This window comes from Aulonocara stuartgranti (assembly GCF_965226115.1).
Source record: "Aulonocara stuartgranti genome assembly, chromosome: 1".
NCBI lineage: Eukaryota > Metazoa > Chordata > Actinopteri > Cichliformes > Cichlidae > Aulonocara > Aulonocara stuartgranti.
In genome coordinates, this window is record NC_138939.1 from 15,344,624 (window position 1) to 15,457,484 (window position 112,861).

At 39.9% G+C, this 112,861-nt stretch overlaps 8 protein-coding genes across 9 annotated transcripts; 5 read left to right on the forward strand and 3 right to left on the reverse strand.

Moving 5' to 3' along the window:
* Positions 1 to 4,648: 4,648 nt before the first annotated feature.
* Positions 4,649 to 16,085, forward strand: phf10 (PHD finger protein 10). Its single transcript, XM_082540929.1, has 12 exons — positions 4,649 to 5,420; positions 6,729 to 6,838; positions 7,130 to 7,260; positions 7,364 to 7,447; positions 7,539 to 7,663; positions 7,790 to 7,939; positions 8,455 to 8,564; positions 8,666 to 8,813; positions 9,433 to 9,585; positions 13,920 to 14,028; positions 14,551 to 14,739; positions 14,934 to 16,085. Exons 1-12 carry the CDS (start codon positions 5,349 to 5,351, stop codon positions 15,029 to 15,031), a joined length of 1,479 nt encoding a protein of 492 aa, XP_082397055.1. The 5' UTR covers positions 4,649 to 5,348; the 3' UTR covers positions 15,032 to 16,085.
* A 1,516-nt stretch (positions 16,086 to 17,601) lies between these two features.
* On the forward strand, positions 17,602 to 20,967 carry psmb1 (proteasome 20S subunit beta 1). Its single transcript, XM_082538892.1, has 6 exons — positions 17,602 to 17,798; positions 18,156 to 18,263; positions 18,451 to 18,532; positions 18,666 to 18,795; positions 19,825 to 19,931; positions 20,415 to 20,967. Exons 1-6 carry the CDS (start codon positions 17,698 to 17,700, stop codon positions 20,598 to 20,600), a joined length of 714 nt encoding a protein of 237 aa, XP_082395018.1. The 5' UTR covers positions 17,602 to 17,697; the 3' UTR covers positions 20,601 to 20,967.
* A 1,469-nt stretch (positions 20,968 to 22,436) lies between these two features.
* psmc3 (proteasome 26S subunit, ATPase 3) lies at positions 22,437 to 24,236 on the reverse strand (the record flags this gene model as incomplete). The annotated part of the gene is made up of 2 exons (XM_082533051.1): positions 22,437 to 22,894; positions 23,145 to 24,236. 2 exons carry the CDS (start codon positions 24,234 to 24,236, stop codon positions 22,556 to 22,558), a joined length of 1,431 nt encoding a protein of 476 aa, XP_082389177.1. The 3' UTR covers positions 22,437 to 22,555.
* On the forward strand, positions 24,142 to 31,351 carry tbp (TATA box binding protein). The gene is made up of 9 exons (XM_082533061.1): positions 24,142 to 24,243; positions 24,659 to 24,869; positions 26,454 to 26,631; positions 26,762 to 26,930; positions 27,108 to 27,195; positions 28,520 to 28,611; positions 28,736 to 28,903; positions 29,022 to 29,116; positions 29,839 to 31,351. The coding sequence occupies exons 2-9, from the start codon at positions 24,816 to 24,818 to the stop codon at positions 29,916 to 29,918; spliced, it is 924 nt and encodes a 307-aa protein (XP_082389187.1). The 5' UTR covers positions 24,142 to 24,243; positions 24,659 to 24,815; the 3' UTR covers positions 29,919 to 31,351.
* A 2,344-nt stretch (positions 31,352 to 33,695) lies between these two features.
* On the reverse strand, positions 33,696 to 38,980 carry pdcd2 (programmed cell death 2). 2 transcript variants are annotated; one of them, XM_082529960.1, is made up of 8 exons: positions 38,685 to 38,980; positions 37,845 to 37,953; positions 37,660 to 37,716; positions 37,078 to 37,266; positions 36,402 to 36,566; positions 34,559 to 34,659; positions 34,368 to 34,481; positions 33,696 to 34,262 (listed from the first exon to the last, which is right to left on the reverse strand). In XM_082529960.1, the coding sequence occupies exons 1-8, from the start codon at positions 38,862 to 38,864 to the stop codon at positions 34,083 to 34,085; spliced, it is 1,095 nt and encodes a 364-aa protein (XP_082386086.1). In that variant the 5' UTR covers positions 38,865 to 38,980; the 3' UTR covers positions 33,696 to 34,082. The 2 variants fall into 2 exon arrangements, with proteins under 2 accessions (XP_082386086.1, XP_082386085.1); XM_082529959.1 differs by having other exon boundaries at positions 36,402 to 36,569.
* Positions 38,981 to 41,347: 2,367 nt separating this feature from the next.
* rhoua (ras homolog family member Ua) lies at positions 41,348 to 51,312 on the forward strand. The gene is made up of 4 exons (XM_082533037.1): positions 41,348 to 41,969; positions 42,387 to 42,445; positions 44,887 to 45,075; positions 46,574 to 51,312. The coding sequence occupies exons 1-4, from the start codon at positions 41,678 to 41,680 to the stop codon at positions 46,856 to 46,858; spliced, it is 825 nt and encodes a 274-aa protein (XP_082389163.1). The 5' UTR covers positions 41,348 to 41,677; the 3' UTR covers positions 46,859 to 51,312.
* A 20,259-nt stretch (positions 51,313 to 71,571) lies between these two features.
* ppm1g (protein phosphatase, Mg2+/Mn2+ dependent, 1G) lies at positions 71,572 to 81,992 on the reverse strand. The gene is made up of 14 exons (XM_082522217.1): positions 81,814 to 81,992; positions 81,422 to 81,558; positions 80,446 to 80,515; positions 80,264 to 80,349; positions 79,957 to 80,086; positions 78,287 to 78,398; positions 77,813 to 78,012; positions 76,884 to 77,059; positions 76,666 to 76,797; positions 76,081 to 76,183; positions 75,589 to 75,720; positions 75,302 to 75,431; positions 75,018 to 75,117; positions 71,572 to 73,347 (listed from the first exon to the last, which is right to left on the reverse strand). Exons 2-14 carry the CDS (start codon positions 81,530 to 81,532, stop codon positions 73,150 to 73,152), a joined length of 1,680 nt encoding a protein of 559 aa, XP_082378343.1. The 5' UTR covers positions 81,533 to 81,558; positions 81,814 to 81,992; the 3' UTR covers positions 71,572 to 73,149.
* Positions 81,993 to 82,737: 745 nt separating this feature from the next.
* On the forward strand, positions 82,738 to 85,314 carry mis12 (MIS12 kinetochore complex component). The gene is made up of 2 exons (XM_082539210.1): positions 82,738 to 83,278; positions 84,038 to 85,314. The coding sequence occupies exons 1-2, from the start codon at positions 82,859 to 82,861 to the stop codon at positions 84,311 to 84,313; spliced, it is 696 nt and encodes a 231-aa protein (XP_082395336.1). The 5' UTR covers positions 82,738 to 82,858; the 3' UTR covers positions 84,314 to 85,314.
* Positions 85,315 to 112,861: the final 27,547 nt, after the last annotated feature.

Here is a 112,861-nt window from a genome sequence, read left to right on the forward strand (position 1 = left end):
AGAAAGAGAGCCCACCGCATGAGCCTTTGATTTGGGTTCTGCAAGGTGTTCAAGAAAGTGAGAGGGTTATGGTCAGAAAATACCTCAATTGGCCGAGCAGAATCTAAATATACCCTAAAATGCTGCAAGGCCAAGACTAATGCCAAAGCTTCCTTCTCAATGACCGAATAATTCAGCTGATGGGAGTTGAACTTCTTGGAATAGAAACTAACTGGATGTTCAGTACCTTGCTTGTCAGCTTTGACTAGAACAGCACCTGCACCAATGTGGCTTGCGTCCACATACAGCTTGAAGGGCTGATCCAGACGAGGTACTAAGAGCACAGGTTCTGAGCACAGTAAAGCTTTTATGACCAACAAACAAGGGGAAGCCCAGCTTGATGACGACGGCACTGCAATGTTGTTGTCCAACATGTAATGAACTTCCTTATCAATTATTTTCCTCTTTTCCTCAGAGACCCTGTAGAACCTCTGCCGGATTGGTTTTGTATCACCCACATCAATATCATGCTCTATCAAAGTTGTTTTAGAAGGTGTGTCTCCAAACAAGGTTGGATACCTTGTAATTAATGCAGACAGTTCTGCATATTTGTCAGCAGGCAAATGGCCCAACAGCACATCCAAGTTCTGAAGAGTTTCTGAATTCTTCAGACGGCCAAGCAATAAAGGATCATCAGGTGCTGCCACATCCTCCCCCCCACAAACTGACTTCGCCACTGTACAAGCCGACAACCCTGGACTCGATGTGGAAGGAGAAACGAAAGAGCCCGACAGACCGACGGATAAGGGACGAACATGATAGGATTTCAACAAATTAATATGGCAAAGTTGATTTCTTTTCCGGCGATCCGGGGTAGCAATCAGATAATTCTGTTCAGACAGTTTTTGTACCATGGTGTAAGGCCCAGCAAACCGTGCCTGGAACGGTGACCCTGCAATCGGCAGTAAAGCCAAAACCTGGTCACCTGTACTAAACTGCTGCTCTTCAGAACGCCGGTCATAAAAATATTTCATCTTGACCTGAGCCTTTTCAAGGTTCTGTTTGGCCAACTGACCTGCCACATACAGTCTGTGCCGAAAACCATTAACATAATCTATCAAGTTCACTGGTGGTTCACCTGACAACCACTTATCGCACAGCGCTGTCAACGGTCCCCGAACTTTGTGGCCAAAGACCAAGTCATTTGGGCTAAACCCAGTACTCTCCTGGCACACTTCACGCGCTGCCAACAGAAGCCACGGTAAACCTTCCTCCCAGTCACTCCTCATTTCGGTGCAATAGGCACGTAACAAGGACTTCAGTGTTTGGTGGAAGCGCTCTAAAGCACCTTGGCTCTGTGGATGATAAGGAGAGGCTTTATTATGCACAATATTCAACAGCTTAAGAACTTGTGCAAAAAGATGTGACGAAAAGTTTGATCCCTGGTCACTCTGAATAATCTTCGGTATGCCAAATACAGAAATAAACTGTGTCAAAGCCTTCACCACAGACTTAGCTGTGATGGTACGCAACGGATATGCAGCAGGATAACGCGTAACTTGGCACATTACAGTTAACAGATACTCCGAACCAGATTTTGATCGAGGAAGAGGGCCCACACAGTCAATGATCAAATGGGTTACTCACAGCAGGGATGGGACAAAGTGGAACAGGTTTAATAGACTGATTTGGCTTACCTACAATTTGGCAAGTATGGCAGGTCTTAATGTAAGCTGAAACATCACGCTTAAGACGTGGCCAAAAGAAGTAGCGCAAGATGTAACTATAAGTCTTCGTCACACCCAAATGCCCAGATTTGTCATGAGAACACTTCAACACCTCGTCACGGTATTTAGTTGGAACCACAATCTGGACAACTGGACTCCCAACACAGTCCAACCCTTGCGGAATCCACCTACGGACTAGTACCTCCTTCTGCAGAAAATAACCAGAGGCCGCACTTCTAGCGTCATCACTAGGTTGCACTTTGTGAAACAGCTCAGTCAGTGAAGCATCAGCACGCTGTGCCTGAATTAACTCTTGCTGGGAAACTGACAAATGTTCAGGAACAATCAAATCTGGTTCAACCTGACACTCTTCTGCTTGAGTTACAGGCTCTGCATCCCTTTTAGCTGCAGCCCTCGTAACAGCACAAGCTGCAAAGTCAGAAAAACCCTGTTCACACTCATGGGACTCATTCAGAACTCTAGATTTAACAGGTAAAGAATTGTCAGCCCAGACTCGATTTCCAGCCAAATCATTCCCCAAAATCACATGTACGCCCTCAAGTGGCAAAGCAGGACGAACACCAAGGCAGATATCATCATCCACAAAACTGCATGACAGCCTGACTTTATGCAATGGGGCACAGATAGTGGTTAAACCCATGCCTTGAACAAGCACACACTCACCAGTATCAGTAACCTGTGAAAATGGCAACACGGAGGCTAAGATAAAAGAATCCTTCGCTCCTGTGTCACGCAAAATCTTTACAGGAACTTTATGAACATCACCCGGGAGTGATACAAACCCATCTGACACAAAATCCTCAAACCCCGAATAGCTCTCCGAGTCAGACTTAGTCGAAACTGGCGTCTCCCGAGAGACTACTGAAATTTCCCGTGCAGGAATGGTAAGAGCCGCAGGCTTAACCTGTTTACCTGTACGTGCCAACTTGCTTTTCAACAAGGGACATTCTGCTTTCCAGTGTCCATCGCCATGGCAGTAGTTGCATGCTTGACCAAACTTACTGGGCTTCACACCACCAATGGCCTTCGCAGGGTCCGATGCCATAAACTTAGTTTGACAAAAAGCTCTAGCGGGAGCACCAACTGGAAAACAGTTTCTACCAACCTGCCCCTTATGTGCCAAGATATATTCATCTGCCAATTTAGCAGCGTCAGAAACGGTTGTCACTTCCCGTTCGGCAATATAAGTGGCAACCACAGGAGGAACACACTCTTTAAACTGCTCCAATACCATCAACTCACATAAATCCTGGAAAGTTGTCACTCCCAGTGCCGAACACCATCTGTTGAAGTGTTTAGTTAAATCCCTCGCAAACTCTATATGCGACTGCTTATCAGACTTCCTCCATGATCTGAAACGTTGACGGTAAGCTTCTGGTACCAACTCGTATGCCTTCAGAACTGCCTCTTTAACAGTAGCAAAACTCTGGCAATCAACTGCACTGAGTGCTGAATAAGCTTCCTGAGCCTTTCCAGTCAACACAGACTGTAACATAATCACACAGTCAGCTTCTGGCCATCCTCTCAATTCGGCAATGCGTTCAAAAAGGGAGAAGGCGGCATCTGGCTCTCTTTCATCAAATTTCGGCACCAAGCGCAAATTACGCACGACATCAAAAGTTTCAACTCCTTGTGGAGAAGACTCTAGCCTCAACACCACCTGATAACTTACCCACTTTGATTAGGTCTAACCGATACTGCTCTAATTCCAACTTTTCCTTTTCTAAAGAACACCTTACACGGTTTTTCTCCATTTGTAAGAGTAACAACTCCTTTTGCTGCTCAAAAGACAAAGCAACAGCAGTTGAGACCACAGACTGATCAACCTCAGCCACTAAGGTCTGCATTTTACGTGACAACACGCCTTTCTTTACTAATGCAGCCTTCAACACTCCTTTAATCTCATCTTTCAACCGTTTATCTCCAATGTCGACATCGTAATGTTCAGCAAGTTTCAGGAGTTGTTCTTTAGTACAACTATTCAAGAGTTCCTCCGATGGAGACTGAACAAAAGCATCAACAGTAGCCATAACAGCAAAGTATTGATTCTCGACATGCAATTTAAAACAGCACTCTCCCACTAACTGCCTAACCAAAATCTACTTAACTAAAGCCTAGTCTTCATGCAGTTACTTACGGTGGGTACTTATGCACTAAAAACCACCAGGAAGAGAAAGGCAAATGCACAAACAGCGACCCCCTCAATCCTGGGGATGTGCTCCCGAGACAACTGCTCTAACCGTGTTCACCGCAACAGAAATTTCAATGAATGTTTCTCGAGGGAGAAACACTCCTTCAACCTAACAGGGAAAGCACTGATTCTAACTTTGCATATTCAATAATCAACACAGCTCATACGCTCCAAAGTTGACACAAGACAGCACATCAACACTAGCTCAAGTCTACAGTAAACAGTATTAACATGACTGCCTCCACTCAATCTGCCTAACCCAAATGGCCTCCCAAACACAATACACAGCAGACCCAAAATATCAAAGCACCACAAATAACCAAACTGATCAGCAATCAACTCAACAATTGCCTACAAGGCAAGACCTAGCCAAGACAAGCAGCTGCAAACAGACCAGCTCTCAAATTTTAGAAAGCTTACCAAACCAGGACGATCCCAAACGAGCCCCCATTTGTCACAACCCGGCTCATAGGAAGTGACAAACAAATGGGAGACCACACACAGGCTTTTAAAGACTGTAAGACACATTTAATGAAAATAAGGTAAAGCAACTTAAACACAAGTTAAAGGACATAACAGCCATAACTGAAACTTCCAAATAAACATAACACGTGCCAGAGGGCGCCAAAAGCCAGCCACCCTGGTTCAGTCAAGGTGTCTTTATATACACTGGGACTGGCCTCTCAGGTGTGCTGCATCAATAACTGGGTCAGCTCCACCTACCTGCAAGAAACAGGAAAAGGAAAAAGAAAAACACAAGGCCAGCCCACTGGCCGTCACAACTGGAATAGATCAAATTATTGGTGGGGACAATTTAATAATCGCTGAATATTGGTGGGGACATGTCCCTTCCGTTCATGTCAAATCTACGCCCTTGGATTTAATAATAACGAATTAAATCATAGATAAGAAATGTTTGTCCACTTTTCGCGCATAGAATTTCGAAAAAACATCGGTGAAAATTATAAGTATGTATTATCACGCCCCCATCACGATGTTGCCCTGGGCAACCGCCCATGTCGCCTATATCAAACCCCGCTACTGTGTGGATCAAAATTCGTTGTAGGTACTTTTTATGAGGGAATTCTTGGCCTATGTCAAAACTGGCCTAAACCACGTTGTCAAAGAAATGACACGTGAACAGCGTCAGCATGTAAGGGTTAATATAACTCAAACTTGTTCAAACTTCTCATCAAACGTAGTTTTAATTTATGCAGACTGTAACGACCATGAATTCACTTTAACTGTCTATAATAATTAAGATAAATCGAGATTATACCACACAGTCCCAGTCCTGTCCTGAAGTCACGCGTCCAGTCCAGCAGGTGTCGGCCATGTTTCAACGCTCGCCAACAGCCGCGAAACTTCACCAACGAAGGAGTAACGAGCTAGTATGCTAGCCTAGCTGCAGAAATCATTTAGCAAAAAATATGGCTGCTGTGCTCCCCGTCAGGCCGCCCTGCGATAGCAACCCCGCTACCCCCGGAGCACAATCCATAAAGGTGACATTTGTACGCCATAACAATATTAATAATACTAATAATAAAAACACGAGTCACTGTTTGCTCAGTTCCCTCGGCTCTGTACGGCTATAGCCTGAGCTAATAGCTAACTGGCCATTTATGGGACACTTTAGTCCATGATTGATGATCAGTAGCCACATTAGCGTCCCTCCTTTGTTTTCAGCTGTGTAGTAATTGGTTAGTTAGCTCGTTCGGTTTGAATTTCCTCGTTTTATGTATCTGCAGTGATCTGGTCTGTGTACGTTTTGAATGATCTAAGTAAAAACGCGACGTTTAATGTCGTAATATTATAAGTGATTTGACAATTTGTGCTCCTTCTGTCAGTCAGTTCTGGCGTGTAAACTCATACATGTTTTGGTCTGTATTTAGCATAAAAAGTAATTATAATCTAACTCTATAATCTAACCGTCAATAATATTGAATAAAGCTTCGTGTTGATGTAAGAGGGAAAATATCCTTATCTGAAATCATTTTTTAGTGTGTTTCAAAATGAACCCTCTGTATTAAACTGGCTAAATCTCTGAATGTTAACTTTTGCAGTTGTTTAAAAAGTTTTCATCAGGCCGGGAAATACTATCATGTCTAAAATAGCAGTAGTGTGCACTGTGTGTGATTTTTATCTCATGCCTGTGGAGCATATACAGAAAATCACACTCGGTTTAAATACACTGTGATTCATTAATAGTAAAAGTATGCACTGCTCAGCCATTAAGTGGGCCTGATTTGTGGATACAGCAGGCTGAGCAGAGATGCCCAGACCTCTCTCTCCCTGGCCCCCTCTTCTATCTTTTCTTGGTGGGATACTAAGCTGTTACCAGGCCAGCTGAGAGAAGTAATCTTTCCAGCACATCCTGGGTCTTATCTTAGAATATGAAACAACTCATCTAGGAGGTGTCGTAGTCCCTCCATGAATTGTCACATTAACATGGTGTCAACCAAGTGATCCTGGGAGCCTCTAGTGGGGTCTCTCAAGGCAAATTGGTCTTAAGCGATGATAGAATGGAAACTCTTTCAGGAACCAAGTGGGTCAGATGGGCCCCCCACTTGGAGAATCACATGTTAAAATTTGTTGTAGCAACAGGAAGATGAATCCTGCAATTATGAGTCCTAGGGTTCAGGTTTACCAAGCAAAAATGAATTTGGGCTCTATTCATTTCTGTGTCATAAAAGTGTCCAAAAATCAGAAAGCTCCTAAAAGCTTTGTGGATATACTTCATGCTCTGGAGTTTTCAAACATCACATTATGTAATGTTAAAAATTAATTCTGATTTTTCTTTTCCTCTGAAGGAGGATGTCATAGAAGAAGTGTCCAATGATGGCAGCCAACCTCCCAAGAGAAGGAGAATGGGTTCAGGGGACAGCTCTCGAAGCTGTGATACCTCAAGTCAAGATCTTGGGTAAGCTGGTTTGGCATTCGGCAAGAAACATCCACTGGCATAATTTTCAAGCATTCTTGACAACCAAGTAGGACAGAAAATTTGTTGTTACCATATGTCACATTCTTTTTATTTTAATATATATCCCCAAAATATACTTGTATATGATAAACCCTAAAAGCTGTAACTGTCAGTATTGATGTCTATTTAGTTCTTCCAATGGCGATTTTTTTGTCTATATCAGCAAAGATTAATCTTACAAAATCTTGTCCAATCATCAAACTCTGTTGTCCCTCCAACCTTCCTTTCCAGTCCGACGTATTTCCCAGCAGAAAACCTGACGGAATACAAATGGCCACCAGACGATACAGGAGAGTACTATATGCTGCAGGAGCAGGTCAGCGAGTATCTGGGAGTCACATCGTTCAAGAGGAAGTATCCTGGTAAGAAGTGAGATTTTTTTGTGTTTACCTGTTTTTTGTTGTAAAGAGTTACTCTAAGATATTAACTGGTGGTGTTGGTTTGTGCTTTTCTGTTTCTTTTTAGATATGGAGAGGAGAGACTTGTCCCACAAAGAGAAGCTCTACCTTCGTGAACAGAATGTCATCACTGAGACACAATGCACTCTGGGTAGAAACCAGTCCTTCAAACTCAGACTCGACCGCTGTTCCAGTTGTGATATTAGAAGGTAACATCTTTCCGTTTCTTTCCTGTTCTTCAGGTTTGACAGCTCTGAGGAGTGATGAGGTGATCGATCTGATGATAAAGGAATATCCCACTAAACATTCAGAGTATTCTGTCATACTGCAGGAGAGGGAGCGACAGAGAATAGCAAAAGAGTACTCCGTAAGTTCACAAGCAACAAAAAAAGATCCTGTAGAAGTAGGGCCACATTATTTTCATCTAAAGTGTAATGAAAATCTTCTGCATACATCTCCAAATATATTTCTAACATTCTTTATTCTTTCATAGCAAATGCAACAGCAGAACCCTCAGAAGGTGGAGGCCAGCAAAGTCCCCGAGTACATAAAGAAGGCAGCAAAAAAAGCTGCCGAGTTCAACAGTAACTTCAACAGGGAGCGCATGGAAGAGAGGAGAGCTTACTTTGACCTCCAGACACATGTAAATCCAAACTAAAGTTGTTGTTTTTTTCAGGGTTTTAGTAATAGCCCAATAGATGACTTAATTTAAATTTCAGGCATTTATCAAAAAAAGAAAGCAGAGCGGATGTCTGTCTCCCAAAACCAAAAACAGCTTGCAAAGCTTTTTTTGGCTTCCTCTTTGGAGGCTATTGTTTCACTTACTTCAACTGGGAATTCTCCAGTTTTATGCCCTAGCGGTGCAGGTTTTTCTCTTAAAACATCATTACTTCTTTCTCTGTGATGTTTCTCTATAAAGAGAAAATCCGTGTATGGCACTATGTAGTTTAAAATGACTCGTGATACACTGATATATGTTAGATCAAAATTTGTTAGATGGTGCACAGGTGTCAAAAAAGTAAAATTGAATGACATAATTGTATATGTGGTTATAGCTGATTAGAGGCTTATGAATGCCACAACAAACTGTCTTTTTTGTTGTTGAGGTTTTTGTTTTTTTTTTAATTTTCTTATATGTGTTGTGTTTTGTTGTCCCAGATCATCCAGGTGCCCCAGGGCAGGTTTAAGGTGCTGGCTCCAGAGCTAACCAGGACAGGGCCCTACCCTGTGGCTCTTATACCAGGACAGTTCCAAGACTATTACAAAAAGTACGGCACCCACTAAAATAAGTACTTTCACTTCTAATTACTGTTCGGTGCAATGTATCAAAGGTTTCGCCCTCATCCTCTGTTATTTTGATGTATGACAGATACTCTCCCAATGAGCTGCGGTACTTGCCGCTGAACACAGCTCTGTTCGAACCTCCACTGGATCCAGAGCTTCCTGCACCGGACTCAGAGCCTGACTCAGACGACGCTGAGGATGGCAAGGATGACAAGAAGATCAAGAACTCATCTGTAAGACAGTATTTTGTGCACAGCTATATGAATTTGTTATGGGAGTAATATTAATCCGATGAAAGAGGTTTAGTTTATTGTATAGATTTTCTATTTAACCAGATATTCACAAAAAGAAAATCAGAAGTATAGAGTAACTGGATGCTACTTTAACCAAAAAGTTAACTAAAACAAAGAGTGACTTCTATTGTAGGTGTCACTGCTGTCCATGAATATTTTGATTAATCACAAGGCAAACTACCCAAGCTTTCATTAGTCATAAATGAGCCAATCTAGTTGCCTCTTACTCATGTTTGTATGTGATTACTCACTCTTCATTTTACATCGCCCTGTTGGGTATTTTCACAGAGTGATTTGATTGGCTGGGAAGGGAGAAGTTAAACCTTTCTAAGCTTTTTAACACAAACAGTGCAAGGAAAGTGAAGCAATGGATCCACATTACAGTTTGGTAACACACTGAAGTCTGAAATGCCCAACTGTGAGACTGATCCTAGGTCTCATGTCAAAGTCACTAACCTCCATCACAGTTACCTCGTCATGGATATGCTCTCTCGCACAGCAGTGCTATATCATTTGTCCTTCACTGATCCTCCACCTGTTTAATTCTTTTAATCTATAGGACAGTTCTTCCGGCAACACATCTGATGTGGAGAGCCAGGAGGGTGTGGGGAGACAGAGCCACAAGTCCAAGGCCAAAGACAGGACATCAACAACGGGAAAAGACGGCAGCCAGCGCCACTCTGCATCCCAGAAAGCCACCGCAGGGTACAAGGTAGAGGACAAAACCACCTGAACTCTTCTCCAACAACAGCAGCAGCACTTTTCTACCCCCTCCTCCTCTTTCTACTACTACCACTCCCTTACTCCATCCATCCCGCCACCCCTCCCTAGCTTTCTTCACTTTTTTTCTCCAGCTTCTACAGTTTGTCAGTTTTTCAGCTGGGACAGCCTGGTCCACACAAACACACACACAAACACACACTGGGAGTCCCATCTTCAGGTTTTTTGTTGTTGTTGTTTTTAGGATTGCCACGTGGCTTTCCCCCCCCCCCGTTTTTTTGTTCCTCTTTGTACAAGACTGTGAGCAATAAGAACTTTTAAAGGAACAGTTCACGTTTCTTTCACCGCACTTTCACTTTTTTGATGATTTTATGTTTTTTTGGTGAAGACAAAGTTTTGCTTTTTGATCGTCTTCAGTATACCTCTTGTCTGTCCTCACTTGTCAGAAAAAATACTTCCAAGACAAGTAAGTGGATGTTTTTGGCTGCTAGTTTCTTCCTTTTTGGTCAAAAATGATAAAATGATTTTGTTAATCTAATATAGAAAATATAAACCACATATAGTTTGTAGTTGCTTTTAAAAAGTAGTTAATGTTAACACTAAAGAATTTTAACATTTATCTCCTTAAGTCTAGAAGGCACTTAACCCTACTGTTTTAAGTGTGTATCGGTAAAGTAACATACTTTGTTTATACACTCTGTGATGTACTGTTAATAAGTATCAGACAGCTGTTTTGACAAGGGCATTACCTGCCCCTGTGATGTCATCATGGCGTGACGAGGCCTTGCTGACCTTATTCACACTGTCGCTGAGCTGAGCTAGAAGTAGACTGACACACAGTCGTGGAATATCCTCATTTTAAACTAAAAGTCTTTGAACTTGATGCAAATGCACCACTTTGCTTCCCCACAGCTCATTGTGCACTTTCCATTTGTCTGTAGTTTTCCAATCCAACTTTATAAGACTATTCAGATGTTAAAATGGACCTGGGTATGTCCAGTTGAGTTCAGCTCAGCTTTGTGGTGTGGGCATGGTCCTTTTGATAGTGTAAGACCTGTTAAGACTTTCAGTGTTTGTTTTGTTTTTTTTTAAAGTTTGCTTTAATTGACATTTTTATCATCACAACTTTCTGCATAAGAGCGTCCAAATGTGGCATGGCATGTTGGTAGCCAGAATCAACTAGAGGTAGTCAGCTAATAAAAGTATATGATATAGTATGACCTATCATTTTGTTAAGTAAAAATATGCCTGCTTCCTGTTAAGTGATGAAGAATTTATTTTTTTCCCCAGTGGATGAAAAGTTTGAGTGATTTTTTTTTAAATGACTGTTACTGTTTTTCAAATGTCACCACATGTGAAAGGCTGCTAGCTGATTAACGTTACTTCGCTCTGGTTTGGCTACCATCTACTGGACATGCAGTGCTTAATGGTGACCTCACTTGAAAGCTGTTTTATAAGCAACTCACAAATAAAAGCTAATTATGAACACCAAAGATGGAATTAGATTGTTGAATACCTGGCTCTACAGCAGACTTTTGTTCAGGTTTTGCACGTTTAATATTTAGCGTAATATAAACAAAGTAAGTGTAGTGAGTAAAAGAGAAAAATCCTACTGAAGCTTTGGCTCTAGAGCCTTTCGGTAGCTTACACGTTGTTTCAGTCCTTAAATACGTGGCTCAGAGGAACCTAAAATATGTGACGCACTACACTGCTGCATTTTAAGCATTTTAAAGATGCAAACAAACACAAATAAGTGAGACTGGAGCCCCGGCAAAAGCAAACGAAAGAGTAACAATGCAAACCAACCCCACAATAGTTAGATTCAGCATTTCTCCTCATTTAATAAACAAAAATAATAAAACTAACATTAAAAACAAGACTGCTTATAAATCCAAACCAAACTAATTATTAATAGTGCGAGTCGAACCCCATGCCTTCCCTTCTCTGGCTTCTTATGCATGCAGGTGACGCAAGCCAATCAGTCAAGAGTCAACAGGTTAATAAGGATGATAGTAAATTATTATTATTAACCGTTATTTAACCAGGAAAAAAATTAACTCTTGAGCTAAAAATATATATATTTTTTTGAGATTGGGATTAAAAATGTGCCTGCACATCAAGGCACCGCCCTGCTGGTTCACTTGTATTGGCATTAATTGCATTAACATAACAATCAATCAGTAGATTGTATTAACAGTAAATCCAGCAGTTATAATGCAATAAAAAAACGAAAGTAGATTAAGTGTCATGATTGCTCTTATTCATTTTTGCTGTGTGAAAGTTAAAAAATTATGCTTCACCGTAACATATGACGTAACCGGAAACCCCTCTTAACTCCACGCTGTAATCTTCTACGTAACCTGACGTAACCCGACCTCCTGGGAAATGTAACTACCTGTCAGGCAGATGACTTAATATTAAAGTTACGGCGTAGGGGTAAGAAAGGTTTCCTTTTGTGTCGTAAGTTTCCACCCAGATTTCCCGCCTAAGCAAAATGCAGGCATGACTTATCTACAACCAACAAATACGTTTAAAGAGTCCGTTTTAAATGGCAGTATAGATGTTACTGGTGACATCAGTAATCCAGCCAGACCAAACACATAATCAGCGGGGCTCAGTTCAAGAGACTACTCTTAGTTTTTTCTCGTTTCCTTCTCCTGCTGCTGTTTCACTCTTAGTTTTCTTCTCTGCTCTGTTTCTAGTTTTTGATTGCCACCATTAGTAAGCCACGCCTTTTGTATAGTCTAATCTCATCTGTCAGGGGATATTTTTAATGATGGATGTCACGCTGTATCTTCAGGCATTTGAAGTAATTGGACATAATGCTATGAGTTTATAAGGATAAATAAATATAATAATAGTAATAAAGGGCTACATGTGATTAATGGGATGTTTCCATTAGCTCAGTTCATCTTTATAAGAATTTCATCCTCTTTAGATACTTGCTGAGTTGACTTTTACTCAACTTTTTGTTTTTAGAGCTGTGGCTCTACCCTCAGATGTTTATTTCTTCAGCTTCCTGTACAGTTACATCAAGATTCATAAGTTTTAAATGGTTGTCCATTTGTGTGATGTCTGGACTTAAATGTCCCCGAGCCACTTTTTTTCTGCTCTTTCTGTTTCTTTACTCTCTGCCATCTTTTGAACTAGACGGTGAATTCACAGGGTGGTCGTTCCATGTAAAATCAGTCAGTTCAGGAAAAGACCTGACTCCCCAGAATTGGCTGGTTTGATGTTTGTTTGTTTGTATTTATACAATAACTTAAGCATATCTAATAAGGTCAGGTGAACTTTATCCTCATACTGTGAAAACTGTCAGTTACATGCCCTTAGAAAGTACATTGTTATGGGTTGCAATTTGCCGCCATTTGTCGTCTATTTTGAGTCCTTTTAGCTTCCTCAGTAAAGGAGATATCCACATGAGTTAAAACGACCTTTAAGATCCTTTCAGAACTGCAACCCAATCAATATAACACTACCGGGGTCAAAATCTAAAGCTTATAATATAATGGGATGTCAGTTTCACCCTGTCTGTGATGTAGAGTAAAAAGTAACAGAAACAAGCATTGGTACCCTGGATGCTTGATTTGATGTCTAATAGTACACTGGAGAAAAACTTTAAAAAGTGCATTTTGGGGTCAACTTTATCGAAACAAGTTACAACATATGAAAGGTCCCATATTTTCTTACATTTTGACAACTGGCTAAAATCCTTTTAACCCACTCCTGTGTATGTCCAAAGCCTGTAGTTCGGGGAGTTATATAGGATAGGATTCTCAAATCTTCTAGGAGGCTGATGGGTAGCACTGCCAGCCACCAGTATTTTTATAGTTTGCATGGTGTCATTAGATATGCTAAAGTTACTAGAAGTTCCTACATTAAAAATCAGGTGATTCTCAGGGGGTCAGGTGGGGGTAACTCACTGATTTTCTATGGAATGAGTCAGGTACTTCATATTTCCACATTCATAAGTCATCATGAGAGAGTTTGCACACTCGTGGGGAGGACAGAAGTTATGTTAGGGTCAAAGCATTCATTAGTCAGAGTGTATAAATGTTTTTCAAATTTATTGAACATTTTAACATCATAAAGGGTAACTTTGTGTGGTGCTGCAGCTGATTGATCAGATGATATTTTAGGGCCATCCTGGGGTCACTTTTATTTAAAGATCACATTTATAGTTAAATAAGAAACATAATAAAATCTATGTTCACCAAAACCTTAAATGCAGCTTTGACACCAAATATTGAAAGTTTTGTTTCTAATTACACCCATGACTGCAGGATGCTCGTGTGTGATTTTTATAGCATTATTCTGCCCTTGCAGCCTAAGGTCATTCCCAGTGATATATGTGGCATTTGCCAGAAGGGTAAAGAGGCCAACAAGAAAGGCAAGCCAGAGGCTCTCATTCACTGCTCCGAGTGTGAAAACAGCGGTAAGTTTACACACTCAACTCCAGAGGGCAGTTTAATCACATCTGTTTGTATTTTGCTACAAATTGTCTAGTTAGTCATCAGCAGTTAACATGTATTAAGTCACCTCCATATTTAGTCAAAGGAAACTTTTAGTTAAGTGTTAAACAGCTGGCTAACCTTATATACCTGTGTGTAAGCATGATTTAAAGTATTTGTACTGTTTATGATACTGTATGTAAGAGAGTTTAGCTTGTGTGGTTCAAAGTCATCTGTCAATTGAATTAGCAGGTATTTGGATGAAGGCTGTTTAATTGGTAGAAAAATTCAGCATCTTATTTATTATACCTGAAAATGTTCTAATGTCACAAATATTGCTGTTTTAGATGATGGGCTTTAGTATGTCGGTGGATAAATGCCTTACTGGGGTCAGTAAAATATCAGGGCGGTATTTTGCCTGTCTTTTCCATGTGTCATGTATTTATCTGGGTTCGTGTGTGTCTCTCCGGCTCTTCTGCTTCTTTGCACATGTCCGTGAACTTCAGGCCACCCATCCTGCTTGGATATGAGCGAGGAGCTGGTGAGCATGATCCAGACGTACCGCTGGCAGTGCATGGAGTGTAAGACCTGCACCGTGTGCCAGCAGCCCCACCACGAGGACGAGATGATGTTCTGCGACATGTGCGATCGAGGATATCACACCTTCTGCGTGGGCATGGATTCCATACCTACAGGTGAGTAGATGGACCTACAAAGGCGATTTTTAGACCAACAAATACCTGAGGCTTGTACTGCGAAACACGATTTGGGGCTTAGCCAAGTAACCTTCAGGTTTAATCCCAGATTTTTAGGTTTGCAAAGGAAGTTCACTTCTTGAGCTGAGTGTAGTTTTTTTCATGTTTTTGATTAATTCTCTCTGTCTCCTCAGGTCTTTGGATATGTGAAGTTTGCGACAAAAATTTCACCACGCCCAAGAAGAAAGGAGGAGCTAAAACACCCAAAAAGAACAAGTCAGCTCAGAAATGATCAGCGGTTCCATTAATCATAACAATCCTGTTATCACATTCTAGACAAATGCACTGCTATTAGAAGCTGTGGAACTGGAAAATGACAGATAAGTGTTTGGCCAAACAGCTTTGACGGAAAAAGATAAATGCACAGTTTGTGATCCATTTAAAAAGAAAAAAAAAGCAAACACAGTAGTGAAGCTTCCTTCCTAATATTAAAAAATCCAAACTGAATGTTTAACCTGCTGTTGCTGTTTGGTGTGTCTTTAATATACAGACTAAGACTTTTCTGCTACAGGCCTATAATTTAAAACATAATTAATTCCCACCAATAAACACGATCAGTGCATTACGGTTTTATTAACTTATGTATGTGTCCACATTAGGGATTACCTTCAACAGAGCAGCTCGGGAGAATGACCTCCACATACATAAATAATGTAGAAGCTAAACTGGAACTCGGATCCATCCAGATTTGCTGCACTGAATCCTTTGACCAAACCACTAACAGTGTCGCCTGTTCATTGTTAAATCGTGCAGTTTGTGCCTCGTTATGTTGCTGCAGTGATAACTTGTTTGCTGGGAAAATGGTGCTTTTGATCGTTTTACTACTGAAACAGCTGATCTTTTTTTCTCTCAAAATTCTGTCTTTGTCTTTGTTTTTTTGGTGTGTTTTTATTTTTTTTATATCTTTTGAATTACAGTTTGTATGTTGATAATGTGTGATTCACAGAGGCGGGCCAGTAAAATCTTATTCAAGTGAATAATGACATGGTGCTTATGTAAAAGACACTGGCTGTCAGACCTCATAGCTGCAGGAGTTTTCAAGTTTTGGGAGTGAGTCTTTATTAACGAAACAAAGTCTCAGAAAAATGGAACCACTCGTAATTACATTGAATTGTGATTACATTGAATTTAGCGTCCATCACCTCGATGGTTAATTGATGTTTCTGCAATTAACTTGAAAAGTTTCCTGCTGTCCTGCAATAAGCAGGTTGTTAACGGGATATTTGTTGTTGAATATAATGCTTTGGTTATTGAAGTTAAATGTGTTTTTTGTTGTTTTTTTTAAATAAAGCTTTTTTTTTAAAAAAAAAGAACAGTTTATCTTTTTTTCTATCAGTATTTTATGATGTTAAAAGGAGCCCCTGTCAGTCATGTGTCCTCCTGCTTTACCTTTCCATTTATTTTTTTCACAGGCTGAGCAGAAAAAACTGTCTCAGTTCAGCATTGCATTATTTTATCTCTTAAATATCAGAGCCAAACAGCTTTACCACCGCATAGACAGATGGCAATTTAGTTAATACTGTAAGGTTATATTGTGTACATTGCATTATTTATAGAGAAGTACATCCATAGTTCATATATTACTGATAAAATTTTCAGTATGTACTAACAGGTGTGCTTTTATCGCTAAGTGTGATTTTAATTTAGGTATTTTGTGCAGAAACTATAAATTTGAGATGCATGCTCACAGCAGTTCAGCAGTGTGATGAGGCTGAAGTAATCTGATTCAGCCACTGAGCCATGTTGGAGAAAGTGGCCATGTTGGAGAAAGTGGCCTGCCACAGCACCATACAGGATAACTTTTTTTTTTTTTTTAACTCTCCCAGAGAAAATCATCCTGGATCAGGCAACTGCTGCACTAAAATGTCACACACAGACTTAAGAATAGGTGATAATTAAAAAACAACTAACTTTAAAAAACCTCGACACTTCTCTGTCATTCACTCATGACCTGCTCATTTATCAGTTTAATTGACAGTGGAACAAATAATGTTTACAACAGTTATACTTACACTGGGGACTTGGTTCCTTCTGCCAGAGTTCATCAACTCTGAGAACAGGACGTGTGAGGGGTCGGATAAAATCCTGGTAGCCTGCTCAAAAGCAGGCAAAAATATCTTGGTGACTGAGGAGTGTTGTTGCTGTGATTTTTTTTTCTCCTGCCGTTTTAATCAAATTAAAATTTGATCTTGAGTGGTAAATTTCCAAACCAGTTGCTGATGCCATAAATTTAAGACAAACTTTGTAGTAGTTCTATAAAAAATTGACACAGTGTTGCAGCAGACCCCAAAAACTCAGTCTCCAGTGAAAATGAAGCTGCTGATGAACTCTGACACATATACTTTTCACATGTATGTTCCAGGTAAGTGCATTATGAATTTGCACCCCTAAGTATTTGTACATTATAAGCTGTCTAATGGCATTACCATGTATATTAATATGGGTCAAATCTCCAACTGATTTTAGATTCTTATTAATTTCTTCCTGTTTCTTTACATTAATATGCAAGTGATGCACAAAAGTTCCAAGAAGCCAGTATCCCCAGTATTTCAAGCCTAAAATAAACTAAAACTGTAATTGCTCAAAAAGAAATGCGCTTCAAGTCAATTCAGACTCTTAAGATTCTGAAGTATCTTATTTAAAAAAAAAAACGGAGCAAATTTGATCTTTCGATTACAATTTGTCTTTCTTTCTTCAATTTCAGAGATATTTTTTTGGCTAGTGAAAGCATTAAACGTGTGGTGTGCATTACTTCGAGCGGCCTGTGGGGGCGCTGTCACGCGGAGGCGCTTTGAGGACTCGGTTGTGACGACCGTAAAAGAAGAGGCTGCCATATTGCAGTGATACAGCGAGTTTATCTGAAAGAAGCTTCAGCACCGTCGGCCTTTTCCTTCAATTATGCTTTCTTCTCAGCATTTCGGGGATCCTGGGAAGATGAAAGATTATCATTATACTGGTCCAGTAGAGCACAAGTTCTCTCCATACGCCTTCAACGGAGGGTGAGGGCTTATTTTCAATTCCTGTGTAGTTAGCTTGCTTCTTTGCTAACGTTTACATCCTATTACATTGGACTCAAGCTAACCCGCTCCGAAAATGAATTGTCAACAAAGCAGTTGTTGAGTTAATGAAAAGTTTCTGATCCTGTCTGCGATATAACTGTATACCTATATATTTATCTAACCTTAGTGGAAAAAAGTTATATTGTGAGCGAGAGATTTTTATTAGAAATTAGTTAAACCTACAGTTTCAGTTTCGGATCAGTAGCCTGTAGCTGCCATTTGCAGTTTCCTGGTGCAGCAGACTTTTTTCCGCTCTTGTGAGGTGAACAGGCTGACCTCTGTGGTGTATTTCCTCAGAACTGTACTGGCTGTTGCCGGAGAAGACTTTGCCATTGTAGCCTCAGACACCAGGCTGAGTGAAGGCTACTCAATCCACAGCCGGGACTCCCCAAAATGCTATAAGCTGTAAGTGCACTGTCATCTCTCTGTGAAGCCACTGGGAAACAACAGGTTATGAATTATGGGTAGAGCCCCGTGAGACCTTTAATAGTGTGTACATTTTTTCTTTTTTGTGCCAAAAATGAGCTGTTGTTTTCTGGGGATAAAGCTACCAGATAAATAATATATTGATCAGAATGTTCTCCTCTTGCAGGACTGACACAACTGTAATTGGCTGCAGTGGTTTCCATGGCGACTGCCTGACTCTGACAAAAATAATTGACGCCAGACTAAAGGTGAAGTGGTACAGAAAGACTTCACATTGCATGATGGATAATATAACAGGCTATCATCCACACCCACTTCAGGACTCTCAGTCAGCATCGTCTTGCTAAAACACAGCTGTTCTAATGCTTTCTCTCCTTTCAGATGTACAAACACTCGAACAACAAGACGATGACCAGCGGAGCCATTGCAGCCATGTTGTCCACCATCCTGTACAGCAGAAGATTCTTTCCTTACTACGTCTACAACATCATTGGAGGATTGGATGAAGAGGGTGGGTGCTGATATTATGATGACTACATTTTTTTTTAAACTGTGTTTGGGCTGCAGATCTTTTTTTCTTGCTATGGTTATAGATTATTTTTTGTGCAGAAGACACATTTAAGTGAATAAAGTTTGTGAGACTACATTAGTTTGTATAACAACTTTGGGAAACAAACTAAAAGTTGCCAAGAGACTTCATTAAACAACTTTTATTAACATGGTAAAATAATTGAGCTAAAGCTTGAGTGGACAAGCTATGATGAGCATTTCCACTGTAATGTGTCTATATATTAAAAAAGCAATTATTGTAGATATCAAGTCAGTTGGATATCAGACCTCTCTTAGCATACATAGCCATGAAAGATGGGTAACAAGAACTTGGGAGCCTTCATCCACTAGTGTGTGAACTTACCTGGCACATAGTCTAACACTCAGAATTTTTAGTCCGGTAAAAATGTCAGGAAAGATCACAGAGAAAACAACATACTTTTATTCTAAAGGCATTTTTGGAGCAGTCCACTGTTTGGCAGGCTAACTGGATTTTAACAGCATGTCTTGAACTCTGAATTTGTGCTAATGAACTCGGTAAAAGGTACAGGATACAGTTAAATACGTTTTTACTCTCTCAGTTAAACTGATAAATGAAAATGTCTTGCAGGATAGACAAAGAAGGAGGGAGGTTTTGATCTGATCACACTTTTTTAACCAAAACTTCAAGGTTTACTTACTTTAGTGTTCATATTTAAGAACTTTATTATTATTCTCTCTAATCCACCACTATAATCTAATGACAACATGCACAAAATAATAAGAACAAACGGGCATCCCCCCCGAAAAACGACAATGATCCCAAAGAGGTGACAGTCTACAAAAAATAAAATAATTCATGTGTAGTGTAGTGCTGGGTGAGTTGTTATTTTTAATGTTACTCTTATGTCATACTGTTAGTTTGTGTTATGTTTAAAACTATTAAGATTTTACTGTGTTACTGTATGTAAAATCCTGTTTCTGTTTGTAATATTGTGTAATTGTAATACAGGTAAGGGAGCAGTGTACAGCTTTGACCCAGTGGGTTCCTACCAGAGAGACACCTACAAGGCCGGAGGATCAGCCAGCGCCATGCTACAGCCACTACTAGATAACCAGGTTTTTTAAAACGCGCGTGTACTAACCTGATGTTTCCATATTAACATTACTATATTCATGTGCTTGTATCTTGGGTGTGTATTTTTAAGCTTATTTAGCCTCCCAGTATCCACCAAGTCATGACAAACCACTTCATAGCCACATTTTAGGTTTCAGAATCTCGACCTTCCAGTTATTCTGTTATAAGACCTGCATTGAGGTATGCCATATGGAAAAAAAAACCCATTCTGTATGAAGGAGAAAAGGCAAACCTGAACTTAGCTCTAAACAGGGTGCTGGTGACCTGGTGGATGGTAAGGGTGGACCTGCTCAGAGACTGCAGGTGGAAGGGAGCCTAATCTGGTCTCTGGACCCTTTTTTCTCTCGCTCGCTCACTCAAGATTTTTTTTGTACTTGGGTCCTTTCTAAACAAAAAATCAACTAAACATATTTTTCTGAGAATACAGACAAATACAGGACTCGGTCTTCTCTCTCTCTCCACAGATTGGTTTCAAGAACATGGAGGGTGTTGAGCATGTTCCTCTGACTAAGGATAAGGCAGTTCAGCTGGTCAAAGACGTCTTCATCTCAGCCGCAGAGAGAGATGTCTACACCGGAGATGCCCTTCGGGTCTGTGTCATCACTAAGGAGGGCATTAATGAGGAGACTATACCTCTGAGGAAAGACTGAGGAGGAAACGTATTGTTTCCATCTGCCTCTAGTTTTTCTGTTTGGTGCACATTCATTTTATGGCTTTGGCACCTTTACGTCAGGTTTCTCAAAACAGGAGTGTTGATTCAAGTAGCCACCTTAGTGGCTAACTGGGGAGCTAGTTTCCTTCCCCCTGTTTCCCAGATACTCCAGTTCTCCTGTTCACATGCTCTTTTATGTGGTCTGGCAGGCTGATCCTGGATCAGCACTCCTATTCTGAGAAGTAAGTTCTTCACTCGCCCATACCTAGACCCTGCCTCTGTTATGATTTTTCATTATGTTTTCAAAGGAGATCCTCTCTGCTATTCTTTTTACATTCTTAATAAATGTAAAGAATTTAAAAGTCTGCTCTGTTTGTTCATTGCACATTCCACCTCAGATAGACCTGTCTTTTATGACCAAAAGAATACAAATGGAAACAGTATCTTAATACAATATCTTGTTAAATAATAAAATTGGTTTGTTTTTTTGGTTTTGTTTTGTTTTGCTTTTTCCATTTAGAACCATCGGTTAGCATAGTAGGCATAAATAATTCATACACATCATCAGTGGATTAAAATCATTTTAGTTTGTTGGCTATGTACAACCCAAGTGATCTCATGTGACTGTATAATAAAATAAATGAAGCACCCAGTGAACAGTCAGCTATTGAAACTGATGTGCTTGAAACCAATAAAATGAGTTAGGTCAACTTTGACAAGGGCCAAATTGTAAAAACTGAGCTTGTCACATTAAGTACTTGTAAAAGTATTTCAAAGAAATGTATGAGATCATCATCGTAGGCTGATGTATAAAAGGGTTGTGTGGCTGTAGAACAGTTGGAGCGCTCAGTGTGTGTCTATATGGTTGTCAAATTAAAAGCATGACTCATGTCGTGATCAGAACAAGTGTGTGTATAGGAAAAGAAAATCTAAAATGTGAACAGCCAGCATGTATTCATTGATCCATCCATTTTCTTCCACTTGGTATACAGTCGATCCAGGGTTCGGTATTCATGGATTTTTCTGTGGAAAGCAACTCCAAAATATTTGCAGATTATTTCATGGATTTTTAATGTAATTTTTCTGACTAAATACATTTTTTATGATAAAAAATGTACTTTTCAAATTTGAATATTAATGTAAACACAGCAAAATATCATTCAAATTGGTTTTTTTTTCTTAACAAAAGATGCGCAAATTCCAAACACAAAGATTCCGAAAAGATTGAAATAGGTAGTTATAAGCATTTTTAGAGGGGGTACTGAGTATTTGTGGATTTCAGATATTCATAGGGAGTTGTGGTCCCTAACCGCGGGGAATACGGGGGTTGACTGTACAAAATTGTTGGAATAATGAAGGACTACCTCCAAATTCTTCCACTTCACTTTAGATTAACAGCAAAATAGTTGAAACTTGGAGACAGTTGGACAATGATCCCAAACGTGTTAAAACTGATTAAGGAAAGGATAAACCAGGCTGATGCTGAGCTTCTGAAATGGCCTTTCCAAAACTCCAGTCTCAACCCTTTTGAAAATTTCTGGACTATGCTTAACAGCCAAGTCAAAAGACCGGAAACCAACCAATATAAATTAACTCTACCATTCCCCAGAATTTTTACTAAAGAACATTAAACGAAATATTAGTGTGTGTGTGTGTGTGTTTTGACCACAACTGTATGTTGAACCCTGCCATCTATTCTTAACTTTAACTGCTTTAAGTTAAGAATAAATTCATGACTACTATGCAATTCCAGATGTGCAGCTTCTAAATAGCACCAGGTACCCTTACATTATTTTTTTTAAAATTGTTAGCGGAAATAACAAAAGATACTCGAGGCATTTTATTTATTTTATTGACTCAAGATAATGAGAAATCATAACATGTGTTTTCTCAACAGCTTTTAATAGTAATCAAAGACTCTCACACACAAATACACAGACACAGGTAGTGTCCTCAGGCATAGTACTGAAGGTTAGCCTTCTTCTTAGCTTGGACCTCCAGGATTCCCTCCATGTAATCCTCATGGTTCAGCTCTGTGGCTCCGCGGCGCAGCGCGATCATACCGGCCTCCACGCACACAGCTTTGCACTGAGCGCCGTTGAAGTCGTCGGTGCAGCGGGCCAGCTCCTCATAGTTGACGTCGGGGCTGACATTCATCTTACGAGAGTGAATTTGCATGATGCGAGCCCTGGCCTCTTCGTTTGGCATGGGGAACTCGATCTTCCTGTCCAGACGACCTGAACGGAGCAGGGCAGGATCCAGGATGTCCACTCTGTTGGTGGCAGCAATCACCTAAATAATAAAGACAGTATCATTGCAATAAACTCCAGTCATCATAAAAGTATTAATGTGGGGGTTTGGATATTGATGAAATTTTAACGTTTTTCTTAATGAATTGTTGTACAAATTCACTTTAAGTGCCTCAGATCTACTCAGATGTAGTTTAAAATGTTTTATCAGTATTGAACATTAAATAACAGTGAAGTGGTAGCAGAATTGAGGTGCACTTTTGCTGTATTCAAGAGTAAAAAGGCAAATTTACCTTGACCAGCATGTTTGGCTGAAATCCATCCAGCTGGTTGAGCAGCTCCAGCATGGTCCTCTGCACCTCCCTGTCTCCAGCCTTCTCGCTGTCAAACCTCTTGGTTCCAATGGCGTCCAACTCATCTATGAAGATGATGGATGGGGCCTTCTCTTTAGCCAGGGCGAAGGCATCTCTCACCAGCTTGGCACCGTCTCCAATGAACATCTGCACCAGCTGTGGACCTGCAAGCTTCAGGAATGTGGCTTTGGTTTGAGCGGCACATGCCCTGGCCAGTAGGGTCTTCCCGGTGCCAGGGGGTCCATACATGAGGACTCCCTTTGGGGGCTGGATGCCCAGGTTTTCAAACTTCTCCTTGTGGTTCATCGGCAGCACTATCGCCTCCACCAGCTCCTGGATCTGCTTATCCAGACCTCCAATGTCGCTGTACTGCTCTGTGGGGCGCTCATCCACCTCCATGGCCTTGACTCTGGAGTCATACTCGGTTGGTAAGGTCTCCAGGATCAGGTAGGAGTCTTTGTTAACACCTACGAGGTCTCCCGGTTTTAGCTTCTCGGCGTCCACCAGCCCGATCACCGGCAGGAAGTAGGTCTGCCGGGTTGAAGTTTTGATAACTGCGCACTTTCCTTTTCTCTGGGAGTCCAGGTCCACGTTAGCCCCGTCCTCCTCCTGGTCGTTGGGGTCCACATCCAGCAGCTCGATCACGTTAGACACCAGGTAGGGCAGCGTTTTGTTCACCTTTATCTTCTCCGTGTTTTCTTTAATTTTATCCTTCATAGCCTGAAGCTCGTGGGTTACTCTCAGCACTTCGCTCTTCATTATCTTTATCTCGCTGTCGAGGAGACGAGTGCGCTGAACTATCTCCTCTGTGGACATTTTTAACACTTCTTCGCCGATCCCATCCTCCACTTCATCCCAAACTGATTTGTCACTCAGCGACGCCATCTTTGCTGTGTCTGCGGTGAACTGTGACACGACGGAAGAAGAAGAAGCTTCCGGAAGTAGGTCGTGAGCGCCCAAGAACAAGTCCGGGGTAGTTACGGAGCTAGAGCTGAATTTATGCTGTTCGTGTGTTGATTTTAACAGCGACATCTTGATTGTAAGCTAAAGAATGATTTTCTGGTTCATGCGGACAGATTTTCGAGTTATTTGCAGTTGTTTTTACCGCATAAATCCGAAATTTTTAAACGTTTAGCTTGCAGATTCATGATTGCTAAATTTGCTAATGCTAACTTCAGCTAGCCCGTGTGCTTACACGTTTCATTTTGTGCGAGGAATGTTTGTTAACTTTATTAGCGGCATTTTGCACGCTTAACTGGTTAAAGGACACCTCATGTACTGGGCAAGATATGAACGAGAGAGTTAAAGTAATGTTAGAAAAGGTTAAAGTTATTTAAATGAGTTCGCGCCACCGCTTGCTGCTGCACGATTTTGGTTTCATTCATTTGCATGTTGTTTACGCCACTTTGTTTGAGTTTTATCTGAGTAAAGTGTGCTTCTTGTCATCTTTTCAGCCAAGACACTACTGCCAGGGGTAAAAAGAAGAGTGCAGTGTTTGCGTCTGGTGTTTGACATTGTAGGCTGGAGGTTTAAAGAGCCCTGCTGGGTTAGTTATCACGCTTTTACTGCCTTCTACTGGGTGGCAGTGAAGTAACGTGGGAATCTAAAGGGATGGACCAGAACAACAGCATACCAGCCTTCCAAGGGCTGGTGGCTTCCCCTCAGGTAACATGGGCTTTGTGTTTCATCATTAAGACTTTTTGAAAATTAAGTCACAGATTTAGCCATCCGTTGTTTCTTTATATTTATGCATCCAAGGAGCCACGTTTTCTTCTATTTTTGAAGTGGTCTTAAACAATAGTTCTTCAGGCTTTCTAAAGTTCTTAAAATGGGTGCTTTTCTCCACATTTTCAGTTCAGTCCCTGTTTTCATAGAAATCTTTTTTGTTTGTTAAACCACTTAAAATGACGTATGAGTCATTAAAGCATTAAAAAGGTACCTAATTCAAGGCATGTACCAGTGTTGTGTCTTGTGCTTCACTTCATTCATACATCTGCTGTATACTGAAGCCTCATCAGAAATGGTCTTAGTGGAACAATTATGGTCAAGAAGCCTTTCTTAAGAAAGGGAAACTGGAGGGGGAAATGCTACAACAAATTACACAAGAACTGGATTGAAAATCAGTGGTGAAGGGAAGAGGTCTAGAGCCATTCCCTGCAGGAAGTGAATTACTGTGATGACCTAAGACCATATACAATCAGGGATATTCAAAGACTTAAATCGATACAGGGTGAAATAGGTGTTGGTGATGCAAAGTGGGTGGACACAAAGTTTTACGTTTCTCAAATTTGAGGTGACTGAAGTGACTCCCAATGAGAATGAGGGATACTGCTGATGAATGTATGTTACTTATGCAACTGGAGCCTGCTTTCCAGTGATGAACCATTAGCGACAAAGTGATGGATGATGAGTAATTTCCTCCCCTTAAATCATCTTATGTGTTATTAAATATTAAGGTTGGGTGATTGGACAATATATTGACTATTGACGATAGGCTGAGCCTTTCACCGATCATTTTTACAAGAATGATTGATTTATTTATTTGCCTATGAGTAAGTTTGCTAATGATGTTGGTTAAAGCTAAGACAAGCAGTCAACGGAAAAAATAATTTAACTCAAACTCATAATAGAAAAAGGCAGTAGCCTATGTTCAGAAGAAAAAAACAACAATCATATTTTTAAAAAATTAAAAAAAACCCCACACACAATGGTGGGGAGGGAAACGGAGATACTGGCTAATAATCCAAAAAGTAGCTGTAATAATACTGAAACAAACAAGAAAAGAAGGTGAACTATTCCCTCCAAACAAAACATATAAATTCTAAATGCGCAAATCAGATTACATTACATCAAAAAGCCTGCACCTGCGTGAATATATTGTATATCGTTATTTATCGGGCCGACGATTGTCGTTTGGAAAATTTTACATATCATCCAACCTTACTAAGTATGATTTATTTCTAAAGTTACGTCTTTATTTCATGAAAAAAAGACACCTTGAGCTGTCACAGTTGTGATCTTTTCTGTTCTTTCACTGGTCGGAAATGGCTGTACTTCCAACAGAACCGACATATTCTTCATGGGTTTAAAGTCCGTGGAGAGACTGCTGTCATTTAGATTTTTCGTTTTATTTGTGTAAAGAGAAGAATCAGACCTAAAAACAAGAATACTAACACTGAGGGAACTGTCTTATATCTCTAGTTAGTTTCTGCTTCATTACGCCCTTCTTTTTGCTTTATCCCCATGCAGGGAGCCATGACTCCAGGCATGCCGCTCTTCAGCCCCATGATGCCATATGGCTCTGGTCTGACACCCCAGCCAGTGCAGAACACCAACAGTTTGTCAATACTGGAGGAACAGCAGAGGCAACAGCAGGCTCAGCAACAGCAGCAACAGGCACAACAACAGGCACAACAGGCCAGCTCAGGTACTCCACAAGCTGTCATTTTTTTATCTTCCACATTTATTATGAGAAATCTTGGTTTTATTTAGCCGTGGTGGAAGTTAATCTCCGGTTACACATAAATAACCACTTTTTTTTTTTTTCCCCTTCGCAGGGACATCAGGGCAGACCCCTCAACTTTTCCACTCCCAGGCAGTGGGAGGCTCGACCACAACTGCACTGCCAGGAAACACCCCCCTCTTTACCACCCCGCTGACCCCCATGACCCCCATCACGCCGGCCACCCCTTCTTCAGAAACCTCTGGCATAGTACCGCAGCTACAGTATGTTTCACATCTCATCCCACCCACCCCCATTTTTGGTGATAACTGCTTTAAAAGGAAAGAAATTCCTGCACATATATTGAACCAAATTGTACTTTAAGGGAATGAAATTTTTAATTGTTTGTATGTCCTTCACTCAGTTGTTTTCTCTTGTTCTTTTCTCCCCTTCACTTTTAGAAATATAGTATCTACTGTAAACTTAGGCTGTAAACTGGATTTGAAGACCATTGCCCTGAGAGCCAGAAATGCAGAGTACAACCCAAAGGTGAGGCTCTTGGCTTTTTATTGCTCTACAGCTTACTGATGTGACTTTACTGGCTGCAGGCTACAAATTACAAATTGTGGATGTTCCTGGTAATTAATTTACTAGAAAGGCCTAAAGTCAAGAGTGCTGTGGCCCACTTGAAAACCAGGAATTCTGACAGGGCCCAAATCTTAAATATCCACTCTAATCAAAATAAAAGACAGAGTGGCGTATTTCCTTGATAATTGTATTCAAAAACTTAAACAACACAGGCCATTGGCTATAAATTGCTAATGCTACCCAATCATATGCAAAGTGACACAAACTTCAGTACAAGAGGAGTAAATTAAGGTCAGTGTAATGATTAATATAACAAATGAACTACCTCATATTTCCAGTTTTTAATTCATTTTTATATAATTAAATTCATTAATACAAATATGTAACTATAAATACTTGTGAGTGATTACAAACTGAATTTCTGTTATTACTTCGACGCACACTCTGGAATCCACTGTACTAGATAATAAACCAGAGAGAGAAACTCTCATCAGCTGATTAGTCTAAATTGGTCAAAAGAGACGGGGTGTGCTGTCTTTATATATATATATATATATATATATATATATATATATATATATATATATATATATATATATATATATATATATATATATATATATATATATATATATATATATATATATATATATATATACATACATACTGTGGGTTTTTAAGATCCAGCTGAAACAGTTAGGTACATTTTGTTGCACAATGATTGGTCGTGTAGATTTGCACTACTACACACAGCTGTCAGCTACCTAATTTCCACCCTGTTTACAACTTCTCATCACATAGAGATATTGCAGAAAGTGATGTCATTACATATTACAACTAACGGTTATCTGGTGTTGTAAATCCATCCAGCTGTCCATAGCGTTCATTTTCTGCCTGTGATCTGGGTGTGGGACTCAGGGGCGGCAGTCTAAGCAGGGATGCCTTCTTCTGAGTCAGCCACCACCTCTAGAAGAGCTGTAAGAGATGGCTGGTGGGAGGAGAGTTAAACTGCTTTTGAAACTGAAAAAACACGTTAACAGACTTGTGTTCTTGTTTATTCTTGTAGTCGACTAGTTGCACACAGCTCTAGTCTCAACATCTTTCCTTCTTCAGCCCCCTGTTTAACTCACTTTTAAAAAATAAATATTTAAACATGTCTCCTCTACCGAACTCAAATATCTATATAGAATTAAAATCCCAGCTTGGATCAAATTCAAGCAGAAATTATTGTATTTTAAAAGTAACGTGTGTAATAATGGTCAGCCTCGCTGTCTCCGTTCATTAGCGTTTTGCTGCTGTCATCATGAGAATACGAGAGCCCAGGACCACTGCTCTGATCTTCAGCTCTGGAAAGATGGTCTGCACAGGAGCCAAGAGGTCAGATTACAGTTAAATTTTTTTATTTTATTTTTTTTACAAAAAAGGGGGGAAAAGTCTTTCTGCTTTACTTTACTAATATTTGACTGCTCCCCTGGGCTCTCGATGACATTTATCTTTCTAGTGAGGAGCAGTCGAGGTTAGCAGCCAGAAAATATGCGCGTGTTGTGCAGAAGCTCGGTTTTCCCGCCAAGTTCCTGGACTTCAAGATTCAGAACATGGTGGGCAGCTGTGATGTGAAGTTCCCCATTCGGCTGGAGGGATTGGTCCTCACACATCAGCAGTTTAGCAGGTAGTTTTTGTTTGTTTTAAAATGACTGAAAGCATGTGAATTGCAAAATTAAAAATGATTGTTAATGATTTTGTACTCTGCTTTTTAAGAACTAAAATAACCGACTTGTGTTTTGCAGCTACGAGCCGGAGCTGTTTCCAGGACTCATTTACAGAATGATCAAACCCCGAATTGTCCTGCTCATCTTTGTGTCTGGGAAAGTTGTACTCACAGGTAAGAGCCCATCCTGTCTGCTTAAAAAACAAAACATTTCTCTTTTGTGTGTATTAAACACAGGAGGAGAAGTTAAAGTTTGTTAGTCTTGTTTTCTAAATGTCCTCATGTCCTTGCCACTCATCGTAAATAAGATAAATTATTTTGATGTATGAGCCATACAAAAGAAATCGCGAGTCCAAGAATTAAACATGGAGTTGATGATACATTTAAAGTTGATACTGAACTGGACATTTTGTAGTTGGGAAAATGTTTCACACAGAATCTCTGCACAGTCGAATGATATACTGACTGTCGGAGAGACAGAAAGGATTTGATTTAATAGCTTCTCCAGTCGTAAATGATAAAGTTTGAGGGAGTTCCAGTCAGTTGATTTGTGTAGTTGGCGAAAATCAAATTAACAAAATATCTTCAAATAACCTCCTTGAACCCATGATCCAATGAATCTATAATAAAACTATATAAAACTATAATAGTACTAAACGTTGATCAATAGATGCTTTTTTTTTTTGATTTCGTAACAGGAAATTGTTTTAAAGTGGATCGGGATAAAAATAATACAATAAATCTATAATAAACAAACAACAGTTAAAGTGCCACAGTGCATAGTGAGGACGTTATTCTGTGAGGGTGCAAACATTTTAAATTCAGTTTTCAAACTCTGTTAATGATTGTTGTGAATTAACTTTTGTAACTTACTGTACTCCCTGTTTTTGTTTAAGGTGCCAAAGTGAGAGGAGAGATCTACGACGCTTTTGAAAACATATACCCCATCCTCAAAGGCTTTCGGAAGACAACATAGACCCTGCATCTCTTCTTTTATCATCCCCACAACCCTGTTTCAAACATTGTTTTTTCTTTTTTAAGTTTCACATCAAGCATCAGCCTTACGCTGACCTCTTCATGTGGACCTCTGTAAGAGATGTGCTACAATGAAGTGATTCCCTCACTTTTACTTTTTGTCCCTACAGTATTTCATGTTATCTTAAAAGCAGGGTTTTAAGGATTGTCTTTTCTGTGTTATGATCTCACAAGTTTCTATATTTAAAAGTCAGTTTATTTCATACACATTTTAAGTCCTCTTTCGATTGTACATAAGATTGTAAGAAAGTGTAAAAACTGCTAATTAGAAAAGGGGCAGTCCTGGACTGTTTTATTTTATTTTTTGTTTTTCTGCAGTTAGTTTTCTACTTCTGGTTTTTATTAATTGCTCATATTTTATTTTGACATAATCAGCTCTGTAAGCCCCAAATCAGAGAGAGAGACTTCAAAACCGAACTCGCCTACTTTGCAAAGGTAGATTTCTTTCTAAATTTAAGGCCGGTAAGTTCAGCAGTTATTGACAGTGAATTCTCTTAAAGTTTGAAACACTTAAAGTTGAACTAAACTGATCCAAATCCTACAGCTGAAGTTGAGTAGTTCATCAGTTTGGTTTCCTGTTGCAATCCTGCTTAATTCTTTAATAGTTTGGAGTCGGTCTAAAATTTTCTCTGGAGCAGATAACATGTTGTAATTTTTGAAAGAAGTGTTTTAATGCTCAAACTTTCATGTGTATGTACATATAGAAATATTTTTTCTACTGTAAATAAGTGATTCCGACCTTGAAGGAGATGCTGCTCTGCAGATATTCTTTTTGTTTCTTTGACTAACAGGACAGCGTGTTTGTAAGATCACTGGCATTTAAGTTTAGCCAGGATTGAAATGTGACCTGCAAGAAAGACGCTATTAGCTTTGAGTACAAGAAGCGGCTGCCAACCTAATCCTGAATTTACATCTAGTGATTGATGGCAGGTAAAATATGCATCACGTTGCTGCATATTTTTAATATTTTTAATTTTAATAATTTGTTTTTGGCTAATCAAACCTATATTTAAAAGTTTTTTTTAGGTACGTTTTACAAACAGAAAAATATGACTCTGTCCTGGTTACTAGTGAACTGTGCTCAGACACACAGCTGGGGAAAAAAGCCGTTTAAATGTGTTTTAATTCTGGTCACGTTTTGATGTGCTTGTGTATCTCATGCAGGTTCAGCTGGGCACATCCTTCACACCAGTGTTAACATGTAGTTCTTAACCGGTTCAGAATATTTGATTGGCAGATCGTTTGGTTCACATGTTCAGTTAAGCCACTTTTATCAACTGTATGTATGGAAATCAATCAGGAACCTGTCGCATCTACATGCTTCTTAAACTGTTAATGTACTTCTCAGTGCGTTAATAAACTTGTACATACGGACTCCTTTGTTGGATCTGGGTCTTCTGTTGGATTAAGCACCGTTTTTGTTTGGTTAACCCCCTGTGTTTTGAATTCAATGTTATTTATGTCACCTCAAAGTGCTTTAATATTGCAAGCTAAGCACCCTACAATATTAAAAATACAAAAGCAACAATCGTGACTTACTATGAGGAAGCACTTGGTGATGGTGGGAAAGGAAAACTTCCTTTTAACAGGAAGAAACCTCTGGCAGAACCAGGCTCAGGGAGGGGCCTTGGACTATAGCAGAATCAGAATCAGAAAGGGGTTTATTGCCAAATGTTGAGCAGGTTTACAACATTAGGAAATTGCTGCTGTGCTTCAGTGCAAACATAGTGTCATAAATAGCACTTAAATAGACATGAAAAAATAAAAGTAGGGATAAGAATTAAAAGTGCTACGTAGAAAGATATGTGCATGAGCGTAACTGCGTAGTGTTGTTCAGGGTCACTCAATTCAGCCATAATTGTAAACTTTAAAAGTTTTAATTCTAGAGAGGGTTTCCTGATTCCCAACCTGGGAGCTGGTTCCACAGAGGCGTCTGATAACTGAAGGCTTTGCCTCCCATTTTACTTTTGGAAATTCTAGGAACCACAAATGAGCCAGCAGTTTGAGAGGGAAGAGCTCTTACTAGGATAATATGGTACTAATTTTAGGTTAAATCCACAGCTGTAAACAGGTTTGGCAGTGGCTTCATCCTTGTTTCATATTATATAGCAGTAAAGGAGCATGCATCATAGCATACTGTAGCTGGTATCAAGTATTTGATGTGTTTTTCCTGTGCAGCCCTTTATCAGACTCGTTCATTAAAACATTCGGTTTTCTGTATCTGAATACATTTTAATTAGTGATGGGCAGATGAAGCTTCATGAAGCACTGAAGCTTTTCATCCAATTGGTTCACCCCAGCGCAAAGCTTCTTGAAGCTTCATTTGCTCTAGTAGGACACCTACTGGACGTAAAAATATTGGTTGGCATGAATTTGAAGAGTGTGACATTTTGCACACAGCCTGTAAATGTCAACAACAAAAGATCTATATTGTAGTGATGCAGTATACTGTGTATATTTATACTGGCAGTATGGAAAATGATAATTTGGAAATGCTTAAAATGGAAATGATCATTTACTGTGAGGTGAGGTGTGGTTGGGGTGTGGACAGTGGTTGTGCTTTTGTAACGTTGAGGTATGGACAGCTACAGGCTTTGAGCCTCAGTCCTGCCCACATTTTATTCTGTAAAAACTAAATATTCACTGCTTTTATGACCTTTTTAGTGGGGAGAACATAGCTAGGATTCAATGATTTAACAAATCTTGTAAATCCTTTGTCCTCCACAATGCTAAATGGCTGGGAGTCCTCAATCACCATGCTAACCAGGTCTTCATCTATTTGAGATTGTTCTCCTGAGGAAAGACAATAAAGACAAAGCACAAATATAAATATCACACATGTAACTTATTACAGTTGTATAATATTGTTATATAATTTAGTAACATTACTGCATGCTATATTATCATTGCATTTGATGGCTCACCTGGTCTTGCTCCACAATCGGTGTTCCCTTATTCTCATGCAAAGCTCTGTAGTGCCTAAGCATGGGTGAGGTGTTGTTGTTATATCCCAGCTCCCTGGCACATAGCAAACACTTCACCTTGTACAAAAGTACAGACAGCTTAGCATAAATTGTATTGCACCATCAGTATTATGAAAATACATCTTCTGTAGAAATTTACATACCTTGTTGAGAGGAATAAAATCAAAATGTTCCCACACAGGGGAGAACATCCTCCTCTTCTTAGCTGGCTCCATTCTCTCCTGACTTTCTCTCATAAACCTCCAAACTGTCTCCAAACTCTCACTAACCGCAACTCTCCATCAAACACCCACATTTTGAATGAAGTCTGAGGGGTTTATATCGCTGTCATAGCTCGCGGCAAAGTTCGAACCATTTCATGAACCAGTCACGTGGTACAGCCGGGCAGCGAGGCTTCGGACGTCATCATTTTCAGCTCCTCCCATAAATGAAGCAAGCCTCGATACGCGCATCGCAGAAACGCCCCCTCCATTACTCGACACAAGCTTTGAAGCCTCGATACAGAACGTCACATCACTAATTTTAATTACTTAAATGTTCTGGCTAAGATACTTAACCTGAACTATGAATAGAGTTTGAAAGACGTAGTCAGTAACTTGAGGTGAGTCTTGCTGGTAAATGTCAGAATTTGTCTCAATTGGTGACTTATTGCTGTGGTTATTAAACTGTGTGGGTGGACGCTGGTGAGCCGCTGTGAGGTGATTAGTGGAAAAATCCAGATGTTTCTTTAAACATTGTTTTGCTAAATTTGTTTTTAATGATGCAACACACGTCTTTTTGCACACACGTCGTTTATACATTTGGAGATGGCATTTTACACTGATGTTTATGTTTGCACAAAGTTTATGATTAGTTAAATCTCCAGTCCATTTAATAGGGAGAGGCAGCATTACTCCCATGTGATTAGCTCAGTCAGCATAAGTAGTCAGCTCTTACCTGCAGCACCACGCAGCTTTTTGACTGAATGACAAGTTCAGGTGAAACATTTGGATATGTCAACATCAGGTGTCCCACCAAGCCACGTGGGTGAACGAACACACTGAAGCGGAGTCGCCTAAACATATTAATGAAATCAGCACCACCTGTGCTTTTCCTGCTATGCATGAAACAAGGGACGCCCATCATCTTCGTTCAGTCTGCGTGTGTTGATCTGAGCTGAAGTCCTGCTTCCAGATGAACTCGGGGCAGTACTGGTCGCTGCGTTCACAGCTGGCAGAGCACGTGTAGACAGCCGCAGTCCCCCAGTCAATGCTAGCTCCAGTCGAGTCCACGCTTAGACTGTTTAACAGCTGCGGCATCACCTACACGCACACAGGATAGCAACAGCACAAACTTGTGAATAAATCAACCATTAGCGAAAGATTAAAGACCCGAGCAGGTCTTCAACAGATCAGCAGGTCGATTACCTGGAACTCAAACGTCCTCTTGGCACCACAGGTGCATGGTGGGATATCCTCATCTGAAGGGATGTGCTGAGAGGAGACCCACAAGGGAGAGCCCCCTCGACTGTAACGTATCACCTAGAAATGACAAACACTGTGAGATATGGACAGAAGAAAACAACCGTCTGGATCTTTTCAGCTCTTCTATTTTCTACCTGGTGAGGTTCAGGTGCGATCTTCTTCTTAAACCTCTGGAACACTTTACTGTCTTCAGTCTCGTGCATTGCCATCTCGTCCAGGTCGCTCTCTGCCAGGGCTGATAGAGAACAGAAGGGTCAGGATTGGTTATAAATTATAATGAAATAAATATACAGTGGGGCAAAAAAGTATTTAGTCAGCCACCGATTGTGCAAGTTCCCCCACTTAAAATGATGACAGAGGTCAGTAATTTGCACCAGAGGTACACTTCAACTGTGAGAGACAGAATGTGAGAAAAAAATCCATGAATCCAAATGGTAGGATTTGTAAAGAATTTATTCGTAAATCAGGGTGGAAAATAAGTATTTGGTCACCTCAAACAAGGAAAATCTCTGGCTCTCACAGACCTGTAACGTCTTCTGTAAGAAGCTTTTCTGTCCCCCACTCGTTACCTGTATGAATGGCACCTGTTTGAACTCATCATCTGTATAAAAGACACCTGTCCACAGCCTCAAACAGTCAGACTCCAAACTCCGCCATGGCCAAGACCAAAGAGCTTTCGAAGGACACCAGGAAAAGTATTGTAGACCTGCACCAGACTGGGAAGAGTGAATCTACAATAGGCAAGCAGCTTGGTGTGAAAAACCAACTGTGGGAGCAATCATCAGAAAATGGAAGACATACAAGACCACTGATAATCTCCCTCGATCTGGGGCTCCACGCAAGATCTCATCCCGTGGGGTCAAAATGATCATGAGAACGGTGAGCAAAGATCCCAGAACCACACGGGGGAACCTGGTGAATGACCTGCAGAGAGCTGGGACCAAAGTAACAAAGGTCACCATCAGTAACACACTACAACGGCAGGGAATCAAATCCCGCAGTGCCAGACGTGTTCCGCTGCTGAAGCCAGTGCATGTCCAGGCCCGTCTGAAGTTTGCCAGAGAGCACATGGATGATACAGCAGAGGATTGGGAGAATGTCATGTGGTCAGATGAAACCAAACTAGAACTTTTTGGTATAAACTCAACTCGTCGTGCTTGGAGGAAGAAGAATACTGAGTTGCATCCCAAGAACACCATACCTACCGTGAAGCATGGGGGTGGAAACATCATGCTATGGGGCTGTTTTTCTGCCAAGGGGACAGGACGACTGATCCGTGTTAAGGACAGAATGAATGGGGCCATGTATCGTGAGATTTTGAGCCAAAACCACCTTCCATCAGTGAGAACTTTGAAGATGAAACGAGGCTGGGTCTTCCAACATGACAATGATCCAAAACACACCGCCCGGGCAACAAAGGAGTGGCTCCGTAAGAAGCATTTGAAAGTCCTGGAGTGGCCTAGCCAGTCTCCAGACCTCAACCCCATAGAAAATCTGTGGCGGGAGTTGAAAGTCCGTGTTGCTCGGCGACAGCCCCAAAACATCACTGCTCTCGAGAAGATCTGCATGGAGGAATGGGCCAAAATACCAGCTACTGTGTGTGCAAACCTGGTAAAGACCTATAGTAAACGTTTGACCTCTGTTATTGCCAACAAAGGTTATGTTACAAAGTATTGAGTTGTATTTTTGTTATTGACCAAATACTTATTTTCCACCCTGATTTACGAATAAATTCTTTACAAATCCTACCATGTGGATTCATGGATTTTTTTTTCACATTCTGTCTCTCACAGTTGAAGTGTACCTCTGGTGCAAATTACTGACCTCTGTCATCATTTTAAGTGGGGGAACTTGCACAATCGGTGGCTGACTAAATACTTTTTTGCCCCACTGTATACATCACTAAGACTGGACTTTTCTACATAAAAGTTCACTTTTCAATTGAAAACTGAGAAAAACTTTAACCTTTAACCTTACATTCTGCCAAGGCGGGACAATCCACACTCCTCTGAGTAATGATCCCTCCACCGTCCTCTTCTTCTTGTTCTCCTTCAGCCTCTTTGACATCTTTCTCCTCCTCCTCTGGCTCAGTGACCAGCTCAGTCTCAGGAAAGAGGAGCGGGGAGGGTGTAACAGGAGACCCTTCTAGACAGAGACGGACAAGTTTAGTCTTTCTAGTGATGAGAAATGACGGTCATAATTCTCTTAACTCAGGGAAAAGGATTATGGACCACTTCTCTTTTTATCCATCGCTTTTCTAAATATAGATACACTCTGGATCAGATCGGCTGCCCACTAAAGGGCTAACACCCATTTTACAATCACCAATTAATCTAAATGTACCGAGGGCTGTGAAATTACTCAAATATTATTTTCAATTACAACCTTAGCTTCCATCAATTAATAAAAGGTTTATTGTGCTGTTTTATGATTTTGAACTCATCACCTTTCTTTACTTTTGCCTCTTTATAAAAATCCAAATTCACTCCTTTCATTTTTTTTTTTACTCTAAATTCATTTTATGTATTCATCTATTAAAATTTCAGAACCAGATTTCTTCTTTGGAAGGTTTAATGAACACAATCATTAAACTCAACACTGAAAAAATGTGATTACGATTTTTGCAGCTCCAGTAAATATCCCCCACACACACCTTGGCTGCAACACTCCTTCTTGTGAGATTGTTTCCAGTGGAGGGTCTGGTGGTGTTTTCCACAGTAGGTCACAGTGTGGCACCGAGAGCAGGCTTTGTTACCGGGGCATCCGCACACCCAACACAGTTTAACTCCCGAAACGGGCAACACACTCTGGCCCTCCTCAGCATCACAGGGTGGTTCATCCTCTAAAGGGAAGATGATAATTTTATATTTGTTGATATACAGTTGTGGTCAAAGGTTCACATACATACACATTTTTATACTCCACACAGGGTGAAAAGTATAGTATAAGGTTCAAATATATACATACACACTCTGTATATTTTGTTAAATGTTCTTTAGCAAATTGCACCTCAACCAGAAACTTTTGGTAGCTGGAAGGAACATCCAAGTGTGACAAAGTGGTTAAACTGGTATTCCATTCCTTCATTATTTCATCCACTTTGTGGAACCACCAGCACTACTAACAACAAAACAGTCCCAGAGCATGATGCTACCACCACCATATTCTTCTACAAATACTCAGAAATTGAATCTTGAATACTTCATTAAGAGTTAGGCAGCAAAAATTCACAAACCTGCTGGAGGGTCATAGGGGTAGAACTCGTTCCTCCTCTGTAACTGGTTTCTGAAAACTGGCATGAAGGAAAAAACAGCTTTTTAAGAAATACTGCAAAATCTATTGAGAAAAATTAGTAGAATCAGACAACATCTCACAACATCACCCCTGGGAAGTGACAGACATCAAACAGTGAAGAACTACCTTTCATGCAGCGGCTGTCATTTCGCGTGTAGCACTCTGGAGTTTTGCAGCAGAAGAGAAAGAGCGTTCGGTGAAAACTTCTGTCCTGACCGGATATTGGTGCATACACCTGCAACAAGTCAGGTAAATCTAGTATTTATTTATTTATAGTGAATAAGGCTGAGGTGGGATGCAGAAGTTAAATTGGAGTTGACCCAGATTTGAGTATGTGTGCACTTAGGTATAGGGTGGGTGTGTGTGTGTGTGTGTGTGTGTGTGTGTGTGTGTGTGTGTGTGTGTGTGTGTGTATGTATGAGTGTGAGAGAGAGATCAGGCTTGTAAAAAGTACTTAATTAAAGTTGAAAAATACTCACACATTGTACACCACCTGGGTAATATGTTCAGATTCTTATATCAGAATATATATCAATAACCAGCCGGCTAATGAAGGTCTAGTACCTAAACCATGCAATTAAATATATTTTGGGGGATTCTAATTTATTAAGGATATATTTCAGTATGTACCTTTTTAGGAGGCTTATAAAATACAAATGTTTGATATGTGTGCCACTTTCCTTTCTTTGTGTTTATGCTGCTAAAAATGTTGTGTTAATATGTTTACTGTTTGTCTGTGAAGGTTCTCAGTCATCCAGGTCATCGTAGTCAAAGGAGCTTGCAAAGAAAAGCGTCTGGACTTCTTTAAGTTTACTGTTTAACTCTTTATACAGGACACCAAAACTGTAGTCTAAAAGTTATTTCAGTCTTTATATTATACTGTCAGCACATCTCTCTATACCACAGTACAGTACAGTGAAGTAAATATTTTTATGAAGTAGGATAACATGGCTCCTGGAGATTCACCTGCAGCAGGAAAACCATAGGCAGACGGCATATCTCACACTCCAGTCCGGGCAGAGAGGGCAGGCCTCTCTGGCTGAGCCACGCCGGCTTCCCTCCGACTTTACTCGGGAACTGAGGAGACCGAAGCCGCCACGGCTCCGCATCCTCCAGGAAACCCAGAACTACCTCCGCCGAGGACATACTGGTATTACAGAATATTTAACGAACAGACTCTAACCCTTACTAACGGAGCGTCTTCTACATCTCACAACCAAAACACATGCTGCTACAGTTCTGAAACTCGTCCGTGAGGAAACACAGCCCAGACTTTTGTTCCGTGGGCCTCGAAACTGTCACTCTGTTGGTAAATACTCATAAATATATGATAGTGCTTGGTGGCTTGAATTAACACGTTTGACTGGTATTCTACAAGTAGAGTTTTAATATGTTTTAATAAGTTTAACTTTAGTTGTATTTTGTTGTGTCCACCAGATGGCGCAAATGTCACACCTGTAGTCTAAAAAGTTTTACAAAAAGTCACGTTTGAATAATATAATTTCACGTTATTACAATATACATAATTATAACGTTCGTACATTATAATATTTATATTGTACTTTTCACGTTATAACGTGATATAGCTCTATTTTTCTTTCCCGAGGCTCCCCTCAATATTTATATTTTGCTTTAAATTGGAATTGGAGGGACTATGCTAGGAGGCTATTTCAGCTGTCATAAGGCTGGAATAGCAAGGCTAATAAGTAAGGCTAATAAAGCAAGAGGCAGAGGGGGGGGAAGAAAAAAAAACCCATCCATGTTCTTAAGACACAGTTCTCTGGGTTTTCTGGGGGTCTTTCAAAGTTTTTGTTAAGCTACTTAACACTTCCCTATGAGTCAGGCAAGCATAAAAACAACAGAATACAAGGGATGAATCAATGTTGTGTCTGGCCCTTCATCCACGCACTGTTCACTAATGCCTCATTCATTCATTCTCATTCTTAAGAAGGGGAAATAAGGGGGGGTTAAGGCAGAGGTATTAATAATTACACAAGAACTGGACTCAAAATCAGTAGCAGCGGATCTGATGGAGTGATGAATCATCATCAATGGAGGAGTTCAAGAGAGTTGAATGTCTACAGCCAACTGTAAAACACAGTGGAGGTACTGTTATGTTTTACAGCTGCATTTCAGCCTTGGTGTTGGGATCTTGTCAAAATTGATGAAATTATGAACGCAGAAAAGCACCATCAGTTTTGAAAAGCATCTGATTGGTAGCAGCTACAGTTCTTTTCTTTTTTTTTAGCATAGTAATGATCCCACTAAAAATGCAGCATATGCATACCTGGATAGAAAAACACACAATAGTCTCCCCAGAACCTGGACCCTAACATTACTGAAGAAGTGTGGGATCATTCAGTTCAGTTAAATTTTATATAGTGCCAAATTGCAACAGTCATCCCATGGTGCTTTATAACTATTTTAAGGTGAAGACCTTACAATAATACAGAAGGAAACAACAAAAATCAGATGACCCTCTATAGACAAGAACTTGGTGACAGTGGGAAGGAAAAACTCCCTTTTAAGACAAAGAAACATCCAGCAAAACCAGGCTCAGGGAGGGGCAACCGTTTGGGGGTGAGAGGAAGGTGACAGGACAAAAGACACACTGTGGAAATGAGCCAGATATTAATTATAAGTAATGATTAAATGCAAAGTGGTGTATCAATACACAGAAAGTGAAAAGAGATGAGTGAAAAAGAAATGCTCAGTACATCGTGGGAAGCCCCCATCAGCTTAGACTTGGTGTAAATAAGGGAGGGTTCAGCATCACTTGATCGTCTTGACAGAAAATGGAACAAAAGGCAGCCAATGTCCAAAAAAGAACTTTGAATGTCCTACAAGAAGCCTATAGAACTATTCTTGAAGACCACTTAAAGAAATCACAAGAAAGCTGGCTATGAGAGTTCAGACTGTGTTGAAGAATAGAGGTGGTCACACCAAATATTGACTTTCAACTCATTACAATTGGACAAAACTTTTCCCCCCTCATATACTGTGTATCCATGTGTGTGTGTATATATATATATATATATGCAAACCACAAGGCATTTGTGTCTCTGTGAACTGGGGATCTTTTGTTCCTCTATGTTTGACTTCAGTTTGTTTTTAAGTTCCAGTAGTAAAGTACATAATAGGCTACCAGTAAACCAGCTTTGCTGTGGTGTGATAAGATGTAGTATGCGATTTGCAGTAAGTACTCCAGAATAGACAAAAAGAAGAGAAAACCACATACCATGGTTTTCATTTCAAAAAATGAAAATAAAGATGTTAGACTATAATGCTGATATTTCATACAAGGAAAACGCCACTATAATGCTTGATGAAAGCAGCAGAGCATTTTCAAAAGAAAGAAAACAAAAGCAACAGGAAAAAAAGAGGGAAAAAATAGATCAAATTTCAGTCTATGAAACCATCGTCTACTACTTTTTTTACTTAGTTAACACCAACATCAATCTAAACCTTAATGGATTTGTAAGACATCCGAAGAGTTTGTCCTCCGAAGAGTTGCAAGTCCATACAGTGTGAGTGCGTGCAACCGCTATGTGTCCCCACAACACCTGTAATCCAAGCACACACACACACACACACACACACACACACACACACACACACAGAGGCACCGTGATGTCACTGAAGGGGAGTTAGCGGCGGGTCTGTCCGTTGGACGTCTGGACGGACATAGACTCAGACCAGCGGCCAACGTTAATTCATCCTCCGCTCTTAGAATCGGACTCTCATTAATAATTTAATAAATCATGACGCTTAAAGGGGCTGTGTTGGGTGAGCCTCGGGTCCAACCTTGGTGATTTAACCATGGTAACTAAAAGGAAGAGGGCTTCGGCTACCACATAAAGTCAGTTGACAAACTGTGGCGGACGTTAACGGAAGAATGGACGGAGTGAAAACTGGCCCTCAACAGGACTGAACCTCCCGCCCGGGTCTCCTCGGGCTCCATGTCACCCTCCTCTCCGTGCCAGATGCCCCAGCGGGGCGATGGCTGCTACAAGCCGGCACCGGTGTCCCCTGCTCCGCCTGTGCCCCCGCGGAGGGTCCGGAGCCGGGACAGAGGCTCGGGCAGGACGCGGCGATCCGCGGCAGGGTCAGCGGGAGCCGGAGCAGCGGAGAAGCGGGTGAAGTGCGTCCTGGTCGGGGACGGGGCTGTTGGGAAAACCAGCCTGGTGGTCAGCTACACCACCAACGGCTATCCAACCGAGTACGTCCCGACTGCGTTTGACAACTTCTCAGGTAAAAAATAGGAGAAACTCATGACATGGTTCATAGGATCCAATAAATCCAATGATCTAAGTTTCAGTTCATCAAGTGTTAGAAATGATATCTTTGGCTTTAATGATCCTATTTCACACAGCCACAGTTTTGCCTACTAGATGCTGTCTCAAGGGATTGATTTATGTGTTTACTTGACTTATTTAATATATTAAATATTTTAATTCATATTCTTTTAAATTTTTTTATCATACTGACTTTTTTGCCAGTTTGTGTTGTCATCAAAGTCAAAGTTTGTCATTTTATTACAACAGTAAACTTTACATTGGTGATACTAACCTCAAGATGATGTGTGTGTGTGTGTGTGTGTGTGTGTGTGTGTGTGTGTGTGTGTGTGTGTGTGTGTGTGTGTGTGTGTGTGTGTGTGTGTGCATGTAGCGGTGGTATCAGTGGACGGGCAGCCAGTTAAACTACAACTCTGTGACACAGCTGGACAGGTCAGTGACCTCTGTACAAACTAACACTAGACACTCAGAGGGCAGTGTTTCCTGTTGTTCTTTTTTTAAATTCATGTTGGACACAATGCCTCTCCCAAGGAAATCATTCTTTCTTACTTTCTTGCCTGTCTGAGTAGCATCCAGTAAGACAAATGCCTTTTTTTGTTGTTGCCTGAGCTACAAAGGAAATGGGAGGGAAGAGGGGTAAGACGTGCTAAAGAGGCTGCATTGAAACAGGACAATGCACGTCCTAGCCCTAGTCAGTGGGATAACATGTAAACAGGTTAAAACATGAAGTTCATTAGGTTCTACATTGCAGGGATGTTTCATAGATGACAGGAACATAGATTAGGATTACTCACAGACTAAAGATAAATCAGTGTTTTGTGTATCTCTAGGTCTTTCCTTGGAATAACTCTCTGGCACACAGGAAGTGATGTAATTCTGTCTACATTTGCGAAGGAGTAGATGTTTGTTTGAAGATAGTGGAAGATGTAGAACACTGTGATAAGCTACAACTGGTTAAACATCAAACAGAGGGTATATGCTGATAGAGATAAAACAAATATGGTAAAACAAAATCACCACACATGCAGTATAATCACATAATCATGCACCAGAGTTATTATAGTCTTTTTTTTTCTAATGAGTTTTTATTTTTACTTCATTTTGACTTTTTGTTTTTAATTCAGTTTAGTTTCAGTAAGTTTCCAGAGTGGATTTTCTTATTTCAGTTTAGTTTTTATTGTTCAAAAATGTTTAGTTTTAATTTATGTTTTATTAGTTTCAGTGTTAGTTTTTTAAGCATTATTTTTGAGGGCATAATAATAATAATCAGAGGCAAGATTTAGGAAAATTACTATAGGTATAACAAAAAACCCCAAAACATTTTAACTCACAGTCAGCTCACAGTCTTGTAAATAGAGTCTCAAAAAAACAAGTCTATCAGTGACTCATCAGGCAAGTTGTAATACATTTATTTGATCCAAAGTAACAAATACTCAAACATTAAAACTAAAAATGGACATTTCCTCTATGTTTTTATTTTATTTTTGTTAGTTTAAGTTTACAAAATCATTTCATTTGGTTCTAGTTTTTATTTTTATTTTAGTTTCACATCTAGTTTTAGTTTTTAAGTTTTGTTTTAGTTAGCTGTAATAACCTTGACATGTAACATGTAAAAAACATTATAATCACCATTTTTCAGCTCACTTCAGCTGTATTTATATGTAAGACAGTTTGTAGTATCTGGAAACTGCAACCATCAGCTGATGCCCTATGAGAAAGGATTTGGTGACAATGGGGAGAAAGAACTTATTTTTAGCAGGAAGAGAAACAGTAAAGTAAATCAGTAAGTAAAAGTTTATTTATATAGCACTTTTCACAGACATATGTCACAAAGTGTTTCACAAGAGAGGTAACAAAAACTCAATACAATCACAAATACATCATAAAAGCCCTGGTCTAATTAAAAGCTTTTTGAAATAAAAATGTCCTTAGCTGCTTTTTGAAGGTCTCCACAGAGTCTGAACGCTGTAGAAATATAGGAAGTGCATTCCACAGTCTGGATGCAAGGAAAGGTCAGTCCCCTCAAGCTCTGAAATGAGTGTGGGGGAACACCGTGGTCCCCCAGAGGTTACGAGAGAGGTGTATATGTGAATCAAATCAGCAATATAGGGAGGGGCCTGTCAATGTAGTGCTCTAAAGGTTAAAACAAAAATTTTAAAATGCAACCTAGATCTGATTAGTAGCCAGTGAAAGTGGTAGCCTTCTGGTACAACCAGATAAAGAATGAGGGGAAAGAGAAGAGTAAGGAGAAAGGAGGAACAGACAAACAAAAAACAGCAGAAAATACAAACTCTGGGAGAGAGAAGACAAACATTAATGACATGTAGCATCATCAGTTGTACAATCACCCTGGTTCTATAGCAAATGGCAAGAAACAAAAGTTAAACCTGCACTTCCAGAGAAAAGTGCACTGCTGGGATAATATGGTAGATTATCACTACAATGATCAGCTGCCCTCAAAAACAGTGGGACATTGAATGAGAGAGGAAAGATAAAGTTGGAGATCAAGGAAAAACAGAAAGACAATTTTTAGGTTTTGATAAAATGTGCTTCTCAAACTTTTTCTGATAGGCTTCACCCCAGAAGCAGAAATAAAGTTCACACTCTTCTACCAATTATTATCTATCATGAACAGTAAAATGGGATCTGAGGTGAACTTTAATAAACTAAAGGTTAGCATGATAGCTTAAGTATGCTATATATTAAAACCAAAATCACATTAATTGAACATTGTGTTACTCCTAGTCCTCATCATCCCACCTGCAGTGGGGCCCGTCCTTTAGTTTAAGAACCACTGCCTTGAAGCAGAGGTAGGCAGTGATGAATCACAGTATCTCTGTGTGAACACTCTCGGTCTCTCACAACCTTTCCAGGATGAGTTCGACAAGCTGCGCCCTCTGTGTTACACCAGTGCAGATGTGTTCCTGCTGTGCTTCAGTGTCGTCAGCCCTGCCTCATTTCAGAACGTTCCTGAGAAGTGGGTACCAGAGATTCGGAAACACGCCCCCTTTGCGCCGCTGGTTCTTGTCGGGACGCAGTGTGATCTCAGAGAGGATGTCAAGGTGTTGATTTTTATTCTGTACATAAATCACAATTTATGTAATTCTATTGCCTGTTTCTCTCTCTTATCATTCTTATCATTGTGTAAACCAATGACACCATGCACAAACTAAATGGAAGCGTTATTATAGTTATTGCACAGCTTGGTTGTGAATCTAGAATTAAACTGTAACATTTTTAAGGTTATGACGTTCAGCTGGTGTTGATTCTCTTGTAGAGAAATATTTATTCACCTTTATGGTCATTTTGGCAGCCTTAGTTATACCACTGTCGAGGTTTATACATTTTGTCTGCTCCATTTAAATCAGTCAGGGTAGAGTAAATATTAGAAACACAGCATCGTTCAGCAGCACCACAAACTGGAGCCTCGTAAATGTCCAAGTCTCCGTGCTGTCTGGATGTTTTTTTGTGACCACAGAGAAGAGTTGTCGCAATGTCACAAGTTGGTAATGTTGCAACTTTCGACATTATGACCAAATGCAATTTTGGCATTGCATAATGTGTTTGTAGGAAAAAGCACATGCATGTATACTCAGGGGCTGTAGCTGTTTGGATTATAAAACCTTTTTGTGCAACTTACCCAGTGCATAAAAACGCTAAAGCCTGTACAGATGCATCTTTCCTGTCTCCTCAACTGATTGTGTGCTGAGGTCAGTACTGTCACTTTACAGCATGCAGGTTCCTGCAAATGTGTTCCTGCTATACATCAGTGTTGTCAGATTCTAATCTTTCTGGCTTCGTCCCACAGTAAAAAGATATGTGAGTTTAACTGGCAATTCTAAAATTGACCATGGATGCAATTTACCCTTAATGAAAGTATGAAGATGCAATCTGATATCAAAGCGTGTAATAAACACGCTGGTCCACCGTGTCCATTTTCATGTCCACTTCATGTTTTGACCGTCGTAGATTTCACGTTTTTGCTTACACGTTTTTCGATGATGCTGGGTATATATATATATCTGTTGTAGTCTAAAGCACTTTGAATGATCAGTACAAATGTCAGTCCATTTCCAGCAAGTAGCAATTGGAAAAAACACAAGACTAATTCATTTAAGAAAAAGAGACAAACAAGAGCTTAGACGAAAAACATACAAAACAGGCAAAAAATGTAAAAAATTATAAAAAGGAAGACTAAAAGCAGGCAATACAGATTAAGAGGACCGAAAAGGGAAAACAATAACTAACTCTGTGAGAAGGATCTCCTCAGGCCGGTGCTCATGTAAACATGCAGTCACCCTCTTGACTTTAAAACAGCCACAAGGGCCACACCTGGATCTACTTTTATGCTGTATGTCTTTCCCCCATAAAGATGAGATTTGACTCTAATAGGCATCCAAGGGGGAAAGAGATATAACTTAAAGTCAGATCCAGATATACCTTAAAAGGCTCAATTAAAATGTAAAAAGCAATTCTAAGACAAATAGTATTGGGGTGATGTGATGCTATTTGCTTAAACTAGTAAGTATATTTATTTCATATTTTTGTAATTTTCTTTAGGTCCTCATTGATCTGGCGAAGTACCGTGAAAGACCCGTGGACCCAGTGGATGCCCAGGACTGTGCGATGGAGATTGGAGCAGTGGCCTACTTAGAGTGCTCTTCGCTGACCCAAAAAAATCTCAAGGAAGTGTTTGACACAGCCATATTGGCCAGCCTGCAGAACTACAGCTCCCATAAGCACCAAAGGGGGAAAAAGAAACGCAGAAAAAAGCAAAGACAGACACCGGACAAGATGAAAAGTCTGTCAAAGTCGTGGTGGAGAAGGTACTGTTGTGTGGCTTAGAGGAGACTTTATTCTTGTCTGATTCAGCTGGGTTTTAGTTGACAAGCACAGAAAGGTGGTTTTCTCTTTAAAAGGAGACGGATACAGGACCTCTCCTGGACTGCGGCTGGGAAGTGTCACAGATGTAAAATATTTTGTTTTTAGCCCCCATTCTGGATTCTGGATGAGATTTACTACTGAGCCTCCCTGCAGGAGAAGGTGGTGCTGTGTCTCCTGGAATTAAACTGGCATGAACCAGTTCTATTGTGGGACTAGCAGAAGATGTGATAATATTGTTCAGGATTAGACTGGTACAGATTTGAACAGGAACTTGGAACTGTGTTTTCTCTGGAGTTAGATCCAACCTATAATGGATTTATGCAGCCTGGTTACGAACCCTGGAGGGGAACTGGACTGTCTTCAGAATATAATTGTTATTATTGGTGGCTTAAAAACTGTGCGTCCAATTCCTGGTCCTTTTTTTAAATTGCTTCTAAATTTAGTCTGGTTTCAGATGCCCATGATTAGAAAGAACTGCTAACTGAAATAGACCGGACCAGACCAAAGGTTGTCATTTTGGAGTTTCTGACCCAGACAATGATCAGTGGCTATAATTATAGTCAGAACAAGTCCAACCCTCAGTTAATTTTAGAGCTGCTTTTTATAACTGGGGCCATTGTTATTCATAATGAAAAAAAAAACTTTATTAAACTGTTAAGTATTTCCTGGTGACACACATGTTTAGTCTATAACCTGGATCAGGTTTTCCCCTTTTATTATAGTGCTGATCTGGACAATTATGCTGTTAGATCTGGCATGAAATTAAGCATAGTTTTCAGCGTGTCCTGACAGAAAAAGGTTCGGTGAGGCTTAGGCTTTGGATAGGTGCCAATCATGTCTTTCTTCTTGTGCTTTGATCAAAAGTGAGATTTCAAAGAATAAGGAGCCAGATAATGAAGAAAAAATCATAATATGTTAAAAAGCATGTCTGAATATCCACTGCTCTCTAATAGCAAGTTGTATCTTTAGTCAAGAAGATACAACCTGGATCCAGGACTCAGTGACCCACTTTGGGTTTCCACTGGTAGCTGTGGTATTTTATCATCTTCATCTAGCCCCCATTATCACTGAAAGACTGAACAATCTGTTAAAATAGAGTGGTACCAGTGTGGCGTGGTTAAATATAAATCTCTGCACTGTGCTGGTGACTGGTGCTTGACCTTAATCGGGCAGGAGGACATTTTGTAATTCATGATTGCATTGTTCCACAAACGAGAACGTTGCTCAGTGCAGTACTCAAGTGGCTCTTTTCACATGGAAATGAAGAATTCAGTTTAAAACTGAGACATTCGAATCTAAATCATCTACAGGCACAAGCTGCAAGGCAGGCAAATAAAAGCCAATTGATGTTAGATATTTGTTCTGCTTGATGTGGGTTTGATTTATCTTTGCAGACACTTAAACAACCTTAACTATGAGCACGTAATGTAATTAAACCCACGCAGTGCTCTTTGCATGTGCTTGTTTCTGTAAGTTTGCAAAAAAAAAAAAGAAAAAAAAGAAAGTGACTTCACCTTTTTTTTTAAAAATGCAATTAAGACTGTGAAGTTTGAATTTTCTACTAGCAATGTTAACCATCCGTTTTTCTGCCCTCACTGTTATAGCCAACCCTGTGTTTACTGTTTTCTGTGATAGTGCTTGCAGGCTGTCCTCTCTCAAATAGATGTAGCTTTATGTGTTGTAAAGCAGCAATAAAAACAAAAGTGAAGATGGAAAACATGTGGCTGTCACACACTCAGCTGCCACACCTTCCTTCGTACACCATAGTTACTAAACCGAGAGCACAGACCAGCAGGGTCTGTTTTATTTTTCTTCAGTGTCTCCGTCTAAAAAGGCCCGTTGTATTAAAGTCACTGCAGCAGACAGGAAAGAGCACAATGTTTGTTATGCCATTTTGTAGCATAAAACACAATTATTCATAGAGATCAGACATGAACACTGTCATAGCTGCATTTCAAAATTTGGAAGTTTTATCTAACTTCCCAGTTAAATGTCAGAATTTATTAGAAAAAAAAGATAATTATATTATGAAAAACAGATTTATTATTTGACTGACGCATTTCAGCTTGCGGCCTTCATAAAACATATCACAGACCAGATTCTAAACAGCACAGAGTAAAGATATATACAAGAGCCAGCATACATATCCACCAATGAGGCACCAAAAAGGATGGCCTGGGCAAATGGTTTAAAGCTCAGGGTCTTAAAATTGTTTAAAAGATTTGATTTAATGACATATTTTCCTTCTTGTATTGTTAGTGACATAAAAATAACTGAGGCTGTGGATGTGTGAAGTTACAATGATATCAGGCCCATGTAAGATGTAACTGACAGGTATTTTGGCTTTTAAGCGTGGTGTGAAAACCTTGTACAGTTCTCAAAAATAAGCATTTTCCCCCAAAGAACTACCCCGCATCACATCTGTGGCCATTGGGTTCTTTACTGGTGTGAAGCAGAGTAAGCCATGTTGTGCCTGGGAAGTTCAATTCATTTTAATAATGAGACTTTTATTTAGATTAAAATATCCACAGTTTGGAATCCACGTAGTGTTTTCTGTCAGAGTTGCATATTTTCAGCCAATTAGTAAATTACACTCTTGTGCTCATTTTCAGCTTCATAATTATTCTTGGACTCTAGAGTAGCTTTGCATGAGTCACAGTTCAAAATAATCCTTATGTTTCTTGCACTGGGCCTTCTGTCATCTTCTGTCTGAAACAAACTGTTTTTAGGCCCTTTCAACCTTTTTTGGATTCCTCTTGTAAACAGAAGGTCTGAAAAGTTTGGCAGGTGGGTGGAGCTTCTGTGCTCAGAAATTACCATATTAAAGTCATCACCTCTCAGTGACATCATAAAGATCCAAGAGTAAAAAAACAGCCTCAGCCTTTGGGCTCACAGGGATATCTGATGTCATTATTTGAAAATTTGCCTGTGTTTAATACGACCATCCATGAGTGTAACAGTTGATGTATAACAGAAAATAAGAAAAAGCAAAACAGATCAGCTTTAGAATGGGTTTTACTAGAGCTGCTTGGTAGCTTTCTATTGAAGATGTTACAGTGGAGACTGAATGGTTTCACTGTTTCACGGTGTTTTAGGCTTGATAGCAAACGCATTGTTTCTTGCAGGGGAAAAGGCATAATAGGTTACTTGTCTTGCTGTTTGTGTGCAGTTTTGGCTGATGGTGCAGTAAAGTAGGCTAAAGGTCATGCAGAGTCTTTATCATAGCTTGTGTTTCCCTTTATCAGCTTTTACCTAGTTTAAATTTTCTGGAAAGTAGGATGTTTGCTCACTGCAGTCTTTCAGTAAATATACTTTTTTTTTTTTTAAATGTATACCTACATTAAATCAACATATTCTTACATAGGTCTGAGTTGGATTTGAGGATAAATCCTCCTTGATGATTTTTTCTCCTCCTTATACATTAAAATTTGATTCCATAAAGCATGCAAATTATGCCACTCTGTTCATGACTGACTGATTAATAGGATATTACAATTCAAACTGCTGTCATGTGATACAACTTTTAATGTGTAAGACTGACTGTGCTACCAGAAAACAGCATAGATTAAGTTTTACTTCTTTTAGCTGCCCCCTCCCCCCCTTTCCCCCCAAGTGTTCAACAGCAGCATGCACCCTGCACTGTATGATGGATGTAAGGCATTGCAATGTAGAACAGATCGGTCTCGGGAAGTGAGCAGTGTTTAAAGACAGTCAGAGAAGACATGTGGTGTGCTGGTATTCTTCTAAAGCTAAGACAGAAATGTTCTGTGTTTGGAGCAGGTCCAAAGTCAGGAGTTTTATAGGTGTTATTGAGCTATGAGTTTTCAGAGATGTGGTTGAGTTTAGCTATTGCAGTAGATTTGGTGCTGGAACTGGATTCCAGAGTGACCTAATTATCCCTGCTGAGGACACTTATCAATAAGTAACTTGTGTAGTGCTATTGGATAGCAAGTTAAAGTCATCCAATAGGAAAATGTTTGAGTCAGACTACAACAAGAACTGATCCTCTGTTTACTTTAGGTCTAAATGTGCAACTTCATGCACATTTAGACCTAACTGGGCACTAAATGCCCATGTTGACCTAATTTCTGATTGCACAAGACTGCACCACGTGGTTATGTGAGTGTAAACAGAAGCATTGCCAAACAGAAGGTCTCATTTTTGAGGTTCAATTGTTTTACTGAGGTTGATACCCCCTAGAGGACACCTGAGCTCACTCACATGAGACACCAGCTGAAAGCTTCTCTTAGGAAACTAGTCCACTGAGCCTGTGTGAAGCGCCAGTGTTTTCATTTTCTCTGCATATAAAAACACTGCTACAATTCTCTGTTTAACCGAGGGCTTTGGTTTGTGTTTGATATATTTGTACAGATGTTTTATACCCTGAGAAATAAAGAATATTTGGTATAAAAATATGTTGTGTTTGAGTGCTTAGTGGCAGACTGAGAATGTGTGTGTATATAAACTCTACTCCCACAGGCTGTAAACAAGACTGAGGTTTCATTTTAAGGTGCATGCATGTTTGAAATGAGGGCAGTAGGGCATGCAGCATTTTAGCACCATTGCTTGAATGCAGAACGGTTTTGAGTTTGACAAAAGTCCAAACTCCACAGAAAGTACCTGAAGTCCAGAAAATAACTACGAGCACCAAAAAGGCATGAAAAACCTTAGGAATACTGGAAAGCTTGAAGGAGACAACACACTCTGGCAGGTAAGAAGAACAAATTCAGGTATATATGCTGAGGAGACTGATGGCTATCTGTAAACATGTGTGAAGGACCACACGGCTGAGATATTTGGCGGGATGGAACATGCAAACTAACAAGGCCAGGAAATAAAACTGACAACAGTGTAAACAGACTAAGAATCATAAAGTAAAACAGCACATGACTTATTATTGCTTTCTTTGGCTTCCTCTCAGAGTCCCAATACATGCTTTTGAGGTTAAATGGTGATTCCAAACTGTCTACATGTGTGTGGAGGTGAGAGTGTGTGATGGTCAGTCTCTTTGTGTTAGCCCAATGATGGACTGGCACCCTCCTGCCCTCGCCTTGTGCCAGCTGGGTTAGATCCCAGCCTCTCTATGACCCTGAGTTAAATAAGCAGTCAAGAAAACAGGCCAGTGGTGTCAAGCGTGCATTCACTCAAGCCCACTGGATAGCTTTGCCACTGATTAATCATTAGTCATTAATATTTTGGGGTTTTTCAATAAAATCCACTGCTACTCCTAGTGGGCACTTGTATGGGTGAGAAAATGCATGGAAAGTTAAAAGCATTTCTAGAGTTGATTGCCTGGATGGGTGGCATCTTGTGTAGTCAATCTTTTGTGTCTTTAACTTTATATCAAGCTTTCTTAACATTAAAGGAAATCTAAGCTATGGAATTTTTTAATGGAATCAAACTGAGCTTCATATGGCCCATTAACTGAAGGGAGTTTAACACCCCTGAAGTATGAAATAGTTCGTTTACAACATGTGGTTTATATTTGTGTGTTTTGTCAAAAAGGAGGTTTATAGTTAACTTTCTAAGTTAACTTTTAAATAAGCAGACCCTCAACTACTTTGTTAGAAAGTACGAGCGCCTACTAACATGTTTGTTCATGTTGTTTTTGTTGATGTCGTGTTCCAGCTTGCTTTGTGATGTTACGCTCAGCTGATGAACATCAGGACAGTGAGATGAAAGATGTGAGCAACGTCTGAGGGCATAGAGACCAAACACAGATACAGACAAATACACACACACACAAAGAAAGCCTACAGAAAGTCATCCAAATTCAGACTGGATCATTGTAAACAGACTCTCTGCTTCCAGGCCCTTACGGTTATGCAAGAGCTTTATTTTGAAGGCTGTCATGTGACATTTGGTTAGTGGTCTGTCTCAGCTCTTGGAGACTCTGTGTGTGTGTATAGGAGAAAGTGATTGTAAATCTTACTGAGATACAAACTGCTTTGCTCCACATGACAACACAGTTAGTGAATAAAGAGGCGGCCGACTTTGTTCTCCTTAGGTCAGCTGCTCTGCGACTCGAGCAGTGCCAGGTCCTGTTGGATGATCAGCTCCTGACACAAATTACAGCCTGTTTTCCAAAATGCAATAATGTTATTCCCTTATTTCATGTCAGTTCTGTTTTGATGGTTTTTATGTGCCAACCGAACCTCGTAGGAGCAGTAACAAATGATTATGTAATTCTGCAATCGTAGTCAAAATGTAATACAATACCCCCATTAACTATGCTTATGATAAAACTGACTAAAAACACATGTCACGAAGGCTGACACATCACTAGTTTTATAAAGCCACTGACCTCATGATGAGGTCTTAAAAGTGTTGGTGATGCCAGTTCTCAGAGGTTCCCAAAGCTTTCCGTGTTTTTGTCGCATTAGTCTTATCGAATTGCTCAAGTTTCAGATTTGTTTGGTTTACCATTCATAGCCACATCCTGTGTCCAGCTGGTGTTTTAAAGACTTAAAATGATTAAAATTGTACACTGTGAAATTAGTATAAAACTGCTGGTTAACTTAATAAGGTGCAAAATAAGATCATGCTGCAGTTGCATTAATGTTACTGTATTAGGCAGATGTTTTATCAATATGATGATATTCACACAAGAAGCAATAAGAATGGAAATCGGTAATACACATGAGAGTGCATTTATGCTAATAAATGTTACAGTCACATGTTCACAAAGCTGCCAGTATAGTCAATGGTTTAAGTGTTGGCTCCAATTCATTTTATAATTTTATAGCCCTCTCTGTGTGCGTGCGTGCGTGCGTGCGTGCATGCGCGCGCGCGCGTGTGTTATGTAACCAAAAAAGGAGCCAAAGTGACATCAGTGCTGACTCTTAATGAGCAGAGCTGAAATATGATCTCCACTTTCCTAACAAGCTATAAACCCAATCAATGTGTGTTCTGACAGCTGCTGTATGTATGTGTGTGTGTGTGTGGGCACGCGCATGTGCTAAAGAGTGTTAAGAGAAAGTACAGAACAGGAAGTTCAGGGGAAAAACAGATGGGCAGGAGTAGATAGAAAAACACAAATAAATACTTGATCAGTTAGTGACAGAGTGAGAATTAGAGATCTTTAAAATCCAGTTTTAATACATTAGAAAACTTTATGTAAAATTAAGAAATAAGAGATGCCTCCTGCCACATTAATCAGACTCACTAAACTATCTCCAGAGATGCAGGCTTGATAACAAGCTGGACTGTCCCTCTTCTCTTTAGTCTGGAGGACACGGCGTCCATGATTTCTGATTACTGAACACTTTTTCTCTGAGATACTCGTCCTCTCCAACATGCTCTTTTTAGACCCAATCATATAAACCCAATCAACTGCCAGTTAGCATAACATTAGTTGCAAAATGTTCCTACGGCTTGTCTCTTTTTTTAGTACCACTTACTTTTACAACCCTTTAATTGCCCTGTCTGAGCTTTCTTTGTTTTAAGTGTTTATGTCATCAAATTCAAAAGAATTTACATGAAATGATAAATGTCACAGTTTAAACGTTTTTGTTTTCTATATTCTTTTGTGAAACAATATAGGTATATGAGATTTGCAAATCACTGAATTCTGTTTTTTGTTGCATTTCACACAGCATCCAGTGGGATTGTGTATTATGGAGACAATAGTAATGACAGGGCAATCTTCAAAGATAACATTTTTTGTACTGAATAAAGAAACAGGACATAATCTGGACTGCATTAAGCAATCCTTTAAAACTTACTTGCTGCGGTAAATGATTTTTATTTTAATGTAATTTCTAGCAAAGTTGATAACAACCAGCTGCTTTCGTTTTGAGTGCTCAGCTTGTCTTTGTTAAGTAACACTAATAGTGTTGCCTTGCTGACAACATTATTATTAGTGTTACTTCTTTTTTATACTGAATCCAGGTGTTATCCATAAGAAAACATCTTGCAACTAGCTGACTCAATAGTTTACAATCATGAGAGGCTATCATTTTTACTGAAGGGTTTTGACCTTTTTCCACAGAGTGCAGTCACAATCAGAAAAGCACAAGAGTGAGGCTGAATGGCTGATTTATATTTAGCGTTGCTGTTTTTGTTTCAGGTTCTTGGTAGGGTGGATGCTGGCCTGCTGACCATGACCATGACTCATGACATTGTTAGTTACACCTGTGTTTTTCCTGCCATGGCGAGTCAAAATATCTTCTGTAAGTAAAGCTCTTCTGTTATCTGCATCAGACAGGAAAACAGCTCAAAAAGAACCAGATGTTGTATCCATCTACACTGATTACTGGAACTAAAAAATAGATTATGACTATGGCTTATACCCAGCAGCTGTTAGTCAGACATTAGTAAGACATCTACGTACAGAAATGTAAAAATGAAAATTTTCATAGAGCTCCATGCACTACTGTGAAACTGTGAAAAACTAAGCATAACCATAGTAAGGTTGGTCTTCTGCACTATTTGTGATACTGTTCACCCATTTACACATCCATCATTTAGGTGTCTCCAGCACCAATTGACAATGGACGGTGGTAGAAAACCTTTGCAGGCACAGAGGGAACATGCAAATGTCATACAAAAAGGCCAGAGGAGATCACAAAATACACAGCAACAACTTAATCTACACATTGTGACAATGAGTGGATTTTCCCCTCACAATGATCCGCACAGACCCACTGTTCAAACACGCTGACACACGCTCCTGGAATCTTTACTGAACGAATGAAACTGCTGCCTGAATGGACTTTATCTCTGGCCATTCACCTGCTCTCAAACAAATATGCTCTTTCCTTTTTTTTTCTCCCTTTCCGTATCACTTTCCAGTCAAATACACTCTCTCCTCTCTTGGTCTCTCTCTGCCCTCTTGCTCACATAGTTTATGAGGATAACCCATGAGGGAGAAGGTGCCATATAGCATTTGAGTTGAGAAACAGTGTGACACACATTCAGTTTATACACCTTCCTCCCACTTTCCAACTCTTCACATTAATACAGCTCATCTGTGAACTGCTAACAACAGCTGACAACTGTAACCGCCATAAAATCCCTGTAACCGCCCTGGAAATGCTGTGTATTTAATAAATGTGTTATTTCAAATGCCACTAAGCCTTTATATCATGGCCTCCATGATATAAAGGCTTAGGGGTCACCAGCACTGTGAAAACTTGAAGAAACACTTTTAGCTTGAAGTAATTGTTTTCTGCATGACTTCATCAGTCCCTCACATCCTTGCTGGGGAACTCTGGCCTGCTCTTCTTTACAACACGGCTGTAGGTCATTGAGGTTTGTTGGGATTTGTTTATGCATAGCTCTCAGTCCCACCACCGCATTTTAATCGGCTTGAAGTCTGAACTGTCATTGCAACACCTTGAGTCTTTTTTTAATTTAGCCGTTTTGTTTTAGATTTGTTGGCATACTTGGACTCATTGTCCTATTCCAGTTTCAGCTAGGCTTTAGTTGTCAGACAGATGACCTCACAATGAATACTCTGGCATACAAAGGAGTTCATGGAGGACCCAATGATTTCAAGGTTCCCAGATCCTGTGTCTGTGAAACACATCCGAATTATCACCCCTCCCTCCACCACTCTATTTCACAGTTGGTGTCAGGTATTTGGTTTTAACCAAGCGGGGTTCTATGCATTATGACCAAACATCTCCACTTATTGGTCTAAAATACATTGCTACTGAAAGTCTTGTGCTACTGAAATTATTATTTTCATGTTTTACATTTTCCCATAAACAGCCGCAACCAAAAAGTACTGCAGGGGGACTGATTAGGATTTTCCTTATTTTCTGTATATAGACTGCAACAATAATGAATGCTCATATTACAAAGTTTCAAAGACTGAGGTATGTGCTGTTAATAACTATGACTTAAGCTTTAAAATGTTTGTTTTGTGTTTTTTAACTCTTGCTTCTAGATGATCAGTTAATCAGGGACAGGATATCTCTAATATGATCATCTCATAGCAGCTCCACCTGTCTGACCATCAAACTTTCTGTTTGAGACATAAAACAGCTCGTTTCAGGGAGTCGATGACTTTGAGGGGCTATATTAATGCTCCATACAGGATTGACGAGTATTATTTTTAAATTTGAGTCGTGTAAGTATAGAATAAAACTGTGAAGAAAGAAATGAGCACAGCAGGTTCTCTTTAAATTAAAAAACAAACAAACAAACAAAAAAACTTTTTGCAGCAGTTTAGCCTTGATTTTTGACAGGATATGAGAGCAGATAGACACACAGGAAATGGCAGGGGTGGACTCAAATGTGGGTGCCTGGAAAAATCTTTCAGTATATGGGTCACATGCTCAACTAAGTAAGCTATACTGGCAGCCCAACAGGTCCTCTTTATGAAAGATTTAACTAAATGGTACAATTGGTGTTTTAATACTCAATAAACCATAATAAAATACAAAAATACTCAAAGTCCTTATAATCCAAAGTCCTTTAGTAATCTGTTATATGAATGTAAATGCCTTGTAATAAAACTATAAATGTTTTATTAATAATCATTATACTGGCACATACTAATTATTAATAAGCATGTTATAAGGACTTTTACAATTTTTACCACCAATTAAGTAACACCTATTACAAGGACCTTACAAGTATTACCCAAGTCTCTTTTTGGCGTATGCATAAAACGTGGTATTTGCATACTTCTCGTTTGTCAAGATAAACCTCTTGTTATCAAAGGCATGTGGTTTCATATCATTGCTTGTTCTGACTTAATATATCTCATCTAATTAGTCGCTGCTCGAGTGTGTTTACTGGAAAAGATAAAAGCTCTCGGTAATGAAGTCTGCAGGGTGCGTTTCAGTCTGCAGCAGCTGCAGCTGACACCACAGCTGATTCACAAGGAAGCTTTAAACTCTGAATCGGACACTCAAACAGCGTGAATCAGCCCAGCATTACACTTGTTTTTCAGTTTTAAAGAACATACTTTTTCTAACAATGTCAGGGTTCACTACGTCAATGAAAGTAAAAATACTAGCCTCAGTATTTTGCATGTGATACACATTAACTTTAAGCATATAATAGCAAACTGTACATGATGTTTTTGCTGAATTTACTTCACCTGAGAAGCTCCACAGGGGTCAGTGGACTTCATGCACCACTAAGAACAATAAAGGTGTAATTTTTCATTTGTCATGCCACAGATGATATCAATTAAATACAGTATATCCACACAGTCCAGAGGGAGACATGCTGATCTGAAAGCAGATGTCGAGCTATAATGTTGAGTTAATAGACTTGAATTTTGAGCTAAAAATGCAATAAAACTAAGTAGAAAATAATCTCTTTTTCTTACATAGACTCATGAGCAAAGCCTTATTTAATGACCTTTTTTCTGTCACACCTCTGAAAACCTGTCGTGTGTTTGATTCGCTCAGCTGAAGTTTATTTGCAAAATGCAACAGTTTATACAGGGATGCTATTCTGTTTCACTTCATTCATTAATTGAGTGAAACTGGAGCTGTGAGAAGTCTGGAAGTAGGAGCTTTGACAAATCTCATTTAGAGGAGAGCAGATCAGTCTTAAATTGCTCACAAATCAGTGCCTCAGCAAGAGTCAGAAATTCCTAATAATTATAAGAATGCCTAACATCTGGGCAAAGTCTGCTGATGCTTTCCATCGGTCGTGTGTTTCCATGTTATCAGTAAACGGGACATACTGACAGGTTTTTCCAACTGCTCATTTCATGGCGTAGATAAGACCTTCAAGAACAAAGCGGAAAATGGCTCATAATTTCTGGATTATCGTGGAGCGAATAACCAAATGTCAGTTGATCCCGAGCCTGTTAGATGTAATAAGATGTACTAGGCTTTGTTGCAGAGCTGTATTATAAGACTGAGATTTAATGCTCATGGGTGTTTTTTAATGTGACACTCTTTAACATTGTTAAGTTGACTGGTTTGATGCAGTTTCTTAGTACAGGAACGTGTAGGATCCCAGTTTGAGAAACATTAGAAGACAGCTTTGTGTTTGTTGGGCTTCAGCTGTAGTGGAAGAAAAGAAGTGCAAGAAACCGTGATACACAGCTACACCTACACATGTTTTTTATGGTTGGAAAAATCCAGGTGTGACTAATAATATTAACGACTTCACTTCTCAATTAAGTGTCCCAATGAGCCATGACAGAAAGTCTGCAATAGCAGGAAGCAGGAATGAAGTGGAAGCATCATTAAAACTATTAATTACATGAATGGCTTTCCAGCTATAATTTGGCAATAAGTGAAAAAGGTGCATTGACCACTCACTTTTAAAGGTGAAGGTCAGTGCTAAGAGCTGAAGCATGTGAATTTTCACCCGCACTTTAGTAAATTACAACACGGTGACTAAGGTCAGGATTCAAGACTCTGTAGTCCTTTACACGTTGACAGTTTGTAACAGAGTCGTGCTTTGTTGCAGATGCAGCAGTTGGAGACTCAGCATGTCTGTTTGCTTCATCCTCTTCTTTTCTTTCTTTCTGTTCCTTTTCTTTTTCTATTCTTCCGCTTCGCCTATTTTCACTAACCTGGCCTTCACCTCCTGTCTGCTGCAGCAGAATATCCACACAGATGATAATATGAATAACAAAATAAAATAAACAAGCAGAATAAAAACATTACAGTGCTCCCTTTTAGCAGGAAGAATATTTTAAAAATTTTCCAGTTTTATTTTGAACTTTGTTTATACGTTTTCCAAATTCTACTTTTACTTCCTGTCTTTTCCAGCTTTTGAGACCTCATGCTCATAGCTTGGCAGGAAAATTTTCTTTGTTTACTTAAGAGTCTCTTCTGGAACAAATGGTTAGCATTTTAAGTGTTGTCTTTATTAATTTATACAATATAATAAATGTATTTTTAAGTAAAATTTGCTGTTAGCCAAATTTAGGTTGCTCATGTTAGCTTGCTAAAAGCATTAGCTACTTTTTTGGCTAATGCTGACTGAATGCTCAGAAAATGTCATTGGTTAACTGCAATGTTGATCGTGGACCAACATTATTATGAAGATGTAGGAACAACACTAACACAGAGATATTATACTGTACATACGCACACATAGCTCTGTGTTTCCTTCGTCTGTGCTAGTTTGTATGCTAGCTCTTTGTGTTCCTGCAGTCACTTTAAACTTCTTGGGACTTTGTTCATTTTCAAGTTTCTCATTAGCCTCAATAAAAGCGTGCCTTTTGTCATTAATTGTGCTTGGATTATAACTGTACAGTAAACACAGTGAACTGTGGCAAACATATGCTATGATATTGGTGCTCAAGTTATACTAAAAAAATATGCCGATTGTGGCTTTAAGCTAAAGAATAAAAGGCTTAAATGCAAGATTTCAACCCACCCTTATGTACTTTGTGTGGTTGTAACTTGAAAAATATTCATAGTATGAATAACTATTTACAGAGCTTTGTTAAATATGATTCTGAGTCGGTCAGTGGGAGGTAATGATTGATCACACTGATGAAACCGACAGGTGAATGAGACAGGTGAATATAGCGTCTGCCACCTTGACAGTTTGTAATTGGATTTCATGCTCTGTCACAGTTCTCAGGATTTACAGTATCTTAACATTTTAAAATGAACACATTTTGTGAGTCTCTCTCTTTCACATACAGACACACATAAACACTGTTCTGGGAAATGGGGATTAGTTACTGATACTGAGAGGTGGGAGTAATCAGCCTCCCTGTGTAGCCTCTGAAACCAGATGTAACCAGCTGGGACACACACACACACACACACACACACACACACACACACACACACACACACACACACACACTGTGACCAACAGGCTCATGGCCAGAACTTTTGTCCTTTTCTCAACTGTGTGAGCTGACACACAATGAGGAGAGAGGGAGGCCTAGTTTCAGCTGTGCAGAGTTCAGAGACGCTGCTTCAAATGAATCTTTGTGATCGAGGACAAATGTTCTTCAAAGGTCTGGAACACTTGGACTTTATTACCTTTCCGTGCTGCCGCTTTAATTAAACGCTTTAATCTTTATCTTCACATTAAAATCACGGGCAAGTGAAAGTTGCACATGAGCTTGGATAAGTGTGTGTTTTTTTGGAAAGAAGCACAAGTGCATGTGTGAAGTGCACCTTGCAGGACTTGCATGTCTGTTTGTTTAACCCAGAACAGGCAGCAGGGGAGAGACTGGGTGTGTAGTGTTGAGGCAGTAACTGAAGGGAGTAGGATTAATCCAATACAATGAGTCATGAGAGACTGATCCTTAAAGCAAAGGGAGGATGATTTTGCACAGTTTGTGTTTTTCTGGACAAATTATGCTGAATCTAGATTATCACAGAAGCCTCACCTCTATAAATAGCAAACCTTTTATTTATTTAAATTTAGATAGCTTTAATAGAAAACCCTGAATATGATACCTATTTTAAGCTCTTCTGTCAATAATTGAAGACCTTTGGGACTTAACGTATATGGAACACACTGTTCTGATTTATTGATAGCAGGTTGCCACTTTGAAAACCTACCTGTCAATATAATAGTATACATAAAGCAACAGAAGACTAGCTTATTAATGTCCTGTAATAACAAGTATGTAGTTTATCAAGGAAAAAAATGTCCCATGCTCTCCCCCCCCCCCCCCCCCCCCCCCACACACACACACACACACACACACACACACACACAAAACTGGACTATTTCTTAAGGTTTTGGGTGAATCCCCAAGCGAATCATGAATCATACAACCTTTCAACAATTCCTTGAGTAAGCCCTTGGTGACAGTGGAGAGAAAAACCTCCCTTTCATTAGGAAGAAATGCCGGATTCAGAGTGGACAGGGTTTGTTGAGGGCAGATAAGCAGAAAAGAAAAAGCAGAGCGTGGAGAGGCAACAGACTGTAAACACTGAGCCTGTTGCTCTGATCAGCAAATGTAGATTTGAGACGGTCAGCTCCACCAGCATCAGAGCAAAGATGTAAAGAGACAGAGAGAATCAGAAGAAAAGGGATAAACTACAGGGGAGAGAAGATACAGTTTTAAAAAATAAGCAATAGTAGCAAGTAAATACGTGAGACTGAAGTGGAGGAGAGGTGCTCAGTGCTTCATGGGAACTCCCTCTGCACCGTGGGCCTGCAGCAGCACATTTAAGGAATGGATCAACCCAAAACTGGGAGCTGTTTTCACACTGAGGAGCCTGATAGTTGAAGATAAGCTAAGATATACTTTATTTATCCCAAGAGTTGGGAAATGTTTGCATCACGGCAGCCAAAACTTTAAACACAACCTTTAACAACAGAGCTTAAATGAAGTATCCTTCCATCGATCTTCTTATACCTACCTAATTCAGGGTTGCCACAGTGCTGGAGCTGATCCCAGCTGTTAGGGGCCGAGAGCCAGGGTACACCCTCGATGTTTTGCCAGTCTATCATAGGGATAACACAGATACAGATAACCATTAATGCTCACATTTACATGTATGTTCAATGTATAATCACCAGTTAAAGTCAGATGCATGTCTTTGGACTGTGGGAGGAAGGTGGAGGACTAGAGCCCAGACCCTCTTGCGGTTTGTTTGTTGTTTGTTTCAGAAACTCATCGACGTGTCTTTAACACCCTTTACGAATTAGATTTCTCGGGGATGTTTAGTTAGCAGCAGAGGCTTTAAGGTTGTAAACCTTGTGCTAAAAACTTGCACATGAGCCTAGTGTTTTAGACACAGATCAATAACCAACCTCCCTTTTATTTTAGAAAGTTATAGCCTCATAACATAAAAAAGCCCCTCTCTGAGCTAGAACTGCATAGCATTCATCAGCTCAGCAGTCATGAGCTCAGACAATTGTTCATATGATCCAGTTGTGCTGCATATAGACTGCAGAGCCTCTGATGCAGCAATGAGATGGCTATCAACCCAGTCACAAGATAAAACAGCTGTGGGGAAAATCAAGATTGCTCCAGTCACGAGATCTTCAAACCACCTTCAGATGTATCTATTCTTCCTTTAAGATGTCAGCGTTTATTTTTAATCGGTGTCACAAACATGTTTTACTTGAAGAACGGCCTTTCTTTGCTGTAATGTCTATGACAGCTGAACAAATTTTCTTTCACTGGTAAACACGCAGATGACAGGAAGTGTTGTCTGCTCCACACTATAATGAGACCTCTTGGCCATTAAACACTCTCCGTAATGGCATTAAATGTCCTCACTGCGGACGCTCGCTCATGGGGGCTTCAGATTGATAGAAGGAATTAGGTCTGGTTAAACTAAACGTTTGACTTGCACACGTGTGATATCACATATACAAACATGTACACACATACGGTGGCCTTGGCTGTCTTTGAGTTATCACTAAACTACCAGTTATTCAACTATTATTTACTGAAGGTGCAGCTTTGACTTTTTCATCTTTGTATGTTTTTCTCTTTTTTTCCCCATCAGCACCCCGTTACTAAATCCATCCATCCTTTTTCTTAACCATGTATCCAATTCAGGATCAAGGTGGGGCTGGAGCCTATCCCAGCTGTCCTAGGGTGAAAGACACACAAGTTTCTGGAAGGTGGGAAGAAGCCGGAGTACCCGGAGAAGACCTCCACACAGAAAGGTTAGAGATTTGAGGCTTAGAGGTTATCACTTCACTGCTTTTGCATCTTTGGATTAAACCTTTAAATTCAGAAGTGTCTCAGCTGCATTTTGCTGATCCCTTTGCATTGTCTTCTTTTTCCTGTAACCTTGCCGTGCTAATACAGTAATGCTGTTTTTGTGAGATTCATAGTTGTGCTACCAAATTTTTAACCATGATGAGGTTGGGGGGTCCGAATCTGGCAGTGCTCAGAAGATTTAGATAAAAGTCAAACTTGACATTGACACCAAATGAATATCTGTAAAGCCAAACGCTGCTTATTCATCACAGCTTTGCCCTACATGCCTGCTTAAAGAGCCATTAAAATGACAAGCTCATGACAAGGTTAGAAGAACAAAATGTTCTGCTTCTATTATATCTGATTTACTTTGACTACTGTGAGATAATCCTTACAGTTATCTATTTACAGGAATGCTCAGTTTTACTTTTCTGTTTGATGATAAACAGTTTGAGTAAGAAATGGGAGATAAGGGAGGAAAGAAACCAGAGAAGGAAAAATATCTTTGAGGAAAACAGGCGGGTATGCTGATTTTTAAAAATGGAGTTAAAGGAGGAGAATCTGTGGCTGGGAAAGAGTGAATAAATGAGACGGTGAAGAAATGCGTGGTGATGTAAGGGCAGCAGTATGTCCGCTGATCAGACAGCAGCTTGTTTCCTCATTCTCTTATCTCTGACCTCACCGCTCTGGTGTGTGAGTGTTTGCCTACTGTACATACTGATGTCCTGATATATGTGTAGTAGTTCCTGCATGCACACTTTTCTTTGTGTGTCTATGTAGGCAAACAATCATCTGTGTGGTATGTGCTACCCTGATATAGTGGGCTTTCTATTTATATTTAGCATGTCTTGTATCTTACTGTGTACACTCATTTGCTAGCATGTATGCACAGTGCTGTGAAAAGGTTTTTTTTTTTGCACATACACCTTTTAGATCATCAGATTAGACAAAAACTAACCTGCGTAAATACAAAATGCACTATTTTGAAACGAGTTCATTTATTTAGGTTAAAAAAATTGAGCGAAACCTACCTGACCCTGTGTGAAAAAGTAATTATCTCTTAAACTGGCTGTGCCACCTTTAGTAGCAAGAACTGCAGTCAAGTGTTTGTGATGGCAGTGAGGTTTTCACATCGCTGTGGAGAAATACCGGCCCAATGTTCTTTTCAGAATTGTTTTAAATCAGCCACATTGGAGGTTTTTCTTATAACAACCTGTTTGAGGTCATGCCAAAGCATCTCAATCTGGTTTAAGTCCAGACTTTGACTAGGCCACTCCAAAACCTTTGTGTTATTGTTGTTGTTTTTTAAAGCCATTCAGCGATGGACTGTGTTTTGGATCATTGTGCTACTGATGGCCGGACATTCTCCTTCAGGATTTTCTGGTAGAGAGCAAAATTTATGGTTCCACCATATACACCGCAGACCATCACACTACCGTGACCATTCTTTAACTGTTGGTATGATGTTTTCTTTTTAGGAAATGCTGTGTTAGTTATATGTCAGATGTAAGAGGATTCAAACCTTTCAAAAAGAGCCACAGAATTATTTTCAAATTTTTTTGATCATCAAAAGGTCTTCAGGCAAATGTGAGACAAGTCATATTTTTCTTTGTGGTCAGCGTGTTTTCCTCCTTTGAGCTCTCTCATGGATGCCATTTTTGCCCAGTCTCTTTCTTATTGTTGAATCATGAACTCTGACCTTAAATGAGGCAAGTGAGGCCTACAGGTCTTTAGATGACGATCCATTCTTGGATTAATTTTGGTGGGTTGGGGAATCCTGGGAATTTTCACCCTCATTCCAAGTTTTTTCTTTTTTTGGACAGAAAAAACTGTAGCCTCAGAAATGGCTTTGTAAGACTGGTAGATATAATTGATTTTGTTTCTCATCTGTCCTTCGAGTTTCTTTAGATCGTGACATGATGTGTTACGTGTTGAGATCTTTTAGCCTGCTTCTTTTTGTCACACTGGTTCTGTTTAAGTGATTTCTTCTTCTAGCCTTGGTGTGGCTAGTGAAATTAAACTCACTGACCTTTCTAATCACTTTATTTCATTTGAGTGTCACTTGATCACGTTTTGCTTCTAATTTTTTAATATTTAAATCATCTACAGATAAACAGTTTAAAACATTTAATATCTAACATAAAGTATCTTAAAGGAAATTACTGAGAGTGAAATCATTGTGTTGGTGATTTGGTGATTTTATTTGAGGGTTGCAGTACAAACATCTTTCTTATCTTTCGTATATTTAAATTAGCTTTACACTAGGGTTGTTTCAGTAAGGGCATCTGATGCTGTCCACTGTGGTAAGGCCTTGGGAATACAGAATATGGAATATAAGTTAGAGGTTAATGAAACCTACAAATTAACCCGTGCTGTGCTACAAGTCTACAAATCTGTTGAAATCTGTGAAAACTGAACACGAGAACAGGAAGGGAGCGAACGGGACATGAGACAAAGTTATCACAGTGAAGAGGAAAGATCAGAAGACAGGGAGGAAGGGAAAAAAGAGGAAGTGGAGTGAAGAGGTGACAGGAAGTAGGAGTGGGTGGAGGAGAAAATGGAAAAAAGGGAGGTGAAAGGGACAAGAGGAAAAGAAAAGGAAAAAAAGGATGTGAGGAGTTCTTTTTACTATCAGTTTGTTCAATGTGCTTAGGCTGAAAACACACAAACACTCACAGAGGATGTATCTGGAACTGACACGCTGGTACTTCCTGCAAAAGAACAGCTGACTGTGACATATGTGTGTGTCTGCGTTATCAGCTACGCTCATGCTGATAGGACAGTCCTGTGATTTGTGGTGGACATACGTCTTCAGAGGTCAATTTGTGGACTTTTTGTGTGCCCTTTATTTATTACATAATTTACACAAACAAAAAAATGCACATGAATGTAACACCCTCTCGTTTAGCTCTGGTTTTAGTCTTCCTGGGGAAATTTTTGGCTTTGTTGGTTCAGGTTTTTCAAATAACCTTTTCACAGAAAAGAGGTGCTGACAAAAGAGTGACGTCAAACTAAAAATTGAAGAGTTCACAGATTGAACTCCTTACCCCTAACCGGTCTCAGCAGATGACCGCCCCTCACTGAGCTTGGTTCTGCAGGAGTTTTCTTCCTGTTAAAAATGAGTTTTTCCCCTCACTGTCGCTTGGTGGGGTTGTCTCTGCATTATTGTGGGGTCTTTACCTTGCAGTATAAAGTGCTTTTAGGTGACAGTTGTTGTGATTTGGTGATATATAAATTAAATTGAAATTTACCATCTACCAGCTTGTGGAGGATCCCGTATCTGGGCCACATGGGTTTTACAGGATGAGAGGCTATAAGTGGCATGGAAGACATATGCACTTGGCTTCCTGTTCACAGCTAGCCAGTGGTGAAACTGGAATGAAAGTTTACAAGCGCAGACACCAATGCACCCACACTGTACACATGCCACAATCTTCTGGTAGACATACCAGGGTGAAATGACAAATGGACAATCAAGATCTGAGCTACACAGGCTCTGCTAAAACACCCATCAAAAAGGGTCCTTATGGGGCTGTTATTATGTAGTTTTAATCATCCTCTATCATGTGTAGCATCAATGCACAGGGACACGAATGCAGATTAGAAGTGTCTGCCTTTAAAAAGACCTTGCAGTTAACCGTTTTTGGTCGCTGCCCATATTTTAATTGCACTACTGTGACCACTGGAATGTGTGTGTCTGTGTGTGTGTGTTTGCTGGGAAACAGCTAAACTCTACAGCGTGAGGGCAACAAGGCCAATGCAGTTTTAGAGCATGAGATCGAAAACGACTGTGCAAGTCTAGATGAATGCCTACAGTGTCTGGCTACAACCTGCTATTGTGGTCTAGCTTTCTATATAGGACCTGTTGGCTAGACTACACACACACAGACACACACACGAACGCACGGTTCTATATGTACAATTGCAGGTCTCCTGTGGTTCTCTTCCACAGTCATCAGTCAAGTTTAAGAGTCTACAGACAGAAACAGCTCCCCCAGCACGCACACAGCTGGACAAGGCCACCATTGAGCTCCATGGCCGTAGCCTTTAAAGAAACTTTTTTACACCTAAAGCAGGGAAGAAAAAACTAGCAGCAGCTTTGGACAGTGGCCTGAGTATTTGAGAAACTGCCAAAACATAAAATCTTGTGCAGAAAATCCTGGAAATTATGGGACTGGTTTTCAGAAGCAACAACAAAAGTCACATTCACACTGATAGAGACACAAAATCTTGTGTGTTTCGGTCTGTATTTCTGTCCTTTAGTCCAATAATGATACCCCCCCCCCCACACACACACACACAAACTAATAAACTTTGCACGCACTCTCTGTACACACAGCACAGTGCTAATCTGGACTACCAGAACAAAAAACATCCTGCCTGGTAAAGACCCGGAGAAATCGCGTGTATTTGTGTCTGCAAAAACATTTTTAGATTCCAAGGACAGTGTGTGTTTCCTCTCTTGCTTTCTATTGTTCCTGCAGCAACTATGATCCTCGGGGAGCTGCACAGCCACCAGAACTGAAGGGCTTCGACCAATGACGAGGCAGGAACAGAGAAGCCCCGAGGCTAGCGAGGAGTCAAGTCTGTCCTCCTTTGCTTTGCTGTTCCTGTGGGGGTTTAAAGTATAACACATTTTGTCTTCCATAGAAGGCCTGGAACTGTGTACTATGGACGAAGGACAAACTGTATGAAGGGTTTTTCATTCAATACAGAGAATGTGATCTACATGATTAGTTGTTCCACCTGGTTAAAGTCCACGAACATCAGCAGGGCATGAAACCCCCTGCCTCTTTGCCCTTCATGGAACATAGATTTATATACACTACATTGTCTTTTAACTTTATCACATGGCAGAAACACAGTGCAGATGTGGTAAACGACCTGCTAAAGTTCAAATCGAACATCCGAATGGGGAAGAAAGAGAAACTGAGCGACTTTTAACAGGGATTTTTCCACTCAACTATCTCTACGGTTTACAGAGAATGGTCTAGAAGAAAAGAGAAGAAAAGTCCAGTGAGCAGCAGTTCTCTGGGTGAAAAAGTATTGTTGATGTCAGAGGTCAGAGAATGGTCAGACCACTTCGAGCTGATAGGAAGGCAACAGTAACTCAAATAACCACTTGTAACAACACGTCGACCCTTGAAGCAGATGGTCTACAATAACCCACACTAGGTGCTATTCCTGACAACTGAGGCTACAATTCACACAGCTTCACCAAAACTGGACAATAAGGTTGAAAAAAATGTTGCCTGGTCTGATGAGTCTCAATTTCTGCTGTGACATTCACATGGAGGGTCAGGATTTGGTGTAAACAACGTGCATCCTGCCTTAATCAACAGTTCAGGCTGCTGGTGGTCTAACAGCGTGTGGGATATTTTCTTGGCATACTTTGAGCTCCTTAATACCAACTGAGCATCATTTTAACATCTTCTGATGACTACTGATGTCACAAAGTGCCAGTCATCTCAAACTGGTTTCTTAAACATCACAATAGAGCACCTCTAGGATGTGGTGGAACAGGAAATTCACACGACGGACAGGTGATACGCGTATGATGCTGTCAAATCAATATGGACCATAAGGACAATATAGATCTGAGGAATGTTTCTAGCACCTTGTTAGTTCTGTGTGATAAAGAATTAAAGGCAAAAGAGTGGCCAACCCAATAATAAAAAGGTGTTCCTATTAGTGTCCTGGTACCTCTGTATCAAATCAAGTCTATTGTCTGCTGCCATCTGCAGGACTTTCTGAGAATTACCTTTAAGACTGGTACCTCCACAACTGGATATTTCTAACTGGTAGCAAAAAAAGATTTTTCTCTGTTCAGCTTCTATATGGATAATTTAAGAATTAAAGCATTTGGGTATTTAGTGTGTGCCTTTTGTGAATTTAAGAACTTACTAAAACGCTGATTGCAGGGGCTGAAGCAATGGGTCCAATTATTTTTACATTGTATGCAGTAAATACTTTAGTGCAGGATGGCTGCATGGCACTATGGGTTCATAATCTAAAAATCTTGTTAATAATTTTACCGACTCTGGATACTGTAGCTCCTGTGAAAACTAAGGTCTCTAATCAGAAGTACCTGACTCCGTGGTATAATTCTTAAACACGTACCCTAAAGCAGATGACTCGTAATCTGGAGAGGAAATGGCGTGTCACAAATTTAGAGGATCATCATTTAGCCTGGAGAAATAGTTTGCTGCTTTATAAGAAAGCCCTCCGCAAAGCCAGAACATCTTACTATTCATCACTGATTGAAGAAAATAAGAACAACCCCAGGTTTCTCTTCAGCACTGTAGCCAGGCTGACAAAAGGTCAGAGCTCTGTTGAGCCAACAATCCCTTTAACGTTAACTAGTAATGACTTCATGAACTTCTTCACAAATAAAATTTTAATCATTAGACAAAAAAAAAATTACCAGTAATCATCCCACAGATGTAATATTATCTACAGCTACTCTTAGTACCGTTGATGTTAAGTTAGACTCTTTTTCTCCAATTGATCTTTCTGAGTTAACTTCAATAATTACTTCCTCCAAACCATCAACGTGTCTTTTAGACCCCATTCCTACAAAACTGCTCAAAGAAGTCCTGCCATTAATTAATTCTTCGATCTTAAATATGATCAACCTATCTCTAATAATCGGCTATGTACCACAGGCCTTCAAGCTGGCTGTAGTTAAACCATTACTCAAAAAGCCATCTCTAGACCCAGCAGTCTTAGCTAATTATAGGCCAATCTCCAACCTTCCTTTCATATCAAAAATCCTTGAAGTTGTCAAACAGCTAACAAATCATCTGCAGAGGAATGGCTTATTTGAAGAGTTTCAGTCAGGTTTCAGAGTTCATCACAGCACAGAAACAGCTTTAGTGAAGGTTACAAATGATCTTCTTATGGCCTCTGACAGTGGACTCATCTCTGTGCTTGTCCTGCTAGACCTTAGTGCAGCATTCGATACTGTTGACCATAATATCCTATTAGAGCGATTAGAACAGCGTTCTTCCATTTGCGCAACATCTCTAAAATTAGAAATATCCTGTCTCAGAGTGACGCTGAAAAACTAGTTCATGCATTTATTACTTCCAGGCTGGACTACTGTAATTCATTACTATCAGGATGTCCTAAAAATTCCCCGAAGGCCTTCAATTAATCCAAAATGCTGCAGCAAGAGTCCTGACAGGGACTAGAAAGAGAGAGCATATTTCTCCTGTTTTGGCTTCCTGTTAAATCCAGAATTGAATTCAAAATCCTGCTCCTCACATACAAGGTCTTAAATAATCAGGCCCCATCTTATCTTAATGACCTTGTAGTACCATATCACCCTATTAGAGCACTTCGCTCTCGCTCTGCAGGCCTACTTGTTGTTCCTACAGTATTTAAAAGTAGAATGGGAGGGAGAGCCTTCAGTTTTCAGGCCCCTCTTCTGTGGAACCAGCTTCCAGTTTGGATTCAGGAGACAGACACTATCTCTACTTTTAAGATTAGGCTTAAAACTTTCCTTTTTGCTAAAGCATATAGTTAGGGCTGGACCAGGTGACCCTGAATCCTCCCTTAGTTATGCTGCAATAGACGTAGGCTGCCGGGGATTCCCATGATGCACTGAGTTTTTCCTTTCCAGTCACCTTTCTCACTCACTATGTATTAACAGACCTCTCTGCATTGAATCATATCTGTTATTAACCTCTGTTTCTCTTCCACAGCATGTCTTTATCCTGTCTTCCTTCTCTCACCCCAACCGGTTGCAGCAGATGGCCGCCCCTCCCTGAGCCTGGTTCTGCTGGAGGTTTCTTCCTGTTAAAAGGGAATTTTTCCTTCCCACTGTCGCCAAAGTGCTTGGTCATAGGGGGGTCATATGATTGTTGGGTTTTTCTCTGTATCTATGAAGCGCCTTGAGGCGACTTTTGTTGTGATTTGGCGCTATATAAATAAAATTGAATTGAATTAAAAAGGACTACCTGAAATTAATGAAAACCAAAAACCCACAAATATTTCCAGTGACCTCAGCTTGACCACCTTAAATGTTTGGAAAAAACCCCAAAAAAACAAAAACCCAAACAAACATGAATCTGGTTTTAACAATAAATAACAGGCGCACACACACAAATACGGTTGATTATTTAAAAAAATGTATTTGTATGTACTTACATACTGGTGTCAAAAGAGTATGCACCAAAATGTCACACCGACTCACAATTACAAAGAAAAAGCATTTTCCATTTCTTCAATTACAAGTATTGAAAAAAAAACTATGTACAGAAAAAAGGGCATGGTGACGAGATAGGACACTGGAAACAACTTTACAGTCACACGATGTCTTAAATGAGACTGGGGAAAAAAAAAAAAAAGTCTACACCGTTTTCTTAACCTCAATTTGTATTTCCACTCAGGAAAAAAAACCTTGTGCATCCTTCCCCCAGTCCAGCGTCAAGGAGATTTCAGAGTGTGCTCACAAAAAGACTTTAATTTTTTTAATTGTTAGAAAAACTGCCAGAGGACTGATTATCATAAATGAAAAAACAAACAGCTGAGTGGAAATACTTTTTACTTAAAACGCATCCTAAAGATATCCTTAAAAATTAGTTATAGTGGGAATGAGACAGGCGGCGTGCGAGTAGCTGAGGTGAAGATAGGTCCCGGGCTCTAATCGCCACTTCTCTCTGGATGGACATTAAAGGCCTCGGTTCCCCTGCTATCAAATCTTACTGATGGAAAGCACACAAGCTCAAAAACCCTGGCTGGAAACAGAATTGAAATGAACCAAAACACAAAACCAGGAATGAAGAAAGGCAAGATAAGGTGAGGTGTTGGGCTGTTGCATCAGCAGCAAGACTGAAATTAAAAAATATATATATCTTTATCCTTACTTGTGAAAGAGTGCTAAAGGGAGAAAAATATAAATGGCAAATTAGAGCAACTGGACAAGAGTCTGTGTGGTCCTCATCCTGATGGGCAGAGCTACACAAACTGACAGAGCTAAACCAGCACATCCATTCTCACTGCATCCTGAAGCTTCACTTTGGGAGTCCTCTCGTTCAATTCATTCTTATACAGTTACAGCGTAGCAACCAGCATCCATTCCAGCACTCTGGGTTCAGTGTGTCTGAAGAGGATGTGAAACAAGAATTCATGGTTGGCAACATCTGAGTCTAAAACGGCAAAATTTACACTGCAAAGCCACAATGGAAGTGCATGTGTCACACACGTGAACATGAATTAGACTCATAACTTCACAAACTGATCAAAATTTTACCAAAACAACCTGCTACGTGAAAAGTGATTTAAAAAACAAAACAAAAAAAACAACAGTGCCGCATTTGTCTGCAGGGATCTACACATCTGACTCTTTAGACTGGTTCCCCCCCTGCAGCATCCTACTGGTTGGAAAATGATGTGGTATTTCGTGTGTGCCTTTTGTGAATTTAAGAATCTCTTTCCAGCTGAATCAATCAAAAGAAACTACTGCAGGGTGTGTCTTAATTGAAAATCCACCAAGAACAGAGCACAGGAAAAAAAACGAACTTCTCATGGTCTCAGTTCGGCAGAGCTTTTCTAATGTCTGCTTCAGGGTGAAATGACGTTTGTGAGGTCAGGATTTAATTTTGAACAGAATGTGTCTCTGTGTTGTGTCTGGGGTAGCATGGGACCAGCTGCTCCGTCTGGGACAGTTTCTCTCGTCTCCTCTTTAGTCACTTTTTGCCTTTTTGCTGTCATTTCCATTCTCCTCCTGCTCAGTCCCTTCTCCCTCTGCATGCTTCCTCTTCTTTGTGTCGTCCGAATCTGTGGAAGACGGGTGTGCCTGGAAGGTGACTATGACGCAAGTCATGTTATCACATCCTGTCCCATCTCCAGATGTGTCGGGGGCCAAACAGTGGTCCAACAGCTGTCAGGAGGACATGTGAAACTTGAAATTGAAGACTGAGACCTTGGACAATATTTTTTAGGCAATTAAGGCAGTAAGACAGACAACAGTGATTACTTGTGATTTTCCTGGTAACTAATTTACTTGTCACTTAAATGTGAAGAAAAAGACTAGTCTAAGAATAAATTATCAATTAAAAGGAAGAGATCGAACATTGTACAAATGCCACATTATAGATCAGTTTAACCCCTGCATGCATGAGGATGATAATGACAAGGGTGAGCGGTTATAGGTTTGTTCCTGAAAGGTGCGCTCTTTCACAGGAATATCGTAGGCCATACTTATTTCCAACTCCCTGTCACTGACGAGACAGAACCCTGACGCGACATGGATGGATGTGAAAAAATTTATTAAGCTGGCATGATGGTGTGTTGGTAGCAGGCAGGCGATACGCAGTACTTTGTCACATGATGACAGAGCCTGAAATACTGGCGATGGCCAATGCTACCCCTCAGCCTCCCAGTAGACACATCTATGGCACTGATATGAAAATACATAACCTTGTTCTCAAGTTATTGCATTCACAAGATTTTCAGAAAACTTGGCCTCTGACCTTGAGGTCAAGGTCACTGAGATTCGAACTCATTCACAAACTGGGGTGACAGCAATACCCCATCAGCCTTTTACAGCTGAGGGATAAAAACCCCAATAGCTACATCTCAGACACTACAGGCCTCACTTAGCATGTTAAATATTAAAGTTCATGACAGCACAATTGGAATTGGAACAGGTTTGGTTGGGCTGTCAGGACAAAGCGTCTTCTCTCTATGGTAGCATGGCTTAGGTTTGGAAAGGTGCGTCTGAACAAACCTCAAGATTTCTGGAACAATATCAATTGGACAGACAAGATAAGTGGAGATGTTTGGAGGGGATGCGCAGCACCACATTCGGTGAAAATATCAGCACAAACACCTCACATTAACTATTAAGCACGGTGGTGGAGGGGTGAGGATTTGGGCTGTTTTGGAGCCACAGGACCTGAACACCTTCTAGTCACTGAGACAACCATGAACTTTTCTGCATACCAGAGTATTCTAGAGCCAGATGTGAGGCCAGGACAATGAACCCAAGCACAGCAGCAAATCGAAAAAGGAGCCCAATCTGTTTAAAATGTTGTGGCAGGACCTTAAAAGAGCTGTGCATGAACAAATCTCTATGAACTGAAGCAGCATTTTAAAGAGGAGCGAGCATAAATTGCTCTAAAATGATGTGAGAGACGAATCGTTCAGAAAATAATTACTTCCAAGTTCCTGCTGCTGAAGGTGTTTGTAACAGTTCCTGAATCACGGGATGTACTTTGTGGAACTGTGAAGAACCGAGTCCCGTGAAAACTGTTTCACATGACTGTACACAATGTTGCCTTCTGAGAACTGCACAAGTGTTTTTTAAGCTACTGCATGGATTAAATTTCCACAATCTTATCTCTGTGTGGCAGAAGAACTAATAGTTCTAAGAGCAAATGCTATGTGATTAGTTCTAATGCTCTACTCTTAGATCTAATTGTTTACAAAAACTGTATATCTATCGCTTATCCATTTAGTTTTTGCCCTGCTGCTGAGTAGAGCATTGTTTAATCCCTGATGACTACACTGTACTTCAATATAAAATCTGAGTTTTTCCTTCATGCTCACCTCTTCCACAATCGAGGAAAGTGCTCTGGTTTTGCCATTCTGGTCTGGTTTGATCTTCTCGCTGATGAAGTCCACCACCTCCTGACTGCTCAACACATTCCTGCAAACACACAGAAGCACAAACGGGATTTAAACAGCTGAATCAAAACATGGTAACTTTGGTGTCCGTTTTTTTTTTGTCTCAAATTACAAAATTATTTGACTAGCTCCAGTTTTGGACATCATTTTACTAACACCCCTGAAATTAGTTACCGGTAATGGGGCAAATAACCATTTACACTCACCAGATGCCGTCGCACGCAATAACCATAAAGTCGTGGTCCTCGTTAAGTGTCAGAACTTTAACATCGGGCATTGCAGAAATCATCTGCTCCTCTGGTGGCAGAGACTTGTTCCTCTTATAGAAGTGGTCACCTGAGAGTCAGAGTTCAGACTAAGTTTGGTCACTGCAGTTGAGAACATGCAAACACTGGACATCAATGAAGAACTGCTACTATATTCAAAAGAAAATGAATAAGAGTGATTCCAAGAACCCGAATATTAATAATCTGAAGGTTTCAGAGTCACCTACCAATGGCTCTGGAAAGGTTCAGTCCACCATTGACACGCCCATCCATCGTCACCTTCCCTCCAGCGTTTTTGATGCGAGCTAACTCCACCTCGTCCTCTGGCTTGTGGTCGTAGGACATGTCAACAGCTTTGCCTGCAGTCACACAGAAACAGAGTGCTCACAAATTAGATAAAGACTGTGCAGAAATCCACCTTTACTCCAAGTCTGATCCTTCAACAAACTGTTCAGTAAAACATCAGAGAATAAATAAGAGAAGCAAGGTCAAGGTTCCTGCTGCTGGAGGAGGTACCACAACAACTGATTTAGCTAAGAGGTTTTCAATCTTTATCGTGGCACTGGAGAAATCCTGGGTCCTATTTCTTACATAACACACAATATAAACATACTGTATGCTGCACATTAGCAGTGGGGAGAGTCACTACTATGCCAGAAACCCTCAGCTTTGACAACTGTTTTATAACTCAGTGCTTGAATCAGATAGTTTGGACCTACCGCGTTCAGACACCACGCAGCGAGAGTCTCCAGCATTGGCCACAATCAGCTGTTTCCCTCGGATCAGAGCCACGACGGCCGTGGTTCCGCTGTCTGAGCCAGGCTGTAAACACAAACACGTGAGCTGTAACACGCTGCCAAAACTACGAGGGCTTATAACGATGTAACCGAACCACCGTCTTTCATATGAATGAGACTATTTGATTTGATTCAAATCAAATGGTCTGTGTCATGTCCACTCAGGCATGTGATACGTAATTTTTGCCATCAGACATGGATGTCCAGCTTTCGGTCTGTTTTCTGTGACCAAGAGAATTAACATTACAATGCACCAACTATCCACGTGCCCCAGGCGGCAGACTTCAAACAAGTATAACAAGAATGACTGATAAGCTGCCGGGTCTCTAGCTGTCCGTGTCTGCAACAGAGTATAACCAAGGCTTGAGGCAGTCATCAAAATTTCTTCCACTTAACAAGATGTACAAATGACCATTTGTTGAAAACAAACCTCATTTTTGGTTTAATAAAACCAATAAAAAAAATACATCAAACAGCAAAAATAAAACTTAAGTCTTTACAACACACCTCTTCTTTGCCATCCATTCCAGGTAGACACATTTCCTCCTCCTCTTCATCCTCAGAGTCTTCTTCTCCCTCTTCTGTATCCTCCTCTTCTTCCAGCTCACTGCTGTCACCATCTTCATCTTCACTGACATCCTGAGTTAAAACAGTGATTACACTGGCGTTTCAGAGTAAAGTTTCACAGCCCAAAAAATTCCAATATTCTACTCCCTTAGTCTCACCTCTTCCTCACTAGCCTCCTCCTCCTCTCCTTCAGACTCGCTATCATCAAAAAACCTGGACTTCGAATCTCCTGAAGCCTTTGAGGATGAAGAGGAGCAGGAAGGGCCTGCATCTCCTTCTGCTTTACTGGCCTTTTCCTCACCATTGGAGCTTCCTGAATCAGCTCCACTGTCAGCTGTAGGAACGAGAAAAGAAAAATGTATAAGAGAGTGAAAATAAATACACTGAGAGAGCACTGACTGATACATCTACTTTTGAGCAGACTAGACTGCAGCTGGGAACCGACATCTTTGTTCACGCGGCACGTTCTGATTACAATGACCTCAGCAGATTTCTGGTGAAGGAGGCCCACCACCAGCTACAGTCCAATGCCTGTTTTCCACCAGCATCTAGTCAGCTTGATATTCTACTTTACTCTGTTTCGGTCATTTTGGAATACAAAGAGCACCACCTAAATGTGTGTGGGATGGTTCCAGCAAGGTGGCCCGAAAGTCCTGTGATGTAATTTGTATGCAACACAAACAAAAATGGAGGATACTGAGGTGACGGTACACTGTGGCTCTGTGTCAGACTCAGGGTGTGAAAGAAGAGATCAGAAAAGGCTAAAAGCAGCAAGAAGAAACACTCTGAAAAAGTTGCTCAAATTAGTGATATTTGTGATTTGTAGACGAAAGGATGGACATGTTGCTATGACATAAGCTCAATGGTCATAAGGCTAGAAGGGCTAACAAAAAAGAAAAAAAAAAAACAATTAAAAAAACCCCAACACAATTAAGTTGTCCAATATACTTATATGGCTGATACAACTGCAAAATCCATGTGTGCTTAACACTGAGTGAAAACACAGACACTCATATGCATTTAACATGTTAAAATTGGATCTGCAGTTCTAGAATTTCTGCAATAGACCGACTGAACATCTCTGTACCTGAGCCACTGCCTTCGCCACCTCCTCTTCGCCGACAGGCTCGTAGCTTAGACCCGCACGCTGCTCCTTCGCCTTCCTTTGTTTCCTCATTGCTTTCCTCCACTTCTCCATTTAGCCCCTCTTTCTTCTGCTCCTCCAAACCGTCCCCCTTATCTCCTGAGGACTCAGGCTGCGAACTGGAGCCCTTCTTAGCTGAAACACTAAGATTTAAAACAAAACAAAATTCATTCTTGCAGCTTCTAATTGTGCCGACCAACATGAAACAAGTAGCTGAACCATCCAGACTGTTGGATATCATGAATTTCTGACCCGCTGAAAAGGTGGCAAGAGGAGAACAATTGTGAGATATCTGACACCAGTATCGATTAACTTGCATGACATGACCTCTTGCAGTAACATTTCTATTTTTTTTTAATTTCTACTTTCTTCAGGTGAAAACTTCACACATAAATCATAACAACTTTAATGATGTACCTCATGGCGGCCGCATGTTTGATAGCATTGCGGTTTTGGCCGTATCGTACCAGCAGCTCCTCTATAGTCATCGTGGCCTCCTCGTGGAGCAAAGCTGCCTCCTCTGTGTCCACTGAGAAAAGGAAAAGAAAACAGAATTACTTGTATTATCATTTGACGTCAGAGATTCAAGCTACAAATAGTGCACGCACTCTAAGCATATAATTTACTTGCTGTATTCCCACAAATTTTTTGGTTTGATTTTTATTGCTGGTGATCATTTGAGTAGTTACAGTCAATGCACTTTGAATAAATACAGAAGGGCAAACAAAACAAGATGAATGCTGTTGTGCCAAAAGTTTACGGTTAAAACATTAAGTTGTTGAAGTGACAATAAAATTATAATCGCATAAACACAAATCCAGGCACAAGTACACTTGCACATGACCTTCATCTTTCATATGGGCCCAATCGTAATGACCACCTCAAGGTCTATAAGCACTAAATCCTCAAAGACTTAAATGATGTCATCTGTCTGCACAGCTGTAGGCATGAGTGAGAATTCAAAAAAGCACAACATGGCAGAAACCGGAGAGCATTTTGTGACAAATGACAAAATAAGCAAAGAAAAAACAACTTTCTTTGCACTCGGGGAACTTAAAGCACCAAATGTCTTTCAAACTTGTGCTTTTTAGAGGGGACCATAAATCACTGTCCAAAAAATAATTAACCTATTTTTAAAACACAGAATAATCTTGGCTTGCAGCAAAGCACACGTTGCATTCCTTTGATTTTATTTAACCTTTTTTCCCTAAATTTCCAGATTGCTGCTTCTCCTTTTTCAAGTGCTTTTGTCTAAAGAGGGATCCAAACAGGATGTGAACAGTAGTGACCAGAGATAATGACATTAAGCGATTTAAGGCCTTGACGTGGAAAGTTACTGCTGATGACACGAAACACACAAGTCTCAACTTGCAAGTGAGCACTTGAAGCAAAGCAACGTACTACTTATGAAGATGTGATAGATATGTTATGATGCGTTCACATCAAATGTAACATTTTTGCTCAGTGTGATTATAAACAAAGTCTAAAGTGTAACTAGCTATCAGCTGCAGTCCTCCCACTACATTGGCTGCTGGAGGCACACGTTTTAAGTAGTGAGAGTTAAAACTTCACTTTGCGTTTGTTGTGAACATACCATTAATTAAAAGTTTCAGCCCTGCAAAGGAGGAGAGGGGTTTTCACCCACTCAAGATGCGCTCCCGTGCAGTACTCCAAGACCCCGACTAAGCCTATAATGTATGTGATTGCTGAATATTGATTGCACAAGTGGGCTGGAATAGAGAAGTGAGTGATAGTGGAATTCACCGGGAACGGGAGAAGCGCAAAACAAATGTCAAAGATAAAATATTACAGTATGAAACTGTGACTGTGGGACAGCTGTAAGCCCTTATACACTTAGCAGGAGCACACCGCGAAATGTGAGTGTAGACATCAATTTTTCTGTTGTGTAACTTCAGGCTCGGACAGATTTTATCTATGGTAAGAATAACATTGTTCCTGGTTTATTATATTGTAATTTATGTCATATACTAACAATTCTGCATTATCATTCAAAAAGGATAAGCATTTATTATGTGTTCACTGACACTAGAATCCACATGAAATGTCACAAGCAGTGGTGTACTCACAATCGTCCTCCTCTGCCACCTTTTCAGTGGGTGGCTCCTCGGTGGGCCGTCCAGCGATCTGGACAAGCTCTTTAATGACTTCCTCTGTGGTTATCCTGCCGTCGATGGCCAAGAAGGCATCCTCCAGTGCCTGGAAAACGAAATTCAAACATGTTGATACTGTAAGAGCAGAGAAGAGGCAACCATGCCCTCATAATACACCGTTTCTAATATGGCTTTAAGTATACCACAGCCAAGCAGCATGTGGTCATGGGCATTTTTCTTCAAACTCATTTAAGTCCTGCAAACATTTCTTGATGCATCTCACCTTTTGAAGTTTGCCATCTTTGTAGGCTTTCTGCTCCTTGATGATGTCAGGAAGGTACTTTGAACAGTACAGCGCTACCTCTTCACCTAAAATGGAAAATAAGTAATATAAATGAACTGAAGTGTGTGCACATAGTACTCTGATGTGCAAACAAACAAACAAACTTCAAATCAGTGCGTTACCTCCGTGTCCATCATACACGGCAAACATGGCAGTATCCTCATCGAAGTCTGGGATACTGTTGTGAGCATCCTGTGACAAAGAAAGATGGGGATAAAAATCAAAATCACAGTGAACATGAAATTTAGGTGAGACCAATGTATTTTATATTTGTTAAGCAACAAAGTTTCTTTTCTTTAAAAAAAAACAAACCCCCAAAACAAAACAAAAAACCCACTTAAAATAAGAACAACCTCAGTCCAGGGAGCATTTTCATCTGCAAATTCCATGAAGCAATTACAGATTTATTTGCACGTGCTGATAATGAGGTGGAGCGGTTACAGAAAGTAAAGTAACTGAGAGTTGTTGCAAAGCAAATATGTTAACAGCGCCATAGGAAGTCCCAACTAGAATGAAATAATTAAAAGGTAGATAAGATAATATCTATCAATCTATCCAGGGAATGGTCATGAGGGGACACCGATTAAACAGTAAATCAACAGTTTAACTTTTAAACTCAGGTTTCATCACTGCAGCCTCTGTCCCAATCCATCTGTTGATGATCTGGTCCCCTGTCCTCTAACTTGTGAACAAAATCCTGAGATACTTAAACTCCTCCACCTGGGGCAGCAAATTGTCCCTGACTCTCCACACATTTCTGCCTATGAACCATGGCCTCAGACTCAATGGCGCTATTTCCCATTCCTAGAGATGACCACCTGATGAAGCTAACAGAACCACATCATCCACAAAAAGCAGAGATGGGACTCTTGGGCAATCAAAGTGGAGAGTGGAGCTAAAATATGTATAAGCTTAATTTGGATGACCCAGCAAGAAGGTTAGAGGTTTTGAGCTCCGCGCAAGCAAGCAAACAAACAAAACAGAAATGTCTTGCAGTTCTCATTTATAACCCAGTAAAATGTTTTTCGCTTCGTTTCATTTGGCAAACACAGCAGCAACACCACTGTCTCTGATGCGTTTATTCATTTTCCGCCTCACCTCCATGGAGACCCGCCAGCCCTGCATGGCAGAGAAACCGTAGCTCATGTTGCTGTTGCCGCCATCTGAAGAGGTCTTGGTGGTGCTAGGCTGAGACAGATATGCCCCCATGGTGGTCCGTTTCTATGGCTTTACACCTGGAGGGAAGACAACAGGAGAAAGAAGCGTCACATTTTTTTATGTTCACGTTACATTTTACATTACCCTGTCCCTACTAGCTGCGGGTGCTAGCTGGCTAACGTTAGCAACACCACAACAAAAAGTAGGCGCAGCGGCTAGCTAATACCACCATGCTAAACCCGGCTAAACTTCCAGCGGTAACCTCTGCCCCCGCGCGAGCTGCTGCGCAGCTGCGGGGAAAATCAAACGCCTAACACCGACGGCTGATTTACCTGTTGTGACGGCGCAGGAAAAGTTTAAAAGCGGCTCCAAACAGAAAGAGATTCACATAGGAATGATTGCACGTGTGGAAGCAAAAGCCGCTATCAACACACACAGAGAAGAGAGAAGCACGAGCCGCGAAGGAAGTGAATGCGCGCGCATGCCCCTTTCGCTCGAACAAGGTGGGCGTGTCAGAGGGCCACGTCACACGCTTTGGTCATGCGCATTGTTTAATCAACAGAAAATCTTTTCAACTTTTTGTTTGTTTGTTTGTTTTTTAAATTTGAATAAGCGGAGTTATTAACTAAAACTAAAGTTGAAAATAAATTTAATAAATTTAAATTAAAAAGAAATTATTTTATTTATTATTTATTTTTTTTAGACGTTATACTCTATTTTTTTAAGATGATAAAAAAACAATACAAAAATGAAACTGTCAACAGCAGGGGTGTCGAACTCCAGGCCTCGAGGGGCAGTGTCCTGCAGGTTTTAGATATCACCCTGGGTCAACACACCCAAATCACATGATTAGTTTATTAGCAGGTTTCTGGAGAACTACAAGACATGTTGAGGAGGTAGTTTAGCAATTTGAACCAGCTGTGTTGGATCAAGGAAACATCTAAAACCTGCAGGACACCGGCCCTCCAGGCCTGGAGTTCGACACATGTGGTCTACAGGCTCTAGAAAGGACCAGTTTTAACATCACATCATCTGCAGATGTATACCCCTCACCCCAACCGAAACTTTTTCCACACAGCTAGCATAAGGAGGGATTAATGCCTACGTTTATTGCTACTACAATAAAAACATATACTTTGGCTGTGAGTGAAGTGTTTGTATTTTATGTGGTATTTCCAAAAGTGTGAAATTTTTATAAATGAAATGAACATTTGCTGCCCGAAAACATCTCAACTATGACCAGGAAGAAGAAGGACAATTCGTTCCAGACCATACTCCATACCAGTTGGTGGCGGTAATGCACCTTTCACTTGTTTGCCAACCGCCAATATAACTGTAAGAAAGAAAGAAAGAAAGAAGGACAATTAGCGATTGAACATGGCGCGGGAAACCCGGGAAGCAGAGGTAATGGATGTCAACGGAGAGGACGTCTCAGAGGCGGACAGTCTCTCTCCGGCTCAGCTAAAACTGTATGAGACGCAGTTTTTCGACTTCACCCCGCAGACCTGCATGATCCGTGTTCACAGTGCTTTTCTGGATTGTTTGTACGAAATTTTGCCCGTTGTGGAGAAGGTTTGCGTGCGGCAGTTGAGTAAAGGGGAACCGGACGGGACTGAGGAACTGCTCCGGTCCCGGGCTAGAGAGTGCAGCCGAAAGCTGCAGCAGTTCCTCGAAGAGCGGTTCAAACAGCTGTCAAAGCGGATGGATGGGCTGCTGGTTAGCCACTGTTTCTCCGTGCCGCCAAACGTCCTGCTACCCGAGGATCAGTCGCACAAAAACAACCCCCAAGACATCCAGGTGGGTGGGGAGGCCAATGGAGTTGATTATTTTTTTTAGGGCTCTGTATGTCTAAGATAATGTTAAAACCCTAACCCTGGCACATTTTCGTTCCTTTAATCTCTATTTAAGTCGGAAAACCTCAAGTTAAACATCTGGGTGTTGACCTAGGCAACGCATGTTTGTTTATATAGCACGTTTATTTATATAGCAGGTTTCAAACACTAGCTAAAACCAATAGCTAAAATCGGAGAAGATCTGGGTAGTTGGTTTCAGCAATTGACAGCATAACTTCTAAATGCCGTATTCTCTTTAATTTCCCAATAATTTCAATTATTGAAAAGTATGCTCTCTTGGGTTGAGATCAGGTGATTGACCTGGCCACTGAAGAATTAAGAAACTCTGAAGTTCTGTCCTATCAGTTTTGCAGTTCTGCATTTGATAGTGGAAATGTACAAGCACAAAATTATACAAGTGTGTAGATCAAAAACCTATGGACCTAACTGTGTTTAATTGCAGTAAGTGTTAAAAATCAACTTAAATGCAGTAAAACTAAAACCCAGACTTTTGTGGGAAAAAAGAGGAAGGAAAATCAGGAAGGTTTACTAAGTGGACACCGAGTTATGAATATCTGTGAAATTTCAAGAATACGAGCAACTTTTTAATGGCATTAAACCTGTTCTAACTTCATTTTAACATTGAATTCATCATGATTGTTCAAAGCATGATTAAAACTGATATTTCTCCCCCTTGCTTTGAATGGGATCTTGCATGGTCCAGGAGGTACTGAAGCTGGAGTCCTCCCTGGTGGACCTCCAGAGAGCCTATGAAGCAGAAGTCTGTGCCAGACAGGCCCTGCTAGCTGAGCTAGAAGAGCAGAGGGAGGTGCAGAAACAGCTGGACGAGATCCTGACATGGGTCAGTGAGCTCCAGGAAGCCTGGGTGAGGGAAGGTAACGGCAACTTCCATGAAAGTTTTCGACTGGTGATGGAGTCTGTAAAGAAACTGCAGGAGGCCATAAGGGCGGTGCTGGTCTGCAGCACAGCTCCTCAATGAACCGAACTCATATTTAAAGTCTGTCGCCCAAATTAATAAGTTCTTCAATTGTTTGCCAATTCATTTTGGTCACCACTGGTCATAAATAAATGGAAATATTGTGAAAACACAAATAAAACCCCACTTGTTATCCTTAAAAAGACACTGCAACTCTGAGAAGGCGCAGACAGCTTTATCACCTTTTCCCCATAAAAGTGTAATGTAAATAATAAAGCCCATATATGCAGTTGAGTCTGTTTAATAACCTTTTAGTTAATATTCAAAGGGGTTGTATTGTATGGGAGCAGTTCTCAAAGTTTTACTGCCAGGCTCTCCTGCAGAAGCTAAAAAAAAAGTTCAGAAAAGAAAAAATAAATTGTAAAGCTACATTCAGTTGCTTCCTTTTTCCACAAATTGTAGATTTCTAAATTGGATTTCCTTCATGACACAACCCAAATATCTTTTCTTTTCTCCCAGAAGGAGAGTCAAATATCATTGTCATTTTTGCCTGTCAGGCGAATATTATTGAAAAATCCATATTTTTTTCCCCCTGCTTGTCCAATAATCATACCTACATCCTCAACATGAAGACTGCAGCCTTAATGATGTACTGCTTTGTTTTTCTTTCATCATATGTGTCTTTAGCTCTTTTATCAGGTTAACCAGTTGATTAAGATTAACGCTGTCCAGCAGATGGCGCTGTCTGCATGTTAATGTCAGGGAATCACTATTCACTTAAGCAGAAATAACAAATACGCTGGTCTGAGCTTCTTACGTGTCATTATTTGATGTATTTCTCTGTACAGTATGACGGCAAACTGAATAACTTTTTGTCTTGCATAAGACATTGTCACATTGTTCAGATATTTTAGATTAAAAACTGTTTCGAGAAAGAAACTTAGAGTAAATTTACTCACCAGCAATGAAAACATTTGTTAACCGCTCATTCAGTGTTGGGAAGCACAGGATAAAAATTACTGGCCTTGTGTTGTAAAGAATAAATGTTTGTTTACAGAGTAAAAGCTGCTTCTTGGGTTTTTTTTTTTTCTTCACATAATAACTCTTTACTGCATGATTAAGAAATACATTAAGACAGTTTTTCAGAGCAAATTACCAACAGAAAGAAACACAAAATTGTTTGTGTCATTAATGCTAACACATTTAAGATATGCACAATAATTTATTGATCTCAACATTTCTAAAAAAATTTCTTGAGATAAACATATATGTTATCTCTGTTTTGGTTTATTGTGGTGTCTTTACCTGTTGTTGTGATTTGGCCTTATATAAATAAAACTAAATTGAATTGAATGTTCTGCAGACCGTCCACCAGCAGTGATAAAACCTGCAGTAAAACTGGTGTATACTGATGGCTGAACTCCTGCATTCAAGGGCTTTCTCTTCAAAGACTCTGTCACTCAATCACGATTCAGTGGGACACTTTAAATAATATGTTTACTGAAACAGAGGAGTGGGTTATGCTGTGAGAAGGTCTTTGAGCAGTTTTTATTGATGATTGTTTTCCCCCATAACTGTGTTGTAATTTGAATACGCCCTACCCCCCCCAAGGGCCACCTTGGTTATTGTCAATAGCATTGTAATTCAGAAGTTTCTCATAATATTTTTTTCTGCTAACCAGCCTCCCCACCCCCTGCAAAAAAAGAACTTAATACTTTCTAATCAGTAGGGGGCAGTACCTCTCTGTGATTTAATGCAAAAGTGGGGTTACTTGTGTTTAATGACTACAAGTTTTTCTGACAGTTTTCACATTAATAATAATAACTTTATTTATAAAGCGCTTTCAAACAAAGTGCTATACAACTAAAGAGATAAATAAAATAAAAGCGATACATAGCAATACAGGTAAAAGACATAATACAAGTTAAAAACAATAAAAACAATAAAAATTAAAAGCCATAGAATTAAGACATGTAGGATAGGGTGAACAAATGTGTCTTCAACTTAGTTTTAAAAACCTCCACAGAGCATGCCTGCCGAATATCTTGAGGGAGGTTGTTCCACAGAAATGGGGCACGAAAAGAAAAAGCACGCTCTCCAATTGTCTTTTTTCTGGCTCTAGGAACTTTTAGAAGGCCAGAGCCCTGAGACAAGTCCATTAACAAAAAATTAGTTTATTCCTGAATCACAACACTTTTTTTTTTTTTTTAAATATCCACACTGTAACAGGTTGAACACATGTGTTTGATGTTTGATATTTGTCATTATAGTAAGATACAACACAATTTAATTTGGTGACTATCAATAATTATTGTGATATAATCAAAGGTAACTGCAGATGAATGTGGTCAGTGGAAGCTTATATTCTAATGGTTAATAGAATTAGCAGTGTTGCTGCAGGCAGAAGCTGTGATTGGTGTTGCCGTTGTCTGATTTACAGCCCTAAAAATAACAAGCGGACCTGAAAGAAAGTGCATAAACAACAACAGGTTGAGTGTAAACGGTCAACATTTGTTTTGCGCATTCTTTGAATGTGTGTGTCTGTCTCCTTGAGAAATGATCGGTCCAAATGGAGAGGTGTGAGAACTGCTCTGTTTTACTTTGCTAATGAGACCAGCAGCGGGAATGATGAAAACCCAACACGTTGTAACTTGATTTTTACCAAGCAGAAGACATTCATGTAGGAATCAGACTTCAAAGACTTTGTTTAAAAAATATCCATTAATCTTTACTTTTTATGTTTACATGCATTTATTATAACAGCGGTGGGGTAAAGGCAGTCATATTTCCAGTAATTTCTACAAGAGCTGCTCTTACATACAGCCCAGACTATACAGACTTTTCTTCTTGCTATTAAGACTTTTAAGGAAATTCAGATTTAGAATGGGCCAAGTTTCAGTTTTAATGAGTATGTTTGTATCAGTACAGTGGAAAAAAAACATTAAAAGTAAAAAAAAATAACAAAAATCATCCTTTGCAGGCGTGCACTGCTTGAACTCTTCGAAACACAAACCTCACCGTCTCTGTATTGTCCCCACTGATGATCTCACAGGCTTAACCACAGCCACACACAGCTCCTGCTTGCTGTGGGGTCTCTGCCTTTAGGCTGCTCTTCAGCAGGTGGAATTCAGATTAAGTTCAGGCCATTGGTGTTGCCTGCTAAAGGTATTTCACCTCTTCACCCTTAACCCTGAACATTTACACCAGTTCCATTCATACATGTCTGTGTTTGACGTTGTATGAGGATGTGCCGGTTCTTAAGCTGTTCTTCATCAGTTTATTGAGCTATTATTCCAAAACCCACTGGTACACATGTTTTTGAACTCCTGGCTTGTTTTTCTTTTTGAGACTTACCAGCTGGTTTCCATCTCGTGGTAGTTCCTCTAATTTGGGGTCATGAACTTTTCTCTCAGTCATTAAAATTTTGCCTCCATCGTGGACATCATTGCTGACTTGCTGGTTAGTTGTAATGGAGGCTTTTATTGCACATTTTCAGGCCTGTAGGCCAAACCTACAGCGTCTAATACCACTGTATTAAAAGCTGTAGGTTTATAGTGTTTACTATTGATTTCATGAATCTGAGATATCTTGCAGATGACCTTTGAACTGATCTGATGTGGACAGAAAAGAAGGAAATTACACTACCCTTCTCAGTTGGTGCTAAAAATTCCAGCACCAGCACCTGCATTACAAATCTGCTGGGTCTAAAGTTGGAGGCACCAATGTCAGTGGCTTTTGTAAGAAATTCATCAGTGGTCGGCAGATGCAGCTCACCTCACAATGATTTCCTTAATATAGAAATGACTCCAAATATAATCAGTTTTCATACCTGTTCAAATGCCGGCTGATACTATGAAAGGCACCAGAGAAGAACTGTCCCTGCAGCAGGTAACAGTGACAGGGTGGAGATTAACACTTAGCTTCATTTTTGCATCTTCTTGTTCTTGTTCAGGACTTCCTCACAGGTTCATATGGGAACAAAGTTTGTGGCAGTATATTAAAAGTCAAACCCTGCCCTTCTACTGTGTATGTGTTGACACAGCCAGGCTCAAAGAGGGTGAGAGACAACATGAGCAGCTCATGTGTATATATGAAGAAACAAGACATGCATGCAGTAACAGAGCTGCCCAGAGAGTCACTGAAAGAGTGCAGGGAAGAGGGAGTGTCTATAGGTGAGCATTACCTCTAGGCCATCTTTTGCATCTTGCAAATTATATTTTAAACAGTATACGGACACAGCTGCATGCAACTGGCAGCACACAGAGTTTATGTCTCAAGGGTCTGAATTATGTTCACTGTCTGAAGGCAGAGAGAGAATAAAGCAATACAGCAAGATTCTAATCTAATCAACATGGAGTCAGACAAGTTTGAGAGAGTATGTTTTAAAAAGTGAATGTGTTTGTATTTGAAGGGTGAGGGGACAAAATAGAGACAGGAGGTCGAGGAGGAAAGTGTCCAGCAGAGTCTCAAGATTTCACACTGATGTCCTAAACTGTTTTATCACTCACACTGCATCTACGTAGCAGCTGTCTGAAGATGTCATAAATCAACATGCTGCTTCTGTCCATCTGCAAAAAGAAACATACCGCCCTCTCTTTATCTGAAAACTGCGCATAACGTGTAGCGGTTCGACTTCTGCTCTCGCTTCACATTTCATAAAAAAAATCAGGAGGCAGAGCCTTCAGCTTTCTGTGGAACCAGCTCCCAGTTTGGATTCGGGAGACAATCAACTTTTCCTTTTGAGATTGTGCTAAAAACATTACATTTTAGATAAAAGCATACAGTTAGGGTTAAATCAGGGGACCTGGCTGCCACTCTGCATTTAACCATTAGTTATTAATCTTAATAATTGACTCTTTCCAGTCTGTCTTTCATCCTGTATCCCTCTCCTCATCCCCATTAAATCCCCTTTTCTTCCTGTTTAGAGGATGTTCTTTTGTCCCACTGTTGCCAAGTGTTTGCTCACAGTGGTTTGTTTGATTGTTGGGGTTTTCTCTGTGTTTTATCTTTATCCTACAATATAAAGCAGCTTGAGGAAACAGTTGTGATTTGGAGCTATACAAATAACAGTGAATTGAACTGAACTTTGGGTAAAATATCACAATATGTAGTTCTTCTAAATTTAGGGTGTTCTAGTTGTCATTTACTATGAAATACTTACGGAATAACAATGAACTTTCAGAGAGAGACTTTTAAATGACAAGAATTTTTTTTATCTAATGAAAGAAAGTTTATTTAAACTACAGTCTAAGGTATTTTTAATGTAATATCTATGTAATAATGAACTCCAGGGTATTTCACAGGAGATTGCAAATAATATTTCTCTTTCTTACATTGTTATTACACATTACCATTAGGGCCGCTGGTTGTGTACTGAAGTGCTACTCATTTATTCATTTATTTACAAACTTTGACTTATCACAACAGTAATCAGTTGTCATTGATTTTGTGCATTTAACCCTTTCATGCATGAATTACGACAACCTCAATCAGGATTTTTTTCTTAAGTATTTTTATTCATCTGTAGGCATGAAAAAAAGATTTTTGAACTTTTAGACATGTATTTTTCAAATAGTTTTTTGCATGTACACTTAGGTGGACAACATCCTTTTTGGAGTGGGTGGCAGGGTATGGAGTTACACATCAGTGTCCAATGTGGTGGTTTATGCGCAAGTATACCATCAACACTGACACAAATACAAGATAACAGCCTTTGAATAGCTGTCCACTGTAGTGTCCACAATGCGTGAAAAGGGTTCAATTCATTAGGTCACAGCAGGCTTTCATCTGGAAAAAGAAATCTTAACTCAAGGTCCACCTTTTAACCTTTTTGGGGGCTTTTAGATTCGTCTGACTGTGTTTCTCAGTGAAATGATGTATAGTTCTTTGGTCAACTTAAAATGAACTGGGTCCTGTCAACCATCTTAGTCTGGTCGGTAATGTCCTAAAGAGGAAAACAACCAAATCTTCAGAAATCGTCATTAAGTTGAATAATCTCGAGTGATTCTTCTCCCTCGGAGCACTCAAAGCGCTTTATATATCATGCCTCATTCACTCAGTCATACAAGCACTTTTTCTAGCAGACTGGGGCGGCCAGGAATCAAACTACTAACCTTTCTATTAGTAGATGACCTGCTAACTGGACTTGGTCTTAGGTATTTTTTTTAATGTTAATATTTTCATTTTGACCGTTGGCATAGCTCTGAGGGTTTCATTTTATGTTATTAGATGTTAATAACATAAAATACACACCAATTCTGGCCCTATTATCTCCTCACAAAGACAAGCATGAAGTGTGTGTTTGTGCTGGAAAAACTGTGCACCAATTGTTTACACTGGGTGATCTGAACATTCGTTGTATAATGTGAGTCCTGCTGTTTTTCATGCATGTGTCTGCATACTTGCAGGAGCTCATGTATGTACCTGCTGGAACGTGTGACTGTACCGATCTCTGCTCTGTTTTTTTTTTCCAAGTGTGTGAATCTGCATGTGTTTGTGTGAGTGAAGACAGCATATGGACAGTGCCCTCCTTCCTGTTGGGAGGGGAACAACGTGGCTCTCTGTGAACCACAGCTTGAACTCTGACCTTTTAGGATCACACACAAAGAAAGACACACACACACAAACTCAGATACCTTCACACACGTATGCAGATATACATCCACTGTCATCCAGCCAGCCAGCTGTCCTCATTGACTTTTGGAGTCCCACACAGAGGCAGGAGGAGAGAGGAGGTGAGAGTGACAGTCGGGCCCACAGACTCCATTGTTTTTTCAGGCTGTGAGAGAGTGACTGTGATTTTTTTAAACCCACGTGTCACACAGCAGGGAGACCAATACATCAGCGGAGCCTCTTTTCCTATTATACACAACTGTAGGACTCTGTGATGTCACCAGTTTGGAGAAAAGTAAATATCCTTAAACAGCTGTAAACGATCACATGTACTAGCTGCCATTTGCCTAAGGTGAACCAAAAGTCTTCCCATTAACCTTGGTGAAATTTTAAAGGTGACACTTTTTTTCCCCCCTTTTTGTGTTGACTGCCAGTAGTTTATATATATTTAATATATAATAGATATTAGAGACGGACCGATCCGATATTACGTATCGGTATCGGTCCGATACTGACTTGACTGGATCGGATATCGGAGAGAAATAAAAAATGTAATCGATCCGAAGTATCACAAAATCACCTCACAAAACGCGCTAATTGGCATAACCCAGCTCGGCGCATCGGAGCAGTATGTGTCACGTGATAGAGCAGCTGTTGGAGCCTCCCTACATGCTTCCTAACTGGGTATTTCATCTCGGCGAAAACTATCCCAGAGAAGTAAAGCAAGTGTGTAAGTTCATCCCCGAATGTTTGCATAGTATTTCCACATTAAGCTTAACAACTGATATATTGAGCCACAGCTGGACTGGCCATCGGAGATCCATATTGAGGTGAAAAGGAAGCGATTTGTCCCGTACTTCAGCTAGAATTAAAAAATAGACACAAAGCTGGAGTTATTCTGTCTTTGCTGCGCAGTTGCATCTACTTCTCTCATTCACTCCCCCTTCCTCTCCTGTTATTACTTCAAACATGAAACTGATCAATGATCAGCTGATCGGCTTTTCTGCCGCAAGTCCGTCTTTTTTGTTTGTTTATCGCCCACTTTGCGCTAGAAAGAGGAGACCAGCGGATAAACAACAGCAGCACGTTTAAGCTTGATAAGCTGTTGTTAGAATGTATTTAATATTACTTTCTAGTATCAGCTGAGGTTTGCTGAAGCCACGCCTGTAAAAGCTGCTGGTCATTATATCCGTTTGGATATGTGGTGAGAGGGAAACATGAAGATGAAACCAGGAGATATCCTTACTGAATCATCAGAGCTGAACAGGTGATGGAGAAACAGGTTTACCTTTTAGTTAACATGAATGAGTTGAAGGGAAGTTATGAACTGTTTCTGAGAGACAAATAACACCAGGATCCTTTTCTAGGTAGCTGACGGCTGGTAACTGTGCAGGGGCGGGTTTAGCAAAGTTTTGTCGGGGGCCAGGTAGGACATTAACAGGGAAAGGGGGGCACAAAGAAATATTTTTCTTTGTTATGTCATTTAAAAACTTTGAATAAATAATTATCTGAATCTTACAACAAAAGTGGTCATCTGATTAAATGTATAGAAATCCATTATTGTATATAGTAACTAATAAGTCTAATATACACCCTTGTAAGCTGTAGTACGTTTTCCTTTGGGAAGGTACCATCTGTGCAGTCTGCAATTCTGTTGAAGAAAGATGTTGAATCTATTTAAATATTGTAGAAAAATAATTGATTTCTGTGCATTTGTTTTACACATGCATTAAATTAAAGTTGATTACATCGATTAAGGGTGGGGGGTGGTTCCCTAATATTTTTGCTGGGAGTTGGCAACCCTATTAGTTAGGTAGGTAAGTACTCTTTAAAATACCAGAATAGGGAGGATGGTGTAGGTTTAAATTTATTAAATTGATCAGTGTTGCTGAACTATAAAATGTTTTGGGTGGAGTTTTATTTTTTGCATACAGGTATAACAGAATAGCTTCAGTCTCTTGTTTTTTAAAACTTGAGTATGAACTTATACAAAATGCAGCAAGATATTTATAAAAAACAGTTTTATTGATTACAAATCACTGCGCTGTATCGGATTCATATCGGTATCGGCAGATATCCAAATTTATGATATCGGTATCGGACATTAAAAAGTGATATCGTGCCATCTCTAATAGATATAAAGGAATACCGTTGGTGGGGAAACTACTTTACATTCTTTGGCAAACTATCAACTGCAGTCATGTGAAAGAGATGTTTTCACATGACCAAGTGCAGCTTTAGTGCTTCCTTTCCTAAAGGAAACTAATGTACTTAACAATTAGTCAGTTGCTTGGTCTTGCCAAGTATCATAAACTTGAGTCAAATGTTATTTTTCCTCATTTAAGAACTTGAATTGTTTGTTAAAAAGTACTTTACTTATATTGAAAAGATGAATATAGTTGAACACTGGAAAATTAAGTTAAACTATTAATTTCCTTTCTTGTTGTACTGCACGGCAATGCCAGTTGCCCAGTGTGTGAATGTTTAAAACTGTGACAGTGTAATTTGTAACTGGATGAGATGCAGATGAAATGATGGCTTACTGGACACTGAACAAACTTTAGTTTTTCGTTGTTTTGTGATCTTTTGTGATCTTTTTGTCGTTATTCTGGTGCCCTTTTCGGTTACTTGAGGTTGTGGTCTATGACAATGGGATTATGTTTTCTCTGTGTACAGCTATATACATTTTTATTTGCATATCATAGAGTATAATAAGTAGTTGATCCCTGGTGGAGAAAACATTTTTGGCACGCGTAGCGGTACAATGTTTCTTGTAGTTGCTCACCAGTTATCTCATATCTACATATCTCAGAAGGACTTTGGGTCCACTTCTCTAAATCATTTAGATTTCTGCAACCTGGCAATATGAAGCTTCAGCTACACAGTTTTTCTAAATTACTGAGCTTTGGAGACTGGCTAGGCAACTCCATGACTTTAATGTGTTTCTTCTTCAACCAGTCCTTTGTTGCCATGGTGGTATGTTTTGGGTCACACTACATCCACACTAGCCCGGATAGATTTGAAAACGGCGTTTTCGTCCACACTAGCATTTATAGTTGTTTGCACAGAGTTGTGCGTCCACATTGAAATGGCTGAAAACGCTTACGTTCTAGTACTGCGCGTGTGTGAAACGCAAGAAGATTCGGCCTGCCTCATTCCTGTCTGCCGTTTATTTATTTTCTGGCTCGTTGAAACGTTGCGGCAAAATGTCGAGGAAAAGCACCGAGTTTTTTAAATGGACTAACAATGAGGTGGAGTTGTTGCTGCGAGTAACACAAAAGTACAAAGTTGCAAAAGTGAGTGAGAATTAAAGAAACGCTATCTGGAGCATGTACAGATTGATATTAATCTCTAATAGGGCTGTCAAAATTGAGAGCAAACAAAACAACTGCTGTATAATGCCCTCCGCTATCTTTGTTTAATTGGTCACATGACTGCATCTGACTAACGCGTGTCATCGTTTTCAAAAAGTCTCCGTTTTCACTGTCCACATTGCGATGCTAAAAGCACCGTTTTCAAATGTATGTGTTTTCAAGAGCGTTTTCAAAACGCTGCATTTTCCTTCAGCGAAAACGCAGTCTCAGTGTGGACAGGAGGCCAAAACGGAGAGAAAACAGTGCATTTTCAAACTAAAACACATTAGTGTGGACGTAGCCTCAATGTTCTTGCCAAGGGAAGGAAGCTCTCATCTAAGATTTTGTGTTACAGTGGACCTCAATGAGGTGAAGTTGTCCTGCATCCTTAGCAGAAGAACAGCCCAAAGCACAATGTCTGCACTCCCGCGCTTGACTGTGAGGTGTTCTTTGGGTCATACTCAGCATTTCTCTTCCTCCTTCTTCCTACACAGTGGCTTGAGTTGATGCAAAAGAGCTCAATTTTGATTTCACCTGACCATAGCATTTTCTTCTAGATCAGACATGTCAAACATTAGGCACAGGGGCCAAAATTGGCCTGGCAAAGACTTCAATCTGCCCGCTGGACCACTATGGAAAATTGATTGACTTATTGTAATCTGTGTACTACATGGGAACAACTAATCTGTGTGAACCGGAGTGAACAAACTTGTAAATTCATCAGGGATCAATTTTGGAAGTTTGTTTTTTTTTAAGTTAAAGTTTGGGGGTTTTTTTTAGTCTCAAAAACTAAACAGTTAAGACTTATGCATAGCAAAGAAAACAGAAAAAAAAAGGAAAATTTCAGAGTTGGAAATAAGGTTATAGGTTTTATTTTCTGAACTTTTTTTAAAAAAGTTTATTGTTGAGAAAGAGCTTCCTTAACAAAAACAGCTTTGTGCAGAAGCTGATTTTTGTTGTTTTCATGGCATTTGTTGTTTGCGCTCCAAATCCAAACAAAAATATCTGCAGCAGAGAGCCAAGATTCTTTAAAACACCTCAAACACCTGCGATCACAACCCTCAAACCTCATTTGGCATTTGTATAAACCTTTCCTTTCCAAAATGGAATGGGTGTTTCCAATTTCATTCACTCTGAAGAGGGCAAAACATGTGTTCTTGCTGGTTAAAAACAGAGGCTTAAAGAGGACATGAACATATAAAAAGATCAGCTTTTAACATTTCAGATTTAGCCCCATGTGTTTGGAAGGGTGAGGGTGGTTTGTAAGTGCGATCGCACTAAAACTCGATCAGTGACTCCATTTAAGTAACAGTGGCCTTCGAGTTTTATAAAACTTTCCTTAAAAGCATCTTTTTTGAGGAATCTGAACCTGAAATCTTATTTCTATATGCTATCAATGTCTAGTAATGACATGACGATGTTGTTTGAAATAATTATCTGATAATCTCGATTCAGTTTAAAAATATAGCAAAAACATCATTAACTTTGCTAAATATGAAAACAAATGATATTACCTAATACCTACTTCAAGATTTGGCCTGTCAAACCCAAATACCCTCACAGATCTCCAGATGTCCTGGATTCCTTCCACTTTCTTATTTATGTGATCTTTAAAGGACAGAGAAACAAAGAAATAGTGATCACACCTCCTTCCTCCTGCTGCTCTTATATGATCATCTAAATGTCTTTGCAGTGAAAAGTGGCTACAATTAGAGGACACAAAGGAAGAAAGAAAGGAGCAGTGAACGTAACAAAGAGGGAGAAAAAAGGGAAGAAGTGAGGTGAGAGGAGAGTGGAAAAGAAAAGAGGAGGTGAGGAGGAGCACAGCAGCAGCTGGCAGGTGTCAGGAGTCACAAAGGGCCATCTGTCCATCGAGTACCATCTCTACACACACACACACACACACACACACACACACACACACACACACACACACACACACTGCATTAAACTTTCCTCCACACAACCTGAAACAACAAAGCTTTTTCTTCATTTCTTGTCTTGACGGATTTCATCATAGCTTAAAAATTGAATTTGTAGAAATTCCTGCCCTCTGGATGATTGAGTCTATGTTTACAGTAAAATGCACGTTTTGAATACCAGTCTTGTATAGTTTTTGGCTTTGGCACCACAGGTCTCCACCTGTGGAGAAAGAAGCGTCATGATGACAAAATAGGGAATGTAGTGAAAACAGGACCTTTCGTATCCACACATGTGGTAAAGCCTCTCTGAACACTGAAAACTCAAATATCTCAGCTATTTACAAGAAAGACTTGTATGTGGGCATAGACACACACACACACACATGGTGCTGACCCCTGACCTTTCACCTCAAATGATCTCTCCCTTGGGAGATTTTAAGAGTGTGAGGAACGCTGGGTGAACACATGTTAAAAACTTCATGCATGCAACGGCTACTGTCTCAAGGCAGAGTTCACAGGGACAGTGTGAGGGCGCTTCAAGGATAGGAACAGCTCTTCACCTGTTTTGTAGTTGACAATGATGTGTGCTACAAGCAAAAACATAAATGGGGCTATATCTTTAAGTAAATCCTTAAGTAAATCACAGTAAAGAACAAACAAACAAAAAACTCCCCAAACAAACAAAACCTGTTCAATTACGTTGCAGCAACTCAGTGCATTTAAGCATTTAGGCAGCATTAAGATCAGAGTCAGAAACATTTAATAATCCCTAAGGATTATGTGAAGATCAAGTTCAAATCAAGTGTCTGGAGGGTGACGAACTGTGGTTTAAGTGACTTTGAACATGGAGTGGTTGTAGGTGCCAGATAGGTTTGTCTGAGTATTTCAGAAACTGATCTACTGGAATTTCTACTGGAACTCATCCTTAGAGTTAACAGAAAATGATCCAAACAAGGGAAAATATCCAGTGAGCGACAGGTCTCTGGTCGAAAATGTCTTGTTGATCCCAGAGGTCAGAGGCGAATGGTCAGACTTTGAGCCGATAGTAAGACAACAGTAATTCACATAACCACTCATTATAACCAAAATATGCAGAAGATCTCTGAAGGAACAATGTGTTGAACCTTGAGGCAGATGGGCTATAGCAGCAGGAAACCACAATTGGACCAAAATTGGACAATAGAAGATTGGAAAAACATTGCCTGGTATGTCTCAATTTCTGCTGCAACATTGCCTGCTAGGGTCAGAATTTGGCGTAAACTACATGAAAGTACGGGCCACAGTGACCACAATGTACCCATCTTCTGATGGCTGCTTCCACCAGACTCTATCTATCCACCCTCACATGATCATTTGCATAATGTCAATATATGGCGAAATCTCTATATGCAAAACACAAGGCCAATACCCGGCGCTGAGTGGGTATGATCTTTAGGCCCTCAGGCAACACTGCATTCAGAACACAGATGGAAATCGCTGCATATGCTCAGGAACACTTCTCAGAACTCTTGTTAGAAAAATGGTTTGATGCTACATCTACAAATGCAAATTAAAACTCTACCAGACAAAGGAATGAGCATGGTCAAATAGTTCCAGAATTGCTGTCTACTTTGAGTACTACTTTTGTAAGATTGAGGAAAAGTGGAAAACTGTGGTCCTGTGGTTGCACCAATCAAAACACAAAGACGGTCGGACTGCACTGGTGTCGGCTGTTTTGAGGCACTAGTGAAGTTCTTCTGCGCCATAGTAAGGCCATTTTATTCAATTTTATTTATATAGCCCCAAATCCCAACAACAGTCGCCTCAAGGCGCTTAGAGTAAGGTCTTAATTTTAAGACCTTAAAATTAAGACCTTAATTAAGACCTTACTCTTGGGTGTATTATCATTTATGTTTGCAATCATGTCATTTTCTGTACTATAATCTTACTGACAGTATTTTGGTTGGATCTGTACCAGTGGCACCAGCTACATCCTTGAAAGTGGACCTCTCCTTTGTTGTTTATCTTGAGTTTTCTTTAATTCATTTTCTTTAAAAAAAAAAAAAAGGGGGGGGGGGGGGGCGCGAATCCTTTGTTCAAATTCAAACTAAACTACATTCTCATCACCGCTATATACAGTACAGACAAACGTGACGACGAGGCTCCAGTTACAGCAGTGCAAAAAAACAAACAATAAATATAAGAAGAGTAAGAAAGCAAATATACACTTTAGGACTGGGGGTAAAAGGATCAATAACATTTTAAAATTTTTGTTGCCTCTGGTTCAGGGGTATAAGGACAGATGATAACATATGCTGTACAGATTGTATAGCTGCTATATAACTGACGTTTACCTAAGTTGACAGCAAAGAGTCCTCCCAAAGTTGTTGCCAAAATGTTAAAACCACAGTTTTACATAACTAAGAGAACAAATATGCAGACAAAGTTGGGCTGTATAACTAAAAACTCAACAGCACAATTTCCATCTTAACAACGTGCTTGATCTCCATTTTGTGGGTTTGAGTATTTATGTTTTGTCTTTTATCAAAGGTTCCTGGTGTTATCAGAGTTATAGTTTGGGAAACATTAAAGCAGCTTTCACACATGCGTTGCAGTCCTGAACCTTTCTAGGCAATAGGCTTACACAATGAAGGTGAATGTAGGAATGGAAATGTCTGACACCGTGCTGATTTGAATCAATGTGAGAGTAGCACAGGTAATAGTAAGTTTAGTTTAATGTTATCGAGCGGTCACCCTGCCTCCTGTATGTTTCAGGCAGCTCCCTCATCTAAACCAGATGGAGTATTTCTAGTATATGGACCATAAGAGCTTCACACCTTGAGAAATGTAACACTGACCTGAACTGATGTAAGTCTTACCTCATTAAAAAGTCATTTTCTGTCTTCTAACACTGCCTCTGTGATGTGTGGTGTACCTAATATTTTGTTCTTGGTCCAATTCTCCTTGCGCTGTATATAGACTTGAGTCTATGTTTTAAGGACATCATATTGCAAACCACTTCTATGTCGTCGATACCCAGATATACCTACCGCTCAACCCAGACACCAACTCTTCTGCAATTTCCGTAACTTACTGTTTAGCTGATGATAACACATGGCTCTTACAAAAGTTCCTGTATCTTTGAAATATGATAGAAATATTAGTGATGCATCCCACCCAATGGCAGGCAATTACACTTTTTATACTCGATCATATCTTGTGTCACTGGTATCCTATCCTCAACCTCGGGTAAAACATTTTGGTGTTCTCTTCGACTATTTTCTTAAATTTGACTTACAGACAGTAAACTTTTTCTTTTTTTCAATTAAAACCTGACTAAATTTAAACAATTTCTTCCAGTTCATTTATACTTTCATTGCATCTAGATAAGATTATTACAGTTTGTTACAAGAAAACACTAAAATCACATTTGCAGTTGGTTCAAAATGCTAGATTGAATACATCCTTTCTTAAATCTTCATACTGGCTTTCTGTGACGTGCTGCATTCATTTTAAAATACTGTTCCTTACGTATAAGTGCTTGCTCCAAGTTATTTATCAGATCTCTTACAATGCTGTGCTCATGGCACTCATTCAGAAACTTTTAGCAATTAAGGATCCCCAATTTTCCCAGTTTTAAAAAATTAACTGTGGTTTTCCTTTTAACTGTTAATGGGTTTATTTGCTGTGCAGCACTGCTTAAGTGTTAGCCCATCTGGTGACTCAGGAATGAATCAGTTGTAGAGGGTGCAGTCAGATGCCATATAACATTCCCCAGCTTGTAAAAAAGTGTGTGTGTTTGTGTTTTTTTAACTGCATTGGCATGTGGAACATCTGAGACACAGAAAGAAGGACTTCTGCTGAAGACAGCAGCTAAAAGTTGTTTTTCAGGGCAGCTCAGACGTCATCTGGATCTCCCTCACAGTCTCTAGCAGCGCTGCCGCTCTGCCTCTCTTCTTCCTAAAACAACTTTATTTCATTCTCCCTCTTCCTCTGGCCCTCACTACCCCTCTCCCTCCTTCCTTCCACATCCAGCAGACAGAGGGCGGATGCTGGCAAACACTTCCCCTCTCCACGAAGTTACTTCCTGTCTCTGGGAATCTATTTCCTGCCCGCAGATACTACAACAGCACTAAGAGCATTCCTCAGGAATCTCTCACTCTCTCTCTTGCACGTGCGCGTGCGCGTGCGCGCGCGCACACACACACACACACACACACACACACACACACACAATATAAGTATAGCTCTTACTGTGCAAATGTCAGAAATGATCAGTATGTTCTGATAATATTGATACTGATATATTGTGCTGCATATTTAGAATGAAAACATCTACTACTGTTTATGCCCCAGAAGTGCTTAAGACTGGTTTGATTTAAAGATCATCCTGTGTGTTTGTGTGTATCCTTGTTTTTCTTGAATTGGAGACATTAGTGTGTGTTTGCTCAGCAATCTTCTCCTGTTGTCAGATGTTTTTCCTCAGAGCTCAGGTATTCTTAGCAAGTTTTCCCCTCCTTCTACTGTTTGAGGTGATAATGAGAACTGCTCAAAAGTGATAAATTTTCACCTGCTTTGTTCTATCAGAGGGATTCGACCTAAAAAAAACTGCAAGTAAATATGATGTTTGTGTCATTAAATGGAGCATAACAGTAAAAATAATGAAAGTAAGAATGAAAAATTAAAAAGCGGTAGGTGGCAGGAAACAGGCATAGTTTCCTGGGGTGTTAATGCCCAGTGGAGCTCTCTAATACACAAACACAAATACGCACAGTTTTGTCTCTAATCAGTGGCAACGTTATCTAGACTTACAAGGAGGAAGTGTTTGTATTTGTGTAAAAGGTTGGACCTCCACTCAGAGCTGGAAATGACACACAAAAGCAAAACTGATCAGCAGAGACGCCCTCCTCCACAGTCTGTCACACACTGTAACACTCAGAACATACTGTAAATGTATTTTGTGTCTAACCACGTAAACGGTGAGCGTGCACACAGCTACCCTCATGTCCCAATGTCTTTATTCCCTCTCTCAGTACTTTCTTTAGATGTAATGGTCTTAATCTAAAGGCTACTGAAACACAGGAAACTGCTGCAGGATTTATTGCTCCGACTTTCTGTTGTGTTTGGGAGCGAGGTGTGAGTTCAGCAACATGTCTTAAGTTAAGTCACTACAGCCAAACAAAATGTTTTAACATATACGACCTTGGGCGAGCTTACCTTTATTAAACTTAAATCACTTTAGGGTAGTTTCATATTAATGCCACCATTATATTGTTTGAATGTTTATCATAAACATGCTGGTTACTTTAATACAGGGGTGCCCAATCCCAGTCCTCGAGAGCTACCGTCCTGCAGCTTTTAGATGCATCCCTACTCCAACACAGCTGAATCAAATGGTTTGATTACCTCTTCAGCATGCCATCGTGTTTGGCAAAGGCCTGATAACAAGCCATTCATTTGATTCAGCTGTGTTGGAGTAGGGATGCATCTAAAAGCTGCAGGATAGTAGCTCTCGAGGACTGGGATTGGGCAGCCCTGCTTTAATACTTCTAATAGAAGTGTTGTAATGTCATTAATTATCTCATTCAATCATTTTTATCATTTTACTTCACAGCTCTATAAGTTTGGGGCCACAGGCGGAATCTTCCACGGCATGCATTTTTAATTTCTCTTTGATATTTGGGCATATTGGGGCCCGATGAATGTAAAAGCAAAAAATTAAAAGATTTTTTTTTTTTACCTTAATTTTATTTTTAAGAAAAATAAGAGCCACATATGAGGATATTCGTTTAAAGTTTTGATAGAACAGTAGTAGTATAATGTCCTTGTAAGTCGATATCAGGCCTTTGCAGAGCAAAATGGAGTATTTTGGTCTAAATAACCCAAAATGTGATGTCCACATATATGGACGCCAGGTCCTAGGAGGTTAAATTTAAAATTTCAGACTGGACCAGAACACCTGAACCTTTTGTTGTGGCTTTTTCCGTGAGTGGCCGTGAATTTGGTTTCAGTTAAAAATGGTGAAAATAACAGGATCACCATGTGTGTCAATAATAAAATTAGACGTGTAGCCAGATGTATTGTTAGTGGGACCAACTTGCCTCTTTACACCTAGATCTTTGCACATGTACCATAAATACACAAATCCTCAGTATTTCATATTATGCAGACGTTTATGTATCTCATGTACATAACTGTTCACACACACAAAGACACAACAAGCACACAGCTATGTGAAAAAGAAAAATCCCAGGACTCTGCAAAGTCCTGTTGAAAAGTAAGTGCACCCCATGACCGAGAAGCTTGTAGAACCACATTTAGCAGCAGTAATGTGACATAATTATTTTCTTTATAACTTTATCAAACTCACATTGTTGAAGAGGAATTTTGTCTGACTCCTGTTTGCAACATTGCTTTAGTAAATTGAGGCTTGTGGGTATTTATTGACTTTTGGAAATGGAGCAAAATTAATGTATATCTTAAATGTATATTTTTATTAATTCATAGACTTGTGAATGTACTGGCATTTGTATAACTGTTATCTAGAGATTTATCTTTTTTTTAAATCATATTTGCTCCTACATACAACCTAGAATGATCAGTTAAGCTGAGATGTGTGTCTTTGAATTATGAGAAACCCCATTAGTACCACTGAATCCTGTCAGTGTATTAAATGCTTTATATTTGACTTAGAGGAAACTGGAAAACCTTAAAATAATGGGTAAAAGAAAAATACCTGAATAACCTTTGGACTTGTGCATGTACTTTTAACTGACTGGAAACACATACTGTACATGCATATCTTTTTTACCCTGGAAAAATAAGCATACTTAAAAGTATGTCAAAACATTAACCAGTACGGGTCAAATTTGTTATAATTAGTCACTAGAATATGTGTACAGAAATATAGAAGCCCTGTTTTCTGAGATAATCATAGTGCTTAAATGCACATATGTAAATAAAACAGTTTTTACCAATGTAAACAGAATGTAAACCCAAAATCATGAATACAGTGATGTTCTTTTCCTATTTTTTTTTTACATATATATCACACTTAAATGTTTCAGATCATCAAACAAATTTTAATATTAATACTGTTACTGTTGGTTTGATGTTCTTTTTATTAAACGGTGTGTTAGCTTTATGATTTAACAGGACTCAAGCCTTCTAAAAAATCCCTGTTTTTGTCTCATCAGTCCACAGAATATTTTTGAGAGATCATCAAGATGTCTTTTGGCAAACATGAGATGAGTCTTTTTGTTCTTTTTGTTCAGCAGTGACTGAGGCAACTTTGACCTGCATTTCTTTAGATGTTGTTCTGGGTTCTTTTATGACCTCCTGGATGGGTCGTCATTGCACTCTTGGTTGTTGCTTGTTTGCTTTTTTCCCCTTAATACAGGGAGTGCAGAATTATTAGGCAAGTTGTATTTTTGAGGAATAATTTTATTATTGAACAACAACCATGTTCTCAATGAACCCAAAAAAACTCATTAATATCAAAGCTGAATGTTTTTGGAAGTAGTTTGTAGTTTGTTTTTAGTTTTAGCTATTTTAGGGGGATATCTGTGTGTGCAGGTGACTATTACTGTGCATAATTATTAGGCAACTTAACAAAAAACAAATATATACCCATTTCAATTATTTATTTTTACCAGTGAAACCAATATAACATCTCCACATTCACAAATATACATTTCTGACATTCAAAAACAAAACAAAAACAAATCAGCGACCAATATAGCCACCTTTCTTTGCAAGGACACTCAAAAGCCTGCCATCCGTGGATTCTGTCAGTGTTTTGATCTGTTCACCATCAACATTGCGTGCAGCAGCAACCACAGCCTCCCAGACACTGTTCAGAGAGGTGTACTGTTTTCCCTCCTTGTAAATCTCACATTTGATGATGGACCACAGGTTCTCAATGGGGTTCAGATCAGGTGAACAAGGTGGCCATGTCATTAGTTTTTCTTCTTTTATACCCTTTCTTGCCAGCCACGCTGTGGAGTACTTGGACGCGTGTGATGGAGCATTGTCCTGCATGAAAATCATGTTTTTCTTGAAGGATGCAGACTTCTTCCTGTACCACTGCTTGAAGAAGGTGTCTTCCAGAAACTGGCAGTAGGACTGGGAGTTGAGCTTGACTCCATCCTCAACCCGAAAAGGCCCCACAAGCTCATCTTTGATGATACCAACCCAAACCAGTACTCCACCTCCACCTTGCTGGCGTCTGAGTCAGACTGGAGCTCTCTGCCCTTTACCAATCCAGCCACGGGCCCATCCATCTGGCCCATCAAGACTCACTCTCATTTCATCAGTCCATAAAACCTTAGAAAAACCAGTCTTGAGATATTTCTTGGCCCAGTCTTGACGTTTCAGCTTGTGTGTCTTGTTCAGTGGTGGTCGTCTTTCAGCCTTTCTTACCTTGGCCATGTCTCTGAGTATTGCACACCTTGTGCTTTTGGGCACTCCAGTGATGTTGCAGCTCTGAAATATGGCCAAACTGGTGGCAAGTGGCATCTTGGCAGCTGCACGCTTGACTTTTCTCAGTTCATGGGCAGTTATTTGGCGCCTTGGTTTTTCCACACGCTTCTTGCGACCCTGTTGACTATTTTGAATGAAACGCTTGATTGTTCGATGATCACGCTTCAGAAGCTTTGCAATTTTGAGACTGCTGCATCCCTCTGCAAGATATCTCACTATTTTTGACTTTTCTGAGCCTGTCAAGTCCTTCTTTTGACCCATTTTGCCAAAGGAAAGGACGTTGCCTAATAATTATGCACACCTGATATAGGGTGTTGATGTCATTAGACCACACCCCTTCTCATTACAGAGATGCACATCACCTAATATGCTTAATTGGTAGTAGGCTTTCGGGCCTATACAGCTTGGAGTAAGACAACATGCATGAAGAGGATGATGTGGACAAAATACTCATTTGCCTAATAATTCTGCACTCCCTGTAGTGAAATTTCTTTTGAAAACTACATGCTGTATTTGTCTAATATTAAAGTTTGTTGATGATCTGAACAAATGTGACATATACCCAAAAAAACCTAAGGGGGTAAAAACTTTTTCACAGTATGTTCTTACAGGGAGTACATGGTGTGTAGCTCCAGTAAATATTGAAAAATAAACATGTTTCAATCACTCTAGTGCCTGTGTTACACTCCAAAGAATCCATCAGTTTTAGCCATAAGCTGTAGTGTCTTGTTTGCTGATATTAGCATCCCAACATGCGATGATTAAAATGAAGACAGAGTTGACGGGATTCAGTGTTTAGATTCTCCAGCCAACAAAAAGAAAGGTCATAATATCAGAGTGTTCGTCTGGGAGGAAACACACCATACAGGAGGGTCTGTTTGGTCTTTTTTTAGTTGTACGGCTGCTGGTGCGTTTGTTCATTGTTGGTCCGGCCTCCTCTCTCCCATCTGCCGCTACTCATTAGCATGGAAACAGGACCAGGAGCTTTTTCACACATACACACATTGGCCATTAATCAACAAGTCAGGCCAGGGTCCATTCCCACACATACACACCACACACATGAAAACAAAGACCATACAGACACAGCGCCTAATCACAGAAATATCCCAGAGCACACTTTACTAGATTTCAACCACTCCTCATGTCTCAGAGGATCAGACCTGGCAACCCAATTTTCTTTTCTCTCAAATCTGCCAACATAGTGACGTCTCAATTGCTTTATATTTAAGTGATGACTGCTCCCTCGTGGCTCTGTGAGCGAACACGAGAAGATTTGTTCCCATCAGCTGTTCTCCCTTTTGTCTTGAAGGGATGAATTGGCAAGTATTATTGTGTGAATTTGCTATCTAATTTGTCTGGCCATCATGAATGGCCGCATTGAAAGGAAGAGTGTATTCCCATGAACTGACAATGTAAGTCTGAGTGGTGCGTAAAGGCTAACTCCATGGCTGACGTAAATGTCGACTATGTTGGGATATAAAAACGTGTCAGGACCATGAATGTAACTGACCAAATGTAGATTTAGTCCAAGAACATAAAAAACAAGAATTGTAAAAGTTTTGAAAGCACAGAGATCCTTAGAAATGAGATCATGGGAGCATCAGGAAAAGGCACAAAGACACAAAAACAGTCTCTATTTAGGTTCTTGTAGATGAACCTAAATAGTGATTGTTATTATTTACAGCATCAATATGGGAATAATATAGGACATTAAAAGAGAAATTAGAGATTGAAGTGTTAACTGAGAACATTTCATAATTAGTTACGACTGCTATTTAGGTATGTAATGTTGAACTTTCTGAAAGCAACTACTTTGTGTAATTAAAATAAAATGAATAAAAGTCACTTTATTAAATCTGTATTTAACATTCTATTTAACATTTGTTCAGTGAACTCGTCCTCATTCATAGGGTGTCAAAGTCGCAGTCGTCTCATTTATATACATGAGTGAGTGAGTCATGAGTCGTGGAAATAATGAGACACGTCTCTTATTCCAGTTCATTGTATTTTAATCCAAAACACAATCTTTTCTTAAACCTAAACAGGCTGTTTTTGTACGTACACAAAGCACCAGCAAGTAGCAAAAGAAAATAATGAAAACACAAAGTTAACAGTCTTCTAACTGACACCAATAACACCCCACTCCTGCCTGCTTATACCTTCTTTAAACGACTTTCATTTCTCAAAGTATCGAGCAAATAGTTATTGATATTAATTATTTTTATTATATCCTAATTTTCAATACTTTTGCTTAACCTACACTTAGTGTTTCTTCTTTCCAAGTAATCTGCTCAGAAATCCAATTTGCAACCAACTCTCTAATAACAATTACACATGGATTACATATTGCAGTCTTCATCCCTGCACTGAAAAACACATGTAATATCTGCTCAAAATGGTAAAATCAAGTTTACAGGAACAAGATTTTGGCTTTATAACAATCCAAAGCCAACATTTTGATTTTTCCTCTAAAAGCAACTTTGAGCATGAACATCACAGATTACATCATATTTTAAATACCAGTTTAAGGTATATGAAACAGAAAGAAGTAACATCATGGATGTTTCATTCATGTTTTCTGCTGATTCACTGAAGAAAACTTGAAAAGTGTGTCTTGAGTAAACTTTATTTAACTCATGTTACCTATGTGACATGAGTTAAATTAAGCCATTGGTCCACTTCTTTTTATCTGACTCGTCTTCTAGCAGGGTCGAAGCTAGATTTTTAATATACTTTTACAACATTCTGGGGGTTTTTCCAGTAGATTTTGCAAACCTGCCAACTTTCAACTTTCACTTTCCAACCAGTTCACATAGCCCTCATTCGGTGTTTATCACTGTGCCGAAGAGCAGGAACACATCAGTCATGGTTGTAATTGTGCCCAGAGCGCGATTTTTATGATTTCTATACTCTCAAACACTGTTACACACCGTTTAGTGATTTTGCGTGCCTTCTTTTGCGCTATCTGCACTTCTTGTTTCTCCATCCATGCATTTTAGGGTTTGCCTTTGAAGTAAGGAGCAGTCACAAGATGTCTTATAGGGCAAACAAAGCCAATTTTGGAAGAAATCCGAGGAGACTTTGACCACCCTTGCGTGTTCTGGGCTTTAAAAATCGTTATTCTGTCAAAAAAAGCAGGTAAAACTTCTGTTTTTTCTCACCTGATGCAAAAAAATAAAGCAAAGCCTTCAGAGAGAGAGATAGAGAGACATCTGCCATATCTCTATCTCTCTCTCCCTCCCCTCCTGTGGGTCCTCTGTGGCAACATCTGCTTCCTCTGCTGCTCTTTCCCATCATGCGGTGGGCGTGTCCTTTGTGTTGCCCCCCAACTTCATTGTTCTAGCCAATCATTGTACTCGCCAAGCTGTTCCCACGATGCACCAGTAATGACCAGAAGGTGCTGATGGGAGCTGGTGTCTCTGAAGGAATGACTCTGTCTTTACAACCGGTTTAACCCCCAGGGAGAGATGACAATAAACAAAATACAAACAAAAACAGTGCTCTCAAAGAGAACCGAGAAATGTGGTTGGCTTTAATTGCGTTGACTTGCAACTATACCCTAAAATTATGATTTAAAAAGGCAACACATGAAAGGGGAAACAAAAGTATATTAAAGGCATGTTGTGCAAATAGAGTTAGAGATTGATAATCAGGAAAAAAAGAGGAAAGAGGGGGTGAACTGAGTGAAAGAGAGAGGTAGAGCTCTGGGAAAAGATCAGAGCCTGGTCCCTGGGGAGCTGCAACAGATGAAGTAGCTGAATAAGCTGTCTGTCATTGTGTGACTCAGGCTGCTGTGGTCACTTCGTTTGTTCAGACTCAACAATGGAGGATGACTGAGAGAGAAATCTCTGTTTTCCCACAAGATTTAGCCCCAAAAATCTCTAGTCAGAGATGCTCTGTGAGCATGGGGATTTGTGACAAATTGAAATGCTAATAACAGACAGAGTGGAGAGGGATGTAAAATCAGCGGGACACTGTTATGATGCTGCTCTCTGAGGCTGCGAATCAGCAAAAAAGTCTGGAGATGTTGAGAGAAAAGGCTCTGTGTTTACTTTGTGTGCAGTAAAATTAGTGCAACAAGTGATCAGGTGGTATTTAAAAGTGGTAAATATACTCAAAAATAGACCTAAACTACATACAGGCTGTCTACATTCTCATTATATACACATAACAATAATAATAATCAAACAAGCCAAACGACTTATTGCCTGGGCCAGTTCTTCCTCATATTTACTTAGGCTCAAAATAAGTCACATAATAATTTGCATTGTTAGCTGTTACATTTTTCTTTGTATACAGGCCATGATGAGCTGACTTTTTCTGTTATATTAGTTAAGTGAATTCAATAAGGTAAGAGTCAGGATCAAATGTAGCAATAGTCTAACTGGCATCATGAGCTTCAGTTTAAATTGATGTCTCCTGTCTTTGATGTAGCCTAGCATTGACCCTGAACACCACAGCCTGCTTTGCACCACTCCAGCATTACTGCAAACTTCCCCACAATACTGAAACTACGGTCAGTTCAGCCTGCTCTGAATTGTACTAAATAACACACATTATCATTCAATTTATTTTTTTAAATCACATTTCACAATATGAAAAAAAACATCTGAATGTTTTGTCCCAAGAGGACACAAAAGCCATCGTCACAGTAGCTGAAGTTCAAACCAAGCATCAGAAGGCTGATTAAGTGACTTTGAACATGGCATGGTCATTGGTTCTAGAGGGTCTGGTCTCAGTATAATAATAATGATAATATGACATATTATAAACCTGCTAAAGCTCTTAGGTCATCTGGAACAGGCTGTCAGTTAGTTCTCCCAGGATTCCCAAAACTTTGAAACTGTATTTACTTCATATGTGTTTTAGTATTTTATACTTAATTATTATCTTATTATCAACAAATGTCTGTGAAAATATTGTCGGGCATAAACCGGTCCGTGGCGCAAAAAATGTTGGGGACCGCTGTACTAGACTAGGGGTGTCAAACATAAGGTGTGTGGGCCAGAATCAGCCCAGCAAAGACCCCAGTCTAGCCCATTGGACAGCTCTGGAAAATGTAAAGGAGTGCATAGATTTTGAAGTTTAAACTGTATTTCCGTAGGCTTTACCGCTTTTCCTGTTTATAAAGACCCCAAAACATCACCACCAACTGTCATTCATGCTACACCGAAGTAATTAAGTAATGGCCGAAAGTTCCTGTTTTTTTCACCATCTACTATAGGAATTTACATTTTTACAGATGGTTCACAGAAAAAAAAGGACATTTTCTATGAATTAGAAAATGAATTACCAAGACCTTATACTTTAGGATTGAAGGACAGTCTTGGCAATGAAATACCAGAACATGTTCTGAAATTTTACACATTTTTCATGTAGAGTTTGACATCTCTGTGGGACAGCATAACATTTTTATCCATTGTCCCTCTGTCGCACATATTCAGGGGGACCAAAGACAACATTTTGACAGGTTCTAATGTCTAATAGTTCGTTTGTTTTAATTATAGACTGTTCTAAAACCTGGTTTTTATTGATCATTATCAGTAGCTCGGGAGGTAGAGCAGGGCATCTGCTAATTGGAAGGTTGGTGGTTCAATCCTTGGCTGCTCTCAGTCTTTATGCCAAATATCCTTGGGCAAAGTTGCTCTCTGATGCATCCATTGGAGTATTAATGTGTGTGAATGTTACATAGAAAGTACTTCCATAGAAAAAATGTGCTTGTGTCAATGAGGCAAGTTGTATAAACTGCTTTTAGTGCTCAGCTAGAGTAGAAAAGCGCTATATAAGAACCAGTCTGTTTATGTGCCACATCTTTTGCTGCCTGTGCTACAATGTGGAAAAATGACTTTCACTTCATCATCACAAAGTCAAAGACCACACAGATTTTTGTAAAATATGGTAATAATGACCGTAATTAAAGGGAAATACAGATATGTGTCACGTAATGGAGTGCAAAAAGTGAGGACCCAAATACAGAAGTTCAAAAACAAAAAGTGAAACATTTATTTGTCTGATGAAAGTTCAAAGTAAAAATGTTCCAAGATACAAAGTAACAAAACCTGGACAGCACAGAGAAATACACAGGGAAGAAGGCAGGCACGTAAACAGTACGACACAAAGTTTAACTGGAAGACAAGGCTGTGTATACACACAGAAACACACAGAGGGTTAACAAGGGGAGTGGAAATAACTGGGGAACAAGAAACAGGTGAAACTAATAAAAGATGAAGACAAAGTAAAACTGAAGATGAGAAGCAAATGACTTTCAAAATAAAACAGGAAGTAATCTAAATAGAGAGCCTTAACAGAAATGAAGACTTCACAAAATTTAAGAAGACACTAAGGTTGTTCTTATGCTTGCCCTGTCACTTGTGTTGCGTTTGCCGTCACAGCTGGATTGAAGACAGAAATGTAGGATGGTCCCAGTTTTTACCCCCATTTTAATGATAATACTGCACAGAAGCTCAGAGATGTACTGACACACAGATGTTGTAACTATTTGAAACTTGAGTTTTTGGGAATAACATGGGAGACAAACACTTGTGGCTTTTTGGCCTTTTGACTTCTGTGCCTTAACAGCAGGTATAAATGGCTACATGTGTCTGATGACGACATGGCGGTGAGCATATAGGGTATATTGGGACCTCAAGGAAGCTACTCAAATACACCAGATCAAAAATATAAACACATTTTTACAATAAGAGCTACCAGATTACAAAAACACCAAAAACTCAATACTAAACATGGAGTCATTACTAAAATTTAAAATAAAAAAAGCCTCAAAGTAATAAGCTAATAAGTCTAAACAAACTCACAACTCAAACTAAACCCAAAACCAATGATTTTCATCCATTTTTGCCAGTCTTATAAAGAGATGTGCCGCTTGATAGATAAAATAAATTTGTCCTTCCCAAACACACTCTTTGTCCCATGTTTGGTCTTCTTGGGATGCAGTCACCCCAATGTGTGACAGGTGACCATTACATGGATAAAAGAAGGGTCAGCAGCTTTTTTTATTCCCAAAAATCTCTTTCTGTCCATCCATCTATCCAACACATGCACACACCAGCCAAGATGTTTACACACACACACACACACACACACACACACACACACACACACACACACACACACACACACACACACACACACACACACTTATACATTCAAACAGATCTGTGAGAGGAGAGGAGTGTATGAATGGACAGATTAATCAGATTATAGCTGAGACACACTTAAACAGCCTGTTCTGTGGATTAGCTACGGTCCTGCCTACTCCCTGTCAGAATAAAAATTGTATTAGAAGAGAGAGGTGTGTGTGGGGTGTGGTGTGTGTGTGGGGGGGGGAGGCTGAACCAGACAATATATCATCCTACACACGCACACAGATGTATAGATTTGTGTTCACATTTTTCTGTTGTGTTATTTAGAATATGAGTGATGGTACATCTTGGACTTCTTTAAGAACTAAAAAAAGAAAATGTTCAGGATTTAGGTGAACGATAAGAAAAAGGAATGAGCTCATGTGAAGTGTGGACTGACTGGATAAACGTTTCTCTATAGATTTGACCATGAAGAAGTTTCGATTTCCCCCTTTCAGAAGTTCAAAGAGTTGCTGTTCTTTATGTGCAGCAGGACAGCAAATGGCAGCCAGTCACCGGGGCTTTGTCTGACTATTGACACCAGAGAGATGCCGAGAGGGAGGACGCGAGTGTGTGCGACTGTTCAGGGGCTGGAGGACAGCCTGACAACAACAAAGGACCAGCTTTAAGCCTGTCTCCTGTGATTTTCCAACTCAGCGAAAAGCTATTGTGGCACAGAAAAAAAGTTAAGTTAAAAAGCTTAGCATGGTATGTGCTAACAACTGCCTGCCGCTTGTGTAATACAAGCAAATACTTTTTGAGTAGCCACAGTTGCAGTCTTTGGAAGGGCAACCGTCGCTGTGTCTGCAGCCTGTGGGCAGGTCAGTGGTGTGATCTGCTGCTCTGTACCATCAGTTAGGGTGTGAAAGATTCATCCCTTAATGTGGCTCTGTGTCAATATTGGAAAGGAATTGTGAACTTTCTTTCTACTCCATCATTCAAATCTTACTTCAGTCAGCCAGTCCATGACCTCTCCTGGAGTGTGTGTTTGTGTGTGTTATTGTGCTCCATGTCGACACTTAATGCAGTGTGTCCTCTGTAATTGCAGTAAATTTCTGATCATCTGTCATCCAATTTCACCGTCCTGTGTATGTGGTGTGTGTGTTTATATAAGACTGC

What these genes read in the sequence shown, in the direction of transcription:
- tbp (XM_082533061.1), top strand. Translation starts at nt 24,816, where the DNA reads ATGGACCAGAACAACAGCATACCAGCCTTCCAAGGGCTGGTGGCTTCC. An exon ending in ACACATCAGCAGTTTAGCAG is followed by an intron (nt 28,904 to 29,021) that starts GTAGTTTTTGTT and finishes TGTGTTTTGCAG; the next exon opens with CTACGAGCCGGAGCTGTTTC. An exon ending in TGGGAAAGTTGTACTCACAG is followed by an intron (nt 29,117 to 29,838) that starts GTAAGAGCCCAT and finishes TTTTTGTTTAAG; the next exon opens with GTGCCAAAGTGAGAGGAGAG.
- pdcd2 (XM_082529959.1), bottom strand. Translation starts at nt 38,864, where the DNA reads ATGTCCTCGGCGGAGGTAGTTCTGGGTTTCCTGGAGGATGCGGAGCCG. An exon ending in CCCCTATGACCCTCCAGCAG is followed by an intron (nt 37,267 to 37,659) that starts GTTTGTGAATTT and finishes TCTTCCCTTTAG; the next exon opens with AGGATGAACCACCCTGTGAT. An exon ending in TTGTCCCGCCTTGGCAGAAT is followed by an intron (nt 34,660 to 36,401) that starts GTAAGGTTAAAG and finishes GTTCTCTATCAG; the next exon opens with CCCTGGCAGAGAGCGACCTG.
- rhoua (XM_082533037.1), top strand. Translation starts at nt 41,678, where the DNA reads ATGTCACCCTCCTCTCCGTGCCAGATGCCCCAGCGGGGCGATGGCTGC. An exon ending in TCTGTGACACAGCTGGACAG is followed by an intron (nt 42,446 to 44,886) that starts GTCAGTGACCTC and finishes CAACCTTTCCAG; the next exon opens with GATGAGTTCGACAAGCTGCG. An exon ending in ATCTCAGAGAGGATGTCAAG is followed by an intron (nt 45,076 to 46,573) that starts GTGTTGATTTTT and finishes AATTTTCTTTAG; the next exon opens with GTCCTCATTGATCTGGCGAA.
- phf10 (XM_082540929.1), top strand. Translation starts at nt 5,349, where the DNA reads ATGGCTGCTGTGCTCCCCGTCAGGCCGCCCTGCGATAGCAACCCCGCT. An exon ending in GTTCAAGAGGAAGTATCCTG is followed by an intron (nt 7,261 to 7,363) that starts GTAAGAAGTGAG and finishes GTTTCTTTTTAG; the next exon opens with ATATGGAGAGGAGAGACTTG. An exon ending in GAATAGCAAAAGAGTACTCC is followed by an intron (nt 7,664 to 7,789) that starts GTAAGTTCACAA and finishes ATTCTTTCATAG; the next exon opens with CAAATGCAACAGCAGAACCC.
- mis12 (XM_082539210.1), top strand. Translation starts at nt 82,859, where the DNA reads ATGGCGCGGGAAACCCGGGAAGCAGAGGTAATGGATGTCAACGGAGAG. An exon ending in ACAACCCCCAAGACATCCAG is followed by an intron (nt 83,279 to 84,037) that starts GTGGGTGGGGAG and finishes TGCATGGTCCAG; the next exon opens with GAGGTACTGAAGCTGGAGTC.
- psmb1 (XM_082538892.1), top strand. Translation starts at nt 17,698, where the DNA reads ATGCTTTCTTCTCAGCATTTCGGGGATCCTGGGAAGATGAAAGATTAT. An exon ending in CCATACGCCTTCAACGGAGG is followed by an intron (nt 17,799 to 18,155) that starts GTGAGGGCTTAT and finishes GTATTTCCTCAG; the next exon opens with AACTGTACTGGCTGTTGCCG. An exon ending in TAATTGACGCCAGACTAAAG is followed by an intron (nt 18,533 to 18,665) that starts GTGAAGTGGTAC and finishes CTCTCCTTTCAG; the next exon opens with ATGTACAAACACTCGAACAA.
- ppm1g (XM_082522217.1), bottom strand. Translation starts at nt 81,532, where the DNA reads ATGGGGGCATATCTGTCTCAGCCTAGCACCACCAAGACCTCTTCAGAT. An exon ending in AAACATGCGGCCGCCATGAG is followed by an intron (nt 78,013 to 78,286) that starts GTACATCATTAA and finishes TTTAAATCTTAG; the next exon opens with TGTTTCAGCTAAGAAGGGCT. An exon ending in TGGCGAAGGCAGTGGCTCAG is followed by an intron (nt 77,060 to 77,812) that starts GTACAGAGATGT and finishes TCGTTCCTACAG; the next exon opens with CTGACAGTGGAGCTGATTCA.